Source organism: Eriocheir sinensis, unplaced genomic scaffold (assembly GCF_024679095.1).
Source record: "Eriocheir sinensis breed Jianghai 21 unplaced genomic scaffold, ASM2467909v1 Scaffold989, whole genome shotgun sequence".
Lineage (NCBI taxonomy): Eukaryota > Metazoa > Arthropoda > Malacostraca > Decapoda > Varunidae > Eriocheir > Eriocheir sinensis.
This window is the reverse complement of record NW_026112373.1, coordinates 11,718-141,685: the sequence shown is the minus strand read 5'-3', so window position 1 is coordinate 141,685 and position 129,968 is coordinate 11,718. Positions and strand designations below refer to the sequence as shown.

The window sequence follows — 129,968 nt, the reverse complement described above, 5'->3', positions numbered from 1 at the left end:
AAGAATTGTAAAGGGCAAGTTGGGCTTCCTTAAGAAAATTGAAAAGAGTAGTGAGGAGAGATGGGCAAAGAAAATACTGCAAGAAAGTGGAAACAAGTCCACCTGGGGGAAAGAGTTAGAGAGGTGGAAAAGGAGAGAACACCTGAGGGAAGAGTGGAATGAAATGGAGATCAGGGATGTGAAGAAGGCAGTAGAAAAGAACGGACAAGTCAAATGACAGGAAGGAGTGAGTGCCAAGTCAACGCTAAAATGGTACAGTAGGAAACAGAAACCAGAGGGAGTACACTGGCATGTAGGAGACTGGGGGAGCAAACTATTGTTTAAAGCAAGAACAGGAACCCTGGAGGTAAACGGCAGGAACAGGGACGGGGGAAACCAGAACTGTAGCTGTGGGACAGGGCAGATAGAAACAGTAGAACACCTAATAGTGGAATGCAGCAACTATGAGAGGCAGAGAGGGGAGTTGGTGGCAGGAGTAGTGATGGTAATAGGCAGAGAGGAGTGGGCTAGGAGACTAGAGGAGGAAAACGGGGCAATCTGCACGGTGTTGGGGCTGTATCAGGGGCGGACTGGCCATCTGGAGACTCTGGACTTTTCCAGATGGGCTGCCCAGTCTGTGGGCTGGTCTTCATAGGGAAAAATTACTGAGAGTTAACATATGAACAGAAAAAAGTTGTAATAATTAAATACTGGAATAAAGAAGGGATATATATATATATATATATATATATATATATATATATATATATATATATATATATATATATATATATATATATATATATATATATATATATATATATATCAATTAAGTAAAACAATACTAGATTGTAATATATAATAGTCCTTATTCCTTAAAAGACGAAGTACTGTCTCTAATTGAAAATAAAATGAGAGAGAGAGAGAGAGAGAGAGAGAGAGAGAGAGAGAGAGAGAGAGAGAGAGAGAGAGAGAGAGAGACCGACCGTAGACACGTTCAGTTCTTGTACGGCAGTGGGCCAGTGGCCACTGGCCAGCCTGTAGGGCCGGTGAACAGTGTTACCAGATCTAGCATAACATTCTGCTTTCAGCATAATCTGAGCAAATTTTGAATGTCTAGCAAAATTTCTAGCATACCCCTCAATTTAGCATAATTCTAGCACAATTCTGAGGCGTTTGGCATAATTGTAGCACAATTGACTAAAGAGGTGAAAATTAACTGAAAATTGAGTAAAAGTCCAACACAAATATGAGAAATAATCTCAAAGTAAACAATAAGCAATAGGAAATGATTTGATGTGCTTTTTTCAGGAAGAGTGTGTCCGTTTTTTAGGTCACATGTGTAGGAACCCTGCTACTGACTCCCCTCAGGAGGCTCAAGTGTGTGTTCGTACATACGTATCGACATCTACCACCCCGCCAATGCAATGTCCATTGTCTGAGACTGATTCATTGGGTCCCATAATTTTTTCTCCTTTAGCACAATTTTACCTAATCTAGCATAATTTTACACCGAGTCTAGCATATTTCAGCGCATGTGATCTGGTAACACTGCCGGTGAAGGAAACTTGGGAAGCTAGTACAGTTGTTGTTGACTCGTCGTGACTCGTAGGTGTTAGATGGCAGTGTGTTTAATTAATAATTATATACACAGGCCCAGGGTGTCCCACGACTCCACGAGTTAAGGTCCATACTTGCACAAGGGCTGAATATGCTCACTTAGCTCACCAAGTGGGCTGCTTCAAAGACAAAAGTCCAGGGCCGATTTTTAGTCCCAGTCCGCCCCTGGGCTGTATAGAGACAAAAAGGAAACAGAAAGAAGAATGGTAAAGTTGGCAAAAGTGTTCCTCGTGCAGTGCTGGGAAAAAAGGGCACAAATGTCTGAATAAGTGAATATAAGTGGCTTTATTTCAGGTTAGAAAATAACATAACGCTGAAAAGAAAGTTGTGTGAATAAGAAGAAGGGAGGAACGAGAGGAGGAGGACCTAAGAAGCGATACAAAGCATTACAGGTCAAAAGAAGAAGAAGAAGAAGGCTGGAGGTACTTCAGCTGAGTTCTCTGGTTTTGCGAGAAATGAGACGACATTATACAAGAGAGTGCTACTGATGGAAAGAAAACTGGATAAATGGATTAGCATGGTAAAGAGAAGGGATGAGGAAGAAGAGCAGAATAGAGTATTCCACAGCGACCTGAGAAAAGGATAAAACGACTAGAGGAAAATGAGAAGAAATTGATTAAGGAAAATGAGGAGCAAAGTACGAAAGATCAATGAAGGAAGGTTTGGGAGTGGTAAGAAAGGAAAATGAAAACCTGAAGGAACTGGTAAACAAAGAAGAACAAAGAGTTAGAGAAGAGGTGAAGACGTGGAGAGTGGAGAATGAAAAAGCAAATGTAAGCCTAAGAGAAGTAATAGAACAGCAAATGAAAGAGGATAAAGAAGACGTGGAGAAAGAGGTAGTCAAGGCCTTAAAGAAAAATGAAGAATTAGTGAGAGAAGTAGCAGACAAAAAAAGAAGTGTTATTATTTTTGGGATGAAAGAAAAGAATATAACATATAAACCATAAAGGGATAAAGAGGAACTGAAATCAGTCAAAGACCTGCTCAAGAACCTAAATGATGCAGAAAGGCAGAGTATCGAGGAGGAAGTTGACGAGATTTATAGAATGGGTCCATTTATTGAAGGGAAAACTAGACCAGTTAAGTAAAAACTAAAATCACAAAAGGCAGCCGAAGACATACTATATAGAACAACTAAACTAAAAGAAACGGAAGGATGTAAGGATATATATATAAGGAAAAATAGAAATGAAGAAGAAAGGAGGAAATGGAATGAATTACTGGCAGAGACAAAAGTAAAAAATAACGCAAGAACTGAGGAAGAAAAAGAAACATTTTTTTGGAGAATTTCGGGGGATGGAATCAAGAAATGGTTCATAAGGGAGAAGAGAAAGGGGAGCGAAGACTAGATAAGAAAGATACAGAGAGGGGAATAAGAATAATGTACACAAATGTAGATGGGTTGATCTCTAGTAAAATAGAGCTGCAAGATTATCTAAAAGAGAGGGATCCCATGATAGTTTGCCTAACTGAAACTAAACTAAAAGAAAACATCCAAATTGAGTTAGATGGAAGATACAATGTGTGGAGGAAGGATAGAATGGGCAAAGGCAGAGGAGGAGTGGTGATAATGATAAAGAAAGAGTTATTAGTAAAATCAATGGAATATGGAGAAGGAAAAGCAGAAATAGTGAGTGTAAGCTTGGAAAACAAGAATAGAGAAAGGATGACGATTGTAGTAACATATGTACCACCAAAAACTACATCATGGAGTAAAGAAGATTATGAAAACATGATTGATGACACCATACAGAGTTTGAGGAGATTACTTAAGGCAAACAAAGGAGTAATACTAGTTGGCGATTTCAATTGCAAAGAGGTTGACTGGGAGAGGTTTGAGAGCAATGGTGGTTATGTGTCATGGGGGAATAGATTCTTGAATTTAATGATGGAAAATTTGATGATACAAAGGGTGAAGGAAAGCACTAGATATAGAAGAGACGATGAACCGGCAAGACTGGATTTGGTGTTGACAAGAGAAATTCACATGAAGGATGAATTGAGGTATGATTGCCCCCTGGGAAAAAGTGATCATGTGCTCAATGAGATGGAAATGGAGGAGGGAGGAAGGGAACAAGACGAGACTTATAGAAGCAATAGATTAAACTATAGGAAAGCAAGGGGTGGAAAACCTCAAGAAGTTTTTCGGTGAAATGGATTGGAAAGAGTTAATGAGTACAAGCGAAGTTCAAGGAAAGTATGATATTTTCATGAGGGCGTACAACACAGGTGTTATGAAGTTCGTACCAAAATACAGACCGAGAGTGAGAAAGGAAGAAGAGAAACGATACGAAAAGGATATTGTGGAAAAGTGTAAAGAACAACCTAAACTATTTTATAGATTTATAAATGGAAAAATTAAATCAAGAGAAACAATTGAAAGACTGACTGAAGAGAATGTAGAGATTGAGGATCCCAAAGGCATGGCGGAATTATTTAACAAAAAATTCCAGCAAGTGTTTACCAAAGAATCATTATTTAATGAACCACAAGAAAACAACTTAGATGTATATATGGAAGAGGTCAAAATAGATAAAGAGGAGATAAAAAACTATTGGGGGAATTGGAAGAAGGGAAAGCCGAGTGACCGGATGGAGTTTCAGGTTTTATACTTAAAGAATGCAGAAATGAGCTAGTTGGCCCGATATATGACATCATTAGGTGCTCAATTAAAATGGGCCTAGGGAGTGGAAGAGGGCAGAAGTGGTACCTATATACAAAAGTGGAAAAAAGGAAGAACCCCTAAATTACAGACCAGTGTCTCTGACCAGTGTAGTATGCAAAATATGTGAGAAATTAATAAAAGAACAATGGATGAGATTTCTATAAGAACATAATCTAATCACAAACAATCAATATGGGTTTAGGAAAGGCCGCTCATGTGTGACAAACTTGCTGAGCTTTTACTCAAGAGTGACGGACAAATTACAGGAAAGAGACGGATGGGTGGATTGCATTTACCTAGACTTAATGAAGGCATTTGACAAAGTTCCACATTCAAGACTGCTGTGGAAACTAGAAAATATAGGAGGATTGAGAGGGAAAATGAAGTGCTGGATGGAAAGCTACTTAAGAGGAAGAGAGATGAGAACCGTGGTTAAGGACACTAGATCGGAATGGAGAACGGTGGAAAGTGGAGTGTCCCAGGGGTCGGTTTTAGTATCAGTACTCTTCCTAGTCTATGTTTATGATATGCCAGAGGGAATAAACAGCTACATGAGCCTGTTCACGGATGATGCTAAACTGCAAAAACATATAAGAAACAGTGAAGACTGCAAGGAGCTGCAAGAAGACCTAAACAAGATTTGGAAATGGAGTCAGAAATGGGAGATGAAATTCAACATAAAGAAATGTCATGTTATGGAAATGGGAAAAAGTGTAGAAACACCAAAATGGACATATAAAATGGGAGATGGTGAAATATTAAAGAAAGTAAATGAAGAGAGAGACCTGGGAGTAATAATGCAAGATTATATGCAACCAGGAAGTCATATAAATCGGATCTTCGATGATACATATAACATGGTGAGAAATATAGGTATAGCATTCCACTACATGGACAAAGAAATGATGAAAAAATTAATAACTACTATGATCAGACCTAAACTAGAATACGCGGAAACAGTGTGGTCTCCAGATATGAAGAAACACATAATAAAACTAGAAAGAATACAGAGGATGGCAACAAAAATGGTCCCAGAACTGGAGGGACTGACATATGAAGAGAAACTAAAGGAAATGGACTTGCCAACACTAGAACAAAGAAGAGAAAGAGGAGACCTAATACAAATATATAGGCTACTGAGTAAAATGGAAGAAGTAGATAACAAGAAATTGCTACTAAGAGAAGAACCTTCCAGCAGGAATACTAGAGGACATAGTAAAAAGTTGAGGAAGGGAAGATGCTCAAGAGACATAAAGAAATATAGCTTCCCACAAAGAAATATAGAGGTTTGGAACAGACTAAGTGAAGAAATAGTATCGGTGAAGAGTGTGCAAAGATTCAAGGAAAAGTTGGATAATTATAGATACGGAGACGGGACCACACGAGCGTAAGCCCAGGCCCTGTAAAATTACAACTAGGTAAATACACACAAGACCCACCTCCAGGAGGCCAGCCTTTCAGCCTTATACTCCGTGAAATCTGTGTGTATTGCTGGTGAATCAGTGGGATATTTTCCATGATCTTATGTCTGTGTCCTTCCTTTCCCTCTCCTCCACAAATCTATTTCTTTATCACAACTAATATAAGGAAATACAATTCAGCAGACACACGTCATCTATGCATATCGCAAATTTCTCTGTATATTTATGCATACATGTCAAAATTATCAATTAATTTATGTTTCTTTATGTTCACCATTTAATTTTGCATATTTTCATATATAATACATGATGATTATGTTGAGTATATGGCTTAAAACTTGTTATATTCAGTAGCGATGTTTGAAATTTGGCACGTGTGGCCAGCCCAGATACGGGGCGGGGCCCTGTTTTTGCCCGGGTGTAGTGAAGGGGTTAAGAGGTAGGAGACTAAAAGTAAGAGGAATAGAGTTGATGAGACGAAGAGCCTTAAACTCCACTCTGTCCAAGAGAGCTGTGTGAGTGGAGCCCCCCTACACATGAGATGCATACTCCACATGAGGGCAGACAAGGCCCCTGTATATGGAAAGCATCTGTGTGGGGAAAAACTGGAGGAGACGATACAGAACACCCAACCTTGAGGAAGCTAATCTAGTAAGAGAGATGAGAAGTTTCCAGTTCAGATTTTGAGCTAAGGATAGACCAAGGATGAAGCTATAGTGTTGAAGAAGGTGACAGCATAGTTTTGTCGAAGAATAGGGGATAGTTATTTGGAAGATTGTGTCAAGTTGATAGGTGGAAAAATTGGGGTTTTGAGGCATTGAAGGACACAAGGTTCCTTCTGCCCCAGTCAGAAATGATAGCAAGATTTGAAGTTAAGCTTTCTGCAGCCTCCAGTCTTGAGTCTTGTAATTCTGTTGGGAGAGTCTTCTGTTGAAAGAAGTTGAATAATGCAGAGCGGAGTCATCAGCATATGAGTGGGTAGAACAGTTTGTTATAGAAAGATCATTGATGAATAACAGGAAGAGAGTGGGAGATAGGACAGAGCCCTGCAGGACACCATTGTTGATAGGTTTAATGGAAGAACAGTGATCATCTACCACAGCAGAGATAGAACGGCAAGAGTTAACCAGCATCTTCATTCTAGCTCATCGCTGTGCTGTCCAAATCCCTTATGCAAGAGTTAACCAGCATCTTCATTCTAGCTCATCCCTGTGCTGTCCAAATCCCTTATGCAAGAGTTAACCAGCATCTTCATTCTAGCTCATCCCTGTGCTGTCCAAATCCTTAATGCAAGAGTTAACCAGCATCTTCATTCTTTCATCCATGTGCTGTCCAAATCCCTTATGCAAGAGTTAACCAGCATCTTCATTCTTTCATCCATGTGCTGTCCAAATCCCTTACGCAAGAGTTAACCAGCATCTTCATTCTTTCATCCATGTGCTGTCTAAATCCCTTATGCAAGAGTTAGCCAGCATCTTCATTCTAGCTCATCCCTGTGCTCTCCAAAACCCTTATGCAAGAGTTAACCAGCATCTTCATTCCTTCATCCCTGTGCTGTCCAAATCCCTTATGCAAGAGTTAAGCAGCACCTTCATTCCTTCATCCCTGTGCTGTCCAAATCCCATATGCAAGAGTTTGACAAGCATCTTCATTCCTTCATCCCTGTGCTGTTCAAATTCCTTATGTAAGAGTTAATCAGCACCTTCATTCCTTCATCTCTCATTTCCACACATTTGGTGTTCTATCATTGTGTCTATAATGGCTTGGGGTCAGTCATTTATTTACTACTATTATTTTTTCTGTAGTTTTTTTCCTTCATCTTAACTTTCCAGGACACATTACCTGACCTGTTTTCATCTCTTCCAAGTGTGCAGGAAACTTCACTTGATTTTCTTCCATTTGTTTTTATACATTTCTTCCATTCAGTTCAGTTCCCTTCCACTTCTTGTTCTCCTTCCATAGAGTTGTCCTCCGCAGCAAGGAGCACACCAGACACACACATTTCTTGTCCTCCTTCCATAGAGTTGTCCTCTGCAGCAAGGAGCACACCAGACACACACATTTCTTGTCCTCCTTCCATAGAGTTGTCCTCTGCAGCAAGGAGCACACCAGACACACACATTTCTTGTCCTCCTTCCATAGAGTTGTCCTCCGCACCAAGGAGCACACCAGACACACACATTTCTTGTCCTCCTTCCATAGAGTTGTCCTCTGCAGCAAGGAGCACACCAGACACACACATTTCTTGTTCTCCTTCCATAGAGTTGTCCTCTGCAGCAAGGAGCACACCAGACACACACATTTCTTGTCCTCCTTCCATAGAGTTGTCCTCTGCAGCAAGGAGCACACCAGACACACACATTTCTTGTCCTCCTTCCATAGAGTTGTCCTCCGCACCAAGGAGCACACCAGACACACACATTTCTTGTCCTCCTTCCATAGAGTTGTCCTCCGCACCAAGGAGCACACCAGACACACACATTTCTTGTCCTCCTTCCATAGAGTTGTCCTCTGCAGCAAGGAGCACACCAGACACACACATTTCTTGTCCTCCTTCCATAGAGTTGTCCTCCGCACCAAGGAGCACACCAGACACACACATTTCTTGTCCTCCTTCCATAGAGTTGTCCTCCGCACCAAGGAGCACACCAGACACACACATTTCTTGTCCTCCTTCCATAGAGTTGTCCTCTGCAGCAAGGAGCACACCAGACACACACATTTCTTGTCCTCCTTCCATAGAGTTGTCCTCCACACCAAGGAGCACACCAGACAGACACGTTTCTTCAGGTCTTTGCCAAAAACTCACTGAGAAACAGAGAAGAGAAACTTACTTGTGTTTTGTTTTCATCTTTCTTCCATTGGTTTATATTTTCCCTCCATTCCACTGTAAAGTGTAGACCAAACAACACTTACAGATCTCCCCCTTCCCAGGTTTGCCCGTGGCCCGTGACCCGTGCCCCCATTTCCTGAACCAGCGGGGCGAACACCACTTCCAGGGGCCCCCTCCCCCGCGGGGCGACGCACGGGACTCGAGGTGGGTGTGGGTCTGGGTCCCTGTACTTTCCAAATCCCTTGTGCAAGAGTTAACCAGCATCTTCATTCCTTCATCTCTGTGCTGTTCGAATCCCTTATGCAAGAGTTAACCAGCATCTTCATTCCTTCATCCCTGTGCTGTCCAAATTCCTTATGCAAGAGTTAACCAGCATCTTCATTCCTTCATCCCTGTGCTGTTCGAATCCCTTATGCAAGAGTTAACCAGCATCTTCATTCCTTCATCCCTGTGCTGTCCAAATCCCTTATGCAAGAGTTAACCAGCATTTTCATTCCTTCATCCCTGTGCTGTCTAAATCCCTTGTGCAAGAGTTAACCAGCATCTTCATTCCTTCATCCCTGTGCTGTCTGAATCCCTTATGCAAGAGTAAACCAGTACCTTCATTCCTTCATCCCTGTGCTGACCAAATCCCATATGCAAGAGTTAAGCAGCATCTTCATTCCTTCATCCCTGTGCTGTCTGAATCCCTTATGCAAGAGTTAACCAGCATCTTCATTCCTTCATCCCTGTGCTGTCTGAATCCCTTATGCAAGAGTTAACCAGCATTTTCATTCCTTCATCCCTGTGCTTTCTAAATCCCTTGTGCAAGAGTTAACCAGCATCTTCATTCCTTCATCCCTGTGCTTTCTAAATCCCTTATGCAAGAGTTAACCAGCATTTTCATTCCTTCATCCCTGTGCTTTCTAAATCCCTTGTGCAAGAGTTAACCAGCATCTTCATTCCTTCATCCCTGTGCTTTCTAAATCCCTTATGCAAAAGTTAACCAGCATTTTCATTCCTTCATCCCTGTGCTTTCTAAATCCCTTGTGCAAGAGTTGAGCAGCATCTTCATTCCATCATCCCTGTGCTGTCCAAATCCCTTATGCAAGAGTTAAGCAGCATTTTCATTCCTTCATCCCTGTGCTGTCCAAATCCCTTATGCAAAAGTTAACCAGCATTTTCATTCCTTCATCCCTGTGCTTTCTAAATCCCTTGTGCAAGAGTTGAGCAGCATCTTCATTCCATCATCCCTGTGCTGTCCAAATCCCTTATGCAAGAGTTAAGCAGCATTTTCATTCCTTCATCCCTGTGCTGTCCAAATCCCTTATGCAAGAGTTAAGCAGCATCTTCATTCCTTCATCCCTTTGCTGTCCAAATCCCTTATGCAAGAGTTAAACAGCATCTTCATTCCTTCATCCCTGTGCTGTCCAAATCCCTTATGCAAGAGTTAAGCAGCATCTTCATTCCTTCATCCCTGTGCTGTCCAAATCCCTTGTGCAAGAGTTAACCAGCATCTTCATTCCTTCATCCCTGTGCTGTCTAAATCCCTTATGCAAGAGTTAAGCAGCATCTTCATTCCTTCATCCCTGTACTGTCCAAATCCCTTATGCAAGAGTTAACCAGCATCTTCATTCCTTCATCCCAATGCTGTCCCTTATGCAAAAATTAACTATTATCTTCTTCATACTGTCCATTGAATCCCTATGCTGGCTGTCATGTGTTCGAAGATACCCTAAACTTAACCTAACAAACCCCAAACAGTTACTATAGGTCTTGACTCAGAAAACTCATGTATGCATCCTTACTAATGAGACTTTCCATGCAACAAAGTGAGGTCATTCTTTGTTAATTTATACCATAAGGTGCTGGCTATCATTTCTTTGAAGGTGCCCTAAACTTAACCTAACCCAATCTTAACCTAACAAAACCCCAAACAGTTACTATAGGTCCTGACTCAGAAAATTCATCTATGCTTCCTTACTAATGAGACTTTCTATGCAACAAAGTGAGGTCATTCTTTGTTGATTTGTACCATAATTTTCTAGCTATCATGTGCTAGAAGATACCCTAAGATTAACCTAACCTAACAAAACCACAAACAGTTGCCACACGTCTTTACTCTGAAAAATCATATATGTTTCCTTACAGGGGCGGATCCAGAAAATCAATTTGGGGGGGCCCGAAGGTAAAATTTCATAAGTTAGCGACAGCTTCAAAACAGTGAAGACCAATGGATAGTGACTGTGGTTCTTTGCTTAAAATCCGCAGCTCCCGAGCAATCAACGTATATGTGACAAATGAAAGAAACAATTCAAATTGTACATCCGACCAGCGAAAAGGCAGATCTGAATGGGTAGAAATCATTACTATACGAGCATTCGAAGAAAAGTAAACGTTTATTTTGATATGTAAGCAGCAAGGGTGATCATAATACAGGTCATATATAAATTACAAACCTAACCTTTATAAAAAAGTTAATATGTAAAATTGGACACAGCTGAAGATAAAAAGGAATTCTTTTAGGGCTTCTTTTACATGGGATTGAGGTAACACGTATGGAGTATGGAGTATGCATCTCACATGTGGGGGGGCTCCACTCACACAGCTCTTCTGGACAAAGTGGAATCTAAGGCTCTTCGTCTCATCAGCTCTCCTCCTCTTACTAATAGTTTTCTACAACTTAATTTTCGCCGCCATGTTGCCTCTCTTTCTATCTTCTATCGATATTTTCATGCTGACTGCTCCTCCGAACTTGCTAACTGCATGCCTCCCCCCCTCCCGCGGCCTCGCCACACACGACTTTCTACTCATGCTCATCCCTTTACAGTCCAAATCCCTTACGCAAGAGTTAACCAGCATTTTCACTCCTTCATCCCTCACGCTGGTAAACTCTGGAACAATCTTCCTTCATCTGTATTTCCTCCTGCCTACGACTTGAACTCTTTCAAGAGGAGGGTATCAGGACACCTCTCCTCCCAAAATTGACCTATCTTTTGGCCACTCCTCTAACTCTTTTTAGGAGCAGTGGGTATCGGGCTTATTTTTTTTACATTTGTTACCTTTTTTATGCCCTTGAACTGACTCCTCTGCTGTAAAAAAAAAAAAAAAATCATTTGTAAAGATTGGCTGATCTAAAAAAATATATTTACAAATTCCCAAGTATTCAACAAGTGCCTCACTAAGCAATGAGTAGTCGCCGTTTTTTTTCGCCGAATTTGCCGAACTTTTGACTGAAATGAGGATATCATAGTGGACACAGAGGAGGGCAAGTCCGTTCAGGCACTCTTGGCCGACGGTACTCCTCAGATAGGTTTTAAGCCTTTCAATGCTGAGAAAGACCTCTCGGCTTCCGCGTTGGAGACTGGAAGCGTCAACAGAGTTTTCAAGAGAATGGTGAGATTGGGGAACATGCTGTGTGTGCCTGGGCTTCTTTGATCGTTTGGAAGACCGGAACAGATAATGCCCAGCGCTCCGCTTCCGCCTTCACGAGTGTCAGGGATTCGATGTCGAGCTCGTAGAGCTTCGCCGCTTGAAGCACAGCCGCAACATCTGTTTTGGGGCCTTTGAGGAGTTGCTTGAGCTGAAGTGTGACAGGCACTGTGTCGTCGCCGAACCGACTCTTCAACTCAGCCAAGGCGTGGTCCATGAACGGAAGGTACACCGCCCGGCGGTAGTAGGTACTCCTCAGCATTCTCGCACGGAACATTTGATCGCTGGGTCTGTCGTCCGGAGTCATGGCACAGGGATGGTGTCATGCGATGACCCTACCTCGACCAAAAGCTCTTCCGCTTTCACGAACACGTCGTGGAAATAATTCTCCGTATCTGCTCTGAACTTGGCAAAAATGGTCTCGATGCCACAAATCGTGGCATAGGCTGACACCAGGTCGCCATCTTTTCTCTGAAGAGTTCGGCTCGGCTCGAGAGTATGCGCCAATATACACTCCATTACAACCAGTCCAACGAGAAAGCGGGGAACACGTATGGCGATGAGAAGGAGCCCAGCGGTGGCGTCAAGCTGCATGTGAGGAATGAGGTCACAAAGATTTTTTCCTAGGCCTTTAAATCTTGCTCTATAATATTCAATACACGATTCCATAACTTAAATACTGAAAATAAAGAGAGAAAATCCTGAGTTCTCCAGAAATGCAACAGAAAGGTACCAGTTTTCATTTTGACTCTCAGAAAGTGGACATTTTAGCAGATGGGGGGGGGGGGGGGGGTCCGACACCTCCGGCCCCTCCTGCCCACCCTGGGTACGGCGTACTACGGCCCTGTACGAGTATATGGATTGTTAGACGAGTACGGGGCTCATAAGAGCGTGGAGCCCTGGGCACGTGCCCGTTCTGCCCTGGCCCTGCAGGAGAGTGAAAAATTACATCAGACACCGAAAAAAAAAAATCTTGCCGGAGCATCCCATCCACCTCTGCATTGTAAAGCCCAAGGAACCTATAGAGGAGGATTTTTTTAAAGTTTGGAGGACAGCGTCCAGAGCTATTTAGTGGTGGCCGGCTTCGCACCTCAGCTCTCTAGCTTTTTAGTGGTATCTTAAATACATTTTATGTTTTCTAAATTCATGGGTATCTCAAATATTTAGTTATCCTATATTTTTTTGGGGGGGGCCGAGACATCTGGCTCCTCCCCCCCCGTATCCGCGCTTGCATATGCCTACAGCCGACGACACATATTATAGTTGCAGCATATTATAAGCGAGTCAGTTCTGTACCCACTATCTGCATACACTCAAGATTTTCTGGGGGAGGAGGGGGGAGATTTTTGGGGGGGGGCTCGGGCCCCCTGGGGCCCCCCCCCCTGTATCCGCCCTTGTTTCCTTACGAATGAGACATGATTATGTGAGTGAGTCAGGTCATTTTGTGTTAGTTTATGCCATAAGCCCATCATGTGCTTGAAGATGCCCTAAACTTAACCTAACTTAACCAAACTTTGAACAGGTATTATATATCTGTCCTCAAAAAAATCATATATGCTTCCTTACTCATGAGACTTTCATTATAACAAAGTGAGGTCTTTCTTTGTTGAGTTATGCTACAATTGTTGTTGGCTGTCATGTGTTTGAAGTTGCCATAAACTTAATCTAACCAACCAAATTGTCGAGTCCATTTGGGCGGAGGCTCCAGCAGGTCCATTTCTCGCCTCTGCTCTGCCACACAGTCCCAACACCTATTTTTTCCTATCATATGTTACCTTTACCTTACATATGAGAGGAAGAGATAGGTGTTGGGACTGTGTGGCAGAGCAGAGGGGAGAAATAGACTCGCGGAAGTCTCCGCCCAAACGGACTCGACAATTTGGTTTCACTATAACAAAACCACAAAAAGTTATACTGTACATCTTGACTCAGAAAAATTCATCTATGCTTCCTTACTAAGGAGGCTTTCTCTACAACAAAGTGAAGGCTTTCTTTGTTGATTTATGCTATAGCTTTGTGGATATCATGTGCTTAAAAGTTTTCTAAACTTAACCTAACCTAACAAAACCCCGAACAGTTATCACACGTCTTGACTCAGAAAAGTCATCAATTCCTCCTTACTAAATGAGGCTTTCTATATAGCATAATGAGTTCCTCCTTTGTTAATTTATGCCATAATTTGCTGCCTATCATGTGTTTGAAAATTCTCTATACTTAACCTAACCCAACAAAACCCTGAACAGTTACCACACCTCTTTACTCAGAAAAGTCATATATGCTTCCACAGTAATGAGACATGATCTAAGAAAGGCAGGTCTTGTTTAATTATGCGCTTATAAGTTTCTGGCCATCTTGTGTTTGAAGATGCCCTAAACTTACCCTCCCCTGTGTAATACTGTGCAACACTGGTTCATGTTACTGTTGCATAACCTTAGAAGAGTGCTGTGCACAGTTATGCCAAGAAGGTATTTTTCAATGAAAAGTGTTCATGAATGCTTTCAAGAAGTATTCGTATTTGTATTGGAATTAAAACCATTTGAGTGTGTTCGAATTTGTATTTGTATTCTTCAGGGGCCTGGATGGTGGTCAGGCCAAGTCTGTCCTTGTGTTTCCACCCATTTTGGCTGGATTACACAATGGATGGAAACCATGCAGGAGGCAAAACAGTTCCATCAATCTCTGATCTTTACATTGCTAGGCAAAATGAAGCCTCCTCTTCCTTTGGAGGTCATTTAGCAGTGGCTTCTTCCATGCGCCATAACACCTGCAGCCAAGGTCACGTTGCAGAGTTTCTTGCACTGTATGCAGCGACACATCACCAAGACAAGTGTGGGTTTGTTCTTTCAATTTCCTGGTTCTAAGGCGAGGAGTGACATCAAGCTATCGTCTTAACACATTCCTGTTTCTATAAAAAAATGTTTTGGTTTCCCTGGTTGTTTCTTAGGGGGCGTGACCGTCCCCTCTCCGGCAGCCTTAAATCAGTGGATCAAGTTTTGCACTGTTTTAAGCTTCAGTCTTTTAGGCTTGCAAATTTTCTTAGTACTGTTCCCAGCAATGTAAAGATCAGAGATTCCTGGCATTGTTTTGCCACCTCTGTGGTTTCCATCCATTGTGTAATCCAGCCACAATGGACATAAACACAAGGATGTGGGGGAAACTTTAGGCTAAATTGTTGGAGGCCATACAAACTGTCAACCCCCCTGGATGGAGGGGAGGGAGGGAGACCCTCCTTCCCTCACACCGGTGAGTGGAGAAAATGATGTCCGTCACTGCCGGACACACCATTAATGCCTCATGCACTTTAAAGATGGTATGGGAGGCAAATACGAAGTTGTGCTGCAAATCTCAGTGCACGGACTCTGGCGCAGAAATGATCCGCGCAAGCTGTACACGGCAGAGCCCCCAATTCTGTGGATCCGTGGGGTTCTTGCAAGGATTATTGATTAAGTTTCTTCCACTTCAACAGTAAATCATGTTTGTAAAGGTAATTTCTACTGTAAAACTTTTTAAAAACAGGACAGATATTTCTTTATTGGCAGCTGTCAGCAGGCAATAGAATGCAACATGTTGTAAATATCTTGATAAGTTATCCAGCAATGATGACAAAGTGCAGGTTACAGGTCAACCCTTAACCAAGTCAACTCACTACCCTGGTCAGTTAACCAGGTTAACTCACTCCCCTGGTCAACTAACCAAGTCAACTCATTCCCCTGGTCAACTAACCAGGTTAACTCATTCCCCTGGTCAACTAACCAGGTTAACTCACTCCCCTGGTCAACTAACCAGGTTAACTCATTCCCCTGGTCAACTAACCAGGTTAACTCACTCCCCTGGTCAACTAACCAGGTTAACTCACTCCCCTGGTCAACTAGCCAGGTTAACTCACTCCCCTGGTCAACTAACCAGGTTAACTCACTCCCCTGGTCAACTAACCAAGTCAACTCATTCCCCTGGTCAACTAACCAGGTTAACTCACTCCCCTGGTCAACTAGCCAGGTTAACTCATTCCCCTGGTCAACTAACCAGGTTAACTCACTCCCCTGGTCAACTAACCAGGTTAACTCACTCCCCTGGTCAACTAACCAGGTTAACTCACTCCCCTGGTCAACTAACCAGGTTAACTCACTCCCCTGGTCAACTAACCAGGTTAACTCATTCCCCTGGTCAACTAACCAAGTCAACTCATTCCCCTGGTCAACTAACCAAGTCAACTCATTCCCCTGGTCAACTAACCAGGTTAACTTGTTCCCCTGGTCAACTAACCAGGTTAACTCATTCCCCTGGTCAACTAACCAGGTTAACTCACTCCCCTGGTCAACTAACCAGGTTAACTCATTCCCCTGGTCAACTAACCAGGTTAACTCATTCCCCTGGTCAACTAACCAAGTCAACTCATTCCCCTGGTCAACTAACCAGGTTAACTCATTCCCCTGGTCAACTAGCCAGGTTAACTCATTCCCCTGGTCAACTAACCAGGTTAACTCATTCCCCTGGTCAACTAACCAGGTTAACTCATTCCCCTGGTCAACTAGCCAGGTTAACTCACTCCCCTGGTCAACTAACCAGGTTAACTCACTCCCCTGGTCAACTAGCCAGGTTAACTCATTCCCCTGGTCAACTAGCCAGGTTAACTCATTCCCCTGGTCAACTAACCAGGTTAACTCACTCCCCTGGTCAACTAACCAGGTTAACTCACTCCCCTGGTCAACTAACCAGGTTAACTCATTCCCCTGGTCAACTAGCCAGGTTAACTCATTCCCCTGGTCAACTAACCAGGTTAACTCACTCCCCTGGTCAACTAACCAGGTTAACTCACTCCCCTGGTCAACTAACCAGGTTAACTCATTCCCCTGGTCAACTATAACCAGGTTAACTCACTCCCCTGGTCAACTAACCAGGTTAACTCATTTCCCTGGTCAACTAACCAGGTTAACTCATTCCCCTGGTCAACTAACCAGGTTAACTCACTCCCCTGGTCAACTAACCAGGTTAACTCATTCCCCTGGTCAACTATAACCAGGTTAACTCACTCCCCTGGTCAACTAACCAAGTTAACTCACTCCCCTGGTCAGTTAACCAGGTCAACTTGTGTTGCCTTCAGCTCTGTTTTTTAATATATTACTTTCAAGTGTAGCTTCATAGTTGTTATGGTTGTTAGGGTGATGCAACACAAGGTTAAATTATGAGTTTTATCAGCATCATGTTGGTATATAATGGTAGCGAGCTTACTAAAGTTGAGCAACAATATTATTTACAATTCATTATTCTGTTGGTAATGGTAGCAAGCTGACTGAAGTTAATTAACTATTACTTACAATTCATCATTTAGTTGGTAATGGTAGCGAGTTTACTGAAGTTAAGTAACAATCCTAATTAATAATAATTATCACTCATCACTCCTATTCACCTTAAAGGGCTCACTCATCTCTTCAGACTATTACAATTACATGATAATATGGTACACTGGCCATAGCCTAAACACTTAACCGTTGCTAAATAACAGCTACCCTAATCAGGGTTCAGTGATACATGATTATTACTGAAAATATTTCCTACCACCGATATGTGTTCACAGGGTTGATCATGGAAGCAAGGTAGTCATGGGGGTTCAGGACACCAAAGAGGTGGTCATGAGTCCCCACAAGCATTGGATTAACCAAATGACACTAACAAGAAAAATTACCCTTTTCTATTACTGAATTAATCATGGGATGAGACATTTGTGCTCCTAGGATACCAGAGGGTGGGCATGGAAGCCCAACAAGGAGGAACTTTACATACTAACACGACAAGGGGGTAACCGCCCAGTCAGTAGGGAACCTGTCGGGAGGAGAGGCGAGTCTTGACTCAAGTAACCGTTATAGGTATAATAATAACATTGTAACACACTAAATAATCACTGTCCGTTGGAATTAACTTCACGTACCTGTCGGGAGGAGAGGCGAGGCTTGACTGAATATGCAACTCTCAACACCTTTTCGAACTCGACTCCTCCTCCCCCCCTTTGGCGTGGCTGTCAGCAAACTAGCACCGAACAGTGGTTGTTGTTACAGATACTTGACCTGTTCCGCTAACTCAGGAGTTCAGAGACAGCTGTTCCTCTCTCCCACGTGACTTAGGTGAAAAATTCCTCCTCGTTGTTCCCCGTAAAAGAAAACCTAACTTAACCATCCTCGGCACCTTCACTAGAGTCAGACCCACGCGATGCTGACCCGTCACTGATTCGTCTGTCTGTCTGAATGTCTGCCCTGCCCCACCATCACCTAATTCACAAGCAACACATCGGTTATTACAGGTTATCGAATTTCTCGTTTTTCCCCTCATTACAAACTCACTCCCCTGGTCAACTAACCAGGTTAACTCACTCCCCTGGTCAGTTAACCAGGTTAACTCATTCCCCTGGTCAGTTAACCAGGTTAACTCATTCCCCTGGTCAGTAAACCAGGTTAACTCATTCCCCTGGTCAACTAACCAGGTTAACTCACTCCCCTGGTCAACTAACCAGGTTAACTCACTCCCCTGGTCAACTATATATAACCAGGTTAACTCACTCCCCTGTTCAACTAACCAGGTTAACTCATTCCCCTGGTCAACTAACCAGGTTAACTCATTACTCTGGTCAACTAACCAGGTTAACTCACTCCCCTGGTCAACTAACCAGGTTAACTCACTCCCCTGGTCAACTAACCAGGTTAACTCACTCCCCTGGTCAACTAACCAGGTTAACTCATTCCCCTGGTCAACTAGCCAGGTTAACTCATTCCCCTGGTCAACTAACCAGGTTAACTCACTCCCCTGGTCAACTAACCAGGTTAACTCACTCCCCTGGTCAACTAACCAGGTTAACTCATTCCCCTGGTCAACTAACCAGGTTAACTCACTCCCCTGGTCAACTAACCAGGTTAACTCACTCCCCTGGTCAACTAGCCAGGTTAACTCACTCCCCTGGTCAACTAACCAGGTTAACTCACTCCCCTGGTCAACTAACCAGGTTAACTCATTACTCTGGTCAACTAACCAGGTTAACTCATTACTCTGGTCAACTAACCAGGTTAACTCATTACTCTGGTCAACTAACCAGGTTAACTCATTCCCCTGGTCAACTAACCAGGTTAACTCATTCCCCTGGTCAACTAACCAGGTTAACTCATTCCCCTGGTCAACTAACCATGTTAACTCATTCCCCTGGTCAACTAACCATGTTAACTCATTCCCCTGGTCAACTAGCCAGGTTAACTCACTCCCCTGGTCAACTAACCATGTTAACTCATTCCCCTGGTCAACTAACCATGTTAACTCACTCCCCTGGTCAACTAACCATGTTAACTCACTCCCCTGGTCAACTAACCAGGTTAACTCATTCCCCTGGTCAACTAACCAGGTTAACTCATTCCCCTGGTCAACTAACCAGGTTAACTCATTCCCCTGGTCAACTAACCAGGTTAACTCATTCCCCTGGTCAACTAACCAGGTTAACTCACTCCCCTGGTCAACTAACCATGTTAACTCACTCCCCTGGTCAACTAACCAGGTTAACTCACTCCCCTGGTCAACTAACCAGGTTAACTCATTCCCCTGGTCAACTAACCAGGTTAACTCATTCCCCTGGTCAACTAACCAGGTTAACTCATTCCCCTGGTCAACTAACCAGGTTAACTCATTCCCCTGGTCAACTAACCATGTTAACTCACTCCCCTGGTCAACTAGCCAGGTTAACTCATTCCCCTGGTCAACTAACCAGGTTAACTCACTCCCCTGGTCAACTAACCATGTTAACTCACTCCCCTGGTCAACTAGCCAGGTTAACTCATTCCCCTGGTCAACTAACCATGTTAACTCACTCCCCTGGTCAACTAACCAGGTTAACTCATTCCCCTGGTCAACTAACCATGTTAACTCACTCCCCTGGTCAACTAACCAGGTTAACTCATTCCCCTGGTCAACTAACCAGGTTAACTCATTCCCCTGGTCAACTAACCAGGTCAACTCATTCCCCTCATCAACTAACCAGGTTAACTCATTCCCCTCATCAACTAACCAGGTTAACTCATTCCCCTGGTCAACTAACCAGGTTAACTCATTCCCCTGGTCAACTAACCATGTTAACTCACTCCCCTGGTCAACTAACCAGGTTAACTCATTCCCCTGGTCAACTAACCATGTTAACTCACTCCCCTGGTCAACTAACCAGGTTAACTCATTCCCCTGGTCAACTAACCAGGTCAACTCATTCCCCTGGTCAAGTAACCAGGTTAACTTGTTAACCCCTGGTCAAGTAACCAGGTTAACTTATTCCCCTGGTCAAGTAACCAGGTTAACTTATTCCCCTGGTCAAGTAACCAGGTTAACTTGTTCCCCTGGTCAAGTAACCAGGTTAACTTGTTCCCCTGGTCAACTAACCAGGTTAAGTTGTTCCCTTGGTCCACTCCTAACCAAGTTAACTCATAAATGGCAGGAGTGTTCTCTGCAGGAGTGACATCACCAGGTTGTACGGGGGGTAATTGCCATGGCCAGGACTCAAAACACACTGGCTTGGATATCCCTACAAAGTTTGAGATAAGGTTACTATTCTGCCCAAACAGAACCTTCCTGTAATGTGTGTTGCAGATAACATGAACCGGCTTAGTCACTTAACCACACACACAATATCTAATCATACATATTATCTAATCCTTACGTGTGCCTCAGCTCCTAGTGATGGCAGGCTACTATTCTGCCGAAACAGAACCTTCCTGTAATGTGTTGCAGATAACATGAACCAGCTTAGTCACTTAACCACACACGATATCCAATCATACATATATCTAATCCTTCTGTGTGCCTCAGCTCCTAGAGTTGGTTTCATTTCATCTGTCCATCAACACAGCAGAAATTTTGATAGATGTGGCTCCTGCACATTTCTAGTTCATGAATACATGAAAATCAACTTGTGATAGATATTCAAGCTAATTTCTCAATAATATATTTGAGTGTTTATGCAAACACAAAAACCCTCACTCCTTATAAATCTCAAAGATGCCTTTGCATTGCTAATACACCACAGCAGCACACGAAAGACAGGCTTGTGTCACACTGCACAGTGAGGCCATACTCCAACCCTCCAGGGCCCTTCAGAGGCCTGGAAGTAATCTTATTTCAGGTGCACTAAAAGACATCTGGTTCTGCAAGTGCAAATAATATGTATTTCAATAATTTATTGCATGTAAATCACCGTTAATCTTTGAAATAACGTGAAATATTGTTGAATGTGAGACCAGGCTATTTTGAATAGTACCCAGTGTGTTATTTACATGCAGTAAATTATCAAAATTCCTTATGTACAGGCACCTGCAGAGCCAGACGTCTTCTTTAAGTGCTTGCAATGAGATGAATTATAGGTGTTTGAAAGGCCATGAATTGTTGGAGTGTGATCTGACTAAACTGTTTGGCACAGGCTTGTCTTTCGTGTGCTTGTTTGGTGTGTCATCGATGCAAATTGGCATGTTTGCATTTTATATAAGATGGCTTGAGGGTTCCTGAGTACAGAAACATTCAAATAATTATATGCCAGAACACCAGCTTAGGGAGTGGGGGGGGGCACTGAGTGGAGGCGTGCATGCTTCAGGGTGGCAAAGGCAAATCCCACAATGCATTACCAATGCAAGGGTTACCAGTTGACCCGGGGTGTGGGTTGACCTGGTTACCATTTGACCTGACACCCAAGGTGCCTCCGGAGGAACACTGGAAGCGTCTTAAAAGGTCTTCAGAGAAACAAGTTTGAGCTTCCCTTCAGTGTATTTTGTAAAGTCTTGAAGACAGATGGTGAGCAGAGGTCACGGCTCACTGAATACAGTGTACACTTCTTACAGTGTTGATGTGTGAGGCAACAAAGCCACTGTGGGTTTTAAAGAGAGAGAGACTGTAAGGGTTTCAGGGGCCATGTTATATCTTTCTCGGGAATAACTTTAACCCCTTCAACACAAGGACGTGTATACTGCGTCCTTGCGTGCCCCATACCATATCCGAGGATGCGCATACTGCGTCCTGGCTCACTTTAGCCAATATACGAGTTATTTTATCTATATTTATGCTTACATCTCAAAATTATCAAATAATTAATGTTTCCTTATGTGCACCATTTAATTCTGCATGTTTTTATATATAATACATGATGATTATTTTGTGTTTATGGCTGAAAACTTCTTATATTCAAGAGTGACATTTGAAATATGGCGCGTGCGGCGATCCCAGATATGGTGCGGGGCGCTGTTTTGGCCCAGCCATAGTGAAAGGGTTAACAAAGCGTCGCATAGCGATGATACTTTGGCAAGGTGCTTCAGACTTTGCCATAATTTCATCACTATGGTTCATTAACAGTGTGGATGATGAGAGCACTCATAAGAGACACGTAATGCAACAATCTGGCACAGGTGGTTTGCGGTGCGCTAGCCACGGACCACATCATGGCACCACCACGCCGGCCCTGTGTCGGGAACCACTCCACCTGCCAGACTCTGTCATTGCATGTCCCTCATGAGTACTTTGGTCATCCACATTTTGTTGGTGAACCACATGGATGAAAACAGGGTGAGGTCTGAAACGTGCTCTGCCAAATTATCTTCCTTGTCCAACGCTCTGTTGAAATGTTGTTAATGAGAAACAGCACAACACAGCCCTGAAACTCTCTCTCTCTCTCTCTCTCTCTCTCTCTCTCTCTCTCTCTCTCTCTCTCCACAGCACACAGGACACACAGGATGTCTCCCTACAGTATATTTACAAACCCCACAGACACATAAAGGACCCACCCCCTCTTTCTTTTTGCCATTAAATTTTTTATTGTTTTAATAATTCTCTGCACCACCCATGAGGTAAAAGTGTTTAGCGACCTGACATTTTAAGGCTGGGTGACTGGAGCAGTGACCTTTGTCCTCATAAAACTAATCTTTTGTAAAATTATTTTTCTCATCATGTGTACACAGAATATTTAAAACTGGTAAGTAGTTATGAGAGAGAGAGGCAGCAATGACGTGGCCTCTCCGCTAATCCTGCCAGTCACACCCAAGGTGACTGATGAACAGGAAAGACTTCAGTAGACTATTTCTCTCACTCTTGAGAAACTGAAATGTCCTTTTCTGTGTTGAGTAACATCCTCTGTTCTCCCTAACAGACCGCTGCTGAAGGCTGGCTGACAGCTGGACTGTCCCGCCACTGTGTGCAGGCTAGTCGGACAGGTGGCCTACCGGGGAGCACACTGTATCCCCTCCTGCCCTGCAGACACACACAGCTGCTGAACCTCAGCACCCAGGAGGACACAGCCGCTGCCTCCCCTGCCAAGCGCCGCATGGCCATGCTCAGCGCGCCACGCCTGGAAGAAGAAGCAACAGTGACACCAAGATGAAGGCCGTTCCCACTCCCTCGACAAGCCTGAGTGTCTATAAGCAGGGAAACTAAAAGCGTCTTGATAATTCTCTGGAACAAGTTATTTGATTTCTGTAGAGCATTCTGTCCCTCAGGTGTACACCAGACTCCAATAAACATCCTGTTGGGGAAACATTCCTTTTACTTGACAGAAAATGCTTCCAGCTTTGCTGCAGGACCTGTCTGAGGTGTCTTTGGGCGTCTGACCTCTCTGCCACCAACACACTCGCCCAGGCCCAGAAAATATTCACATTTCTTTACCCGGTTCATCTGTTACACAAGATGGACAAATGTTGTTGACATAATTGCCGTGAGCAGTAACTGTACAGCTTTGACACCACTGCCAAAACTCAAAGGGGTGAAAAAAATAGGGTAATTATGGTGAGTAGAAGTCAGAAAACATTTAGTGTTTACACCACTCTTTACAAACTGTACACAACTCAACAATGTGAAAAAATAGTGGTTACAGTGAGCACAAGTCAGGAACATTTACACCACCCCTTACAAAGCATTTCTTGGCCCCTCTCATATCACACTTGATCAGAAATCTGAAAGCATTCAAGAGGATTCTATACAGGAGAACAAAATAATGTTTTATTCTAAAATGGATTCCATAATGGCTGCAAACATTGATAACAAATAAAAAGTGGTATAAACATTAAATGTTATTTTTTGACTTCCACTCACCGAGTCATTTTATTTTCTTCCTGTTGAGTTTTGCCAATGGTGCTACAGTTGTACACTCACTGCTCAGGCTGGTGAGGTCAACAAAGGTCACCTTCTTGTGTAACAGATGAGCCAGGTAGAGAAATGTGAAGATTTTCTGAGCCTGGGCGAGTGTGTGGGCAGCGAGGGCGTCATACACCTTGCTGTCCACAGCCACCCAGCGGCAGCCTGACCCACCCGGCCCGGGGCAGGGAGGGAACAACACCTTCTCTTAAGCTTTCTTCTCTACCCTACCTTCTATTTCTCCGCCTCTTTCCTCCTCTTTATTCAAGCCTCTCTTCTTTCTTCCCTCCTGCTCTTTCCTCTTATACCCTCATCACCTTCTGTTTCCTGACCCATCTTCTTCCCTTTCTTCTCCTGAATGGACTATCAGTAAAAAGCCTGTACTGTACATCTGCTGCCATCCACTTACAGAACAGCAGGAGAGCCTTGAAGCGCTGCATGGACGGCCACAGGACTGGGCGGACAGGGGCAAGGTGTGTGTGTGTGGTTGTGTGTGGTTTTGTGTGTGGTTTTGTGTGTGGTTGTGTGTGTGGTTGTGTGTGTGTGTGTGTGGTTGTATGTGGTTGTGTGTGTGTGTTAGTGTGGCTTCCAGGATATGTTACACAGGCCCTGAAAGGATCGGTGGAGGTGCTGTGAGTCTGCCCAGCCACTGTCCAAGAAGGTGTCGTCGCTGTCCTCTTCAAGACGCTGAAACAAACGCACTCATGAACAGACAGACAAAGAGAGAGAGATAATTTTTTTACATAGATTTACATAGACATTCAGACCCCATGGTCCAGACTAGGTGGTCTGTCCTTAACCCCTTCAGCACAAGGTCGTACAAAGTACGAGGTATGGGCCCCTTACGCGTGTACAACCTCGTATGAGGTACGAGATCGTCTCGTAAATCGTATTAGGGAAAGTAAATGCTTGTATTATTTCGTTTCTTTGTTCTTTTGGCTTGTATGTATGCTACTCTTTGATGTACGTGAGTCATGCCCCTGGCTCCGCCTACAATACCATTCCAGCCAATGGTCATTGAGATAGGTGTCACGCGCTATGACGTCTGACATTCGTCATCGCTTATTAGTCACTCATTGGTCCTGCTTGTCCATCTTCATCAGTCTTCTTTTTGCTTGCTTAGCGACCACACGTACGGATTATTACTCTAGAGTTTTCGCCATGTCTGACCAAGCGTCGTCAGACTCTGACACGGAATACGTACCTGGCATGGTATGTAGTGATGATAGTGATGACAGTTGTGATGATGACTGTGAGTACGACAGTGATGATCATGACACATCTGATGTTGTAGAGCCTGAGCCTGTGGTGGACCATGGGTGGAGGTTTATGGCTGACCCGTTCAGTGACTCCCGCCCTGACGCGCTGCCATTGTTTGCGGGAACTGTAGATGACGCCAACCCCGCTATACTGTCCACCACCACTGTACCCTCTTTCACGTCGCCTAAGGATGCATTTATGCATATTTTTGACAATGATGTGGTTGATGCTATGTGTACGTGGATGAATGAGAGGGCAGACCAGTACATTGCTGAAACAGGGAAGCGTAAAATAAACGGTGTTGTGTGGGCCCCAGTGACGCGTGCTGAGATGTATGTGTTTGTCTCCCTCTTGATGTCAATGGGCATACATAAACTACCACGTATATACATGTATTGGGCCCAGAGGTTCGCATATTCTGGCCCCAAGTGTTTCACGTCTGAAGTGATGGGCCGATCACGTTTCTTGTGTCTCCTGAAGTTTCTACGCTTCTCGCATGCTGCCAACGTGAAGAAAAACTCCCCCAAGACCCGCATTGAGCCCTTTCTAGACCTCATTCGCCTGAGCTGTCAGTCGTTGTTGATGCCTGGCAGGGACATTGCTGTGGATGAGTCTCTGATGCTGTGGAAGGGCAGGCTGGGGTTCAAGCAGTTTATTCGCACCAAGAGGTCCAGGTTTGGCATAAAAGTGTTTGTCCTTTGCCCATCTGATGCCAAGTGGAGCGGGTATTCCTGGAACTTCGAGGTGTACTACGGCAAGGACACTGCCTACATCACCCCTGAAATTACCTCCTCGCAGCTCAGCATGTCTGAGAGTGTGGTGGTCTACCTGATGCGGGGCTTGTTGGAGGCAGGTAGACATGTGGTGACCGATAACTGGTACACCAGTCTCCGCCTCGGTGAGTACTTGCTCACCAAGAACACCACCATGACAGGCGTTGTGAGGGCTGACAGGGGGCCACCCAAGACCTTAGCAGCAGAGAAACTCCAGTGCCACCAATCCACCTTCGCCAGGAAAGGGAACACCTTGGTGGTCAAGTACCAGGACAAAAAAGAGGTCAATGTCCTTACCACCCACTACACAGCCAACCTGGTAGAGAAGACCAAGACCTACTACAGCGGAAAACGGACCTTCTACTATAAGCCCCTGCACATCGAGAGGTACAATGCTCTCATGGGGAGCGTGGACAAGACCGACCAGCTCCTCGAACCATATTCATATGAGAAAAAGTCCCTCGCTTGGTTCAAGAAACTGGGAATTCATTTCATTTTTAGAGTCCTTCTAAATTCCTACCTGGCCTTCCGTAACGCCACACCATCATATAAGAGGGACTTTATGCACTATATCCTCGATGTGTGTGGTGAACTGGCGGCGCAACACAGCAAAGGGGCCAACCAGATCTGGAAGAGGGATCAAGAGCTGCTAAAGAGTCCCCTTCGCAAACCACCAACAAAGAAATTCAAGAAGGAGGACCTAATGCACTGCCTCATCCCCTTCGCCCAGAAAAGAAAGCAAAAGCCCTGCCGTGTGTGCTCTCGGGAGTTCGGGCTGAGGAAGGACACCACCTACCACTGCCCTGGGTGTCCTGGAGAGCCTGCCCTGTGTTGCCACAGCCACTACATGTCCTACCATGGGCGAGGGGAGGCGGAAGCTCCCAAGATTACACCACGCAAGAAGGGAGGTGCCAAGGGAGTACCCAAGCCACGGGAGCCACAGCCGGGTCCCAGTGGCACTGGCACCCACTAATCCTACCCCACCTCCCCTCCCCACCAAGCCACTCAAGCCCATCATCGCCCATCTGAATGTGAGTACAATAATAATAATAATAATAATAATAATAATAATAATAATAATAATAATAATGTAATTATGCATTATAATATATATCATGATTACTTTGTAAATTAGTACATGGCCTATTGGTATTACAGTACAGTATTATTATTATTATTATTATTATTATTACATATCGTTACATATTATTATTATATTGCATGTTATTTCATGTTATTATACAAACCATGCTTTATTTCAGATATACGTATTTACATATGCCAAATAACCTAACATAACCTTCACTAGTGTATCTAGTATGTGTTGAGCTAAGAATATAATCTAATTACGTAATTGGGGTAAAGGTGTGAGGCGACAGTGGTGGTGTACTTGGTGGTGTAATGGGAGGTACAGTGGGTAGCGTGCAGGGCGGGTGAGCAGCAACCCACGCTTCCGCCCATTCAAGTGGGTTTGCACCTTGTATTTATATGTATATTGACCATTTTTTTTACTCAGCATATAGTAGAGATATCAATGAAGGATATGTCATAAATATTTAGGCCATAAAATATTTTTTACATACGTAAACCTAACCTAAATTTACGCTATCGTTGTGAGGCAACCGAACCTAACACAAACAAATGAAGCTTACCATAACCTTCACTGAGGTGTCTGCTATCTGTTGAACATAAATATAAAGACATATGACCATAGAAAATGGGTGAAAACATGAGTTAATTGAGTGCGTAGTGGGAGCGCGCGCGACAGGTTTCAGCTTGTACAGAGGTGCGGTGCGGGTGTGGGGGGGCTTGTGCTGAAGGGGTTAATACTAAGTAATTCTACATTAACCCCTAAAGGATCGGAGGTGGCTATAGCTGCTTTAGCGGGGAAGGGCCGGAGGCAGTTATAACCGATTTCCTATTTTTACGCTAAATTTAGCTACTTTTCGCTTTTGTTTTCATGGTACACTCGACGGCAACAATGCCCACGAGCCACTCGCAACACTTATTGCTGCTCTTTCAGTCTCTCCCACGCTCTCATCATGTAAGGAAGCACTGACAGTGATTTGGACGCGTCCAATCCACTGACCACTCCGAACCGCCCGGTCACCTTAACGCCATGAGTGACATGACACCGACACATTTTTGTTCTTGTTATTTGCCTTATTTTTGGTCTTGTTCTTGATTATAAATAGAGAAAAATAAAATAAAATACTAGATTGTAATAAGTGTGATTAGTATTTTTACCATATCTACTGCACAAACTAGGCTATAATGGCTTTCACACTTCACTATAGGGCATAAACAAGAAGGAAAGGTCTGCTAGTCACACACAAGAGGGGCTGTATAGCGTGGAAAGTGCGTACATTATAGTATATCTTGAGCACCCGTTTTCTTTACTTCCTAGACATAGACAGGGTGGCAAATCGGACACATGGTGCGCTCACCCCAAAAGTCTCTCCTATTCAACTTGCTGTTTCTCCATAACCACGGCACGTAGAGACTTCTGGATGGCGTCATTAGAAAGAGGAAGATTTGATGGTTAGTACAAATTCTATCTTGTTCACTCATGCAATGTAGGTTAAGCATAGAGAGTGTTTGAATGCAGGCAATTTTGGGGGTTTGGCGCGGGAAGGCCGGTCCCAGTGGTACTGAAAATACAGCCACCCCTGGTCCTTTAGGGGTTAATCAGATGGCTCCAAAACTTTGCATTTCTTCTTAAGTTAATATTATGCTGAAGGAAGTGTCGGCCGAGCTTGTTGTTAAAGGATTCAATCGTGTTACACTGTACCACTGAAGGTGGAAGCTTATTCCACTCTTGCACTACAACGTTGGTAAAGAAAAATTTGATGCAGTCTGAATCTACTTGCCTACATTTAAGTTTCATGCCATTGTTCCTCATTCACAAAGTGTCATCGATCATAGACAATTCTGATTTTTGTCCACATTCGTAAAGCCATTAAGTATTTTAAATCATTCGATCAGTTTTCCATGGAGGCCGTATTTTTCAGCGTATAGCGCGCACCTTTTTCTCAAAAAAATGCCTGAAAGTTTAGCCCTGCGCCTTGTACGCCGAATGTACAAATTTTTAATGATTTTTTTCTTCTTTGGGGTGTTTTTAAGGGTCTGTTTTTTGTCTTATCCAATAACAACGGCAAACTTTCCTTTATCATTGTATATAATCCTTCATAGTCCGTAGCTGTCTTTATAATGTGTTACCATAGAATACAGGGCGATCTAATAACTACTATACAAAACTGAAATCGATGGAGGATTGCCCATGCCTTGCTGTTATTCCTTTTTTCCGTCGGGCGCCATTTGTATGATCTTGATCTTGATGTCACAGGTGGCTTGATTGTATGACTAAGGAGCAGTACAAGCTACATAAAAAATCATAATGGAAAAAAATATCCATGTGTTCATTATTAATTATTAATATTAGTGAGAATAATGGGGTAAATATGATATCAGAAACTGTACATCATGAGTCTTGTACGAGGAGATATTTCGCGCAATACCAGCCAGGCCGCCATTTGCATTGTTTACAAACCACACAACCACACCCATACAACAAACAGCTGCGTGCCGCGTGTCACCAGAAACGTGTGAATTGTGTCTTGCCTAGTTCTCTGTCATAACCTACGAGTGATGGAGGGAATAATATGCTTATTCACTTCATTCAGTGGAGAGAGAGAGAGAGAGAGAGAGAGAGAGAGAGAGAGAGAGAGAGAGAGAGAGAGAGAGAGAATATCCATATCACCAAGATATCCACTCAGGCACTCAGTCTCAGCCTCACTCGTGTGAGGAAGAAATGAGGGACACCATGAGTGGCTAGCTAGTATTGGTACCGGTACCGAGCAGTCTGGTACCGGTACTGTACCATATAGCTAGTACCGTTAGTACCGGTAACTGCCCACCCCTATTGTGGAGTAGCGTGGCAGCGTGGGTACTGTATTGTTGTTCAAGTGGTGCGCGGGAAGAACTGAGCTCTGCTGTGTGGCCGCGGCGCTATGCGAGTCCAGTTGCGTGAGACATCTGGTGGCCACTCCATAAAATATCGCGTATAAGTGGAAAAAACGTGTAAATAAATTTTTTTTTTCTTTTTTGGATTTTGGACCCCGCGTTATTTAAAAAAACGCGTAAACCAAACTCGCGTAAATCGAGAGTTACCTGTAATTGAAAAAGCATCGAAGTAAGCTGCCTCTGGGTCTGGCTTCCATGAACAGAAATAAGGCCACTTATTTGTTAAGTCTAGATGCAAACAGATCAATGGAAGGGGTGCCAAAAATGTGACATAGGTCTTGGAAAATGAGTTCATTCAGCTTCCATTCGTGCCTGTCGTTGACTCTACGAGATGCAATGTCCGCCATAACATTTTCTTTTTCCAGGTATGTGCGAGCATGTGACCCATGCATTATTAGCTACACACCATTCCCAAATTGAAGTAGAGATATCATTACAAATTAGTGACTTTGTACCTCCCATTTCATTTATATATGTCATGGCCGTAGAATTGTCGCAGAAAACTTTGATGTGCTTCCCACAGAGCTCAAGTCTGAAAGTCTGAAGTGTTAGGAGGATTGCTTTGAGCTCAAGAGCATTGATGTGTAATTGTTTCTCCTCTATTGACTAAAAAACACTAGTGGTCTGCTGATTTAGGTGACCACCCCAGTCTGTACCAGATGCATCCGTGTACAGGTGCCTGCTCTGAATATTTGCCTGTCCTGTGTTGAAATATTATTTAACCACCAAGTTAGATCAGCTTTCATCTCATTAGTGATAGTCATCCTCCTGCTAAAGTTTCCTTTCTCCTTCTGCAAAGCTGCAATCTTCGCAGTTTCCAACTTCCGGTAGTGCAGTTTTCCCAACTCCACTGCTGGGGTGGTAAACAGTACCTTGCCATTTAAAACAAAAGAATCTCTGTTGTTCCTCTGCAATCTTTACTGAGTAATATGCATGTCTCAGATCTACTGAAGCCAAATAGTCTCCTGCATTGATAAGGTTAATGGCTTGCTCAAAATTTTCCATTTTAAAGTGTATGTATGGGATATGGATGTTTAATTCTTTTAAATTGAGCACCAACCTAAATTCACCATACTTCTCCCTTAAAAAAAAATGGGAGAAATTATTTGATCCGCCTTCCTCTGCGTAACCTTAATCACCTTGAGCCTTTAGAGTTTGGTAATCTCCTCACAAATAATTTGTTGTTCTACCTTATTAAATTGATATTCTAATTCACTAAAGAATAAATGGTCAATGTCCTCAACTTTGATATCAAGGTGGCAATGTTGTACAATATCCAAAATAATTGGGTCAGTAGTAATGCTACGCCACTCATGTGCAAAGTAATGCAGTCTGCCTGCTTTGAAGCTGTTACTTGCCTCTGCTATTGCCTGGGCCTGTAGTGTGTGCGGCCCCTGGCGTTTTTTGAGTCAGTGTCATGACGTGCAGAGGTTGGTTGTTGACTACCTCTGGAGGCCGACTTGTGCAGTCCATAAGGCTGGAATCTGGAGGAGAACCCCCTGTGCGAGGTCCTTCCCCAAAAACCTCTATTCCTTCCTCTGGCGTATCTCCACTTAGCGGGTGGTTTCTTGGCTGTGATTTTGTGTTTCAGTTTCTCTGACTCTTCAATGTGCTTAGCGGACTGTGAGACGTCATCCCCAAACAAGAATCGGGTCATTGACACCTTGTCTGAACAGAGGTGCGAGTACTTTTTGTTGATCTCCCGCTTCATCACAAAACGTCGCGCCAGGTTGTTCTTGTGGTTTGCATTGCCTAGCAAGGCCAAGGCACCATTAATCATGCCCACTCCGTGTGCCACCACAGAGTGCTCTTCATCTTGCGACACTTTATCCAGAGCCAAAAGAGATTTGGTGATGATAGTCGCCGCTTGAAGAATGTCCTTGTTGACGTCCTTTAAACGCCAGTCTGCCGTCTTTGCGTCGGTTCTGAGCGCTTCTAGAATCTGCGGGTTGCACTCCACCGGAGCGAGTGCATGACAGTTGCTAGGCCTCTTGGTGATGTCATCCTCGCGGATGTCCTTATAATTCTCGTCCAGCATACCGTTGTCAAACACGAAGTTCACCAACTCGGCCACTTGTGGATCGCTCTCCTCAGAAACTAACTCATGAGGGCCAAAGGTCTTAACCCCTGCATTAAGGCACTACTGCCTGGGGCATGCTCCCCTGCAACCTCATCAATGGTAAACGGTAAACAGTAATTTCACCCTCCTCACTGCCGGAGTCATGGAAACCCGCGAAGGAGGCGGGTGAATCAGTGCGGGGCGCACCTGATGAAGTACTTGCCCTAAAGTTCACCATAGCAGGCCCGGGGGTGGAAACCTGCCTTTTCGCCTTCAGCTCGTCCACTTCACCTCTCAACTCTGACAAAGCCTCCAACACTGTGGTCCATGGGGCAGCAGGGGCCGAGGCCGGCGAGTGGGGCCGAGATGGTCTGTTTACCCCCGACCGCATGGCCCACGAGGAAGACGCGCTGGAGTCCTGGTGTCCCAGCTCACAGCACGTGGGTTGGACCTGGCAGCACCCGCCCGTGAAGACCTACTGGTCCTTAGGGTACTAGGTGACCCATGGGGTTCGGTTGAGTCTTCCCCTGAGGCCGACATGACTGCACACCTGCCGTAACACAAAAACACAACTGCCGTGGGCAAGTGTGTAAGCCTCAAACACTGCGTAATAAAGCCATTTGCGAGGCTCTACCCACTCCTATGATAGGATCATGGGTAGAAGGCACTGTACCTGCCTGACAGGAGACGTGGCCTTAACCAGACGAGTAGAAAAGTGATGAAAATACGTGGAGCGTCTTATTGCACAACTGCCCGGTGTGGCAACGTAGAAGCAACTGGTGGTGGCGCGGAGAAGTGTATCTCATGTGGAGGCTCCTCTCAGCAGAGGGCGGCTTGATGATGTAAAACTGTCTTCTGGGCTCCAATGATAAAACTAACTTATAGTTATCGTTAAAAGAGTTAGATTCTGATGTTTTTGGCAATAGTTAGGCGTCAGAAACGGGTAAATACTATGCTCTGAGTACGACAATCTGGCAATGGTGGCTATACGTATTTTCATATTGTTCTGTTGTTTATTCAATGTTGTGTTCAAGAAAAATAAACACTCATAATTCTCGTCAGTTTTTGGTTATAAGGATTCTTTACGAAATACAATTACAATGCTTCCTTCTCTACCTTAAGAAACGTTGTATCATCCAGTGCTGCGACACAACTTTTTGTGCCCGATAGCTCTTTGGCCAGTGCGTTCAAACTTGTTCTTCTCACATGCTTGTTTTTGCAGTCCTTGTTCCTAACCTGCCACAGCCACAGACATTGCTCGAGGAGGTCAATTGAGTGGTGTGCTGACCCGTGTTCCTAGGCGTTCATGGCGGTAGACTAGACCTCTTCTAGTGGTGGGAGGCAAACAGCTCCCCCTGTCAGTCATAGTCTCAGAGGAAGTACCTAATCATCATCCAGGAATGAAAAGCTTCAGCTCTTGCCTGATTTGAGAAGTGGATTTGGCCTCTTCCAGCAGCTGTAAGCAAACACCTACAGCCCTTGTAGTGGCCTGCCCCCTGGGACACTCTTGCCCAACACTCTACAGTGTATCCTACCTAGGTCACCAGAAATGCCTGCTGATGCCCCTCACTCGCCCTAAAGTCCACGCCTGGCAGCACCACATGAGGATTATATGAAGTACTAAGTTTTCCATTTTCTTGCATTTCCATGTGGTACTTTTACTGAGGCGATGTATTCATGACGAGTGCTTGAGAATGGGTGCTGTGGAGTTTTCTAAGGAGGAAAAAGCACAAGCTGTTACATGGAGGCCAAAAACATCTCCATTCAGAAACTGCAAAACGAGTGAAACATTCCAAGTCAACCCTCAAGGTGACGGCCTCCCTCAGTTGCTGCACCAGTCCGTGAGCCAGGACCTGGAGAGGCTTGCAAGGCTACAAGAGTGGCTGACAACCCCATGAGACAAGAGGCCCTTAAAGATCCCTGCACGTCTTCGGCACCACTGAAGAAAAGACAGCCAGCCATGTTGACAGACCGCACCGCCACACTGTGTACACGGCAGTCTGGACTGTTTTGGATTGCACTGTACTACTAAAACACCACCACCACCACTACTACTACTACTACTACTACTACTACTACTACTACTACTACCACCACCACCACCATTACCTTAAGCTCCTCGCGTCTTCTGAACTCAGCCGCCATAAGAGCCTTCTGCTGCTCGACGGAGAGGTGCGGCTCACGACCTGGTGCCCCGTGACCTCTCCGCTGGACCTTGATGATGACCTGGAGGTGGAGGACGGGTTAGCGGGCAGGAGGAGGAGGAGGAGGAGGAGGTGTGGGTGTAATGCAAGGCTGTGTGCTGTCACTGGCTGTTTAATGCTGATACGAATGGCTGAATGAGTAGCAGTAGTAGTAGTAGAGGTGGTAGTAACAGTAGTAGTAGTAGTAGTAGAGGTGGTAGTAACAGTAGTAGTAGTAGTAGTAGAGGTGGTAGTAACAGTAGTAGTAGTAGTAGTAGTAGTAGTAGTAGTAGAGATGGTACTAACAGTAGTAGTAGAGGTGGTAGTAACAGTAGTAGTAGAGGTGGTAGTAACAGTAGTAGTAGAGGTGGTAGTAACAGTAGTAGTAGAGGTGGTAGTAACAGTAGTAGTAGAGGTGGTAGTAACAGTAGTAGTAGAGGTGGTAGTAACAGTAGTAGTAGTAGTAGTAGTAGTAGAGGTGGTAGTAACAGTAGTAGTAGAGGTGGTAGTAACAGTAGTAGTAGAGGTGGTAGTAACAGTAGTAGTAGTAGTAGTAGTAGAGGTGGTAGTAACAGTAGTAGTAGTAGTAGTAGTAGAGGTGGTAGTAACAGTAGTAGTAGAGGTGGTAGTAACAGTAGTAGTAGTAGTAGTAGTAGTAGTAGTAGTAGTAACAGTAGTAGTAGAGGTGGTAGTAACAGTAGTAGTAGAGGTAGTAGTAACAGTAGTAGTAGAGGTGGTAGTAACAGTAGTAGTAGAGGTGGTAGTAACAGTAGTAGTAGAGGTAGTAGTAACAGTAGTAGTAGAGGTGGTAGTAACAGTAGTAGTAGAGGTGGTAGTAACAGTAGTAGTAGAGGTGGTAGTAACAGTAGTAGTAGAGGTGGTAGTAACAGTAGTAGTAGAGGTGGTAGTAACAGTAGTAGTAGAGGTGGTAGTAACAGTAGTAGTAGAGGTAGTAGTAACAGTAGTAGTAGAGGTGGTAGTAGTAGAGGTATAGTCCGGCAAATCTTAAGTGGCGGCTCTGACGTAGACAGCCCGCTAGACACTGGTGCTATGTCTCCAACTGACCTTGCGCACCGTGCCTTTCACACCCTTCTCTCTCTCTCTCCTCGTGTCTCTCTCTTTCTCTCTCACTCTAGTATAAAAACAGATATGGTTTTTATGATTGATTCTCTATCTGTGAGTGAATACAAAGAAATTTGTACAACACTTGGCAGCGTTGCCACCGCGGCGTTGTCAGTTCAAGTCAACCCAACACACCGCAGGTGCCAGTTGCTCTGCCTGCTTTAATTATCGCATTTCTGCCACTTTTTGGTGTGTGTCTGCCATCTGCCATACAATATCAGCCATATGGCATAATTATGATAAAATATTGAGACTGTACCTGTATATGGAATGCCAGGACCGTCAAGCAAATTTTGATGCGAGTCATCCAGGTGAATGGTGAGGTTCCGCCGGGGATGACCAGGGAGTGGGGAAGGAGTGGTCGCTAAGAACATTAAAATATTACACTTTGACCTTATTTCCACACCACCCAAGAGGTAAAGAGTCTTGGTGCATTTTTTAAAGAGGTTTATTATTAATATTATTATTATTATGCATTGTCGTGCACCATACTCCCCGAATCGAGTACACCCCCACTTTTCTCGCACACACACACACACACACACACACACAGAGAGAGAGAGAGAGAGAGAGAGAGAGAGAGAGAGAGAGAGAGAGAGAGAGAGAGAGAGAGGTCAGTTGGAAACGTGTCAAGCAGGTTGTCTACGTCAGAGCCAGAGAGAGAGATTTAGAGGACTATAGAGGTAGACAGTAGTAGAGTAGTAGGTAGTAGAGGTAGTAGTAGTAGTGGTGGTGGGTTCAGGTGGTAACAGTAGTAGTAGAGGTGGTAGTAACAGTAGTAGTAGTGGTGGTGAGTAATTAGTGGTAACAGTAGTAGTAGAGGTAGTAGTGGTAGTAGTAGTGGTAGTAACAGTAGTAGTAGAGGTGGTAGTAGTGGAGGTGGTAGTAACAGTGGTAGTAGAGTAGTGGTAACAGTGGTAGTGGTGGTGGTAACAGTGGTGGTGGTAGTTGGTAGTAACAGTGGTAGTGGAGTTGGTGGTGGTAACGGTGGTGGTAGTAGTAGTGGTGGTGGAGTAGTGGTAGTAACAGTGGTAGTGGTGGTAGTAGTGGTAACAGTGGTAGTAGAGGTGGTGAAATTGGTGGTAGTGAGGTGGTAGTGGAGTTGGTGGTAGTAACAGTGGTAGTAGAGGTAGTAGTAGGTGGTAGTGGTAGTAGTGGTGGTGGTGAGTTGGTAGTAACGGTAGTGGGGTGGTGGTAACAGTGGTAGTAGTGGTGGTAACAGTAGTAGTGGAGGTAGTAGTAGTAGGTGGTAACGGTGGTAGTGGAGGTGGTAGTAACGGTGGTAGTAGAGGTGGTGGTAACAGTAGTAGTGGAGGTGGTAGTAACAGTAGTGGTGGAATTGGTAGTAACAGTGGTAGTAGTAGAGGTAGTAACAGTGGTAGAGGTAGTAAGGTAGTAACAGTAGTGGTAGTGGAGATTGGTAGTAACAGTAGTAGTAGTAGTAGTAGTAGTAGTAGTAGTAGAGGTGGTAGTAACAGTAGTAGTAGTAGTAGTAGAGGTGGTAGTAACAGTAGTAGTAGAGGTGGTAGTAACAGTAGTAGTAGAGGTGGTAGTAACAGTAGTAGTAGAGGTAGTAGTAACAGTAGTAGTAGAGGTGGTAGTAACAGTAGTAGTAGAGGTGGTAGTAACAGTAGTAGTAGAGGTGGTAGTAACAGTAGTAGTAGAGGTAGTAGTAGAGGTGGTAGTAACAGTAGTAGTAGAGGTGGTAGTAACAGTAGTAGTAGAGGTGGTAGTAGTAGAGGTAGTAGTAACAGTAGTAGTAGAGGTGGTAGTAGTAGAGGTAGTAGTAACAGTAGTAGCAGAGGTGGTAGTAACAGTAGTAGTGTTGGGACCCAGAATATGGACAAACAGAAGACGACCATAGCAGCACAGTTAATTAACAGTGACCCCAATCAGAGGCAAATACCGAGTGGAGATATGGAGACAAGAATTGTAAATATGACAGGAGAGGGAAGGAAAGAAATTAGTCAGATATACAAAGTTGTAAACATCTGATAAGCACTAACACTACTGAGAGGTTATGGAAAATACCCAGACCCACATACAGAAAGCAGATATCCAGTAGGCGTGGTCAGGAAGTGTGGATAACCATTCAAGAGGACTCTAACATGTCACGTGCGGTGTGACGAAATGCTATAAGCGAATAACTGAAAAGAGAAGTCACTGTGGGAGTGTCTTAAGAGTGAAATAACAAATAGTAGGAGAAGTAAACAATATAACATAATGAGCGAGCCAATGGTTGTTGACAGGAAGTATTGGCTACTGGTTATGTAGAAAATGAAGGCGTGTCAAAGATGTAGTTCCGCCTCAAGCAAGGAAAAATGTGACCTAGACAACAGTGATATGGGCAGACCGAGCCTTGCACTCGCTTCAAGCAGACTTGCTACTCACTCAGCTGAGAATGGCTGTTGTGATCTTAATCGTGAGTAGAAATTCGAGAATCTAAGGGAAACCGACTGTATTGTCCTGGAGATTATAATGTAGGAGATGTGAAGTAGGATTGTGAGTGGGACAGGATTGTGATTATTTGTTTGCGATGTAAAGCAAAGGTAGAAAGCACTGGGTGTGGTATAATTTGGTGCTTCCGTGAAATTGTAGTAGATTATACTATAGGAATGTGTTATCAGGATGTGAGGAGAGTATTTAAATATTGTGATGTAAGCAGAGAGAAACAAACCACTGCTTGTGGAATGACGAGTGTTATTATTATTGGCAACAACTGAGCACAAATTGTAGTATTATGTTTAAAGACATGTCGTTTGTCATATGTTGTATCCATTGCTGAATATGCCAGCGTTATGATCGTCTGAGCATAGAATATTGCGTAAGGCAATTACTTTCATTTAATTTTAAATAAATGTATATTTTCTTTTCCCTTGTTTATCCCCGAACACCAGTCTCCAATAACAACTTAAGCCGGATCACGCTACCAGGGATACGAGACGGTGAGATCATTTATGGAGTAATTAATGAGTGATAAAAGAGTTGATTTAATACAAGAAAAGAAGGGTCCAAAACTGGCGGCAGCGGTATAGGGATAAATAGGGACATGTGCTTACAGTGCTTTTGTTTAATGTACTCTGACGAGAAAACGCTTATTTTCATTAAGCTTTGCTCGTTTTAAGTGGCGGAAATAATAGTGACGATTTAATTATATAATTAATTGTTCTTCCGGAGGACATGGACTTTGACGATATGGAAATGGAAACTCTGGCCAACCACTGTTGTTCTGTAGTGCAATGGGTAGCACACGCGACTCAACCGAGAATTCATGAGTTCCTTCCGGGCGGAGTGGAAAGGGATGGGCAGTCTCTCCACCAGCGCGATCCATTCATCAGTGAGAGGGTGTCAGGTGACAGGCAGCGGCAGCGTCCGCCTCTCAGGTTTGTTTGTTTTAGGATTGTTACCCGGGATGGAGGGAACACGGGGCTCTACGCCTCACAGGGTGGAGGTGTGCTGGCGGGCATGCAGCCATAGAGTGACTTTATAAAGGCCTAACCCATTCCCCAGGTAGGAAGTGTAGAGTATGATCTAGAAAAATGTGAAATACTAAGAAAAGTGTGAGGTATGGATAAAAGTCAAGAATGAAAAAAAAAAAATGAAGCATATGGACAATAGTGAAGTATTAAGATAAATGTGTGAAGTAAGAGAATCAGAGGAAGAGGAGGCCAGGTGGTGCCCCTCAGTTATCTACTACAAATAACATTAAATAAACAAATGAAAATAAATAAATAAATAAAATATGCACACTTGCAGGAAAAAACGGAAAATGAGCGAAGAACAAAACAGGGAGTAACCTTTAATATAATAAGATGAAGGCTATAACGAACAAGGAGTAACCTTTAATATAATAAGATGAAGGCTATAACGAAGAGGAGTAACCTTTAATATAATAAGATGAAGGCTATAACGAAGAAGGGAGTAACCTTTAATATAATAAGATGAAGGCTATAACGAAGAAGGGAGTAACCTTTAATATAATAAGATGAAGACTATAACGAACAAGGGAGTAACCTTTAATATAATAAGATGAAGGCTATAACGAAGAAGGGAGTAACCTTTAATATAATAAGATGAAGGCTATAACGAAGAAGGGAGTAACCTTTAATATAATAAGATGAAGGCTATAACGAAGAAGGGCGTAACCTTTAATATAATAAGATGAAGGCTATAACGAAGAAGGAGTAACCTTTAATATAATAAGATGAAGACTATAACGAACAAGGAGTAACCTTTAATATAATAAGATGAAGGCTATAACGAAGAAGTGAGTAACCTTTAATATAATAAGATGAAGGCTATAACGAATAAGGGAGTAACCTTTAATATAATAAGATGAAGGCTATAACGAAGAAGGGAGTAACCTTTAATATAATAAGATGAAGGCTATAACGAATAAGGGAGTAACCTTTAATATAGTAAGATGAAGGCTATAACGAAGAAGGGAGTAACCTTTAATATAGTAAGATGAAGGCTATAACGAAGAAGGGAGTAACCTTTAATATAATAAGATGAAGGCTATAACGAAGAAGGGAGTAACCTTTAATATAATAAGACGAAGGCTATAACGAAGAAGGGAGTAACCTTTAATATAGTAAGATGAAGGCTATAACGAAGAAGGGAGTAACCTTTAATATAGTAAGATGAAGGCTATAACGAAGAAGGGAGTAACCTTTAATATAATAAGACGAAGGCTATAACGAACAAGGGAGTAACCGCATCACATAAATATAAGGAAAAGAAGGCTATAACAAACAAGGGAGTGGCCTTAAAAAAATAATGAAAAGAAGGCTATAATTAACATAACTCAAGAGTAACTTTGTTAGGCAGATCGCACTACTCATGATAATACATATGCAAAAGTGGCAGCGCTCCTAGAAACAGGAGCGTGTGTGAGTTTTTAACGGATGAAATTATTAAAGAATTAGGGCTCGCAGTAAATAACTGTGAAGCGAAACCCGTGAATATTGTCTCAGTGCAAAGATACCATATTGAAAATGACGGTAAAAGACAAGTTAATATGGAAGGAAAAAGTAGTTTCCAAGACTTATTGATAACACGCGATGTAGATTTGCCGACTCATATTATGTTGAGTACTGATTTGTCGTGTAGCACGAGATTATTTTAAAAACATTGAAACTAAATGAGGAACAAAAGAACGAAGCTTAAAACTGATAATAGAAGGGGAAACCATACAATTATGCCAGGAAAAATATGTCTTATATCTAGAGGTGAAGGATCTTAGCTAAATGTAGATGGAAATGAAGAAGGTCTCACTGAAAATAAGGCCGTACGTTTCCAAGCAGCTGAACCTTTGCAACTGCATGCATCTGTTGCAGGTTACATAACGCTAGTGACGCAACTACAGGCAAGTGAAGCTTTATTTGAGCCTTGTGTTAGTACTCCTCAGGCTAGAGTCTTGTGCTCAGGGATAGTTAAGTTAGCCCCTTCATCTGACAATCAAAGATCTTATGTCACTGTGCCGTATTTGAATATTGAAAGTGAGTGTAAAGATAGATGATAATACAACGTTAGGATTTGTGAAGCCTGTCACTCATGAGCTATACGCAGATCTGCCACAAGTATCTAGTGTACAGACCGCTGACACAGCTAAAACAGACTTGAAGCCCGCAGAGCTTGAAGTAAGGAAGAAAAGCCTCTATCAAATTGTTGACGCTAAATTCCAAAATGAAGAGAGAGAGAGAGAATCAGGTATTAAAGTCCTTAATAAATAAATATATAACAGTGTTTTCCACAGAACAAGAACCATTAACAGTAACGCCCTATTTTCTAAGCACCATCAAGTAAAACACTGATGAAGTAGTGTACAGGCGTCCATATAACATTCCTATCAGTTATCATGACAGAGTAAATGAACAACTTATATCGCTCCAGCAACAGGGTGTGATTCGCCCTTCGCGATCACCCTATAATGCCCCACTTATCACAGTGCCCCAAAAAGATGGAGTACTACGACTTTGTCTGGACTTCCGGGCACTTAATAAAACACTACGGGACGACCGGTACCCACTCCCTAATATAATTACCATACTCAATCAATTGGGAGATAGTAAGTTTTTTTTTTCATGCCTAGACATGAAACAGGGTTACCATCAAATCCCCCTAGATGAAATCAGCAGAGAAAAGACGGCATTTTCTTCTCCAGCAGGACATTGGGAATTTACTTCCCTCCCCTTTGGCCTTAAAACAGACCCGTCCTGCTGCAAGAAAATAATAAACACTGTCCTTACAGGACTATTAAGCAACAAGGTTCAGGTGTACCTTGATGACATAATTATCCTGGGCGATATATTTTCTAATCACGCAGATAACTTAGAACAAATTCTGGATCGCTTAAAGGAAGCCAAACTGACTCTTAAGATGGAGAAGTGTAACTTTTTTAAGGACAAAGTAGATTACCTGGGCCATGCCATCCGCTCAGAGGGAATAAGACCTCAGTCTAGCAAGCTGGAGGCCATACAAAACGTCCCGGCCCCTCAAACTGTTCATGATTTACAGTCATTTCTTGGATTGACTAATTATTATCGCAAATTTATTGCAAATTATTCACAAATTGTTGCTCCTTTTCTAAAGATTTACAAAAAGAAGAAAGGTACACAAAAGAATAAATAAAATAAAATAAAACTCCACTCATATGGACGGATGAAACAAAATTGCGTTCTCAACCCTTAAGGATAGAATGCTTGGTACAGTCACTCTGCGTCCTACTACAATACTGGTGGAGTATTGCAATAACAGGATAATGATGATAAACTAAGACCTGTATCTTTTTTTGTGAGAAATTGAATACGGCGGAACAGCGGTACAGTATAGTTGAACGAGAGGCTTTAACTGTAATTTATGGGTTACACGTAAACCGCCCATTAATACTGGGTTACCCTGTTGAGATCCACACGGATCACAGACCTTTAGTATGGTTGTTACAGGTAGCTAGTCCCAACGGCAGGATAGCTAGATGGCAGACTCTCATGAGTGAGGATGGTTTCACAATCAATCATTTGCCTGGCAAGGAAAATATAGTAGCAGATTTTTTTTATCAAGGATGAAGGCTCAACAGGACACTGAGATTGAATTAGAAGGACACGCGCGATAATGTTTGTGGATGGGGAACAACAAAAACCGTGGAACACGTGGATAATGAGGGGCAAGGTATTGCACTAGTGCAGAAAAAGAAACAGGCGCCTAAAAATGAGAAAATAAAATATGATATGTATGGACCTGAATAGTGAGTGTATTGGCCACACACTTGACTGGAGTATTCAGGAGATTAGTGAGCTGCATGCTGAGCAGCCAGCATATAAGTATGCTAAAAGAAGGAAGCCCCATGAATGAAAATTGAGCAAAGACTCAGAGAAAAAAGGCATAATGTGAGATGCCGCCCCTGTTAGAGGTACAGGTGGAAATTATGTTATATTGTGTTGAAGATGGGCATAATGTGAGATGCCGCCCCTGTCAGAGTTACAGGTGGAAATAAATGATGTGTTTTAGTGAGTCCGTACGGAGAAGCCACTAAGGTGGTGATTCTACCCCCCAAGTATTTCCAAGGCGATAACTCTGGCTCATTCGTCGCCACTGCAGGGCACGGAGGAACCAAAGTTACGTTATGTCGGTGTAGAAAGTTCGCTTTCTGGCCTGGAATGAAACGGGATGTAGAAAATTATGTAAGGAAGTGCGTCATGGTAGTCGTTTTAAAAGTGAGTTGGGAACTTGCACCCTGCTCCTTGGCGGCAATATCCAGACGTCACCGCTCCTTTTGGAAGAATACACATGGACCTTGTGGGTCCCATGGGTGTATCGGACAATGGGGTTCGATACGTAATGCCCATAGTTGATGTTTTTAAAAGGTATTTGATTATAGTACCCTTACGGAGTAAGGAAGCCCGCGAAATGGCAAGGGCGTTGTACGTGGATGTTGTTTGTGTACACGGTGTTCCTCAGACAGTTGTTACAGGTCAAGGTTCAGAGTTCGTTAATTCCGTGATGCAGGAGATAAATTAGAAGCTACCTGTGCGACACGCGAATAACGGCTTACCATACAAATGGAAATGGAATAATAAAGCGCGCAAATTATACTGTTGTTAACATTTTTGAGGAGAATGTTCTAGGAAATGTGTCCGTTTGGGATATAATGCTACTTATAGACATCTTGGCCTATAATCCTGCGTATTATCGCACCATAAAGGAGTCCCCATTTTATCGAGAGAGACAAAGAGAGAATTTTTAGAGATCCTCCTGTACCCTACACTATGTTAGAAAAAAATTCAGCAGCCCTGGTATGATATTTACTCCTATAAAGAGGAAATGACTGCAATTGCAAGGAAAGTTTATGATATTGACTCCTATAAAGAGGAAATGGTTGCAATTGCAAGGAAAGTTTATGATATATACTCCTATAAAGAGGAAATGGTTGTAATTGCAAGGAAAGTTTATGATATATACTCCTATAAAGAGGAAATGGTTGTAATTGCAAGGAAAGTTTATGATATATACTCCTATAAAGAGGAAATGGTTGCAGTTGCAAGGAAAGTTTATGATATTGATTTCTATGAAAAGGAAATGGCTGCAATTGCAAATAAAGTTTATGATAGATGCCAGGTTTACATTGAAAAAGGTAGAGAAGAAATAGAAAAGAAATACAAAGCTTCAAAATCAAAACTATCAACGTTGGAGACAGTGTTCCTCAAACGAGACCACAGAAAAAAGTAAATAAAAAGTTGTAACTTATTTTGATGGACCCTACAGGGTAACAGAGAAGATCAGTGATATAATGGTAAAAATTATAAACCTCAGGACTAGTAAGGTTTCAACGGTCCCCACAGATAGAGTAAAAGTCCTTCATGAAAATTGCATCGACGTGCAGCAATGTCCAACGATTAGGCGAGCATACCCTTTAAATCCAGAGACAGACACTGATCTATTCTTTGCATTGCTCAACCCTGAAATCGCTGAGAAAACTTCTACCGAAAATAATGACTCGTAGCGGAGAGGTGACTGCTACTCATGACACATTAAATAATGTTCGTTCTACAACAGCAATAAACAGCTGATGCACAGGCCTTACCTTCTCAGGTTACTCCCAAACTTTCAGAGCCACCTCGGCATAGATAAAGCCTTCGCTTCTCGACGGTACAAGAGTTGCCTAATGTAATGTCAAAACTAATACGATATAGAACAGGAATAATGCATAAGGATGAAAATGCAATAATTGAGCAGAAATATGACGAAATAAACCACAGATTGATTTGACTCTTTCGATTATGCGACTCAATGACACACCAGGAGTCCCCAACACGTGCTGGCCAAAGTTTCACACCAACATACTATCTATATTATAGTCCTCACAGACAGAGACTATAGTACCGTTTAGCCTCACAGAAGATATTTTAGCTGCATTACATAAAGCACGGATTTTAACTGCTTCGTTACTTGAAATATTATTCAAATGTCACCTGAGTATCCAGCTGTAAAAGCAATAAAATACACACTCTTTAATTTTGAAAACGAATTCAGTTTATTGTTGCATTATCTAAAAAAAAAAAAAAAAAGTTTTAGGCTATGTGATGACTACTATTCAAAACAAGCTGCATGCTTCTATGAATTATAGAGAAAAGAAAAAAACGGGAAATAATTTTTTTGAGGATCATTTTGGAATAACCTATTTGGTACCATGACCCAGGCTCAAGTTGATGCTATTCATGAAAAAATAGAGGACTAGAGTCATTAACTGAGAAAGATTTTATATAGTTAAATGTTTATTATGGAAAACTCAACATCATTAAGTAATATGAATGCCATGCAATCTGCCTTTAACAGGCTATATTCAGCTGTAGATGTATTGAACCAAGTTGTGCGCCAATTTTCTATTGACTTTGGCATTAGGAAGAGAAAAAATCTCATACAAGCATTGTTAAATTTTGACTAAGCATTGAGACACATAAGTCCAGGTAGACAAGATTTAAAGGTGAGTCTGCAGTCTTCCCTGCAAACATGCATAACTCCAACCACTATGTGAGACCAACAGTTGTTAAGTACATTAGAGGAAGCCTAGGTTCGGCCTCCAGGTCTTTTATTCCCTGCAGTTCCTGATTTTTTAGCTCTATATAGGGATGTAATAACTGTCCTCCAGGACAACGGCTTTGCACGATTCTCGTAATTTCTATTTCACCAAACCTTTGCGAGGAGATCCGATTGACACCTTTGATGTCTTTCGAATCGACTCCCTTCCATTTTCTGTGCAGAATAGCACTTACTTTCTTATGTATAGTGTTGATTCAAGATGTATTGCCTTCAGTGAGAATAGGAAAATATATTTTATGTTTTCTAGTATAAAACACTGTAACAAGAATAACCATATGTTAGTTTGTCCTCCCACAGGCCCCGTCCATGAGGCTAGTAACGCAGCCTCTTGTGAATCGGCTGCTTTCTTGAAACATGAGTCAGTGATCAACCTCTGCCACACAATAGTCTTGAAAACATTTCCCCCTATGTTTATAAAAGGTCCTGGCTACTGGACCTGTTCACTTGCCTCCCCCATCACTCTGGCACTCACATGCCCTAACCATCTTGTAAACAAGCATACTGTCAGCCTCACGGATAATGGGATATTGACGCTGGCAAGGTTGCAGCGCCCACAGCCCATCCCTGACACTTCCTGGACAAGAGGCAGTTGTGGAGGGGCCCCCCATCATGGTCTCTCTCGCCCCTCTCCCTCTCCACCTCCCTCCTCTCCAAGAATTCTTACAGGCCATCTTATCTGGTCCGTTTTGCCTGACCTTCCATCTCTTCGCAGTGCTGAGTCCATCCCCCTACAGGAGCTAACAGCTGGCTTGCAGCCCCTAAATTCTGTGGTCGAGCCGGATCAGCCCTTTCAACCCGAAATCCATTGGTGGATTGTCTTCGCCATTGTCGTGATCCTGGTTCTTCTACTGGTGACGTCTGCCGTGGGGTATTCCTATGTCCTGCGCTACGCACGACGACGCCTGCTTCCAGACTCGAGCCCACTGCAGACATTGAAAGGCGTATCTTTTCCACCAACACCTGTGAGATCTCAGGGGCGAGATCTTCCGGAAGGGGAAGTATGTTGGGACCCAGAATATGGACAAACAGAAGACGACCATAGCAGCACAGTTAATTAACAGTGACCCCAATCAGAGGCAAATACCGAGTGGAGATATGGAGACAAGAATTGTAAATATGATAGGAGAGGGAAGGAAAGAAATTAGTCAGATATACAAAGTTGTAAACATCTGATTAGCACTAACACTACTGAGAGGTTATGGAAAATACCCAGACCCACATACAGAAAGCAGATACCCAGTAGGCGTGGTCAGGAAGTGTGGATAACCATTCAAGAGGACTCTAACATGTCACGTGCGGTGTGACGAAAATGCTATAAGCGAATAACTGAAAAGAGAAGTCACTGTGGGAGTGTCTTAAGAGTGAAATAACAAATAGTAGGAGAAGTAAACAATATAACATAATGAGCGAGCCAATGGTTGTTGACAGGAAGTATTGGCTACTGGTTATGTAGAAAATGAAGGCGTGTCAAAGATGTAGTTCCGCCTCAAGCAAGGAAAAATGTGACCTAGACAACAGTGATATGGGCAGACCGAGCCTTGCACTCGCTTCAAGCAGACTTGCTACTCACTCAGCTGAGAATGGCTGTTGTGATCTTAATCGTGAGTAGAAATTCGAGAATCTAAGGAAACCGACTGTATTGTCCTGGAGATTATAATGTAAGAGTTTTGAATTAGGATTGTGATTGGGAAAGGTTTTTGATTTTTTGTTTGCGATCTAAACCAAAGGTAGAAAGCACTGGGTGTGGTATAATTTGGTGCTTCAGTGAAATTGTAGTATATTATACTATAGGAATGTGTTATCAGGATGTGAGGAGAGTATTTAAATATTGTGATGTAAGCAGAGAGAAACAAACCACTGCTTGTGGAATGACGAGTGTTATTATTATTGGCAACAACTGAGCACAAATTGTAGTATTATGTTTAAAGACATGTCGTTTGTCATATGTTGTATCCATTGCTGAATATGCCAGCGTTATGATCGTCTGAGCATAGAATATTGCGTAAGGCAATTACTTTCATTTAATTTTAAATAAATGTATATTTTCTTTTTCCCTTGTTTATCCCCGAACACCAGTCTCCAATAACAACTTAAGCCGGATCACGCTACCAGGGATACGAGACGGTGAGATCATTTATGGAGTAATTAATGAGTGATAAAAGAGTTGATTTAATACAAGAAAAGAAGGGTCCAAAAGTAGTAGAGGTAGTAGTAACAGTAGTAGTAGAGGTGGTAGTAACAGTAGTAGTAGAGGTGGTAATAACAGTAGTAGAGGTGGTAGTAGTAGAGGTGGTAGCAGTAGAGGTGGTAGTAACAGTAGTAGTAGTAATAGTAGTAGTAACAGTAGTAGTAGAGGTGGTAGTAACAGTAGTAGTAGAGGTGGTAGTAACAGTAGTAGTAGAGGTGGTAGTAACAGTAGTAGTAGTAGAGGTGGTAGTAACAGTAGTAGTAGTAGAGGTGGTAGTAACAGTAGTAGTAGAGGTAGTAGTAACAGTAGTAGTAGAGGTGGTAGTAACAGTAGTAGTAGAGGTGGTAGTAACAGTAGTAGTAGAGGTGGTAGTAGTAGAGGTAGTAGTAACAGTAGTAGTAGAGGTAGTAGTAACAGTAGTAGTAGAGGTAGTAGTAACAGTAGTAGTAGAGGTAGTAGTAACAGTAGTAGTAGAGGTGGTAGTAACAGTGGTAGTAGTAACAGTAGTAGTAACAGTAGTAGAGAAAGGAAAGCCAGAGTAGGGGCCTAAGGTCCCAAAAAGAACCACTACACTCACTGGTGCCCTGAGCCCCCAGGAAATATAAACACTTGGATGACTTAGAGGAAGTGCTCGAGGCAAGGGCTGAGTGGCAATTTAAGGAAACACTGGATATTTAACAAGGGTGTTTGATTTAAATCAAGTTCATTTAAATCAAGATTTAAAAAAAAAATTTCATCATTGATTTAAATTTATTTAAACTCATGAATTTTTAAAATTGTAACTGATGTAACTCTAATCTTATTGCCAGGCAACAACAGAGAATGGAAAAATAAACAAAGAAAACACTCCTTGACTTCGATGTCAATATTTCCCTGTTAACTTCACATATCCTCCTGAGCTGGTTAGCTCATTATATATATCTTCAGTCAGCCACACCTGGTCCGTCCAGTGTCCTGGGGCAGAACAAGACACTGGCCGCCTTTCTCACGGTATCTTGCTGAGGCAGTGATAGTTTTCCTGAGCTGTTTGGTTCATTATATATACAGTACTGTTTCCAAGATTGCGAGTTTCAAGTTTGCGATTCACCGAGTTTGCGATAGGGACCCCAAAAATTCGATTTTTATTGAAAACTGAAATTGCGATATGACCCGAACTTTGAGGGTGGCATGCGTGAGAAAGTGGTGGTTTCCGCTCTAGTTAACACTTAAGGGGCTCTCACACATTCCCGGTCCCGGTCGCGACCGTCCCCGATGACTCCCGATAAGCCGATCGCCGGTCGACCGGCTGTAAGATCGGGGATTGTCGGGTCTGCCGCCTACCGCCGGTCGACCCTGAGGACCATAGACGCAGCCGACCACCGCCGGTCAACTTTAAAATTTTCAAAGATATCGGGGATGCGCCCGGTCGACCGGCGGTGTCGAAAAATGTCGCCGGTCGACCGGCGGTCACCCGCCGACACCCACGGCAGACCGGCGGTAGACCGCGAGTAAACACCTGTGTCTGACCTGGGGATTAGCAAGGGAGGAAGGAGGAAAACGAGGAGGAACAGGTAGGAGCGAGGGATGAAGAGAGAGAGGGAGATGAGATAAAGGAGGAAGAGGAATGAGTGAAAGAGAGAAAAAAAAAATATATATATATATATATTGTATGTGTGTGGAAGTGAGAATGGTTTGCTGGGTGATTAAAACGAGAGTGAGAGAGAGAGAGAGAGAGAGAGAGAGAGAGAGAGAGAGAGAGGGAGAGGGAGAGAGAGAGAATTGCTCGTTTATGTAATTAATAGCCTCTTTTCATTTAAGTGATGTGAGTCATGCGCGCTGTGTTAGCAACGGAAAGGCCTGAGGAATGAAGCGAGGTGAAGAAGCTGTTCCCGATTATGAGAGGGGCAGTTGGCCGCCAGCAAGCACACCAGAAGGAGGCCCCGCAAAGAAGGCCTTCATACCGCCCGGGGCGAGGTTCTGTGCGAGGCACCGTCGGCTGTGTGCCGGAGTCCGGAGTGCCCGCTGTTGGGAAGGCCTACGACGGCGGCGGCGAATCAGGGGAAGCGGACCACTGGCTACTGACGACTGGCGCAGCCCTTGTTACTTATTGCTGTTACTCAATTTAATTGCACTGCAAATAAACTGCACTGCAGAGAAAAGTGTTTGTTGTGCTCCTACTGGCCGCTACAAGCTATCTAGGCATTATGTCTGAGCACTCCCTCGACCTGAAATTGATACCACAGTATGACGGCAGTGGCACTGCGTCTGTGGTGGAATGGATAGAAAAACTAGAACTCGTCTGCAAGTTACGGAAAATTGATGATGTGGCCAGTGTGATCCCTCTTCGCCTTTCTGGGGGTGCATTTGCTGTTTATCTTCAATTAGGAGAAGAGGAAAAGAAGAAGAAAGAGAAGATAAAGGAAGCACTTCTGGCCGCATTTGCCGCGGACCCCTATGCAGCCTATGAACAGTTCGTCAGCCGAAAATTGACACCAGGTGAAAGTCCTGACGTCTTTCTAGCTGAGCTGCGGCGCCTGTCTTCTCGGTGTGGCGGGATGTCTGAGAAGGGCCTGGCTGGTGCATTTGTTTCTGGCCTTCCAGAGAGTGTTCGGCAGTTACTTAGAGCTGGATCACGAATGGAGGCACTGGACATTGGACAGCTCCTAACTCGAGCGAGGGCTGTCATACGAGATGATGGGACTTCTGGTATTCAGGAAGCATGTCTTGCCGCCCAAGGAGACGGTAAACAGATCAGCACCTCCAATCAACGATGTTACATCTGCGACGGCGTGAACCACTTTGCCAGGAACTGCTTGGCTCGTCGTGGGGAAGCAGGCACCAACAGAGGACTTTCTCAGAGACGCCGTGTGCGGTGCTATCGTTGTGGTGTTTGGGGCCATGTTTCATCAGCGTGCTCGGGAAACGCGAGTGGAGGGGAGGCGTCAGCGCCAGTCTCTCCTCAGAAAGATTAGTGAAAGAGGCGCTACCAACTACAGTAGCGACATTGAACGGGGACAAGCACAGCGTATTGGTTGATACTGGCTGCTCGATCGTGGCTCATGTCTCCTGCTGTAAGAATTGGAAGAAAGAGGCAGTGTCCATCCTGAATATTAGTGGGAAGGAGCAGCAGTGTGAGGGCACAGGTGTTGTAAGAATCCAATTGGGTAACGGTGCTGTTGCCGAGGTTGAAGTGATTGTTGTTAGTGTCAAACCACTAGGATTCACGTTTATACTAGGAATGAACGGCATTACTGCGCTCGGTGGTGTTTTCATCAATGGACGTGAAGTGCAGTTTGGGACAGCAAATACAAATGTGTGTGCCGCAGCGGTTGGTAAAGTGATAGAGGAACGAGACTTCACTGCATCTACGACACAGCAAGTCGCTCCTGGACAGCGGCATGGAAGTGGTCAAACGGTAAAGAGCCAGGCCTTCTGAAAACCAGATGGAGGCATACGGAGTCCCCGCGGAGTGAGAGCACAGTATGAAGAAGAAATCGATAAGTGGATAGAAGACAAATGGATGGTGCCATTCGACGAAAGAAAACACGGTCCAGCAGGACTCATCCCTTTGATGGTTGTTATACAACACAACAAAGGGAAGGTGAGGCCCGTACTCGATTTCAGGGAGCTGAATTCCTACATAGACACCTTTACAGCGGATGCGGATGTCTGTGCAGACAAAATATGGAATGGCGAAGGAAAGGAACAAACGTGGCTATTGTAGATCTAAATCAGGCCTACCGACAATTACACATTCAAGAATCTCTCTGGCAATATCAGCCTGTTATGTATAAAGGCCGCCGGGATTCCCTTCCTCGTCTGGGATTCGGACTGAATGTTGCTCCATTAGTGATTCAAGCATTGCGAAACAGCGTGTGATCACAAGAGCATGATTTGAGGATGTGAACGTCGGCCGACATGGACGAAATCAGAGTCAACGAAGACATCGTTGCTGCCAACCGTGTTTTAGAACATCTTGAACAATATGGACTGGCTGCCAAAACCCCGAGCGTGTGGCTGAAGGAGCAAGAGTGTTGGGCTTGAAGGTTTGGGGGAGCATCACTCACTGGCTTGGGGTCGTGATGGCAGGATAAGCGAATTACCTGAACAGCTCACTGAAGAAGTGTGTTTTCCTACTGTGGAAAATTGGTTGGTCACTTTCCAGTGTGCGGATGGTTGAGAGTGGCATCTGCCTATGTGAAGAGAAGGGTTAATCTTTCAACGCGAGGATGGGATGATGCCGTTGTTGGTGAGGAACCACGGATGCTGCTAACAGAGATCTTGACTAGGGTAAAGAAGGACGACCCAGCTCAAGGCAGGTGGGATGTTAAAGGAGACACTGCAAGAGTGTGGGTGGATGCAAGTTCCCTGGCTCTAGGCGCAGCGGTTGAGGTGGACGGGTGCATCATCGAAGACGCTAGCTGGCTTCGCCCTGAAGGCACGGATCATATAAATATGGCAGAACTCAATTCAGTCATCAAGGGACTCAACCTTGCACTAGCTTGGCAGATGAAAACTGTGGAATTAATGAGTGACTCTACCACTGTGTGTCGGTGGGTAGAGGATGCCCTCACTGGTCGTGCAAGGCTGAAAACGAAAGCGGCTAGCGAAATGTTGATACGTAGATGCCTTGGCATCATTGTGTCCCTGGTCAAGGAGTGTGGTCTATCACTTTCCATCACGCGAATATCGTCCGCGGAGAACAAAGCAGACTCCCTCACACGTGTGCCCCAGCGATGGCTGAAAGCATCATCAACAGTCGATCTGTCACCGTCAGTTTGTGCCATTGCTGCAGACCCTGCTATTGATCAGTTAGTGGCAGACGTTCACCATTCTCGAGGTCATCCTGGTGTGAGACGGACTCTTTACTTCGCGAGGAGGGTCAACCCGGCAGTAACCAGGGGACAGGTGCGCTCAATTACTACCACCTGTCAGGAATGCCTATCTATCGACCCGGCGCCTGCGAAGTGGCATACTGGTGACTTGTCCGTGACTGGCATTTGGCAAAGAGTCGGGATGGACATCACGCACTGCAGAGGACAGTCTTATCTCTCACTGATAGACTGTGGACCATCACGCTTCACCATTTGGCGCCTGCTTCAGCTTCAGACAAGTGATTGCGTCATTAAGCACCTGGAAGCGGTGTTCTTTGAACGTGGGGCGCCGCAGGAGCTACTGACGGATAACGACACAGCTTTTCGCAGTAAGTTGTTTTCTCAGTTCGCCTTGCGGTGGAATGTGCGTGTCCACTATAGGGGAGCCTATGCCCCAGCTGGTAATGGTATAGTGGAACGCTGCCACCGTACTGTGAAGGTGATTGCGGCAAGGAAAGGCTGTTCGATAGCAGAGGCAGTGTATCTATTAAACATCACGCCTTCTGATGATTGTACGCAGTCTTCCGCTCCAGGAAATGTAATCTACAATTACGCCATGAGAGTGCGAGGAGAGGCTGAAATAGAAAGAAATGTCAGGGTACAACACAATCCTTACCAAATGGGAGATAATGTATGGGTGAAGCCGCCAAGAGGACGCTGCGACGACCGATATAAGGAGGGCACGGTGACCAGTATTGTTTCTGATCAAGTTGCGGAGGTGGATCAAATTCCGCGGCATGTCAAGGATCTCCGGAAGCGTAGTTCGAGCCGTCAACGACAAGAGCAAGATATTATCGCCTCTGAAAGTAGTGACGATGAATTGATAATGGCGTTCCCTGTTCAAGATGATGCCGACGTGGGTCAACGGAGGGTTATCAAGGAAGGGGAGGCAGAACAACCATTAAGACGTTCGACCAGGATAGCAAGACGGCAACAGTGTTTAGTATGTGATTGATATATCAGGGGGGAGTGTATGTGTGTGGAAGTGAGAATGGTTTGTTGGGTGATTAAAACGAGAGAGAGAGAGAGAGAGAGAGAGAGAGAGAGAGAGAGAGAGAGAGGGAGAGGGAGAGAGAGAGAGAGAGGGAGAGAGAATTGCTCGTTTATGTAATTAATAGCCTCTTTTCATTTAAGTGATGTGAGTCATGCGCGCTGTGTTAGCAACGGAAAGGCCTGAGGAATGAAGCGAGGTGAAGAAGCTGTTCCCGATTATGAGAGGGGCAGTTGGCCGCCAGCAAGCACACCAGAAGGAGGCCCCGCAGAGAAGGCCTTCATACCGCCCGGGGCGAGGTTCTGTGCGAGGCACCGTCGGCTGTGTGCCGGAGTCCGGAGTGCCCGCTGTTGGGAAGGCCTACGACGGCGGCGGCGAATCAGGGGAAGCGGACCACTGGCTACTGACGACTGGCGCAGCCCTTGTTACTTATTGCTGTTACTCAATTTAATTGCACTGCAAATAAACTGCACTGCAGAGAAAAGTGTTTGTTGTGCTCCTACTGGCCGCTACATATATATATATATATAGAGAGAGAGAGAGAGAGAGAGAGAGAGAGAGAGAGAGAGAGAGAGAGAGAGAGAGAGAGAGAGAGAAAGCAATGGAAGGAGGAACAGGTGGGAGGGAGTGAGGAAGAGAGAGGGAGTGAGGAAGAGAGAGGGGGGGATGGAGGAGAGTGAGGAAGGGAGAGGATGGAGAGATGAAAAAAAGAAGGACGAGGAATGGGTGAAGAGAGAGAGAGAGAGAGAGAGAGAGAGAGAGAGAGAGAGTTTTATGCACACGAATGAATTTAGGTATGAAGCTGTTTGAGGTAATTATAAATATATGAAAATGCAAAGAAAGTGTTTGCTCGTCAATGTGCCGCAGGTCTGCCGCCCGGTAAACCGGCGGTCTGCCACCGGTAGGCCGGCGGTCTACCACCGACTGACCTGCTGCAGTCGCCGGTCGGAGAAATCGAAAATCGTATATGGTCGCCAGTCTACCGTCGGTAAACCGCCGGCTTACCGGCGGTAAGCCGCCGGTCCCGGGATTATTGCCTATTTTGTCGGCGGTCAGGCCCCGATCGGCTTATCGGGAGTCATCGGGGACGATCGGGACCGGGACCGGGAATGTGTGAGAGCCCCTTTAACGGAGCGGAGGGGTCGTGACGTCAGGGCGCACTGCAGCGTCACTACCACAACACTGTATTCTGCTGCCCACTGCCATTGTTCACCTCACCCCCGCAGTCCCACCCAACTAAGGATAGTTCAGTGAAACGTCATCAACTCAGCCATGACGTCATGTGTTCTATGACGTCATGGCGGTGACGCGCACTGGAAACCCCCGCCAGCAAGAGTCTCATTTGAATTTTAGTTTTATTCAAGGATTTTCACATCATATTATGAAGTGTGGTGTTCTCTGAAACTTCAATCCAGTGGCGCCGCGGCCAGACGTGTGGGTCTCCAGTGACGTCTGGGGCGGATACAGGGGGGCCCGCCCCCCTGTATCCTTCTACCTCTTAGATTCCACCGCCATGTTGCCTCTCTTTCTCTCTTCTATCAATATTTCCACACTGACTGCTCTTCTGAACTTGCTAACTGCATGCCTCCCCCCCTCCCGCAGCCCCGCTGCACACGACTTTTTACTCATGCTCATCCCTATACTGTCCAAGCCCCTTATGCAAGAATTAACCAGCATCTCCATTCTTTCATCCCCTTCACTGGTAAACTCTGGAACAGTCTTCCTTCGTCTGTATTTCCTCCTGCCTATGACTTGACCATAGCTGGGCGTTATCGCAATAAGTTATCGCGATACTTTATCGCTGATAACAAAATCGGGTTATCGGCCATCTTTTTTTTTTTTTTTTTTTTTTTTACAGCAAAGGAGACAGCTCAAGGGCACAAAAAAGTAAACATTAATAAAAAAAAGCCCGCTACTCGCTGCTCCTAAAAAGAATCCAAAGAGGTGGCCGAAAGATAGGTCAGTTTCGGGAGGAGAGGTGTCCTGATACCCTCCTCTTGAAAGAGTTCAAGTCGTAGGCAGGAGGAAATACAGATGAAGGAAGATTGTTCCAGAGTTTACCAGCGTGAGGGATGAAAGAGTGAAGATGCTGGTTAACTCTTGCATAAGGGGTTTGGACAGTATAGGGATGAGCATGAGTAGAAAGTCGAGTGCAGCGGGGCCGCAGGAGGGGGGGAGGCATGCAGTTAGCAAGTTCAGAAGAGCAGTCAGCGTGGAAATATCGATAGAAGATAGAAAGAGAGGCAACATTGCGGCGGAATTTAAGAGGTAGAAGACTATCAGTATGAGGAGGAGAGCTGATGAAACGAAGAGCCTTTGCCTCCACTCTGTCCAGAAGAGCTGTGTGAGTGGAGCCCCCCCACACATGAGATGCATACTCCATACGATCTGCTACTTATTTATATAAATATCGGTATCTTCGTTACTTTTGTAACCAAACTAGCGATAATCACTACTTTTTCCGCCTCTCAGAAAAAGAAAAAAAACGTTGTCTCCTCCCTACTGCGCATGCGTGGTCCAGGCGCCCGGTGTTGTATGAAAAAAACTTTGGGATATGAAATATGTTCGGTGAAGAGATTTCATACTTAGATCACAACATTAAAACACTAGGTCATTTTTTTTGCTAGACTCAAAAACCACTATATCAGAGAGAAAAATCATTTAACTTTGCCCAAAAAATGATTATTCTCTTCCTGAAATTTGGGATCCCTTTGTAAAGAGCGCAAACAGAGACCAGCGGCTTGTGTTAGCACGTGGCGGCGTGGCGCGTGGCCTCTCAGCTGGGTCTCGAGTGACGGAGTGAGTGCCAGTGTTCCGGTTCCCAGTGCTTCAGTTCTTCTTTACTGAAGTGACTGTTAAAGTGTTAATGGTGATAAGTAAGAACAACTGAATAAGTAGTGATGGGCCAGTTCACAAGAGACCAGTGTTTGTAAACAAAAACACCAGCTTTTGACGGTGGGAACGCCAAACAACACAACACCAGTTCAGGCGTTTCTAGTAATACTGTCCATATGTATGTTCAACGTGTACTTTTCAGGTTTTGTAAGTTTTTAAAAATATAGGTTATGAAAATTTGAATTCATCAATGTTTTTTATTTGAAATGTCAATAAAGTATCGTTTTCGCCTATTGGACTTATCGCTAGCTAGTATCGGAATTGTGGATTTATATCGGGTATCAGGTATCGGTTATCGCCAATATTTGTGTCTCCAGTTAACGAATATTGCTTATCACCGATAAGGTTTATCATTATCAGTTATCGGGTATTAGGAATAAGGTTTTCTGTCATCGTGCCCACCTATGGACTTGACCTCTTTCAAGAAGAGTGTATCAAGACACCTCTCCACCCGGAATTGACCTCTCTTTTGGCTACTCTTTACTTTTTACTTTTGTGGGAGCGGCGAGTAGCAGGCTTTTTTTTGTACTCTTTTTGTTGCCCTTGAGCTGCATCCTTTGATGTAAAAAAAAATAATAATAAATAAAAAAAATACAAGCACACAAAAGACAATCTTGTATCAGACAGTATGGTCAGATCATACTCCAACAATGTATGGCCTTTCAAATACCTCATAATTCATCTCATTGCAAGTACATAAAAAGCCATTTGGCTTTGTATGTGCCTATACATAAAGAATTTCAATAATATATTGCAAGTAGACAGCACACTGGGTAATATTCAGAATAGCCCAGCATTACATTCAACAGTTATTTACTATCACATGCTATTTTGAATATTAATCGTTACTTACATGCAATAAATTATTAAAATACCCTTTATTTGGACTTGTAGGCCTTGATGTCTTTAAATGTACCTGAAATGAGATGAATTATAGGCATTTGAGAGGCCATCGCTGGATGTGACTACACTGCCTGACACAAGCCTGTCCTTCGTGTGCTGGTGTGGTGTATTACTGATGCAAACTGCCATGTTTGGGATTTATAGGGACTGAGTTTTCTTGTATACATAAACATTCAAATATATTATTGAAAATTTGCTTGAATGTCTATCACAACAGTTAGATTTTCACGTATTCACTAATTAGAAATGCGCAGGTGACACATCCATCAAAATCCCCGCTGTGTTGACGGACAGACGGAATGAAACAGACTACAGTAAGAGTGAGAACACTGCTGCTGGACCTTGGTTGTGGCCACCAGGGGTTCTGAGTGTCCCTTCACCGTGGGCTGCCCTGCCGCCCATGGCTGGGAGGGGCAGCACTCACATTTCATGGATATTTTTACTCTTGTTTTGATCTGTACAATCTCTCCTGCGGTTTTCAGGGAGGGATGATGGATAGGAGACACACAACAACAGAAGATGGTGAAGTAAGAAACAAAATATCGGTGAATTAATAATACCAATTGTTGATAACAGCAATTGTCCTGGTCACATCATGGTCGTCATTCATTTGCACCACAAGTGAGGCCTCCAAACACTCAAGTGAGCTAAATAAAAACTGTTAAAAGGAACAAAAGACAACAAAAATAAGGAGTGGCAGTAAAGGAAATATTTGTAATAATATTATATACCTCTATTTTTCAGAGAATCACCACACACACACACACACACACACACACACACACACACATACACACGGGTCATCCACATCTTCCTCTGACACTTCCATCTGAAGCTGCTGTCATTTTTCTTTGTGCAATATCAGTGAGGACGTGTCCAAAACATGACATGGTCTGGTTATACTGTTAAGAGACTGGGCAGAGCTGTGGTGCAGTGCTGGCCGTGGCTGGGCAGCCGGCCAGGTTAGTTATGGTGATGGACTATGAGGCAGGAATACTCAAACATGTGTTGTAAACTGGTGTAGAGAATGTACAGGATTACATTCATTTCATTTTATTCAGTAAAAAAAAAATCCAATTTAAATACAAAAATCTGATTTCAATTAAAAAATTTGATTTTTTAAAATAAAAAAATCAACAACCCTGATATATAAAGTATAAGGACTACAGGCCCTATTTACTACAACTAGGTAAACACACACACACACACACACACACACACACACACACACACACACTGGAGAGCAGAAGAGAGAGAGGGGACCTAATAGCATTGTACAGGATACAAGAGGGATTGGGGAAATTGGACAGGGAAGACCTAGTGGTACGTGACAGGAGTGTGACAAGAGGCAATGGTAATTGAAAAAAAAACGACTGTAGGAGAGACATCAAGAAACAGTTTTCCATACAGAAGCATAACAACATGGAACGGACTTGACAAGGAGACTGTGTGTGCAAAAACAATTCATGAATTTAAAGCCAAATTGGATTAATAAGCGTTATGGAGACGGAACAGCACAAGCCTAGTACGGCTCTTTTTCTGTATTTCACAACTAGGTAAATACATACACCGATACACACACACACACACACACACACACACACACAAATGAAAGTATCAGAAAAGACTGTGGATGATCCATGTATGTATGTGAAGTGATTCTTTGAAAAAGGAGTATAAGTTTCAAATATTTCCTTTCCTGACACTTCCTATAGTTAGTGATTTTTGTCCCTTTTATTAAATTTTCTTTAGTTCATTTGAGTGTTTGGAGGGGCCCAAGACTACCCACATGCTGTCCTGATGATTGCCTATCAACCCAGATTCCAGCAAAACTCTCTAAAGAGGATCAAGGGAAGCTCAGGATTAGTCAAGCAAGATGGCGGCAAAATAAAACAGTTGCCTGCGCCACCAATTGGCTGGGACCAATCAAAAGAGTAAAGATGGAGAAAGAGCGAAGGGGGACCAAAATGGAAGTATAAAATGGGAGGAGAAATATTAAAGGAAGTTCAAGAAGAGAGATCTGGGAGTGACAATACAAGATAATCAACAGCCTGAGAGTCACGTTAACCGGATATTTGGTGATACGTATAATATGGTGAGATATATAGGATTACCATTCCACTACATGGATAAGGACATGATGAAAAAGTTAATAACCACTATGATTAGGCCAAAATTGGAATATGCAGAGGCGGTGTGGTCTCCCCATAAGAAGAAACACAAAAAAAACTAGAAAGAATACAAAGGATGGCAACAAAAATGGTTCCAGAGCTGGAGGGATTGTCATATGATGAAAGATTAGAAGAAATGGACCTGCCAACACTAGAACAAAGAAGAGAAAGGGGAGACCTAATACAAATTTATAAATCATTGGGCAAAATGGAAGAAGTAGATAATGAGGAGTTACTACTAAAAGAAGGAATAAACACCAGGAACACAAGAGGACACAGTAAAAAATTGAGAAAAGTAAGATGCCTGAGAGACATAAAGAAATATAGCTTCCCGCAAAGAAATATAGAGGGTTGAAACAGACTAAGTGAGGATGTAGTATCGGCGAGGAGTGTGCAAAGCTATAAGGAAAAGTTGGACAATTACAGATACGGAGACGGGACCACACGAGCGTAAGCCCAGGCCCTGTAAAACTACAACTAGGCAAATACAAGTAGGTAAATACACACACTCACCTTGGTCTTCTCGTTGGTCCCCAGGTAATCGCTCAGTTTTTTGTCACACTGAAGTTCCTTGCTGGCGAACCACAGCTGAGTTGTGGCAGGATCCAGAACCTGTAGCAGCAGTAGTAGAAGTAGTAGTAGTAATAGTAGTAGTAGTAGTAACAGTAGTAGTAGTAGTAGTAGTAGTAGTAGTAGTAGTAGTAGTAGTAGTAGTAGTAGTAGTAGTAGTAGTACCAGCAGTAGTTGTAGTAGTAGTAACAGTAGTAGTAGGAGTAGTAGTGTAGTAACAGTAGTAGTAGTAGTAGTAACAGTAGTAGTAACAGTAGTAGTAGTAGTAGTAGTAGTAGTAACAGTAACAGTAGTAGTAGTAGTAGTAGTAGTAGTAATCAAGTCATTCAAATTGCAGGGAGGGGAGTTGTGGCACACTGGCCACCAGGAACACACAGGAGCAGGGTGCACACTATGGAGGTGGTGTGCATTAATGTTGATATTTGTTTTTCCAGCAATGGAAGGAGCTTGAGGGCAACAACAGCATACAATGAAAAACCCTGCCGAGCACTGCTCCACCAAACAGACTATGGCATGAGTGACCCCCGGGCTTGGCGGCGTAGGGTGGGCGGGGCAACGCGCCCCCCAGCGTACGCCCCCATTGACTGATTACTAAGTGGCCAAAAGAGAGTCAACAGCAGCTGGGGAGAGGTGTTTTGATATTCCTCTCTTGAAAGAGGTCAAGTCATAGGAAGGAGGAAATACAGAAAAAGGAAGGCTGTTCCACAGTTTACCAGTGAAAGGGATCAAAGAATGTAGATGATGTATAACGCTTGCATAAGGGACTTGCAAAGCATAAGGATGAACAAGAGTAGACAGTCGTTTGTGGCAGGGCCGCGGAAGGGGGCGGAGGCATGCAGTTAGGAAATTCAGAGGAGCAGTCAGCGTGAAAATGTCAATAGAAGATGGAAAGAGATGCAACATGGCGGTGGAATTTAAGAGTCAGGAGACGGTCAATAAGAGGAGAGGAGTTGATGAGATGAAGAGCTTTATACTCCACTCTGTCCAGGAGAGCTGTGTGTGTGGAGCCCCTCCACACGAAACGCATAGCCATTCCATACGAGGGTGAACAAGGACCCTGTATATGGGCAGCATCTGTGAGGGGGAAAGACTGGCTGAGACGGTACAGAACACCCAACCTTGAGGAAGCTGATTTAATAAGAGATCAGATATGAAGCTTCTAGGTGAGACTTTGAATCAAGGATAGATTGAGAGTATTTATTGTAGGAGAAGGTGACAGCTGAGTGTTGTCAGAGAACAGGGGAGAGGTGTTTGGAAGGTTATGTCGAGTTGACAGGTGGAGAAATTGAGTTTTTGAGGCACTGAAGGACACCAAGTTGCTCCTGACCAATTCAGAAATGACAGCAAGGTCAGAGGTTGAGCGTTCTGCAGCGTTAGCCTTGAGTCCTGTAATTCCTGTGAGGAGGGTCTGCTGTTAAAATATGCTGAGTAATGCAGAGTAGAGTCATGGTAATAAATGTGGATAGGACATATTGTGTTGGAAAGATCACTGATGAGAAAGAGAGTGGGAGATAGAGCAGAGCCTTGCAGGACACCACTGTTGATAGCTTTAGGGGAAGAGCAGCAGGGATTGGTCAGCCTGAAAGGAAAAGTTCAGATAGAGGGAGAGAATCCATGGGAGGGTAGTTAAGAAAGCAAAAACTTGCGTCAGACTGTCTAAAGCTTCTGAGATGTCTGAAGTAACGACACACACCAGGGTCAGTGTCTGCGTGTATGCTGGGTGTGTTTGTTTGTTGCCACCTTGCGCTGTCAAGTGGCTGCACCGTGACCTCCCATTTGCATGTAGCTACACTATGTACTGACATCAAGTACATGAATCATTCACACTGGTGCAACACATCTGGCCAACTGGAGAGCTGGGAAAAAAAGAGGCACACAAGACCTCCTGGTGATCAGCAACAGAACAACAGGAGGCTACGAGTACACATTAAGAAGCCTTCAGTGCAAGTGGAATGTGGATAAGTAACTTCTGAATATACACACACACACACACACACACACACACACACACACACACACACACACACACACACACACACACTTCCCACAAAGAAATATAGAGGTTTGGAACAGACTAAGTGAGAATGTAGTATCGGCGAGAAGTATGCAAAGCTTTAAAGAAAAGTTGGATAAATGCAGATACAGAAACGGGACCACACGAGTGTAAAGCCCAGGCCTTGTAAAACTACGACTAGGTAAATACACACGCACACTCACCATCTTGCCGTCCTGGGTCTCCGTCAAGTCCTCCCTGTTCTCCAGCTCCTCCCGGACTGGGTCGTGGGGGGGCAGGCCCATGGGATACACCACCCCCACCGCCCCCCCCAGCATGGCCAGCGCGTCCCCGGCATGCTGGGGGGTCAGCGAGGTGCCAGCCTTCACCAACTCCTGGGGCGGCAGAGGAAGGGAGGGCTGTTACTGGAGGGGGATGAAAGGGAGAAAGAGAGCCTGTCCCTTCACTTCTTTTGTCTTCTCTATTCTCGCGTCCTTTTTCTCCTTCTCTCTCAACACTTCCACCTTCAGGTTCTCTTTCTGGGCGCCTCACGTACAGTCTGAAGCTTCATTTAGTCCGTTCAGTCAGTCCGCCAGTCAGGGAGTTATTCAGTCAGTCAATCGGTCAGTCAGTCACACAAGGTAATCAGTCAGCCACTCACTCAGTCAGGGAGATATTTAGTCACACTCACATCATTAGTCAGTCAAATATTAATCAGACAGTCACTCGGTTAATAATTCACACCATTGGTCAGTCACTCCAAGATGAAGGTCCACAATTCCTGCCTTGCCTGTGTTACTATGCCTGTGTCTCTTATCAATTCTACAGCATGTCATAATACTCTACTCCTATGTCTTTTTCACCTTCTTTCCTCCTCTTCCTCCTCCTCCAGCCATTACTACATGTCTGCCCTGACTTATACAATTCCTGGCTTGTCTCTGTGTTACTATGCCTGCGTCTGTTATCAATTTCACAGCATGCCACACTCTGTTCCTGCATCTTCTATATCTTCCCCACTCCTCCTCCTGTCTTTCCCAATGTCCTCTACCTGGTCCTCTGTCTGCCCTGACCTCCACAATTCCTGGGTTGCCTCTGTGTTACTATGCCTGTGTCTTTTATCAATTTCACGGCATGCCACACTCTGTTCCTGCACCTTCTATATCTTCCCCACTCCTCCTCCTCTTCCTCCTCCTCCTCCTGCCTTTCCCAATGTCCTCCACCTGGTCCTCTGTCTGCCCTGACCTCCACAATTCCTGGGTTGCCTCTGTGTTACTATGCCTGCGTCTATTATCAATTTCACGGCATGCCACACTCTGTTCCTGCACCTTCTAAATCTTCCCCACTCCTCCTCCTCCTCCTCCTGTCTTTCCCAATGTCCTCCACCTGGTCCTCTGTCTGCCCTGACCTCCACAATTCCTGGGTTGCCTCTGTGTTACCTGTTATCAGTTCTATGGCATATCAGAAACTGCTACACCTCCTCTATCTTCCCCACTCCTCCTCCTCCTCCTCCACCTGCAGCCTTTCCCAATGTCCTCCACCTGGTCCTTGTCTGCCCTGACCTCCACAATTCCTGGGTTTCCTCTGTGTTGCTTTGCTTGTCCGCCTGTCATCAGTTCTATGGCCTGACAAAATCTATGCCTACACCTTTTGCCTGATTTTTAAGGGTGGTCTTGGTCTTCATCAACACCACTGTGGCTGCCTTGTCTTTTCTGACCTGTTTCTCAAGGTGCAGTTGGTTAGTTTTGTTGATTTTCTTGTATTCCTTTTTGTGACAGTTTGTAGCAAGTTGTCCTGACTCTGTGAAACCCAACACTTCTGGCCGACTCCATCCCAGAGGTGGAAGCAAGGAACCAAACGGAACTGTTGATTAATACTGAATACTGTTAACCTGGTAGCAGCGACGGGCCAAATTTGTGGCCGTGTAGCAGCGAGGGGCCAAATTTGTGCCATGATATAAACCCCCCAAAATAGATGATACATAATCTGATGAAATGGTTTGTGTGAGGGGTGATTTTTACTCATTTTTCTCGCTTAGAGGGACCATTAAGAAACATGATCCCTGCTGCTACCAGGTTAAACTATATAGACTCTCACTAATTGCTGAATACCCCACACATGTGCACACTATCAAAATATATGTACACCTACCATGTTGACTAAAATGCCAATGTATGTTCCCTATCAAAATAAAGAAGTAGCTAAGGTGGACAGCCTGCCATTTTCACCTCCCCTGCTAATATTTCCCTCCCACTTTCCTTCCACCCCCCCCTTCTTCCCTTCACCCTCTTTACTGTTGATGAATCCTGAAAACCCAACACTTCTGGCTAACCCCGTCCCAAAGGTAGAAGCAAGGAACCAAACAGCCACGGAACTGTTGATTAATACTGAATACTGTTGAACTAAATACTCTCAATAATTGCTGAATACTGTTGATGAGTCCTGAAAACCCAACACTTCTGGCTAACCCCGTCTCAGAGGTGGAAGCAAGCAGCCACCAAACAGCCGCAGCACCGTTGACAGATACTAATACACCACTCTCCTCCTCTTCCTCCTTCTCTCTCGTCACTTCCACCTTCATGTTCTCTTTCTGGGCGTCTCAGGTACAGTCTGAGGCTTCATTTAGTCCGTCAGTCAGGGAGTTATGCAGTCAGTCAGTCGGTCAGTCAGTCAGGGAGAAAGATATTTAGTCAGCCACTCAGTCAGTCACACCATTAGTCAGACAGTCAAATAATAATCGTACAGTCATTCAGTCAGTCACTCACACCATCTTGCCCCACACCCTCAGACCCTCTCAGCCCCCTCAACAACCCCTTCCCGAGGCCACACAGCAGACTGGTGGGCTCTCAGGAGTGTTGTGTTGGTGAGGCGGCCTTGGCAGACGATCACTGGGCTCATTGAACTAGCGGTGGAAATGCTAAAACAACCTCCAGTAAACAACACAAACAATGAAGTGAAAAGACAAACTAGACACAGGACTTAATGGATAGTGGTGAGATGTTTATGCAATGTGGTGTTTATCTTTCCTCCTCCTGCTAACCTTGGAGATGAGTCCCTTTGCCTCCCTCACGGTGTCCGTTAAAACCTTCCTCATCTTCTCATTGGGTCGCCTTCCTCTTCTTCTGCCTGTCGGGTCCCTGCAAGTTTTGTCATCATCATCATTATTATTATTTAATGATTGCTTCAACTATTATACTATTGTCCTGATACAACTGTTACTATTACTATTATTGGTGCTCCTACTACTACAGGAAGTCCTGAAGGTGCAATGGGGTTAGGTCCCAACGTGATGGGGTTGGGTCCCTACAGAAAGGTCAAAATTCACCCTAAAAAGTAAGATAAATAAAATATTGTTCAAATGTCACCCCCCATCCTGCCTGTCATGAACTCACCTCAACTGAGTTCAGTTGCCGTGCCAGCCACGCAACACTGTGCACTGTTACACAATGGAGCTGGCAAGTTTTATCAATTAAGATGGCGGCATCAGCCATATGCCCCACCAAGTCATTGCACAGTTGTGTTGGGGGAAGGGCAGTGTTTGTACACACAGGACCCATCATGAGTGGCCAGTGTCACCTTCTGTGAATGTTTCCTTCAACTATGATTGATGTTTCCGGTAAGGAGTCACCAAAAATGGCTGCTGCAGTAATATTATCAGGGGGCTGTTGTTGTGGGTTGTTTTTGGTTGTGTCCAGCTGATAAACTGTCCGGTTTGCCTCACCCCCCACTTGTAAGATGTGGCAGCTATTGGGTAAACCAAACCAGCTGAGACTTGTAAACAGTGGAGATAACTGAGTAGACTCACTCCACCCTTGCTTGGCTCCTGTGCTGGCCAACTGGCATCAGCTAGATCTAGTGGCAGGCTTGTATAGCAAACTGTTGGCCTGTACACTGGTGGAGCAGTGACTGGTGGCTGTGGCAAGAGTAGCAAATGTGGCTTGAGTTCCAAGCCCAGCTGAGGGGAGTGTGGGTGGGCTGGCCAGGCCTACTACACTCCCCCTCTCTTGCCCTGCCCCTGGCCGGCTGGTCCAGCAGGTGAGGACAGCGGCCGGGTAGGGGGCGGAGGAGGCATAGGAACTATATATGTGTAAACAAACCACTGCTCTACCCACGGCATATAATTTAAATATCAACTCATTACTTAACCAAGTATTACTAATATTATTGGCCTGACCATATAAGGGGAAGCAAATTGCATACGTCGTAACTCAAGTATTAGTTTTATCATAATTATTATTATTATTATTATTATTATTATTATTATTATTATTATTATTATTATTATTATTATTATTATTATTATTATTATTATTATTATTATTATTATTATTATTATTATTATTATTATTATTATTATTATTATTATTATTATTATTATTATTATTATTATTATTATTATTATTATTATTATTATTATTATTATTATTATTATTATTATTATTATTATTATTATCAAGAAACCTGCAACCAAGCTTTACCTCTCTCCTGGCCTCTCATTCTTTACACTTTTTGCTGGAGTGTCACTTGGTGAGCCTTCGTTTTTCTATCCTTTTGTGCCCTTGAGATGTTTCCATTGATGTAAAGACACACACACACACACACACACACACACACACACACTCACTGGTTCTCCTCCTCCCCTCCGCTGGCCACACACTTTTCAGCCCACTCATCCAGCAGGCCAAGCTCCGTCACCTGCTCCTCCGTCAGCCCCTGCATGGCTGGGGGCTGGGCGGGGCCGTGCTCTGCCAGCTGCTCCAGGGCTGAGGGAGGGAAGGGTGCGGTGGAGGGGTGAGGGTCCAGAGGGTGATGAGAGGAGTGGTGGGAGGGGTGGGGAGGGAAGAAAATGAGGTACTGTTAGGAGTAGTAGTAGTAGTAGTAGTAGTAGCAGTAGTAGTAGTAGTAGTAGTAGTAGTAGTAGTAGTAGTAGTAGTAGTAATAGCAGTAGTAGTAGCAGTGGTCATCGTGTCATCAACTTATTCCTGTGAGGGTGTATTCTCCCAGCTACTCCACATCAGCGTTGCCAATTTATCGTACTTATCGCATTGTATTTCTGTAGTTTTGGACCGATAACTATGGCAAAAAGGAAAAAAAAGAGCATCAATAAATAACAGCTTTAACGCTAACTTCAATTTTCTATCGTTATTTGTGCAGGTACGAGAGTTTGAGGCTTAAAAATGATAAATACAATGTGGTGAATACGACAATCTGGCAACGCTATTCCACATTAACCCGGTAGCAGCGATGGGCCAAATTTGTGGCTCCACCGTGTAGCAGTGATGGGCCAAATTTGTGCCATGATATTTACCCCCCAGAATAGATGATACATAATCTGATCATAGATGCTTTGATATATATCATAAAATGGTTTGTGAGGTGTGATTTTTTATCATTTTTCTCGCTTGGAGGGACCATTAAGAAACATGATCCCCGCTGCTACCGGGTTAAAAACAAATATCACACAACACCAAGAATCAGGAAGCTTGTTGGTATCTTCATCATCACCTCCATACTGAGAGGAGTAGAGAGTCAGGTGAAGGAAACATGGGCCCGGCATAAACGTTCAGAAACCAATGGTCTGGCAAGAGGCGGGTGTGTGGCCACTGAAGGCCGTGCTTGTGCCAGGTAGGTGCATAGTGTTGCTAGGCTGTACTATTCTGTGGGTTGTATTGCCATGACAACCCTCGCCTCGATTTTCGTGCGGCCACAGAAACTCGCCTTGCCGCTCACGCTCGCTCGCTTTCGCGCTCCCTGTGTGGCTGCTGCCTTAGCCTGGTAACCTATAGTCCCAGGTCTTTCTCTGCCTCTGTGGTGGATATTGGAGTGTTTCCCATGTGGTATTGGTGTGCTGGATATCCCCTCCCAAGGTGCAGGACTTTACATTTTTCTTCATTGAATTGTAGCACCTCCCTATGACACCACTTCATTTCAGCATTATAAAGTTATCAGATTTGTCAGATTGAAAGATCAGATCACATCGCGTGGGATTAATACACTTTTTTAATCCAGTGGAGTTTCTTTTTTCTTTTATGTTTATTGCTGGAACAGCTTTACACAATAATGCAATTTTCAATTACTCTAAGTATAGATATTTTAACCCTCTTGTGCACCGGGACGCCAATGACGTGCAAAATTTTTAGGGCCAAAGTGCACCGGGATGCCATTGGTGTCCATTTGAACAAAAATATTACTTTTAAATAGTTATATTCACTCCAATGGTGTCATTTTTTGTTTGAGGGTAAATTTCCTCACCCTCTCCGAAATGAGCCAATTGGCAACACTCTCCGCGTCCACAGATTTGAGCGCGGTTGAGAAAACAGACAGTTTCCGGTCATTTTCTCAGCAGTCAATCTGCACGTCTCGCTGCTGTGGGCTTGCGCACACCCGTGCCTCCCACCGCATAACAGTGAAAATAGTGTTATATAGTGCAATACAGTGATTTGATTGGGTGTAATTTGTATTCTTTTCTCTTCACAGGCAGTAGCGTATTATATTTTGTGAATTATGTAAGCAAATGAAAGACGGACTTTTTCAATATTTTTACGTTTCCACAAATATTTCATGGTGCTAATTGTCTGATTAGAGATTTAAAGGAATCATAAGAATCCTGATAAAATTCTGCTATTATAAATACATCTACCTTGAAAAGTTGACCCACAAAGTTTTTAGTTATGGAGGTGGGAACATGACCTGAGTAGAAAAATTGTTTATGCGCACTTTATTCCATGTCCATAAACGGTCCTATGAATTACTATTGCTACTTCATTATTGATTCACGAAAAACTAAACAAATAAGGAAGCCATTGATATACTATGTATAATGATAAATGCGGCTTTGGGGGAAGAAAGTAGCTGAGAAACAAAATATTTTGGCGCGCTCAAAAATCTGCCTCGACCGGCGAGACACGATGTTTGAAATGAGCGCGGAAAAGAAAACTTATTGAAACTTATGGTGCGCAAGAGGGTTAATAATCATATGAGATTCAGCAAAGGCAAAATACAAATCTCTTTAAAATACTTGACAAAAGTAAAAACATTTGGAATCAATAAAATTACAGGCTTTGCTAGAGTGGTCTTCATACGGACCTAGTGACTGAGGGGTGTAGACAGTCACTGTAGTCACAGGTCATGGCTGGGGAGGGGGAGGGATGGGGGGGGGGGGGGCATGGACAAGGATCATGTAGGAAAAGTGGCTAACGACCATGAAAAGTTTGGGAACAACTGCGTTAACCCCTTGACTGTGGATTTCCTATCAGAAGACCTCACCAAGCTACAGCAATGGAACAAAAAGTGGCTGCTACAATTCAATGAAGAAAAATGTAAAGTCCTGCACCTTGGGAGGGAATATCCAGCACACCAATACCACATGGGAAACACTCCAATATCCACCACAGAGGCAGAGAAAGACCTGGGACTATAGGTTACCAGGCTAAGGCAGCAGCCACACAGAGAGCGAGAAACCGAGCGAGCGTGAGCGGCAAGGCGAGTTTCTGTGGCGGCACGAAAACCGAGGCGAGGCGAGGGTTGTCATGGCAATGCAACCCACAGAATAGTACAGCCTAGCAACACTATGCACACCCCTTGCACTCAGCCCTGTCAGCGCACACGAGGGATGAGGTGAAACATTTCTATAAACAGTTCCGTGCTTCACTTATTTGGCGCTTTATTCTGTATACACCATCGTGTTCAGGTTGGAACTGTTTATTTTAGTACTCATTTCATAGCCACTGCAAATGGTAGCTATATGTAAAATGTGTTATAAACATTACGCAGTGATTCTTTAACTTCAACTCGTCACTATTTATTCAGTGTCTGTTTTGTTGAGTTTTCACAAACATATTTGAGCTCTGCAATCACTGCTAACTAGTGTGTGATTGACTAATGGAAAATAATACAGAAGCATGTCTGTGATGTCACTTCTTCTGACCGAGCGATCTTACGTGAGAAAAGTTAACCGTCAACTCTTCTCACTTTCTTGCCTACCAACTTACCTCCTCGCCATTACCTGCTTGCTGCCAGTGTGACCACCTGCATTGGTTAAAGTGTATTAAAGTTTCTTGCTCGCTTTCTCGCTCCCTGTGTGGCTGCAGCCTATCAGTGAAAGCTAAATACGTACCAACCGCAGCGGACAGGTTAAGAGAACTTACTACGTAAACACACCCACCCACCTGTACACACCCGCAGCACCTTTAGCCGGGCGTTATGCAGCAGAACCACCCGCTGCAGCACCTCAGCCACGCCGTCCCCCACCCTCGCCTCCAGCAGGAAGAGGGAGTCGTCGCCGCGCTTCACGTGCAGCACCACCATGGCTGACGCAGGGCTGGGGATGCAGCAGACAGACAAACCTTATGCTCAGACCATGCCTCAGTCTGCCTCTTTGTCTAACCAATCATACGCCTCAACCCTTCCCTCATACACATTGGGAACATAGATGGATTAAGGGGGAGGGTATGTTACACACCCTGAGCCTCGACAAACACCACAGTCTGTTCCTCTTCACAATGACCATCACCTCAAACCTTCCCTCAGAAACATCAATATGGATAAATTAAGGGTGGGGCGTCATGTTAGGTTACCTCAAAATCAATGTCTACTGTGATTTTTTTGTGCCACTGAGCTGTTTCCATTGATGTAAAAAAGAACACACACACACACACACACACACACACACACACACACACACACACACACACAAACAACCCAACCTTTCCCAACCTGGGGAAATGTAAAAAAATGGAGTTTGGTAGGAGTGGTAGATGTGAATATGATTATAAGATGGGAAGTGAGATAATATGCAGAGGAGTGGAGGAAAAAGATTTGGGAGTGACTGTCTCAGAGAACATGTCACTGGACAAACACATCAACAGGATAACGGGACAAACTCTGAATTTGCTGAGGAACATAAGGACGGCATTTGTGTATTTGGACGAGGAGATGATGAAGAAAATAATAGTTACAATGATAAGGCCAAGGTTGGAGAATACAGCAGTGGTCTGGTCTCCTCATGAAAAGAAGAACATAAGGAAGCTGGAAAGAGTGCAGAGAGTGGCAACTAAGATGGTACCGGAACTTAGAGATCGGACTTATGAGGAGAGACTCAGTAGCAGGGGCTCATGTACCTGGAGAGAAAAAAAGAAAGAGGAGACCTGCTAGCGGTGTACAGGGTGGCGAGCGGGGCGGAGCATTTGGACAGAGAGGACCTGTGTTTGTGGAACGAGAGAGAAACAAGAGGACATGGAAAGGAGTTGAGGGCGACCACGTGTAGGTTAGATGTGAAAAAGTTTAGCTTCCCAAACAGAAGCATTGAGCTATGGAATAGACTGGAGGAGGAGGTGGTTTGTGCAAGAAACATTCATGATTTTAAGGAAAAGTTAGATAAGAGCAGATATAGAGACAGGACAGCGCAAGCGTAACTCTTTTCCCGTATGTCACAATTAGGTAAATACACACACACACACACACACACACACACACCTCCGTACACACTCATTCTCCTCCTCCCCTTCCATCAAACCTCACAAACATCCAGAACACAGAAAAATTGAAGGGGATGTTTTATGTCAGTTTACCTCAAAATAGATGTTTACTGTGATGCTTAGTCCACAAGGGGTGTATTTTTGTAAAGGAAACAAGGGTAGCAATTAATTAAACTCAATTTAGAAATTTATCCCCATGCACTGGTTTACAAGGCCAGTTAAAGGGCCAGATGGAGAACCAATTTTGTATTTTTAGATTTTTGTTGTTTTAGTGTTCCCCCAAAAGTAAAAAGATGCATTTCATTATGATACATGGGTTTTCTGTTTGTATTCCTGCCACTAATACAACTGTTCCTGCCTCCTAAGTCTGTTCCCGCCTCCCATGTCTGTCCTCTACATGGTCTGTTGCTGCTGTAAGTCTTGTGCCCCTGCTTCAGTCTGTTCAAGGCAGCAGCACAAATCAGAATGTTGCTCTTCAACACTCGGATTACCAACTGAGAAAGTTCTTAAACGTATGGCAATGCAAACATGGCACCGGGTGTGGTGGCATTGCATGGCACCTCTGCCAGAGTGGATAATATTGTTTTCACAGCAGGGCCCAGTGCCAGCAGTGCTCAGATGGTTGTGAATAATTCAGACATGAAAACAACACAGGTAAATGGCCATAATACTGCACTATGATATACAGTGCCGGTACATGCCTTCTTAGGTTTAAACCAGAGGTGTGGAGTCGGAGTCGGAAACTTTTAACTCCGACTCTACGCCCCTGATTCAAACACTGCTGCCTCAAAATGATGACTTTCCAACTCTAATATTACAGTTTGTAAAAAATTGTTACCGGAACTTAAATCTGTTTGCACTTTAGTAAAGAGCAATTACTGGGGGAACAATGGACATGAGATATTAACTCACAGTGCAATATTTCATTCATAATGAAGCAAGATGAAAAAAAAGTACAGCAAAATTAAGAACATTTAAAAAGATGTTTTTATGCAATTAAAAGACTAATATGTGTGGATACCGAGGAATGAAGCCACATGAAGCTGTGACACAGGGTCAAGGAGGCCTGGCAGCTGACACCTTTTGCTTAGAGTTTAAAATAATGAAACCAACAAAATAAATTCATAAAAAGAATATATGCTTCTACAGTACCCTTTCAAGTTTCGCACTTGCTTCATTCCGAAGGTATGGCGCTAAACTCGAGGATCGCGAAACTCAAGGTATTGAAATCCATGTAAAAGCGCTTATTGGTTCCAACCCGTGGAAAATAATAACTTTTTCCGACTTTACTCCCTTGTTATCACATTTTTTTCGACTTTACTCCCTTGTTATCTCAAAATACGTACCTTGTTAATAGGCAGCAAATGAGAAGTAAGAACAGATCGTTTTTAAGCCACAGTTGAAGGCGACTGCCTTACAATTGGCTGGCAGTTCTGAATACACGCCTGTGATCCACGTGGTGTCGTCTGCTAAAGTAAGGGCGGTCGCTTGCGGTCACCCGTGGGACAGTTGGACAAACCTATATTTTTCTGGTAGTTTTCTGTGTGTTATGAAATAATCTTCTAACTCTTTCTGTTAAAAATCATGAAATCACTAATATCATGATTTGACTTTTCAATGCCTATTGAACGTAAACCGCTGCTGCCGCCGCAAAATAGCTCGCAGAGAGGTTCAAATTGCTTACTGTTTCCATATTTCCCTCACCACTCACAAAGATCACAAGCGGGCAGACTAGAACAAAACCAGGCAAATTAATATTTTTAATGCTGTGTATTCCCACAGCGCGCCAGTGTAGTGGACCTTCTTCTTCTTCTTCTTTTGACCTGTAACACTTTATATCACTTCTTAGGTCCTCTTTCTCCACACTTTTATACTTCACAACTTGCACTTAGGGCCGCTTTCACAGTCATTTTGTTTGTTTTGATTGTTACCAATGGCGGCGATCGCCACTATAGTATTTCTACATGAAACTGGCCGATGGGGTAGTGGCGGCTGCGGGGTTAGCTGCCACTACCCCATTGGCCAGCTTCACGTGAAATACTAAGTGGTGATCGCTGCCATTGGTAACGACCAAAACAAACAAAGTGACTGTGAAAGCGGCCCTTATAGTTACTTAACAGTGCGCACTTATACACTTCACCATGAACTTAGGTGTTTTTTTGTCCTTTTCTTTCCCTGATTTTGGTTTTCTATGCCCTTTTGCTATTTTTTCACTATTACTTTTCACCGTCACTGCCATGCATTACAGGTCACAAGAAGAAGAGGAAAACAACACTGGGAGATCTACAATTTTCATAGACTTGATAAAAAGATTTTTGGACTGTGGTTCCCCAGCACGGGGTGTTCTCTTATCTTGTTAATCAAGTATTAAGCAAAGCAGTTCTGCCAGTCCATTTTACGAGTCTACTGGTGGGCCATCTTCCACTGCTCCTCACTCCTCAGCCACTGCCGTCGTTTGTTTTTTTACATGCAGCCATTCGGTACCCACGTACCCACACTCGTACTCACAACCGTTTTCCATTCATAAGGACAACCAACAACTCGCTCCTGGTTGGGCATACAGGCAACTGCGATTGCCCATAGCCCCACTGGTTGGACACCGCCTTTTAAGGCAGCACACATGACGCCGACGGTAGATAGACGTGACCCGTACATGTCAAAGCAGCGCGAAACTCATGGCAGTAATGCGCGAAAGTCGTGATGGTAAAAATTTAGGACTAAGCGCTAAACTCGAGGATTGCGAAACTCGAGAGGGTACTGTATACTCATGACACTTGATCAAGGGTGTGTGGGGCATATTTTAGTTATGAGTGTGGATCAGGCAAGTCAGATGGTAATCTAGGGTGCCAAAAACAACCCCCTTAAGGTAAAACAAGACAACACCTACCTCCACCTTCTGCAGTGTTTCAGGGGGCTGGGTAGACCACTCCACCTTCTTCTTCAGTGTCTTAGGGGGCTGGTTAGGGCATGGAAAAACAGCCCCTAGTCCCAAAGGTGCAGGTCGCTGGGGGCTGTTGGGGAGGGGCTGGGTCCTGCGAGGCTGCCAAACTTATGTAGGAAGGTTGTTGTGTGCTGGAGGGCTCTGAAGGGGCTGCCGGGCTGAAGGAACCACTGGCAGGCAGGTCTTGTAGTGTTGGTCTGTGGACGTAAGGCTTGGTTAGGGCACAGACATAAAATAGAAAGTGTGGTCACCTTCATCGCCAGCACTATCATCTCACCGTCAATCATGGCCGCTTATAAGTAAACGCTACCGCTCCTCTCAACCTTTTTATAGGAGCAATGATTACTGGGCTTTTTTACATTATTGCTTCATTTTTTTGCCCTTGAACTGTTACCTTTGCTGTAAAAAAAAAAAAATATATATATATATATATATATATATATATATATATATATATATATATATATATATATATATATATATATATATATACATATATACATATATATATATATATATATATATATATATATATATATATATATATATATATCTATATATATATATATATATATATATCTATATATATATATATATATATATATATATATATATATATATATATATATATATATATATATATATATATATATATATATATATATATATATATATATATATACAGTCAGGTCTCACCCATCGCGGTTTCATGTATTCGCGGTCAAAATTGTGACCCCTGCTTATACGCATGGCCCCAGTTTCATATACGCGGATGCACTGACGCTAAATAGGAAGGCAGAGAGGAGGAGGGAGGCAGAGGAGAGGGGAAGGGAGAGGAGGAGGAAGGCAGAGAGGAGGGAGGAGGGAGGGAGGCAGAGAGGAGGGAGGGAGGGAGGCAGAGAGGAGGGAGGAAGGCAGAGAGGAGGGAGGGAGGGAGGCAGAGAGGAGGGAGGGAGGCAGAGAGGAGGGGGGAAGGGAGAGAGGAGGGAGGAAGGCAGAAAGGAGGGAGGGAGGGAGGCAGAGAGGAGGGGGGAAGGGAGAGAGGAGGGAGGAAGGCAGAGAGGAGGGAGGGAGGGAGGCAGAGAGGAGGGGGGAAGGGAGAGAGGAGGGAGGAAGGCAGAGAGGAGGGAGGGAGGGATGGAGGCAGAGAGGAGGGAGGGAGGCAGAGAGGAGGGAGGAAGGCAGAGAGGAGGGAGGGAGGGAGGCAGAGAGGAGGGGGGAAGGGAGAGAGGAGGGAGGCGGGGCAATGGACGTTAGGTTGCTCCTGTGTGACGTCACGGTTAGACTGTGACGTCATGCTTTCCTATTGGCCAGCAGCTCACTCAGGGACGACTGCTATTGGTCGAGATTTTCTCATAGCAACATTATCCTAAAAAAAAAAATTCACGCGCCGCCACACTGCAGTGTTGCCAGATTGGGCTACTTGTCGCAAATTGGGCTACTTTTGGGTCTTCTGTGCTACTAAATTTTGACCCCAGGGTGAGTGTTGATTACATATTGTTGTCTAACAAGGTCTTGTCTCATTTCAGTCATTAAAAAGAACGAAAAAAACATGTTTTATATGACGTGTCAGAGGTGACTTCCCCAAATGCATATTTTCCCATAGGTTTATAGTCCAGCCGTTCTCGGTTTCGCGCATCTCGCCGAAGTCCGTGAACTAAATACCCGCGAACGGCGGGGGATGACTGTATATATATATATATATATATATATATATATATATAAATATATATATATATATATATATATATATATATATATATATATATATATATATATAGGTAACTCTCGATTTACGCGAGTTTGGTTTACGCGTTTTTGAAATAACGCGGGGTCCAAAATCCAAATAAATGTTTAATTTAGGCGTTTTTTTCACTTATACGCGATATTTTATGGAGTGTCCACCAGATGTCTCACGCAACTGGACTCACACGGCCACACAGCTGAGCTCAGTTCTTCCCGCGCGCCACTTGAACAACAATACAGTACCTTCGCTGCCACGCTAGTACCGGTACTAACGGTACCTGCAATACGGTACGGTACCGGTACCAGACTGCTCGGTACCGGTACCAATACTAGCCAGCCCCTCATGGTGTGTCTCATTTCTTCCTCACACGAGAGAGGCTGAGAATGAGTGCCCGAGTGGATATCTCGGTTCTGGTGACACGCGGCATGCAGCTGTTTGTTGTGTGGGTGTGGTTGTGTGGTTTGTAAACAATGCAAATGGCGGCCGGGCTGGGATTGCGTGAAATAACTCCTCGTACAAGACTCATGATGTACAGTTTCTGATATCATATTCACCCCATTTTTCTCACTAATATTAATAATTAATAATGAACACATGGACATTTTTTTCCAATATGATTTTTTATGTAGCTTGTACTGCTCCTTAGTCATACAATCTTAAGCCACCATCAAGATCAAGATCATACAAATGGCGCCCGACGGAAAAACGGGATAACAGCAAGGCATGGACGATCTTCCACCGATTTAGTCTTTGTATAGTAGTTATTAGATCGCCCTGTATTCTATGGTAACATATTATAGGACAGCTACGGACTATGAAGGATTATAAACAATAATAAAGGTAAGTTTGCCGTTGTTATTGGATAAGACGAAAAACAGACCCTTAAAGACATCCCAAAGAAGAAATAAAAATTTGTACATTCAGCGTATAACGCGCAGGGCTAAACTTTCAGGCATTTTTTGTGAAAAAATGCGCGCTATACGCCGAAAATTACGTGATTTATTTTTCGACAGAAACCTACCTCTTGTTTGATTTACATTGTTTTTGAATTACGCGACCTCTCCAAGAACGCAACACTCGCGTAAATCGAGAGTTACCTGTATATATACACATATATATATATATATATATATATATATATATATATATATATATATATATATATATATATATATATATATATATATATATATATATATATATATATATATATATATATATATATATATATATATATATATATATATATATATATATATATATATATATATATATATATATATATATATATATATATATATATATATATATATATATATATATATATATATATATATATATATATATATATATATATATATATATATTTTTTTTTTTACAGCTAAGGAGACAGCTCAAGGGCGCAAAGAAAAAAAAAGTAAAAAAGGCCCGCTACTCACTGCTCACTAACAAAGGTTAAAGGAGTGTCCAAAATCAGAGGTTAATTTCGGGAGGAGAGGTGTCCTGATACCCTCCTCTTGAAAGAGTTCAAGTCGTAGGCAGGAGGAAATACAGATGAAGGAAGATTGTTTCAGAGCTTACCAGCGTGAGGGATGAAAGAGTGAAGATGCTGGTTAACTCTTGCATAAGGGGTTTGGACAGTATAGGGATGAGCATGAATAGAAAGTCGAGTGCAGCGGGGCCGCGGGAGGGGGGGAGGCATGCAGTTAGCAAGTTCAGAAGAACAGTCAGCGTGGAAATATCGATAGAAGATAGAAAGAGAGGCAACATTGCGGCGGAATTTAAGAGGTAGAAGACTATCAGTATGAGGAGGAGAGCTGATGAGACGAAGAGCCTTAGCCTCCACTCTGTCCAGAAGAGCTGTGTGAGTGGAGCCCCCCCACACATGAGATGCATATACTCCATACGAGGGCGGACAAGGCCCCTGTATATGGACAGCAACTGTGCAGGGGAGAAGAACTGGCGGAGACGGTACAGAACGCCCAGCCTCGAGGAAGCTGATTTAATAAGAGATGAGATATGAAGTTTCCAGTTAAGATTTTGAGTTAAGGATAGACCGAGGATGTTTAGTGTTGAGGAAGGTGATAGCTGGGTGTTGTCAAAGAATAGGGGATAGTTGTTTGGAAGATTGTGTCGAGTGGATAGGTGGAGAAACTGTGTTTTTGAGGCGTTGAAGGACACCAGGTTCTTCTTGCCCCAATCGGAAATAATAGTAAGGTCTGAGGCTAAGCGTTCTGCAGCCTCCAGCCTTGAGTCGTTAAGTTCCTGAAGGGTGGGTCTTCTATTAAAAGAAGTTGAATAATGCAGAGTGGAATCATCGGCGTAGGAATGGATAGGACAGTTCGTTTTGGAAAGAAGATCATCAATGAACAACAGAAAAAGAGTGGGAGATAGGACAGAACCCTGTGGGACACCACTGTTAATAGATTTAGGGAAGAACAGTGACCGTCTACCACGGCAGAAATAGAACGGTCAGAAAGGAAACTGGAGATAAAGGTACAGAGAGAAGGATAGAAACCGTAGGAGGGTAGTTTAGAAAGCAAAGATTTGTGCCAGACCCTATCAAAAGCTTTTGATATGTCCAGCGCAATAGCAAAAGTTTCACCAAACGGGTAAGAGAGGATGACCAAGAGTCAGTTAAGAAGGCTAGAGATCACCAGTAGAACGCCTATGGAACCCATACTGGCGATCAGATAGAAGGTCAGAAGTGGAAAGGTGCTTTTGAATCTTCCGGTTAAGGATTGATTCAAAAGCTTTAGATAGACAAGAAAGTAAAGCAATAGGACGGTATTTTGAGGGATTGGAGCGGTCACCTTCTTAGGTATATATATATATATCTATATATATATATATATATATATATATATATATATATATATATATATATATATATATATATATATATATATATAAATATATATACAGTAAAACCCCGATTATCCAAAAGCGGATTATCCGAAAAACCGGATTATCCGAAACTGATCTGGATAATGCAATTAAATTTTTTTTTTCTATACTAAAATGTTATAAAACATCAAAAATAAATAAAAGTAACTACATATGTACTATATTAAAACATTTAAAATTGATAAGAACAGTTAAAATGAATATGCTTTCTAATACGTATTGCCGAAATAGCTTGTAACGAATAGATCAATGTATTAGACAAAAAACATTAAACAAACTCTCAACAACACCACGTCCGCACCTTCGCCCCAGCAAGGATGTAGGTGCGGCGAACGAACAAACTACTGCACGACTACTCTCACACCGTGCTCTCAAGACAACGACACAAACACGACTCCCCTCTCCACTCCATGCCACATTCCCCTTCCAACATACGAGTTGCGCAATAATATGAGTCATCATACTGTGTCTCCACCTGCACGATGCATCAAGGTCACACTTGCAAGCTTGCACAACCATTCACAATCGCACTCTGCAACATTCACAATTCAGATCTGCAACGCTCACAAGTATCAACATACACTGATCCAGACAAGGAGACACACAGATAAACATACAATAAAACATTTACATCACATGTTTTAAGCGTACTACTTTGTTTAGCGTAGCGTGTGTTTGTTTGGTTTCATTGTTTACATCGTCAGTCGGCGGCAGTCGCAACGCCACAATGCCGACGATCAAACTGGCGGCGATCAAAATGGCGGCCATAAATCCGGATTATCCGAAAAATCGGCTTATCCGAAAGAGGCTTCCCCCCTTCCATTTCAGATAATCGGGGTTTTACTGTATATATATATATATATATATATATATATATATATATATATATATATATATATATATATATATATATATATATATATATATATATATATATATATATATATATATATATATATATATATATATATATATATATATATATATATATATATATATATACGTACGTATATAAAAAATGACAGGTTATCACATGTTACAAAAACTTCTTTATTTTCAATAGTATTTCTCCAGTCTTTCACTCAGGTGGTCAACACTATTTTTCAGATGGATTTCAGTGTGCTCTTCAACATTTCTAAGTACTGCATGTCGCAAATAACTCATTTCTTCAATAATACGTTTCTGTTCAATAAAATGTAAGGGAGGTTGATGGGGGTGAAGTCCTCAATAGCAGGAGGGAGGGGGGTAGGCCAATTAATGTGCCCCCCAGTAAGGATAGTTTAGATTTGTCAGTTTTCATTTATTTAGACACTTGCTTGTAACCCGCCTTGTTGTGCATGGTGCCAGCGATGACCGGCAACTCAGAGCAAAACATGGCATGGTGAAGTGTCAGACAGTGGCAAGATTAAGCGTAGAAAACAAGTACCTCATAAACGAGTAATTTTCAGTGTAAACTGTTACAAGGAAAGATGAACAGATCATTACGGTGCCAACCACCAGAGTGAGGTTGGTACAAGACTCGAGGGGAATATGGAGATGAGTGTAGCCTTCTCTGCCGCCACTGACAACAGCAGAGCACAAGGCGTGCCACATGTATTTATCGTAAACAATGAAGCTTGACAAACCAAAAAAAATATAATCTAACCCAATATGACATAACTCAACCTAACCTAACTATATCTAACCTAATATAACCTAACTCAAACCAACCTAATATAACTTAACCTAACTATATTTAACCTAGTATAATCTAATCAGTAAATCTTAGGAATAGCGGCTCCACCCCCTCCACCATCCCAGCCCCCCCTACCCCCCAACACAAGCCTGGAAACCTGTGGGGAACTGGGTTTTTTTGGGGGGGGAGGCAAAATCACTGAAAAATAGGGTTCCAAAATTTCCCTGGAAAAATCCCTAAATTAAGGAAAATTCCGTAGTTTCGAAAGTAAAGTCCCTAACTTTATAACCTAACAACTAACCTCGACCCCCCTGCTAACCAAAGGGGGCTGTGCCCCCCCTGGACCCCCCCCCACATGTATGTGCCATAAAATCTTTTTTTTTTTTTTTTTTTGGTGGGGGAGCATATTTAATTTACTATAACCAAACTTTGCATAACCTAACCTCTAACAGGGGGGCTTCGCCCTCTTCGACCCCCACTGCTAACCAGAGGGGGCAACACCCCCTCATGTATGATGTGCCGGTAAAACTAGAGAAGTGCAACAGTATGTGAGGCCTTGGAAAGGTTATTATTCTCGTGGGAGCAATATTGGAGGCACGTGCTTGTCACAGCTTGATGCGCCCATGAAGCACCAAATAAGCGCACCCCATGTGACATGCCCATGTCACTGTTCGAATATGGTGGATTGAAAGACAATACGTTAAGGAAACTTTACCCAAAGTTTCTGGACGAGGGATTTTTACCGATTTTAGGGAAATTTTTGAGGCCTATACTTCAGTCAATTTGCCTTCCCACACCCAAAACCCACATTCCCCATAGGTTCCCAGGCTCTCAATATAACGCTCTCTAGGCTGTTGAGTGTTAAGTGTACAGCACATCCCATGTGACACACCCGTGTCTCGCATATGGTGGTACTGAAGGACCTGTTTTAGGTTATTTGACGGCACAATGTGCCTCCTGAGGGATACCAATAAAGAGGCTAAATAGTCCTCTAACACTTACCGGGAGGTGTAGTAGAATAATACTTTGAGGAGAGTAAAGAAGAGTTGAGTATCGATGTACCATCCACCATGGCAGCGTACGGAAGGAAGACTGAGAGTGAGACTGCTACGTGGCAGCCTGGCAGCGATACACCCCGCGTAGTAATATTTCAAGAATGTAGTCGCTTAAAATCATAAAATACAAATACTTGTGCATTACTTGCCATAATATAGAGAAGAAAATAACGTAGAACTCGTAAAAACCGTTTTATGTCCAAAATCGTGATGATCCATGTGCGTTCTGGATATTACTGACTTAGGAACTAGTTTGTATGGTGCACTGCAAGGCAGGTATGAGGCTCAGTCTGTCTAAAGAGGCACTCATGAAACAATAACAATGGACAGAAAAAATCGTGAGGCCAGCGTGGAAAAATACACCCCTTGTGACATAGGTAAACACGCCTGTCCGCTTGTCAAAACCCCGTCGTACATGCTAGGAATGTTTTAATTACCACCACACCGTGCCCTAAATGCGCACCCGCTATGAGCCGCTATTCCTAAGATTATCCATCTAATCTCATCTAGCTATATTTGATCTAATACAACTTTACTCAACCTAACCTAACTATATACATATAACCGAATATATCCAAACTATTTCTAACCTAACCTAACCTAACCAGACGTAACCTTATCATATATAACCTAATATAACCTGACCTTACCTAACTACATCTAACCTAAACTAACCTTACCTGACCCCTAGATATCATAGTGCAATGTGCTTGACTTCACTCATAAACTTTATACATCAATATTTGTAGGTTTCTTTAGTTAACAGGAAGCTAATAGTCACTGCACTGCATTCAGAAAAATAAAATCCACCACATAATGTCAGAATTAACTTCACGTGGGACGGCTGACATTATTTCCATATCAGGCAACTGGAGTGTCACCCTTCAGGAGTATTGGCACCTCAGTTCAGCGGTTGGTTCAGCGGAAAACAAGGCATTGACGTGTGAATAACACCAATCCTGACCCACACTGTGCTTGTGGTTCACTTACACAACAAGTGATGAGTCAAGGCACTCAAAGGAGCCCAAACTCTATCACAGGGAGGAGAAAAACACCAAAAATAGGACACGGCAGTAAGGGAAAGATGTACCAGCCAGTCCTGCACCTTCAGCCTGAGGTTCCCCCCCTGCCCACCCCCCTGTGTGGTCCTCTGAGGGCTGCCCAGACGTTTTGAGGAAGGTGCAGCCAGCCGTGTGCCTACCGTGGGGTGGACGCCTGCTCTCTGCATCGCCTCGCAGGCCCTTCTTTTCTGCTCACACTCTGCCTGTCAGCGGCGTCACGTTACTCACCTTCCCTCCCTTCAGCCTCCACCGCCGCCTCTTAAGCAACGACCACTGCAACACACTAAGAACTCACTTATTAATGATGTGGCCGGAAGAAAACTGTCGAGATCCTTCCCCAGCCTGTGCAGGGAGTCACGGAGGCGAGGCGGTGCAGGAGTCAGGGAGGAGGACGCTGCAGGGTTGTCATGGCAACGGGCAGGCCGAGGACGACGTTTCATTTTCATTCATTTCTAGGGGACCCGCAGCGGCCCACTCCAGGGTGGCATGATGTGCGGGGGATTCAAGGGGCCTGGACAAGATTAGGATAAGGGTTAGGATGAGGAAAGGATTGGTATATGGTAAAGGGCCAGGATTAGGGGGATAATGATTGATGGTCCTATTCCTAAATGTGTCAGGAGTGGGACTATTAACTACATGAGATGGGAGATGATTCCACTCTTGGATGCTGCGGGGAAAGAATGAATATTTGAATATACGTACTAGTGTTAGTCTGGTACCTAAGTGTGGTATTTAACCCTATAGATAGGAAGACGTACTTTTTCAACACATTAACCCTAGAATGAAAACCGTATGCCGTGTGGCACATAAATTAAGGTATTTTTGAAACTCGCGCTCACTGTGGTTATAACCTTGGCCGACTTTTTTCAACTCATTCACAGGCATGTATAGTGCGTCGGGTGCCCTGTTGAGGAGAGGGTATATCACAGTCCGCTGCTCGAGATCCTTCTCACTTCTCTGGTATGATCGAGTGCCAGAGTACTTTCATCACGTTGCAAGCAGGAGAATCGCCATTTTCCCTTTGTATCATTCGGTACATGGTTTCCTGTATCAGTGCTATTGTGAAAAAAAAAACTGTAAATGTCCTCTTTTTCCATATTATAAGTAAGCTCAGTGATTCGGTCCTGCTTCGACATTACATGAGAGCTTAGGAACAGGGATCGAAGCAGTGTCACATAGCAGAAAGAGGTGTTTCTTCTGTCCAGCAGGAGCCAGCCAGACCAAGCAGGACTTATACTGCATTCACTGCAGTAAGCCTGTGTGTCCAAAGCATGCACTCCAGTGTGTTGTTTGATGATTGCCATGGATTTGAATGATAGGTAACTAACTCAAATTTAGAGAATGTTGCTGCATATTCACCATATGATATATCAGTACCGCCAAATCTGCGCACGTAAAATGAGTGTTTTACATTTGTTCCCGGTGACATGTTTCCTGCAACATTGAGGACTCACTGGCTGCCAGGGGCACTGGACACCTTTCAAGAGTTATACAGAATACATGTACCCTCTCGATCGAGTTTCGCGCTCGCTTCGTTCCGAAGGTATAGCGCTAAACTCGAGAATCGCGCAACTCGAGGTATTGTAAACACTGAAAAAGCGCTTATTTGTTCCGACCCGTGGAGGATTTTTTTTTTTACATGTGGCCTATGGCGCCGGTAGACTATCCATCTGGGCCTGATGGTCGGCCCCGAGCCCGTCATGGCGCAGGCAACTGTTTATAGTGGCGCCATTATAATTGGCTCATGCTGCCCCCCGGAGCTCACTTTTTTTCCTCCTTTACTCCCTTGTTATCTCAAAATACATTCCTAGGAAAAAGGAAGAAAACCGGAAGAGATCGAGAACGGGTCGTTTTAAAGCCACAGATGAAGCCTTACGATTAGCTGAGCTCTGAAAACACGCTTGTGATTCGCTGGGAGTCCGATGACGTCATCGCCGGCGCTAACCCAATCAGCGGCCTCACTGCCTTAATTAAGGCGGTGTCACACTGGCCGTTTTTCTCTAACCGTTGTGGCTACTGGCAACGCCCGTACGCCCATCCGGGAGCGAGTTGTCGGTTGTCCGTAAGCTGGTGTCACACTGACCGGGCCTTTTTCTTCCCACCGCGTTGGCGGCAGCTTGGGCAATCGGCAACTTTTCCGGGTGTGCGTCACACACATAAGGGGAAATTAGAAGGGGGGGGGGGAGGGGCAGAAGGGAGAGTCAGGTCAGGTCATGACACACACACACACACACACACACACACAGAAAGGGAAATGAGAAGGGCGGGGAGAGGCGGGGTAGAAGGGAGAGTCAGGTCATGTCTTGACCTGAGTCACGTCATATCCTGACCAAAGCCCTGATCTGACTCTCCTTTTTGCCCCTCCCTCCCCACACCATTCTCATTCCCCTTCTGTGTATGCGTAATTCACGGCATGATCACAAGTTGGACTCGCTTTCGCCAGCAGGTACCCTCCCGACGAGAGCAAGTGCTCATTTCGTCGATCTCTGGGTACTGCCAGGGCCTGACACACCACACACCCCATCCCCTTTGCTCAAGGGGGTAGAAGACTATCAGTAGGAGGAGGAGAGCTGATGAGACGAAGAGCCTTATTTTTTTTATTTTTTTTTACAACAAAGGAGGCACTTCAAGGGCACACAAAAAAAGAAAACAATAATAAAAAAAAAAAGCCCGCTACTCGCTGCTCCTAAAAAAGAAACAAAAGAGGTGGCCGAAAGGAAGATCAAATACGGGAGGAGAGGTGTCCCGATACCCTCCTCTTGAAAGAGTTCAAGTCGTAGGCAGGAGGAAATACAGATGAAGGAAGATTGTTCCAGAGTTTACCAGCGTGAGGGATGAAAGAGTGAAGATGCTGGTTAACTCTTGCATAAGGGGTTTGGACAGTATAGGGATGAGCATGAGTAGAAAGTCGAGTGCAGCGGGGCCGCGTGAGGGGGGAGGCATGCAGTTAGCAAGTTCAGAAGAGCAGTCAGCGTGGAAATATCGATAGAAGATAGAAAGAGAGGCAACATTGCGGCGGAATTTAAGAGGTAGAAGACTATCAGTATGAGGAGGAGAGCTGATGAGACGAAGAGCCTTAGCCTCCACTCTGTCCAGAAGAGCTGTGTGAGTGGAGCCCCCCCACACATGAGATGCATACTCCATACGAGGGCGGACAAGGCCCCTGTATATGGACAGCAACTGTGCAGGGGAGAAAAACTGGCGGAGACGGTACAGAACGCCCAGCCTCGAGGAAGCTGATTTAGTAAGAGATGAGATATGAAGTTTCCAGTTTAGATTTTGAGTTAAGGATAGACCGAGGATGTTTAGTGGTGAGGAAGGTGATAGCTGGGTGTTGTCAAAGAACGAATCGCACCAGCCAAACGAGAGGAACTGCAGCACACCGTCAATGAGCTGGCGGTGAAGGGGGTAATTGAGCGGTCAGACAGTCCGTGGCCCTCAGCGGTAGTCCGGGATATGAAGAAGGATGGGACGCAGCGCTTCTGTGTGGACTGCCGGGCGGTAAGGGACGAGACGGTCGAGGACTCTCACCCCCTGCCGAGGACCGAGGACACGCTCGACGCGCTGGTGAGGGCTTTGAAGTTCGGGGCCTTCTTGACGACGACCAGCGGTATAAGGGCGGCCGCCCCGCCCTGCCATGACCTCCGGGGCCGGATGGCGAAGGTGAAGATGAAGGCAGCGTCAAGGAAGGCGAGTCCGGAGGGTCTCCGTGGCTCGTGGGGGGGCTGTGGCGAGAGGGGGCATAGGCGTAGTCGGTGCCCAGGGGAGCGAAGGACGCGTTCTCTCGACCGGGTGAGCCCCGACGCCCTCCAGCCACGCTGTAAGGACTGTGGCCAGTCAGGCCACAGCTCAATCGAGTGCCTGTCCCAGGCCTAGGGATGCGGCGCGGGCGGGAAACGTGGACGGGCTGGAAAAGGGGACCGACTTCCAGCCTTCTCCCGCCCTCGGGCTCCACCTTGTGTAAGCTGCCACCGCCAGACCAGCGTGTTGCCAGTGGGAGGATCAGCGGATGTAGCCACGTCAAGTGACAGTGGACACCGGAGCTGAGGAATCCTCGGCGCAGCCTGACACGGGGCAGTGTGTGCTGCTCGAGGGGCCAGTGGAGGCTCGTATCGGCGTGGGCAGCGCTGTGGAGCGCCGGCCGGTGGACCAGGGTTGCCAGATGTCCGACAGCAGTTGACGCCGGGTGGACGTCGCCGATCGAGACGAGCCGTGCTTGCTGGGCCTCGACTAACTGACGCAGGGCAAGGCTTGTAGTTGTAGTGGCCTCGGACGGGAGCTGGAGAGGGTGACCGGAGAGGTGCCCTTTGGTTTCAGGAGGTTTTCGAGCTTCGCTGCGTGGGGAGGTAGTCACGGCCGGGCGAGGGCACCTTGCCCCGAGGGTGTAGGCCAGGAGCCGGTGTTGACTGTCCCGAGCGTTGCGTGGAGCGGATGGCGTGGAAGAGCCACTGAGGACTGGCGGCTGGTTGACGGCGTGGCTGACGGGCGGAGCCCTTGGGGGCGCAAGAGACTTCTGTTGAGGACGTGGTGGAGGATGAGAGACTTCTGCTATGTTCCAGAGGACTGATTTACTTTTTGTATTTCATGTATTTTTGGTTGTTGTATGTTGGGGCAGCCGGGTTGACTGCCTTTGAAGGGGGGGATAGTGTTACGAATGTGCTGTATGTGTGTGATTGCATGTGTAATGTGGTGAAATCGTAGCATGATGCAATGTTACTTTAGCATGGTGCAACTCAACGTGTTGGGACGAGAGAGACAGAGGGGAGTCCGCGGTCACTGGCCGCCGGGCAGGGGAGTTGCGAGCGAGAAGCGCTGAGGGGCAATTGAGGGTGGCAAGCGGAAGTGAGTGTGATCAAGACGCGTGTCTGGGCTGGCGGGGGTTCGGCTGAATGCCCCGTTCGTGAGCTGTGTGCGAGTCTGTCGTGCCTCTGTGTGCCTGATTAACTGTTCTGTGCCCTTGAGAGTTGCTGTACTGTGTGAAGAACCTGTCAGTAAACTAGAAATTAGTGTTGAACGTGTATCCTTTGTGCCCTGTCTCGTGCCTCCTTCCCTCGGTGTTCTGAGTGGGCCGTTGTCAGTGACCGGTGCCCGTGTGATTGTTCTGGGGATCCCGCCGCCTGCCTGCCCGTGGATGGTGTGTGGTGGGGGGTGGCGTAACAATAACGTTATAGGTTGATTTTTTTTTATTGTGAAGATTTGTTAATAGGTTAATTTTCATGACGATCAAGAATCGATCGATTTAACAATTCGTTTATGAGAGGTTAGAATGGAAAACTGATTTGATGATAGCCTTATATGGTTTCCTTGCTCTTCACATGGGTTTCATAATTCAGTAAACATGAGGATAAGGTAGGACATCTGCTACTACAACAATTATAATTATAAAACTCTTTGGGCCCACCCATTTATTACAACCATAGGCAGCAGGGGAGGATGGCTTTTAGGGCTTGAGCCCCAGATCTTTTTTAAGGTTTTAAGGTGTTGATATTTTTTTTTACTTAATTCATTAAACAGTAACTTGATTCTGGTGTAGGACGTATCATAAATGAATTTTGTCATTATACCAAAGTCCCTTAACTCCACAGTAGTCACTATCTATGTTTTTTTTATTTTTTTTTCCCTCCTCCTGGTCGGCCCCAGCCCGTTAGTGGTGCAGGTGAATTTTGTTTATAGTGGCTGCCGTGATGTGTACGTGCCTCTTGCCTGGTCTATGCTGCCCCCCGGTGCTCCACTTGAACAATGTCATTAAAGTTAGGGTTGACTAAAGATCCAGGCAACATGTGGGTAATGTTCTGCTCTCTCTCTCTCTCTCTCTCTCTCTCTCTCTCTCTCTCTCACAGCAATAACAAGATCAACACTTTATTACATTAATAATAAAAACATTTTGATTGTAACACCTTTAATTTGCAAACCTTGGTTAGTAGTGGACGTTGGGGTCGAGGGGTGAGGAACACACACAGCAGGTTGGTGGGTGATTCAAGGGGCCTCCTGAGTACCATTATTAGGAAGTGACGTACGGCTTTGAGATGCTGCTGTGTTTGGTAAGCGCTGGCTATAATAATATGCAAATATCCAGGTATATGGTTCATAATACTTCTGATAAATTATCTTTTTACAAAAAACTGTAAAATTGTGACTATATTCACTGTAATTTTCAGTGAACAGATTTTAAAACCTTCCTTCTAAAGCTTATCTATATACCTATCTCTCCATCTCCCTGTCTATCTACAGACAAACGTTACTGAGGAAATTGTTTCATAGTGTTTCGCTTCCTCCCAAAACTAATATATTTACTCAATGATTTTCTCCCTTTTGTTTTGATTATTTAAAAAATAATTCCCTCAGGAAAAAGCAGCCCTTTTAGTATTCTTCCAAATGACGCTAAACAATTGTCACGCTTATGGTGTGGGCAGAGATAGTTTTAAATCAAGAAAACGCTTTTTTGAGACGTCCGCTCTCCAAGATTTTCTTCCATGTCCTCTTGCATTTCTTTGATTGCCGTGAAATTTTTTAACATCACTGTCTATGATTTCTACTTACTAGAGAAGAAGGCGAGGCATCGCATTCCCCTTTCAAACACCTATTATTCACTCAAGGGCGAGGGCGTCTGAGGGTGCCCTCTTCCTCACTGCTGCCAGATTTCACCTAGAATGCTCCAGTTGGACACCCATCGTCCCTCTCCTCAGTGCTCCTCTTAGTCTAGGGTGTTGTGTGCCGGTCTGGTTCTACTCAGTCTCGTAGCTTGGAGTTATGGCCAAGGCAATGCATGATTATGTTAACTCTTGAGTAGCCACTGCTGTGTGCCTGACCAGGGATGGCAAGTGACAAAATCTCCAAAATGAAATTTACGAATCCATGAATACCAGTCGCAGCACCATCTTCCGTGGAGCGCCGCGTCGGTCTGTGACGCCACACAGCGGGGCTTTAAGTCTTGCTGTAACCTTCTTGTTCCTTTCAGATATCACTAAAATAAACTTTTCTACTACATAGGTCATGCTATGCTCTACAGGTTAAGCTTGCTATTTTTTCGATAATTTTAAAAAATCCTCAAAATTTACACCCAGACATGGTTCTTTAATAGTGTGGTGATAGTGGTAGTAGTAGTAGTAGCAGTAGTACGTAGCAGTAGTAGTAGTAGTAATAGTAGCAGTGGGGTGGTGTTGTCGCAGAGGCAGCATCAGTGTTGTGGCAGCGGTGGTGGTGAGAGTGTGACGGAGGTTGAATCAAAACACGGACATAAGAAACAAATTCATTTACATTGTACAAAACTCTCTCTCTCTCTCTCTCTCTCTCTCTCTCTCTCTCTCTCTCTCTCATCAAGAATAACAATAATAATAAATTTTTCACACACACACACACACACACACACACACACACACATTTGAGAATCAATTAAATAGACAATTGTATAGAAGGAGGAGGAGGGGAGGAAGACATCCCCTACATAACCCCCCCCCCTCTCTCTCTCTCTCTCTCCAGTAGTAGTAGTAGTAGTAGTAGTAGAAGTAACATTGAGAAGAGGAGAAGAGGAGGAGGAGGAGGAGAAGAGGAACATAAGTAAGCGAGAGAGAGAGAGAGAGAGAGAGAGAGAGAGAGAGAGAGAGAGAGAGAGAGAGAGAGAGAGAGAGATTTATTATGATTTCTTCTTCCATCTCCTCTTGCTCTCCTTCTCTTCCTCCTCTCTCTTCCTTCTTCCTTCCTCCCTTCTTCTCCTCCTCTATTTTCTTCCTGTCCTTTCCCAGTGTTCTTCCCTTCCTCCTCCTCCTCCTCCTCCTCCTCCTCCTCCTCTAACTCGTACTGACCTGTTCTTCATGCAGCGGAACGGACAAGTTTGGAACAAGATATATTTCTGAACTTATCACATTACTTATGACCTCTTCCTCCCGCTCCTCCTCCTCCTCCTCTTGGCTTGGAGGGTTGCAGAGGAAGGGAGGTGGGGGAGGAGGAGGAGGAGGAGGTATTTGTTGCTGCCCTTCCTCCTCTTCTTGCTGTTTCTGTAATGGGAAATATTGTATTAGTTTTACAGGAAGGAGGAGGAGGATTTTTATGAGCGAAAGAAAAACTGTCTCCTTTACCTGATGACAGTAAACACATGAAATTGGGAATTGTACTTATGCCACATTGTCTAAATTTCTCCACCTATCAAGTCGACACAATCTTCCAAACACCTATCCCCTATTCTTCACCACTAAACATCCTTGGTCTATCCTTAACCCAGTAGCAGCGACAGGCCAAATGTGTGGCTTTACCGTGTAGCAGCGACGGGCCAAATTTGTGGCTTTACCGTGTAGCAGTGATGGGCCAAATTTGTGGCTTTACCGTGTAGCAGTGATGGGCCAAATTTGTGGCTTTACCGTGTAGCAGCGACGGGCCAAATTTGTGGCTTTACCATGTAGCAGTGACGGGCCAAATTTGTGGCTTTACCGTGTAGCAGCGACGGGCCAAATTTGTGGCTTTACCGCGTAGCAGTGATGGACCAAATTTGTGGCTTTACCGTGTAGCAGCGACAAGCCAAATTTGTGCCATGATTTAAACCCCCCAAAATAGATGATGCATAAACTGATCACAAATGCTTTGATATATATTATAAAATGGTTTGTGTGAGTGATGATTTTTTTTCATTTTTCTCGCTTAGAGGGACCATTAAGAAACATGATCCCCACTGCTACCGGGTTAACTCAAAATCTTTACTGGAAACTTCACATGTCCTCTCTCACTAAATCAGCTTCCTCGAGGTTGGGCGTTCTGTATCGTCTAAATGTGGTATTGGTACTCATGAACAGTTCTGTGGCTAATCTCTTTCTTAACCCATTAGCAGCAGGGATCATGTTTCTTAATGGTCCCTCTAAGCGAGAAAAATGAGAAAAAATCATCACTCACACGAACCATTTTATAATATATATCAAAGCATTTGTGATCAGTTTATGTATCATCTGTTTTTTTGGGTTCATATCATGGCACAAACTTGGCCCGTCGTTGCTACACGGTAAAGCCACAAATTTGGCCCGTCGCTGCTACACGGTAAAGCCACAAATTTGGCCCATCACTGCTACACGGTAAAGCCACAAATTTGGCCCGTCGCTGCTACACGGTAAAGCCACAAATTTGGCCCATCACTGCTACACGGTAAAGCCACAAATTTGGCCTGTCGCTGCTACACGGTGAAGCCACAAATTTGGCCCATCACTGCTACATGGTAAAGCCACAAATTTGGCCATCACTGCTACACGGTAAAGCCACAAATTTGGCCCGTCGCTGCTACACGGTAAAGCCACAAATTTGGCCGTCACTGCTACACGGTAAAGCCACAAATTTGGCCCATCGCTGCTGCTACGGTAAAGCCACAAATTTATCGCTGCTACGGTAAAGCCACAAATTTGGCCCGTCGCTGCTACACGGTAAAGCCACAAATTTGGCCCGTCGCTGCTACACGGTAAAGCCACAAATTTGGCCCATCGCTGATACACGGTATGGCGGGGAGGCGGTGGCTGAATGGATAGCATGACGGTGCCGTGTTCAGGACGACACGAGTTCAATCCCGCCCGGTGCCACCGAGCTGGGATTTTTCAGCCGCTGCCGAGTGGCTTAAAACTACCCACATGCTGTCCAGAAGACCGCCCATCAACCTGGACTCTAGATTCAAGGATTAAAGATGAGCTCCGGGAGGGCAGCATGAGCCAATGCAAGATGGCGCCACTATAAACACTCGCCTGCGCCAGAACGGGCTGGGCCGACCATCAGGCCCCACCGAAAAGATGCCTTGGGCTGACCATCAGGATCCACTGGGAAGAAGCCTACCGGCGCAATAGGCCACAATGTAAAAAAAAAAAAAAAAAATAAATAAATAAAAAATAAATAAATAAAAATAAATAAAATTTGGCCCGTCACTGCTACACGGTAAAGCCACAAATTTGGCCCGTCGCTGCTACACGGTTAATGCCATTCAAGTGCAGGGAGAGTAGGGTGCTGGTAAAGAGGCTGGTTAGTAAGAGAGTGGGTGAGGATTTGGGTCAGGAAATACCAGCGAAATACTGACACAAAAATCTTTTCTGAAAAGGTGAAAAGAGAAATGGGGGAGGAAAGAGTGACCTTTGTAGCATGAAGAGGAGAAATGGTTGCTTGTGAGAGGGAATGAAGAGATAAGGGAGGTGTTGAAGCAGCACTTTGAAACTGTAATGAATGAGAGTGTGGGAGGGAGAGCAGAAGTGACCAGTGTAGGAACCAAGATCAGTGTAGGGCGGCCAGATCCACAGGGGAGGGTGGAGAGAGGTGAGATAGAGGAGGCAATGAAGAAGTTAACAGTAGGAAAGGCCCCTGGAGCTGATGGCATAACATGGGAACAGGGTGAAGTGCCAGAGGATTGGAGAAAGGCTATTGTTGTGCCGCTGTACAAAGGGACAGGAAGCAGAGGTGATTGCAATAGTTACCGGGGAATAAGTCTACTCAGTGTGGCAGGAAAAGTGTATGGAAGGTTTTTAAAGGAGAGAATGAAGAAAATAACTGAGAAAAGTGTAGATGAGCAAGGGTTTTTTAGGAAAGGGAGGGGTTGTGCAGACCAAATGTTTGCACTCAAAATGTTAGTTGAAAAATACCTAGAGAAGGATAGGAAGCTGTTTGCTGCTTTCATGGATCTGGAAAAGACATATGACAGGGTTGACAGGAAGGGGTTGTGGGATGTTCTATGGATATATGGTGTGGGAGGGCATTTGGTGGAGGGAATCAGATCCTTCTATATGGATGTGAGTGCCTCTATACGCGTGAAGGGTGAGTTGAGTGAGAGTTTCGGTGTTGGTGTGAGTGTGAAACAGGGGTGTGTGATGTCACCATGGCTGTTTAATGTGTACATGGACGGTTGTATGAGAGAAATGAAAGCCAGAGTGGGGGAGCTTGGTCCAAGGCTGAAAGTGAGAGGTACGGAGGAGTCATTGGTGGCAGATGATGGTGTTGTTGGCAGAGAATGAGGGGATGCTGCAGAGGATAGTGGATGAGTTTGACAGGGTGTGTAGGAGGAGAAAGCTGAGAGTGAATGCTGGAAAGAGTAAGGTTATGGTATTTGAGAGGGCGAGAGAACAGGTCATTGATTTTGCAAAGCTGTACAGAGTTGGACCAGAGAGCAAAATGAAATACAGTGAAAGACTCAATACTCGAACGTCTTGGAAGTTGAACTTTTTGATACTTGAACGCAAAAGTTCGACTTGGTACTCGAAAAAATATCTGGTACTCGAATGTCCGCACATGTGGTTGTAAACAAAGGCTCCTGGTCTCTCCCTCCCCGCCGCCGCCAGTTGTCCCGCCACGGTCGTGAGAACAACAACATTCTCCTGCGTTCTGTCTGTGGTTTGTCATTTATAAACTTACAATGGCACCAAAGAGGCTTATTAGTGGTGAAAATAAGCTTAAAAGGAAGAATGTAGTGACGACCATTGAACGGAAAAAGGAGATTATTGATAAACACGAGTCAGGAGCAAGAATCACCGATCCTGCAGCTGAGTATTGTATGGCGAAATCTACAGTAGCCACCATACTGAAGAACAAGGAGGCCATTAAGGGAGCTGATGTGGCGATGGGTGTGAAAAAGCAACTTAAGCGACCTGCGGCAGTGGAAGAAATGGAAAAATTGTTGATGGTGTGGATAAACGAAAGGCAGATGGCTGGTGATTCTATGTCAGAGTGCATAACTTGTGCGAAGGCTAGGCGGCTCCATGGTGATCTTATTTGTGATACTACCTCTGACTCCAGTGAAGATTTTGAAGCTAGTAAGGGGTGGTTTGGGTATTTCAAGAAGAGAACTGGAATTCATTTTGCTGTGAGGCACGGCGAGGCCGCAAGTGCTGACAAAGTTGCCGCCGAGAAGTTTGTGCCTGAATTTAAGAAATTTGTGGATAAGGAGCGCTTAAGCCCACAACAGGTCTTTAATTGTGATGAGATAGGCCTGTTTTGGAAAAAACTACCAAACAGGACCTATATAACAAAGGAAGAGAAGTGTTTGCCAGGACACAAGACCGTGAAAGACAGGCTAACCCTGCTTCTGTGCGCCAATGCTAGCGGCGACTGCAAAATTAAACCGCTGCTGGTGTACCATTCGGAAAACCCCAGGCCACTCAAGAAGAACGGTGTGCAAAAGAGCAAACTCAGTGTGATGTGGAGGGCAAACAAGAAAGCCTGGACAACCAGGCAGTTCTTCACAGAGTGGTTTGTGGAGGTGTTTGCACCTGCAGTGAAGACATACCTAATAGAGAAGAATCTACCACTCAAGGGCCTCCTGTTGATGGACAATGCCCCTGCACACCCTCCAGGCGTGGAAGAAGAATTGGGTAAGGGGTATAAATTCATCGAAGTGATGTTCCTCCCCCCAACACCACGCCACTGATCCAACCCATGGACCAGAATGTCATCGCCAGCTTTAAGAAGCTGTACACAAAAGCACTTTTTGAGAGGTGCTTTGAGGTGACTTCTGAAACAGAGCTCACTCTGAGGGAGTTTTGGAAGAATCACTTCAATATCCTCCACTGCCTAAGGCTTATAGATAAAGCCTGGGGTCAAGTTTCTGTGAGGTCCTTGTAGTCTGCCTGGAAAAATCTGTGGCTGACCTGTGTGACAGCCAAGGATTTTGAGGGATTCAAGCCTTCAGTCCAGGAGTCTGCTGTGGTGGAGGACATTGTGTCTCTGGGGAGGGCCATAGGCATTGAGGTGGACAGTGATGATGTGGAGGAGATGGTGCAAGCACACTCTGAAGACCTCACCACTGACGAGCTGCGTCAACTTCACCAGGAACAGCTGCAGGAGGTAACTGAGGAGCTGTCTTCAGGGGAGGAGGAGGGGAACAGCAAGGAAAGAGTCTCCACTGCAGAGATCAAGAAATATTTGCATCAGTGGACAGAGTTGGGAAACTTTTTGGAGAGGTGCCACCCTGATATTGCTGCTGCACACAGAAACATAAACCAGTTTGATGAAAATTTGATGCAGCATTTGAGACATTTTGAAAAAAAGGCAAAGGCAGATCATATTAGACAGATTCTTGTTGAAAAAGGGATCTAGTGAGAGTGCAAGTGTTAGTGAGCCACAGCCCTCCACTAGTGGGTTCACAGGAATCACACCAGGAGACGAGTTACCAGACGGTGACTCGTCCTCTGACGAATAACCTCCCTCCTCCTCCCCACCCTTCTCCCCTCCTCTTCTACGTTATCCATCACCAGCCTTCACTTACGGTAAGTACAAATCAAAATTATAAAAAAATTTACATTGAAATTTTTGTAAACTTAAAGGTTTTACTAAGGTTAGAACGAATTACCTGATTTATGGGTATCGGTAGTCAAACTTTTTGATACTCGAACAGCCACTTGGAACGAATTAAGTTTGAGTATTGAGTCTCCACTGTATAAGATGAAGTTAGGGGAGAGAATGGAGGAAGAGACCGAGTTTAAATATTTAGGGAGAGTTTTATGTAAGCATGGAAGGTGAGGTGCAGGAAAGAGTAGTGAAGGGCAGACAGGTGGTGGGTGCTTTGTTATGAAAGGAAGAAGTGTGAGCATGGAGGTAAAGAGGGGAATAAGGAACAGTGTTATCCTGCCAACTCTGTCATATGTATCAGAGACGTGGACATGACTGCAGCACAGCAATCGAGAATACATGCAGTGGAAGTGAGTTTTATGAGGTGCATGTGGTGTGTCAGGATGGGATGGAGAAAGCCTGTATGAGAGGTTTGGTATGGGTGTGACAGTGAAAGGAGTGGAGTGTGGAGTGGTGGAGTGGGTGAACCGTGGTGCACTGAGATGGCTTGGACACGTGATGAGAATCAGGGGTGTATTTAGGACCTTGAAACACTGGAGGCTTAGCCCGGCTCAAAATGCTGGGTGGTTGGAGGCGAGAGAAGCGCAGAGTTTTTAGGGTAATTCTGAGGCCTCTGTGACATACATTTGGGCTAATTTATGTGTTACTGTATTTGGTAGTAACACTGAAAATATGGCAAGTGTGTCATAAAACTTTCAAGGTCATTATCAAATTATGGTAAAGCATAAGCACATTTAAGTGTTTAATTAAGACTGATGTATCATACATATAAATGTATTGTACCGACAACTTCATATTAAAAGTCATTCTCAGGTACGTTTACTGCAGGGAACAAGGGAATAAAAACTGATGAAAAGCAATTGGCCATTTTTACAATGTACTACAGTAAAATAAGGAACATCTGAGTAAGTGGGCATCAAATAATTAGCAATCGGAAACTACCAGTTTTCACAAATTCATGTTTTTTTTTATTAAATGTTTTCTGTTACCAAGGAGATTGAAAACTACAACTCAGCACTATTACACTTAGCTCTTATAATCATAATGGCAGGACATCACTCATGCAGGAGACTGCATAATGCATATGGAAAATAAATATAACTAAATCCTTTAACACAAACATAATTTCCTAATGTATATGCCTTACTTTAGGGGAGTTGATGGTGAAACACCTCACCTAGGAAAAGAAGATAAAAAAAGTTTCTGCCTCTAGTCATATAATAGATGTAGGGTGAGGTGGACACAACCTGTACTACTAGTGGGAAAATATTAATTAAAAATCTGTATTTGCCCTGACAGGCAAAGACAAAGAGTGCATAATACTCCTCAGGAAATGGGCTTCCTCTTTGAGTATCTGTTGAGCTTCCCCAGAGAATATTTTTTCTCCATAGGAAGGTTTTATTTATTTTTTTCAATTGCTGTACGGCCTGTGACCAGGGGGTCACGGCTCATACACGAGGTGTTCACGGTCCGTACAATTTTATAAATAAATTTCTTAAAAATCTGGCTTTGCACCAAGACTCAAACCCAAATGCCTAAAGTGATCCTTAGGCTGTGGGCTTCCTTTGAGGTATCAGTTTAGATTGTTTGGACTTCCAATTCTGCAAGTCATGACAGTGTTTTAACTTGTAATTTTTAGGTGGTTTTCTATGCTTGTCAATTGTAACCAGGCTTTACAAAAACATTTTGCGTCCACAGCTCAACTACCCACATGTTTTTTTACGGGATCCCCACGAACACAAAAACTCAGCACAACAATATCTTTCCATGCAAATATCTTTTCAATATGATTATATTCACCATGGAAACCTTAACCAGCAAAGTTAAGGCATATTCACAATCACCATACACTATACCAGTGTTTCTTAAACTTTTTTGTGCAGCGGACCCCTTTTATTAAAATTACTCATGTAGCGGACCCTTTATTATTATAATTTTCCTCTTGAGTTTGAAAGTGTTTGCAGGTCATAATATACTGAAATTACAACTGAATTATTTATTACTGGCTTATCTTCAAAATAAATGTTTATATTTTGCTTAACATAATTTCCACAACATTGATAATTTTGCATACAATTTTTCATGAACTTAACAGCAACGCTTCCTCGTCATAATATACTGAAATTACAACTGAAATTACAACTGTCATAAACATCCAGATGATTTTCTTACCTACAAAGAGGAGCACAAGCAACTGCCGTGTGTTCCTCACAGCAGCCTAACGTCAACTGATATGTGGCGGGCGGCCGCACCACCGGGCATCAGTCAGTACAATGTTGCCAAATCATAAACACCACTGCCTTCTATAAAGTTGTTTTTTTGTGTGTGTCTTTTTCGGAATTTCGTTGAGGATTTCACCCCAAGGGAGGAAGGCGGCATTACTTAAATTACTTCCATCCCAATGTGACTTAGCCACTGTAAATAGCCATCAGGATTTGGTGCTACAAAAATAGGAGTTTATGACGTTTTGGCCGAAAATTTGACTGAAATCGATATTAAAAATTATCCTGCGGACCCCTTGGAACATTCCACGGACCCCTGGGGGTCCGCGGACCACACTTTAAGAAACACTGCACTATACTATGAGGCGAGAAAATTGCATCAGACAACTCGAAAAATAAAAAACTCGCCTAGCATTTTCAGGCGTGAGGCTTGCGGCACAAGATGGCTGCATCAGCTGTTGGTGTCCCATTTTCTTTCTTCTGTAAGAAGTGAGACTTTCCTCGATGTTTTGCTTCGACAAAATGGCCTTTGTACGTCTCATGACTGCGTACGAGTTATGTCCACCTCACCCTATTGTTTATCCCATTGTCGGAGCCTATGTAGTTATATCACGATAATATAAATTATGTAGAATGTCGGGTTTCATCTCCTGCGGCCTACTTCTCTAATACTTCCTGCAGGCTGTAAGTTTATTTAATACAGGGTTAAAGACGTATTAAAAGCTTCTTTTACTGTTATACAGTACTGTCTCCAAGTTTGCGATAAATAGGTCAACACTGCAGGTCGCAAACGTTGAAATCGCAAACTTTGAACCATTATTCTTATGGGGAAAACTGAAAACCGTCAACATCTTTCGCTTGGCCAACCATCCGGGCCCCCAAAATTTGATTTCTATTGAAAACTGATATTGCGATATGTCCCGAAAGGAAAAGAAAAGGCTGCTAAAACTGGGTTTTTTCACACCTTGTTGTGGTCCTTGACTCCCATTCTTGCTTTTACCCACCCCCTGGGCCTTTCCATTGGCTGCGGGAAGCATTGTGAGTGGGATCCCTGACCACACGCTGGGCTTGAGCAGCTGACGGGCGGCTGATGATGGTGATGGTGATGTTGAGTGTCAGCGGCGTGGCGTTTAAAAAGAAGAGATGGAAGAAAAGAAAAGTGTCCTGTGCAACATGTGGTAAATAAAAATTGGCAAACTGAGAACCCAAACCCAAAATAACTACTGCCACACACACACACACACACACACACACACACACACGGGCCCCGATAAAAATACCGTTCAGGTCGTGCTGATGTAAATGCCACGCCGCCAACACTCAACATCACCATCACCAGCCGCCTGTCAGCTGCTCAAACCCAGCGCGCGGTTGGGGCTGCTCGCACACATGCGCCTGGCTGCCCGAATCCCACTCACCTTGCTTCCTGCGGCCAATGGAAAGGCCCAGGGGTGGGTAAGAGCGAGAATGGGAGTCAAGGACCACAACAATGTGTGAAAAAAATGGTTTTAGCAGCCTTTTCCTTTTCCTTTTGGGTCATATTGCAATTTCAGTTTTCGATAAAAATCTAATTTTTTTGGTCCCTATCGCAAACTCGGTGAATCGCAAACTTGAAACTCACAATCCTGGAGACAGTGCTGTACTTTTAACTTTTTTTTAAATCAACGAAGTTTGATCTCGCGTAATTGCCACGTAATGACCACAGTTTTTTGTCTACAACAAAATATCAATAAAAAGAGACAAGACACTAGATAATAACTGGATCCTTTGGAAATCGGAAAAATTACGGTCTCTCGTTCCACTTCGAACTGCTGAATGCTGGAGCAATTCAGTGCAGTGTGCGCATTTCCCGTCATTATATAGTATACATAACTATAGTCGATCGACTCTAATTTGAGCCCTGTGGCTTGGCCCGGGGAACCCCTCATTGTTTACACATCTAGCGATGACCTGCGCGTGGAGATCTGTCTCACTGTTAGTCTGTACGTAATCTGTTTACGGAAAAAAAAAAAAAAAAAATATATATATATATATATATATATATATATATATATATATATATATATATATATATATATATATATATATATATATATATATATATATATATATACACAGTACCCTCTCGAGTTTCGTGCTTGCTTCATTCCGAAAGTATGGCACTAAACTCGAGGATCGCTAAACTCTTAGTATTGAAATACATGAAAAAGCGCTTATTGGTTCTGGCCCGTGGAAAAAAATACTTTTTTTTTCGACTTGACTCCCTTGTTATCACAATTTTTTTTTACTTTACTCTCTTAATTGTTATCTCAAAATATGTACCTTGGTAATAGGCAGAAAATGTGAAGTGAGACCAAGTTGTTCTGAAGCCGCAGTTGAAGGCGGCTGCCTTACAATTGGCAGGCAGTTCTGAATACACGCTTGTGATCCACGTGGTGTCGTCTGCTAATGTAAGGGTGGTTACTCGCGGTCACCCGTGGGACAGTTGGACAAACCTATAGCTTCTGGTAGTTTTCTGTGTGTTATGGTATAATCTGCTAACTCTTTCTGTTATATAACATCAAATCACTAACATCATGATTGACTTTTCAATGCCTAGTGAACGTAAACTGTCGCCGCAATCGCAAACTAGCTCGCAGAGAGGTTCAACTTGCTTGCTGCTTCCATATTTCCCTCACCGCTCACAAAGACCACAAGCGGACAAAAAAGAACAAATCCAGGCAAATTAACACTTTTAATGCTGTGTATTCCCACAGCACGCATGTGTGGTGGACAGCAGAATGACAAATTTCAGCGGGAAGATATTTCTTGCAACACCGGCCAGTGTATAGTGGACCTTCTTCTTCTTTTGACCTGTAATGCTTTGTATCGCTTCTTAGGTCCTCCTTCTCCACACTTTTATACTTCACAACATGCACTTAGGGCCGCTTTCAGAGTCATTTTGTTTGTATTGATCGTTAGCAATGGCGGCGATCGCTGCTAAAGTATTTCCACGTGAAACTGGCCGATGGGTAGTGATGTGATGTGATGGTGTCGGAGGTATTGCCTTTACAACGGCACCTCGTGGCGGCTGCGGGGTTAGCCTCGTCCCGCACCTTACCACACACTCTCAACACCTGTCGCTTTCTATGCAGCCGCCACTACACCATAGCGTCAATCGCCGCCATTGGTAACGATCAAAACAAACAGTGACTGTGAAAGCGGCCCTTATTTACTTCACAGTGTGCACTAATACACTTCACCCTGAACTTTGGTGTTTTCTGTTCTTTTCTTTCCCTGATTTTGGTTTTCTATGCCCTTTTCCTATTTTCCACTGTTACTTTTCACCGTCGCTGCCATGCATTACAGGTCAGAAGAAGAAGAAGAAGAGGAAAACATCACTGGGAGATCTACAATTTCCATAGACTCGAGAAAAAAGATTTTTGGACTGTGGTTCCCCAGCACGGGGTGTTCTCTTATCTTGTTAATCAAGTAGTAAGCAAAGCAGCTCTGCCAGTCCATTTTACGAGTCTACTGGTGGGCCATCTTCCACTGCTCCTCACTCCTCAGCCACTGCCGTCGTCTGTTTGTTTACATGCAGCCATGAGGTACCCACGTACCCACACTCGTACTCACAACCATTTTCCATTCATACGGACAACCAACAACTCGCTCCGGGTTGGGCATACGGGCAACTCCGGTTGCCCATAGCCCCAATGGTTGGACACCGCCTTTTCAGGCAGCACACATGACGCTGACGGTAGGTAGACGTGACCTGTACATGTCAAAGGAGCACGAAACTCGTGGCGGTAATGCGCGAAAGTCATGATGGTAAGAATTTAGGACTAAGCGCTAAACTCGAGGATCACGAAACTCGAGAGGGTACTGTATATATATACATATATATTGGTCAGCATGCCTGCCTACCACTCTAGGCTGGTCAATAAGTGGGTACCTGGGGGCACCTGGGGAAGGTAAACTATGGTAATCCTGGATATCACACTGGCCAGTGTCCCGGGGTGACTGGTTCTTACCCACCACAGGCTCAAAGGGCCATCGGATCGGAGATGAGCAGCGCCGCCACGGGCAGATATAGCAGATGCACCACCTGTACCCTTGCTTACCTTCACCTCACCTGACCATAACCCCTCACCCCTCACAGGGAGGGCCTCGCCCCCACCTAAACTCCCCCCACTTGCTATAGACTAAGCTGCACCTCAAAACCTGCCCACCTGTATGGAAGCTGGACACTCAGTAACCTTAGGTGGAGCACTGTGGTTATGCAGAAACTGATTCTTGATCACTATAGTCTATCGATTTTAACTTGAGCCCTTGTGCGCAACTCAGTCGTTGTCTTTCCCTCTAATCCCAAGCCTTTCATAACACCATGCAGTCGTATTATGACTATATATATAATCCATAAATAGATAACGTACAGACTAACAGTGAGACAGATCACCATGCACAGGTCATCGCTAGATCTGTAAAGAATGGCGGCTTCCCCGGCCCAAGCCACAGGGCTCAAGTTAGAGTCAATGGACTATAATGTAATATCTTCCAGCGCAGGCAAAGTGTCGACATAGCACCCGGCGCACCCACCCGCCATCCTGAGGCTGATTCATATTCTTCCGCCTCTCCCCTCCACTACAGAACACAGCGCTGTGATTGGTTGAATTATCAAGGATTATTATTAATTGGCACATACAGAAACAAAGCTTCTTCTCTCCCTCTTTTCCTCTCTGATATATCCCGTTAGGTCAAGATGGCGGTTGGCACTTAATTCAAATACAGGTAACTCTCAATTTACGTGAGTTTGGATTACGCGTTTTTTAAATAACGTGGGGTCCAAAATCCAAATAAATGTTTAATTTACACGTTTTTTCACTTATACGCAATATTTTATGGAGTGGCCACCAGATGTCTCATGCAACTGGACTCACATGGCGCCGCGGCCACACAGCTGAGCTCAGTTCTTCCTGCGTGCCAATTGAACAATACAGTACCCACGTTGCCACGCTACTCAACAACAACAACACCCTCGCTGCTGTGCTACCATGAGGGGAAGGGCAGCCAGAGGAGGAACCATGAGAGAGAGAGGAGTCAGAATGATACAGTAGGCAATAAAGGTACAAACCTACCTCCTGTTTGATTTACATTGTTTTTGATTTACGCGACCTCTTCAAAGACACAATACTCACGTAAATCGAAAGTTACCTGTATTAAAAAAAAAGCAACATGATAGTGTGTTGTATGTGCACAAGGTACTTCATATATAGTGTTGTATTATAAGACATTTCATCCCCCAAGAACACACATTTGATAAGGCTTTCGTAGGAGTTGTAGGCATTTCCAGTTGTTGTTTTATGACCCTGGTGGTAGTGTGACCCTTCCTCTGTACCGTGAACCTATGAAACACACATTTGACAAGGCTTTCGTAGGAGTTGTAGGCATTTCCAGTTGTTGTTTTATGACCCTGGCGGTAGTGTGACCCTTCCTCTGTACCGTGAACCTATGAAACACACATTTGACAAGGCTTTCGTAAGAGTTGTAGGCATTTCCAGTTGTTGTTTTATGACCCTGGCGGTAGTGTGACCCTTCCTCTGTACCGTGAACCTATGAAACGCACATTTGACAAGGCTTTCGTAGGAGTTGTAGGCATTTCCAGTTGTTGTTTTATGACCCTGGCGGTAGTGTGACCCTTCCTCTGTACCGTGAACCTGAAGAAACACTCATTAGAACCCGACTGACCCCTCTTTGACCTTTAGAAATAGCTGATGTGAGAAGGGAGTGTCTTTCAATACCGACCAACCATAGTACCACGATGTCCTTACAAAATCTGGCTGGTTTAAGATTGCCTTAACCCCTTGACTGCAGATTTCCTACCAGAAGACATCACCAAGCTACAGGAGTGGAGCAACAAGTGGCTGCTACAATTACAATGAAGAAAAATGTAAAGTCCTGCACCTAGGGAGGGGAAATCCAGCATACCAATACCACATGGGAAACACCCCACTATTCACCACAGAGGCAGAGAAAGACCAGGGAGTGTATGTTACCAGGCTACCAGTGAAGGGATATCCAGCATACTAATACCACATGGGAAACACTCCACTATCCACCACAGAGGCAGAGAAAGACCTGGGAGTGTATGTTACCAGGCTACCAGTGAAGGGATATCCAGCACACCAATACCACATGGGAAACACTCCACTATCCACCACAGAGGCAGAGAAAGACCTGGGAGTGTATGTTACCAGGCTATCAGTGAAGGGATATCCAGCACACCAATACCACATGGGAAACACTCCACTATCCACCACAGAGGCAGAGAAAGACCTGGGAGTGTATGTTACCAGGCTATCAGTGAAGGGATATCCAGCACACCAATACCACATGGGAAACACTCCACTATCCACCACAGAGGCAGAGAAAGACCTGGGAGTGTATGTTACCAGGCTACCAGTGAAGGGATATCCAGCATACTAATACCACATGGGAAACACTCCACTTTTCACCACAGAGGCAGAGAAAGACCTGGGAGTGTGTGTTACCAGGCTACCAGTGAAGGGATAGCCAGCACACCAATACCACATGGGAAACACTCCACTATCCACCACAGAGGTAGAGAAAGACTTGGGAGTGTATGTTACCAGGCTACCAGTGAAGGGATATCCAGCATACTAATACCACATGGGAAACACTCCACTATCCACCACAGAGGTAGAGAAAGACTTGGGAGTGTATGTTACCAGGCTACCAGTGAAGGGATATCCAGCATACTAATACCACATGGGAAACACTCCATTATCCACCACAGAGGTAGAGAAAGACTTGGGAGTGTATGTTACCAGGCTACCAGTGAAGGGATATCCAGCACACCAATACCACATGGGAAACACTCCACTATTCACCACAGAGGCAGAGAAAGACCTGGGAGTGTGTGTTACCAGGCTACCAGTGAAGGGATATCCAGCACACCAATACCACATGGGAAACACTCCACTATTCACCACAGAGGCAGAGAAAGACCTGGGAGTGTGTGTTACCAGGCTACCAGTGAAGGGATATCCAGCACACCAATACCACATGGGAAACACTCCACTATTCACCACAGAGGCAGAGAAAGACATGGGACTATAATGTTACCAGGCTACCAGCAAAAGTCAAATCCATGCCAATCGTAGCGGACGGGTTAAGAAACGGGATCCCCGCAGCTACTGGGTTAAGGATGATGGTACTGCTAAAACTATGGTGACCCCTTTCTTTTCAAGCACCAACCAGCATGATCTTGGTCTTGGTTCAAGCCGCGACTGGACTACTGACAACATTGCACAACCCTGCGTGGCTAATGGCTCCACTGGACACAGGGCGGCCCGACTCTGGAGGTGGGGAAGCCCGCTGTAGGTGTTTCAGATTTTAGAGCAGTGAGACATTTGTAATTCAATGTTTTTCAATCTCAGACCGGCAAGATTTTCGCCGGGTAGTTGGGCTTCCAAATACCCCGAGCCTGATAGTCAAGGTGTTACCGTACCACTTTCTACAACATCTGGCAAGTCTGTGATGAAACTGGGAGTAACAGAAGATTGGATAGAGGCAGGAGGATGTGAATAGTGTGGATAGAAAGAGGAAAGACAGAGCTTGAAGTGGATGAAAGGAAGAGAAGCTACAATAAGTGCAAAGTGGAGAAAAGTGGATCTGTATTTACGGAATTAAAAAGCAAAAACAGCCACAGAACTGCCAGGAAATGATACTACTATGTTTGCTAAATCCGGCAAATGTTCTTATAGAGGTTATTGAGGACATTGGCCAACAGAGGGAAGCTTATAGGAGGAGGAGGAGGAGAAGGAGAAAAGAAGAAGTGGAGGAGGAGAAGAAGAGAAGGAGGAAGAGGAAGAAAAAAGAAGAAAAAGAAGAAGAAAAAGAAAAAAATCAAGAAAAATCGACAAAAAAACAAAAAACAAAACAAAACAAAAAAATCACAACCACAAAAACGTGTTCCAACCTGTTCGTGCTTGGTCTCCATGTGCAGCTCCTCTAACTTCTGATGTGCGTCCCTGTGTGCGCGTAGGATGTGTGTGCGCAGTTCTCCCTTCCACGAGTACGTCTTGGGGCAATACACACACGTGTGAGTCTCGGTGGAGTGAGTCTTGTTGCGATGGTACCTGGAAAGGCATTATTATTATTATTATTATTATTATTATTATTATTATTATTAGTAGTAGTAGTAGTAGTAGTAGTAGTAGTAGCAGTAGTAGTAGTAGTAGTAGTAGTAGTAGTCATAGCTGGGCGATATCGCGATAAGTTATCGCGATACTTTATCACTGATAACAAAATCAGGTTATCGGCCATCCGCTACCTATTTAAATATATATCGGTATCTTCGTTACTTTTGTAACCAAACTAGCGATAATCGCTACTTTTTTCCGCCTCTCAGAAAAAAAAACTTTGTCTCCCTACTGCGCATGTGTGGTCTGATGAAAAACACTGGGGTATGAAATATCTTCGGTGAAGAGATTTCATACTTAGATCATCAACATTAAAACACTAGGTTATTTTTTTGTTCCTCAAAAATCAATATATCAAAGAGAAAAATCATTTAACTTTGCCCCCAAAATTATTATTCACTGCCTCAAATTTAATATTCCATATTTGTTTGTGAGCATGTCATTGTATTGACGGCACCCGGTGTTGTGTTATTTGGTGTCCCATCGTCAACACGTAATGGTCTCTCGTGAGCTGTGAATGCTCAGACCTGTACAGTCTCACAAAGCTTTTTAACACATTAAGAGTTGCTGGAAAGCTGAATCAGACATACAGTACCACCATCCTCGCTGTTTCTAGAACGACACTCTGTACATACAAATACAACTCGTACAGATCGAGCGTCGGTCTAGAAACAGCGAGGATGGTGGTAGTGTATGTCTGATTCAGCCTTCCAGCAACTCTTAATTACGGTTAAAATGCTTTGTGAGACTGTACAGGTCTACGCTTGCTGGTTTGAGCATGCGCAGTTCACGAGAGACCAGTGTTTGTAAACAAAAGCACCAGCTTTTGACGGCAGGGACGCCAAATAACACAACACCGGTTCAGGCGTTTCTAGTATTACCGTCCATAGGTACGTGTCAACGTGTGGTTTTCATGTTTTGTAGGTTTTCTAAAATACAGTAAAACCCCGATTATCCGAAATGGAAGGGGGGAAGCCTCTTTCGGATAAGCCGATTTTTCGGATAATCCGGATTTATGGCCGCCATTTTGATCGCCGCCAGTTTGATCGTCGGCATTGTGGCGTTGCGACTGCCGCCGACTGACGATGTAAACAATGAAACCAAACAAACACACGCTACGCTAAACAAAGTAGTACGCTTAAAACATGTGATGTAAATGTTTTATTGTATGTTTGTCTGTGTGTCTCCTTGTCTGGACCAGTGTATGTTGATACTTGTGAGCGTTGCAGATCTGAATTGTGAATGTTGCAGAGTGCGATTGTGAATGGTTGTGCAAGCTTGCAAGTGTGACCTTGATGCATCGTGCAGGTGGAGACACAGTATGATGACTCATATTATCGCGCAACTCGTATGTTGGAAGGGGAATGTGGCATGGAGTGGAGAGGGGAGTCGTGTTTGTGTCGTTGTCTTGAGAGTGCGGTGTGAGAGTAGTGCAGTAGTTTGTTCGTTCGCGCACCTCGTCCTTGCTGGAAGCGAAGGTGCGGACGTGGTGTTGTTGAGAGTTTGTTTAATGTTTTTTGTCTAATACATTGATCTATTCGTTACAAGCTATTTCGGCAATACGTATTAGAAAGCATATTCATTTTAACTGTTCTTATCAATTTTAAATGTGTTAATATAGTACATATGTAGTTACTTTTATTTATTTTTGATGTTTTATAACGTTTTAGTATAGAAAAAAAAAATTAATTGCATTATCCAGATCAATTTCGGATAATCCGGTTTTTCGGATAATCCGCTTTCGGATAATCGGGGTTTTACTGTACAGATAATGAAAATTTGAATTCATCAATGTTTTTCTATCTGAAATATCAATATAGTATTGTTTTTGCCTATCGGACTTATCGCTAGCTAGTATCGGAATTGTGGATTTATATCAGTATCGGTTATCGGTTATCACCAATATTTGTCTCCAGTTAACGAATAGCGGTTATCACCGATAAGGTTTTTCATTATCAGTTATCGGTTATCGGGAATAAGGTTTTCTGTTATCGTGCCCAGCCATGGTAGTAGTAGTAGTAGTAGTAGTAGTGGTGGTGGTAGTAATGAATATGAAAGAATAATAATGTGAAGAGTAAATATCTTGAGAGAGAGAGAGAGAGAGAGAGAGAGAGAGAGAGAGAGAGAGAGAGAGAGAATTCAGAATCAATGAATCTCTCTCTCTCTCTCTCCCTTGTATGCAGGTACAGTGGCTTTGCATCCTAAGCAAGGCTGTGCTGGGCCTCTCATGTCCAACATTATATTTTTGGGACAAGTATTTTTTTTTAATGATCATAACAGGTTTAAAACGTCCGCTCAACAAACCCTGACCAAAAAGTGGCCCAGAAATCCGCAGAGATTTTTGTACCAGGTCAAAAAATCCTCCTTGGCACTTGTTGCTCTCAGCCAATCAGCTGGAAGTACAGCGCTTGGCCACTCACAGTGTCCACTATTTTCTTCTCTGATTCCAGATGCTTAACTCTTTAAGTATTTGATGCCCCGTGCGGGGAATAGTACACAAGCGCCAACCCCTTAGAAATTGAGGTAATGCAATCCCACGGTCTCTCAGGCAAGAATCTTTCTCATGCTTGTGGTGGAAGATGAGAAACTCCAGTAACAATAAGGCTGGAGAGACACACACACACACACACACACACACACATGGCCCGGTAGCTCAGTGGATAGAGCGTCTGCCTCACAATCAGAAGGCTCAGGGTTCGATTCCCTGGCCGGGTGAAGATAAGTTGGGTTTATCTTCTTTCACGTGTAGCCCCTGTTCACCTAGCAGTGAGTAGGTACGTGACGTCAGGCAAGGAGTTGTGACCTCGTTGTGGCGGTGTGTTGTGTGTGAGTGGTCTCAGTCCTCCCCAGAGATTGGTACTATGAGCTCTGTGCTCTTCCGTAGGGGAACGGCTGGCTGTCTCGAAAGAGACGCGCAGCAGACCAAGAGGTGAATTACACACACACACACACACACACACACATAATTTTTTTCCTCAACTTGGTTATCCTGTATTTCCACAAGCCTAGCAGCCTACACAAGCATCACTAGGCCTCACATGTGACTGTACGTAATTTATAACATGCGCCAAGTGCCTTCCGCTTCTCTTGGCGTCGTCCCCAGCCACTGTGAGTGTGTGGAGTGTGGTGAGGCAGGTAACCATCCATTCTCGTCCCGTCTGTTTATTTCCTGCACAAGACACATGTATGGTGGCACTCTGCATTATTGGTCTGTTATGGGAGTATTGAAGAAGTTTTCTGAACCCAAACCATCTTTCTTTCTCTCTTTTTTCTTTCCATAATTCTCTCGCCCACTACCTTATGCCCCTCTCTCTCTCTCTCTCTCTCTCTCTCTCTCTCTCTCTCTCTCTCTCTCTAGTGATGGCCAATGTGTTGATGATGCAGAGCCGCAGCCTCCCACTAGTAAAGGTGCTGTTCCAAGGGTGTTTTATTCAAAAAGACAAAAAAATTTACCAACTGCTTCCAAAGTCAGCAATCATACCTATAAATTTTGATGCATTTTCTGTCACTGTAAAAAAATGGCGCATATATATATATCATCCTCCGCAAGAAATCACCATCATCTTGCCTATAACTCTGAACGTGACTTCCGGGACTTTATTCAACGGTGCTTCGGGAACATTCTCCGCGCAGGTTTCTATAAAAACAGCGCTCGAGTATCACTGCCCGCGCGGACCCTCATATCATACCACGCAAACTGACTACAAATGAATGATTCTTTCTATAAAAAATCACGTGACAAAAAATGACATGGACAATTAAAACGAGCGTAACTAAAAGTCGCTGCTCCGCTGATAACTGTAAACAGACAAGAATGTTTGCCACACACACAGAAGCAGCTTAATTATGAACCCGTCGTGGACATTTCATTGAAGACAGATAAATTTAAAGAGCGATTCATGAATAAGCAAACTGAATAAAATCAAAGGAATCAAACAACTCCGAACAAGAAAATATCGTCACCCTCGTAAAACAATCGCCAAAGTCCTTTTTCAGAGATTTCCAAGTTTTTGTCAACATCAGCTTTTCAACATGACGCCCAACGTTGCCAGATTGTCGTACTCAGCCGGTTATATTTCCCGACTTCCTACCCAAAAACTGTCTTCTGGGCTCCAGTAACGAAACTCATTTATAGTTATCGTTAAAAAGAGTTAGATCCTGATGTTTCTTGGCAATAGTTAGACGTCAGAAACCGGTAAATACTACGCTCTGAGTACGATGATCTGGCAACAGTGATGACGCCCATTTTAGTATCGTTGCCATGGTCAGTCAGGGTTTGAGAGTTCTAGAATTGGCCTTTTCATTTCTGCCTAAATCCGAACAAGAATTACAAGACTTAGCGAATTAGTGAACCCATTGAGGCAGCAGCTCGACCATCACCTTCACCACCACTAACACATGCAGCCACCTAGCGAGTGTTGCAGATGGGGACTTGGATAGACACATGTTCGGCCACCGCCAGGCTTAACTGCACCCTGGATGACTGCCTGATAGTTGCCGGATTCTAGATTTTGTCTCGATAATCTGATATCTGAGAAACTGAGTACTGTGTGTGGCTCAGAAGTTCTCCGTTTTATTTTTCCTGTAGGCCTGTTTGCTTGCTTAATGCTGATCTCTCTCTCTCTCTCTCTCTCTCTCTCTCTCTCTCTCTCTCTTTTCTTTCCATAATTCTTTCACCCACTGCCTTATGCCTCTCTCTCTCTCTCTCTCTCTCTCTCTCTCTCTCTCTCTCTCTCTCTCTCTCTCTCACCTCAGTGCATCAGATGTGGTGAAGGCGTGTGCGCATAAACTGCATGTGTAACTTTTGCGCACACAGTGGTAAAGGTTTACATGCCTCATCAGGTCACTGCGCACATGGAACTTCTGGTCACAATACGCACACAGGATGGTCTTCTGTGTGTGTATTCTGCGCACATGTACACTTAAGGACGACGCCAGCATGCTCTTTCCACAATACACACACGTGACTGTTTTCCGCTGGGTCATGTGCGCTTTTGTCTGGCTTGGTGTTCCTATGTGCGCACTTTCTTGTGGTGTGTGTGCGGTGTTGTGTGGGTCCATGTGCGTTTTTTCCGGGTTCATGTATGCACTTTCTGGATCTGTGTGCGTATTTTCCGGGTTCATGTATGCATTTTGTGGGTCTGTGTGCGTATTTTCTGAGTTCATGTATGCATTTTGTGGCCCTGTGTGCATTTTTTCGGGGCTCATGTAGACGTTTTGTGGGCCCGTGTGCGTATTTTCAGGGCTCATGTACGTATTTTGTTGGTCCGTGTGCGTTTTTTCGGGACTCATGTACGTATTTTGTTGGTCTGTGTGTGTTTCCATTGGGTTCATGCACGTGTTTGGGTCCTCCATGTACGCATAGGTTTCTGTGTGCGCTTCCTGGCCCATGTATGCATTTTGGGAGTCCATACGTGCACATGTGACTGTTTTTTCCAAGTCTGTGTGTGAATTCCTTCTCTCCTCCTGTGTGTGTGTGCGTGTGTGCGCCAAGAACTCTTTCCTCGTGTGCGTCAGTTCCCCGCAAAACGCACACAGGAACTGAGGTTGTGTGCGTTCATGTGCGTTTTTCTCTTGCTCGTTTTTTCCATGTACGTTTTTTCCGTGTGGGTGAAATCTGTGTGCGTGTATTTTGAGGGCTGGGAGCGAGGCCACATGTAGACCACAGAGCGCGCACACGAGCTCATGTGCACTTTTTCGTGTGTACATGAAGTGTGTATCCATGTGCGCGTGGAGCTCATACTTGTATACAAATTTCTCCCCGCAGTGCGTACACATGTGCGTTTTTTTTGCCTTGTGTGTACTTTTCCGGTGGCAGGCGTGCTTGTGTGCGTTCAGCTCCCGGCGCGTCTTGAAGGCCGTGTGCGCATTGCAAAACGTACATGGGAACGCACACGAGTCGCTGCGTCCTTTCCGTCTCATGTGCGCGGCAATCATGTGCATCCGTGTGCGCTTTGAATCCGTGAACGTCTTGTTACATACATGACACACATTTGAAGGGGGAGCGGAGGCGGAAGGTGTCGTTGAGTTAGGACCACTTCCACTACTACTGCCGCTGAGAGGATAGTTAGGGATGGTCAGAAATGCCGCATCTTCATTCTTCACAACCACAATCACTTGACTATCCCTGGAACCACTACTACCACTACTGTTGCTCTGAGGCTTTGGTTGAATTGGTCTGAGCAGCGACAGCAGTTGAGTGGCAGTTCTCGCAGTAGTAGCAGTAGTAGTAGTGGTGGCAGGGGTAGTAGTAGTAGTAGCGGGTAGCAGTGGTTTACGGTGTAGCCTCGGCAGTGGTAGTTGAGGCAGTGGTATGGGGAGTGGTAGGAGTTCAGATTTCATAACAGTAGCAGTGGTAGTAGTAGTTGTAGTGGAAGTAGCATCCATATTCTCGACCTTAACACCGGCAGTAGTAGTGGTAGTAGTAGTAGTTGAAGTAGTAGTAGTAGCAGTAGTAGTAGTGGGTATGTTATGGTCTCTCCTCAAATGACTCTTAAGAATACTGTCGGTTAGGAACTTTCTCCGGCAATAAGAACAGCAATATGGCTTCCTGGGTCTTCCTCCTTTCTTCCTAACAGCAGCGGTCGTGGAAGTGGTGGTCATAGGAGTGCTCGCAGGAGGCTTCCGTTTCCCTCTCCGCGACCCGCCCACGGCTAGCATACCCACGTCAAGGGGAGTCACAACGCAAGTAGAGGAAGGTGTGAGATTTACCAGCTTCAGAGGATTTGATTTTAAGCGAGACTTCAGTTTGCCTCTTAGCTCACAGAACGCGTGGAGTCTGGCATCTATATCATGTACCAGGTTAAGACAGCCCTCGCACAGTGTTAGGACCTCACTCGCAACGCCTATGCTGCCCCCTAACACCATCCCTAGCAACTGTGGGTATGTGTGGGCAGTGGTGGGCGTGGTAGCAGCTGTTAGGTTGGTGGGTTTGGAGTCGGTTCCACAAATGAGACAGTTTGCGGAGGTTTTGGTGGTGTGGTGGGGATGCTGCGCCGCTGTTGTTGGTGGTGTTGAGAAGATGGCAGCTGTGGTGGTGGTGGTTGTGTTGTGCTTCTGTGGTGTAGTAGTAGTAGTAGTAGTAGTAGTAGTGGTAGTTGTGGTAGTAGTATTAGTAGTAGTGTTTTCCATTTTGATCCCCTCACTCTCTCTTTCTCTCTCTTTCAATGACGCTGTCTCCGCCTGTTTTCTGTTTTTCCTTCTCCCTTTTTTTTACTTTCTCTTTCTCTCTTTCTCTGTACGACTCATTTCTCTCTTTCACGATATTTTTACTGTCCTTGTCTTTCTTTTTCTTCCTTGATATTTCTTCTTCCTTCCTTCCTCTGCTTCTTCCTTCCTTCCTCTCCTTCTTCCTTTCTTCCTTCCTTCCTCTCCTTCTTCCTTTCTTCCTTCCTTCCTCTGTTTCTTCCTTCCTTCCTCTCCTTCTTCCTTTCTTCCTTCCTTCCTCTCCTTCTTCCTTTCTTCCTTCCTTCCTCTGTTTCTTCCTTCCTTCCTCTCCTTCTTCCTTTCTTCCTTCCTTCCTCTCCTTCTTCCTTTCTTCCTTCCTTCCTCTGTTTCTTCCTTCCTTCCTCTCCTTCTTCCTTTCTTCCTTCCTTCCTCTCCTTCTTCCTTTCTTCCTCTCCTTCTTCCTTTCTTTCTTCCTTCCTTCCTCTGCTTCTTCCTTCCTTCCTCTCCTTCTTCCTTTCTTCCTTCCTTCCTCTGCTTCTTCCTTCCTTCCTCTCCTTCTTCCTTTCTTCCTTCCTTCCTCTCCTTCTTCCTTTCTTCCTCTGTTTCTTCCTTCCTTCCTTCCTTCCTTCCTTCCTCTTCTTCTTCAGCTCTGAAAAACAACAAAAATGACAATAAAAATGACGAGAGAGAAAGAGAAGGAAAATAAAGTGAAAGAATAAAAAACAAAACAATAACAACAATAATAATAATAAGAGAGAGAGAGAGAGAAAGAGAGAGAGAGAGAGAGAGAGAGAGAGAGAGAGAGAGAGAGAGAGAGAGAACAACTAGTGGGTGTAATTCTAAACTTTCCCCAAGCTGGTACCCACAAACCCCAAACAACATTCAAAATACCCGCGCTGTGTGGCTGCCTATGTTTGCCTTCCGCACCCCATCCACAGCGTCCTCACCCCCCAATAAACTGATTCACCAGCACCCCGCCTCGCCTCTCTCTCTCTCTCTCTCTCTCTCTCTCTCTCTCTTGAGGGGATCTTCGGGTACCACCAAGGCATGCAAGAAAATATAAGATTTCTTGTAGCGTCGTAACCTACTGCAGCAGGGGCTTCGTGGTGCAGTGGTTAGCACACTCGGCTCACAACCGAGAGAGCCCAGGTTCGATTCCCAGGCGGAGTGGAAAAATTTGGGCGGCTTTTCCGATACCCTACGCCCTTGTCCACCCAGCAGTGAATGGGTACCAGGTATTAATCGCGGGTTGTGTCCCGTCTCCTGGGATCTGTTCCCTTCTCCTATAATTCCTTCCCCTTGTGTCTCTCTCTGGCATATGACCACAGATGTTACGCCGACTAAACCAAACTTTCCAACTTTCTACCAACTGCAGCAGCCCATAACATCATCACTCTGCCCCATGACTCCACAACCCGGCCAGAATATGGGTTTCCAGAGCCTTGACACAATGACTTTGGTTGTGTCGAGGGTTGGCAGAGGCAGAGTAGTGATGTTTTAGGTTACTGGGTTTAATTATAAGGCTACAAGACCACCATTGCCAGATTATTGTACTCAGAAAATAATCGGTAACTATTGCCAATAAACACCAATAATTAACCATTTTAACAACAAGTATATATGAAGCGAATTAATGTGGTGGGGGAGAAAGTTATGGGGTCGGAAATAGGCGATCATAAGAGGCTGAGTACGACCATGGCTGGGCACAATAACAGAAAACCTTATTCCCGATAACCGATAACTGATAATGAAAAACCTTAACGGTGATAACCAATATTCGTTAACTAGAGACACAAATATAGGCGATAACCGATACCCGATACAAATCCACAATTCCGATACTAGCTAGCGATAAGTCCGATAGGCGAAAACGATACTATATTGATATTTCAGATAGAACATCATTGATGAATTCAAATTTTCATTATCTGTATTTTAGGAAACTTACAGAACCTTAAAACCACACGTTGACACGTACATATGGACGGTAACACTAGAAATGCCTGAATCGGTGTTGTGTTATTTGGCGTCCCCACCGTCAAAAATTGTTTACAAACACTGGTCTCTCGTGAACGGTGCATGCTCAGACCAGCAAGCGTAGACCTGTACAGTCTCACAAAGCTTTTAAACCGTAATTAAGAGTTGCTGGAAGGCTGAATCAGACATATAGTACCACTACCACCATCCTCGCTGTTTCTAGGACGACACTCTGTACGAGTTGTATTTATATGTACAGAGTGTACGTCGTTCTAGAAACAGCGAGGATGGTGGTACTGTATGTTTGATTCAGATTTCCAGCAACTCTTAATGTGTTAAAAAAGCATTGTGAGACTGTACAGGTCTACACTTATTGGTCTGAGCATGCGCAGTTCACGAGAGACCAGTGTTTGTAAACAAAAGCGCCAGCTTTTGATGATGGGACACCAAATAACACAACACCGGATGCCTTCAATACCATGGCATGGTCACAAACGAATATGGAATATCAAATTTGAGGCAGTGAATAATCATTTTTGGGGCAAAGTTAAATGATTTTTCTCTATGATATATTGATTTTTGAGTAGCATAAAAAAATAACCTAGTGTTTTAATTTTCATGACCTAAGTATGAAATCTCATCACCGAAGATATTTCATACCCCGAAGATTTTTCATACAACACCGGGCCACGCATGTGCAGTAGGGAGGAGACAACATTTTTTTCTGAGAGGCGGAAAAAAAGTAGCGATTATCGCTAGTTTGGTTACAAAAGTAACGAAGATACCGATATATATTTAAATAAGTAGCGGATGGTCGATAATCCGATATAGTTATCAGCGATAAAGTATCGCGATAACTTATCGCGATAACGCCCAGCTATGAGTACGACAATAAGGCAACATTGAACAAGACCCCCTATCTTACTACACATGCCTTGGTGGTGTCCTCAAATGGGGCTTGGCAGGAACCGTTTATTTAGGAACCATCTCCAAGAATCAACTTCCTTGGGAACCTTTCCTCTCAAAACCCCAAAGTACCACCACCCAGGTTTGGTTCCTCTACTGGAAATGATCCCGCCTTGTCTCCACACTGCTGCCCCTCAAGTGAGAATCAGTTACAAGATCTCCCCGACGGTTCCCTGGTGAGATGGCTCCCTCCCAAATTATCTCGCCAATGCCACGAGCTGCCACTCTTAATAATTTATATGTTCTAGAGTGAAGACGGAGATATAGTTATGTCTTTAACCTGGCAGTAGCGATGGGCCAAATTTGCGACTTTACCATGTACCAGTGACTGGCCAAATTTTTGCCATGATATAAATCCACCAAAATAGATGATGCATAAACTTATCACTAATGCACTGATATAATTATATTATGAAATGGTTTGTGTGAGTGACGATTTTTTCTCATTTTTCTCACTTACAGCAGGGGCCTTTAACCCCTTCAACACGAGGATGCGTATACTGCGTCCTTACGTGCCCCGTACCATATCCGAGGACGTGCATGCTGCGTCCTGGCTCGCTTTAGCCAGTATACAAGTTATTTCATCTCTGTATATTTATGCTTACATCTCAAAATTATCAATTAACTTGTTTCTTTATGTGCACCAGTTAATTCTGCATGTTTTCATATATAATGCATGATGATTATGTTAAGTTTATGGCTGAAAACTTGTTCTATTCAAGAGCGACATTCGAAATTTGGTGCGCGCGGTGATCTTGGATACAGTGCAGGGCGCTGTTTTGGCCCGGCCGTAGTGAAAGGGTAAAGAAACATAATCCCTGCAGCTGCCGGGTTAAAATATCATTGCACTCTGGTTGCCTACGTACTGTCTTTGTTTTAATTAAAGACTACACACTGGAGCCTTTCTGATGTCTTTGGGTGTCATGGTGGGGAAGGCCATGCGATCAGTGTTGCTAATGGTGACACTAAGGGCTGCTTTCACAGTCATTTTGTTTGTTTTGATCGTTACCAATGGCGGTGATTGCCTCAATAGTATTTCCACGTAAAACTGGGGTAGTGGCGGCTGCGGGGTTAGCCTAGTCCCGCACCTTGGCACACACTCTCAACACCTCTCGTTTCCTCTGCAGCCGCCACAACCCCATAGGCCAATTTCATGTGGAAAACTACAGCGTTGATCGCCGCCATTGGTAATAATCAAAACAAACAAAGTGACTGTGAAAGTGGCCCTAAGATAAGGAAGGAGTCAAAAAAAAAAATAAATAAATAAATAAATAAATAAAAAATAATAATAATAATGTGGATAAACCAAATCGGCGGACCAGGCATCATCTGTGGGGGTTGATATTACTTTGCCTCCATTTCCTGACAAAAATAAAAAAATAAAAAAATAAAGTTTTAGAAAAGTAATTCTGCTACGAGACAAGAGAGGTCTACGTTATGCTACACACGTGAAGCATTGAAAGCCTGTACGTTTATTACATCCAACAGCACACACACTTGCTGAGACGTGCCACAAGTCCCCCTCCGGCCCACTTGACTAGACTGAGACTCCTGCTCCTGTACGCGATCACATGCCACGCTGAGACGCCACAAGACTCTGGCCAGTCATGCGCAGAGAATATTGTGAGCTGTATGCCAGCACACCACAGAAGCCAAACAGAACCCTTGGAACACCAGGCAGTGCAAAGGAGAGAGAGAGAGAGAGAGAGAGAGAGAGAGAGAGAGAGAGAGAGAGAGAGAGAGAGAGAGAGAGAGAGAGAGAGAGAGAGAGAGAGAGAGAGAGAGAGAGAGAGAGAGAGAATGTAAATAACTGAATCAGATGAGGGCGTGTATTGAGCAATAATCCTAGAGTGTGGGCAGTCATGTATAGGCTTGGATGCTGCTGGTGGCGCCATCACTGAGACTTACAAGAACCTAAGTGGTGGAAATGTAACTTTGTAGGGGTAACTTAACATTTCTATTTGACTATTTTTGTCTTTATTTCCATCAATTGAATATATGGGATACCTGTATATGCCATGTTATTACGTATTCTTATTAGATTATAATCTCTAGGAAACCACTGATGTGCTTGTGGCATGAAAAGAAACTCCAGGCCTGGAGCACACCAATACTTTATTTCCTGGATGCCTGAGGGTAGGAGGTGGAGACTGGGACATGAGGAGCCTCTTTACTTTACTCTTTTAAAGTTTGTAAAGTGCCGGGAGAACAGGCCAGAACAGAGGAGCGGCTAATGCTTGTTGCCATGGATTGCCAGTTTTGAATGCTTAGTTTCATCTACGTCCATACTAATTAACCCAGTAGCAGCGACGGGCCAAATTTGTGGCTTTACCATGTAGCAGTGACGGGCCAAATTTGTGGCTTTACCATGTAGCAGTGACTGGCCAAATTTGTGGCTTTACCATGTAGCAGTGATGGGCCAAATTTGTGGCTTTACCATGTAGCAGTGACGGGCCAAATTTGTGGCTTTACCATGTAGCAGTGACGGGCCAGATTTGTGGCTTTACCATGTAGCAGTGACGGGCCAAATTTGTGGCTTTACCATGTAGCAGTGACGGGCCAGATTTGTGGCTTTACCATGTAGCAGTGACGGGCCAAATTTGTGGCTTTACCATGTAGCAGTGACAGGCCAAATTTGTGGCTTTACCATGTAGCAGTGACGGGCCAAATTTGTGGCTTTACCATGTAGCAGTGATGGGCCAAATTTGTGGCTTTACCATGTAGCAGTGACGGGCCAGATTTGTGGCTTTACCATGTAGCAGTGACGGGCCATATTTGTGGCTTTACCATGTAGCAGTGACGGGCCAAATTTGTGGCTTTACCATGTAGCAGTGACGGGCCAAATTTGTGGCTTTACCGTGTAGCAGTGACGGGCCAAATTTGTGGCTTTACCATGTAGCAGTGACGGGCCAAATTTGTGGCTTTACCATGTAGCAGTGACGGGCCAGATTTGTGGCTTTACCATGTAGCAGTGACGGGCCAAATTTGTGGCTTTACCATGTAGCAGTGACGGGCCAAATTTGTGGCTTTACCATGTAGCAGTGACGGGCCAAATTTGTGGCTTTACCATGTAGCAGTGACGGGCCAAATTTGTGGCTTTACCATGTAGCAGTGACGGGCCAAATTTGTACCATGATAGAAACCCTCAAAAATAGATGAAGCATAAACTGATCACAAATGCTTTGATATGTATTATGAAATGGTTGTGTGAGTGATGATTTTTTCTCATTTTTCTCGCTTAGAGGGACCATTAAGAAACATGATCCCTGCTGCTACTGGGTTAATAATCACGGGAATAAAGCTAGAGAAAAATCTATAGACAAAGTATATATGTGCAAATATTTCTTCTATTTATTTACCAAAATTTTGGATTCTTAAAAGAAAAGAAGTCTTATCAAAAATTGAACCCAACGTCAAAAAAGTTGCACTTGTATGATGAAGACCTCAACATGACCTTTCTTACATTTGAAGCACATGACTGTACAATGAAAACTGCAGGAGGAGATAGGTTTAAATAATCTGGTCTGGCAGTGTGGGAGAGGCAAGGACTTTTGGACCCTAGCACTTATCTGTATCTTTCCATAGTATTTCCCTATCAATGAAATCATTAACCCCTTGGATGCAGACTTCCTACCAGAAGACATCACCAAGCTACAGGAGTGGAGCAACAAGTGGCTGCTACAATTCAATGAAGAAAAATGTGAAGTCATGCACCTTGGGAGGGGAAATCCAGCATACCAATACCACATGGGAAACACTCCACTATCCACCACAGAGGCATAGAAGGACTTGGGAGTGTATGTTACCAGGCTAACAGTAAAGGCGAAATCCGTGCCAATTGCAGCGGACGGGTTAATAACAATTTTCAAAGTCAACCTGCCGCTCCCCTCAACTCTGTCAATGCACAATGTGGGATGTGCGGCGATTCCCGTGTATTTACCTAGTTGTAGTTTTAGAGGGCCTGGGCTTTACGCTCGTGTGGTCCCGTCTCCGTATCTGCATTTATCCAACTTTTCCTTAAAGCTTTGCACACTCCTCGCCGATACTACATCCTCACTTAGTCTGTTCCAAACCTCTATATTTCTTTGCGGGAAGCTTTATTTCTTTATGTCTCTCAAGCATCTTCGGCAGGAAACAGTGGGGTCTCTTTTCACCTCCACATCCCTGTTAGTATGCCCTGTAGCGAACATCCGAGCACATCACTGGAAAGAAAGCAAATACTATACCACTGGTTTATTATAATTGCAATATTTCATGTGATGGCTAAGTAAACGAAATACGCAATTTTTCATGTGAGATTGTATTTTGCAATCATATCCCAAAACAGAAAAAGGAAAACAAACTATAACATTTTTAGTATAGTTTAGCATATTATTCTTCAGTACATTATTCTTAGAGGTTGTGACGGATGACTACAGTGCAACCATTTCAAATAGTCCGTTTGGGCGTTGAATTCCATGGGGCCTTCCCTCCCCTCTGCTCTGCCACACAGCCCCAACAGCTATCCCTTCCTCTCACATGGTACCTATAGCTAACATATGAGAGGGAAAAATAGGTGTTGGAACTATGGGCGGAGCAGAGGGGAGGAAAGGACCCGCGTAACTGAGCGCCCATATATCTTTGAAATGGTTGGCCTATAGGCAAAACAAATTACTGAGCAACAGATTTCAGCCAAGCACTCCATGGAGCAGTGGTCAGCGTGCATGCCTACAACTCTGTGGGCCACGGTTTGAATCCTGGCCCGGGCAGTCAACGTGCATCTCACCCAGCTGTTCATCCTCCCTTCTGGGCTGGGTGACAAATGGGTACCTGGGGAAACCTGGGGAAGGCAAACTCTGGTAACCTGGATTTCACATTTGATTTCTCCTCCACAAGTAATTATTTCTCATTGTTGTGTACAAGAATCAGGACACTGACTTGTGTTTTCCAGCTTAGATTATGAGTTTAAGGAGTTGACATGGGTATTTTGGGGTCGGGGAACAGATTATTTCACTTTTCATTATTTTTTATGGGATATATTGCGTTGGACCTTGACCAGCACTTTCGAGTTCTGAGGTGTGACTGTACAGTCAGACCTCGGTTTATAAGTGACTTAGTTTACGACTGTTTTCATTTACGAGCAAAAAAATCTTAAAAAATGCCTTGGTTCATGAGTGGTGACTTGGTATACGAGCATCCTATTTGTACATTTTTTTTCAATTTGTCGTCACCTCAAGAGTGGGGACACAGGATACATGGAGGCCGTCAGGGTGCGCGTATGTCCCTCTGAGGGGGGACCACAGGCCCTTGCTGGGTGATGGCTCATGAAGGGGAGGGGAGTATGCTGATAGACCGACTCTATCGGTTGACATTAGCCTAGCCGACCAAGTAAGTCTTTCGACGAGGACTGGCGTGTCTGTTGTGCAAGTCGAAGACATGAGCGTTGGTTCCCTTCGTTCATCGCAAGGCAAGGGTCCTTGAAGCGGAGAACAATGGGAACAGTCTCAGTTAGGGTTGCTACTTTGAGCTCAGAAAAATAAGAAATGCAACATTCCATTCTCCAATATAGAATGAATCCATATTTGTAGGAACAGGTGGCAACCCTAAAATTTTTCTGGCCTGCCATGACAGACAGCTGCTGCTTGCTGCTGGTGAAGGCAGGAGGAAGGGGGGAGGGATGTTACGACACGTATTTTACATGTACAGTAAATCCTCGATATAATGGACTAATTGGTTGGGGAACTCAGTCCGTTAATGCCGAAAGTCTGTTATAAGCAGTGGAAATTTAAAAATACATATCTATAATAATACCGACGAACCTAATAAACGTGCGTACGTACATAATTTTTTATTGTGTATGTTGTTTGCCGTTGTCTGTATTCCTGTACAGCACACTTGGCAACCCACTGCTAGGCAGTGAGGCTGCCAGGTTGGCAGTGGGGCTCTGTTGGGGGGTAGGGGGCATAGTACTGTGTATGGGGAAAATTTTACAAGTGCGCCAATCTCACACTGGTAGACAAAATAGTTTTTTATTGGTAGTTTTTGGTGTGTCATGAAATAAACAGCTAACTATTTCTGTCATAAATCATTAAATGATTGACTTTTCAACATCTGTTGTACACCCGCCGACGCAGCCGCTAAATAGCTCGCAGAAAGAGATTCAACTAGCTTACAGTTTCTATATTTCACTCACTGCTCCTCACAAAGATCACAAGTGGACAAACTAGAACAAAACCAGGCAAATTAATGTTTTCTTGCTGTGCATTCCCCCACTGTGCATGCATGGTGGACAGCAGAGCATCTTATTTCAACATGGCGGCATTTCTCGCAACACCGGCCTGCCGCCGCCCACGTTCTGCGTTGCGTATTTCCGCTGCCCCACACTGCGTGCCGAATAAATTTAAACTAACCAAACGTAACTTAACATAACTTACCCAACAGTGTTCTTTGCCCCCCTCGAGCCCCTTATGCTGTGTCAGTACCGACACTCAAACACTTGGCTATTTTCCATTACATTTACGTCCTGGATTGATGCATAAGACTTTCTTGTGGTGTAAATAGGTGGCATGCAGAACTCATCAAGTTCAAGCTTGGGCCAAGCTGAATAAGCTAATCACACTGACGTGATATTCTTGATGTAAATAAAAACCCACACTGGCACACGACAGTTATATTTTTAACCAAACAGTTTTGATGGACACAGCCACCATCTTCATGATGCAAAGGAAGAGTAGAAGTAGCTACAATGTTTACAATTCTCCTTATATTCAAAACGGAACAGGTAAATATGGGAGGGGCAGGACAGGGAAGGATGGATAAGTCCGTCAGGTCCAGGGGAGGGAAGTGAGGTCACCACCCCGCCCCAGCGCTGCGACTGACAGATGGGAGGATTAAGGGGGCGGGAAGAGTAGAATGAGGTATAGTGATTAGCAAAGTCATCTTATTTACAAACAGGAACGGGAAATACGGGAGGGGCAGGACAAGGATGGGTGGGCAAACCTGAGCCATCAGGTCAAATATAGGCAAGTAAGGTCGACATCCCGCCCCAAAGCTATGACTGACACATGGGGGGATTAAGAGAGGCGGGAAGAGACTTCTCCACCAGTGACCTCATTACCGGATCAAGCTTGCAATTACCGTCACATAAATTAAAGTTGCTATGTTTCTGTATACACTTTGCCTCAATAACCTTACGCTGTTTATAATCATTACATTTATATAACAGAAGGATGTTTTTCCAAGAAATCCTATGATTTGTATTTTCCATGATTAAAAATAGCATTATTGTCGTTACCTGCTCTAACAGCATACTTGTGTTCTTTAATGCGTGTATTAAGATCTCTGCCTGTTTTGCCTATATAAACTAGCTGACAATCTTCACAAGGGATTTTATACACACCAGCTGCCGATGAAACAATACTTTTGTTCTTAACTAACATGGTTTTAATTGTGGAAGTATATTTAAAGGTCAATGAAGCGGTGGGGGTAAGCCATTTTTCGCTGTCGGGCCTCACTGTGGAAGGTTCCCGGTGCTGTATGTGGCCCGCGTGTGGTACAGGAACGGTGAGTACATGTACAGGTAACTCTCGATTTACGCGAGTTTGGTTTACATGTTTTTGAAATAACGTGGGGTCCAAAATCCAAATAAATGTTTAATTTACATGTTTTTTTCACTTCTACACGATATTTTATGGAGTGGCCACCAGATGTCTCATGCAACTGGACTCACACGGTGCCACGGCCACACAGTTGAGCTCAGTCCTTCCTGCGCGCCACTTGAACAACAATACAGTACCCACGCTGCCACGCTACTCAACAACAACAACACCCTCGCTGCTGTGCTACCACGAGGGGAAGGGCAGCCAGAGGAGGAACCATGAGAGAGAGAGGAGTCAGAGTGATACAGTAGGCAATAAAGGTACAAACCTACCTCCTGTTTGATTTACATTGTTTTTGATTTACGCGACCTCTTCAAAGACACAATACTCACGTAAATCGAGAGTTACCTGCATGATGCACCAGTAAAACTAGAGAAGTACAACAGTATGTGAGACCCTGGAAAGGATATTATTCTCGTGGAGGCAATATTGGAGGCGCGTGGTGAATATGCCTTAATTCTGCGTGGAGGTATTTATCGCAACACTGGCTGGGCCGCCGCCACATATGGGTGTGCTACGCTGTGCTGTAGTTCCATTAACATTTTTATATTATATCAATTTTCTTTTTCTTTTCCAGAGGTCACTTGTTACTGCACAGCATTCAGTGACCAAAAAGAAATCCTTTTTGTAAGCATTAACTTTGCCCCTTTCCCCTCCCCCACGCTCTCTCTCTCTCTCTCTCTTATTCACGCGCACATCCCTCTGCCCTACGAAAAAGAAAAAGAAAAATAAATAAATAGATAAACACTACCCACTTGCTCTCTCCTCCTTACCAAGATGGCGCTAAAGAAATGCTCGACTTGCACAGGAAACTTCTCAGGCCATTTCTTCTCAGGACAATCGATCATCTGCAAGATCTGCCTGTTGACACAGCAGATGGAAACGAGACTCCTTCAACAGGACGAAAGGCTGACGGCTGGCGAGAAGAAGATCACCGAACTAACACGTACTGTTGAAACCTTGCAGGAGTTTATCCAGGCCAACATCATCGCCCCTGCTGCAAGTGACGCCTCATCACCCTCCACACCTGCTCTCGATGCCCAGCCACCTTCCGAAGAAGACACGTCACAGGGGAACGGTAGAGCTGCACCTGACGCTGAAGGCCTCACCCCCATGAGAGGAGGAGCCAGACCTGCCCCTAGAGCCATTTATCCTACCCATTGCTACAACAGATTTGCCATACTGGAGGAGGAGGACGAGGAACAGAGCACCTTCTTGGTAGGCAACTCTATGATTCGCCATCAGGTGGTTGAATTCTGTGGCAGAGTCCCCCGTCGTAGGCGTAACTACTGTTATCCTGGACTGTTATACTGTACCCACGCTGCCAAGCTACTCAACAACAACAACACCCTCGCTGCTGTGCTACCATGACGGGAAGGGCAGCCAGAGGAGGAACCACGAGAGGGAGAGGAGTCAGTGGTACAGTAGGCAATAAAGGTACAAAGCTACCTCCTGTTTGATTTACATTGTTTTTGATTTACGCGACCTTTTCGAGGACACAATACTCGCATAAATCAAGAGTTACCTGTATTTTTTTAGTGTGTGTGTGGGGATAAAATTCCCTACATTTAGGGATTTTTCCTCCCACCGCCTTTAATTGAACGGTTGCGACGAATTTAGTGTTCCCCATATGGAAACCATGCATTCTCACTGGATCCCCAAGCTTGTTTTGGGAGAGAAGCATAATGAACCCACCAAACGATACTCACCTCACCGCCTGGCGTGGCGCTGGAGGCCATCTGCGCCCACATAAACCGCCTACACCACACTCGTGCCCTCTCTCTAGCACCAGTGCCAGTAGGTTGTCACCTCAACGCAAGGTTTCTGTCCTGCTAGTAGAGTCCGTATCACCAAACACGGTGTATCTTCACTGTTTATCACCGACTCGAGCAAAACCACCAGCTAGCCGTGATCCGTCCAACGCCGCGCCTTAAACAGTACTGCGGGTTCCAGTTCTAGAGCAATTGCAGGCTCTCGAACCTCCTGCCCAAGATATTCGAACACGTGAATCCTTACTGACCGCATTTTGAATCTGCTTCACGGGTTTGTGTTCCCAGTATACAAGGTGATTGTGGATACTGACTCCACACCTCCAGAATACGATAATACGCCTCCATATATCATAGTTAAAAAACAAAATACACGTCCCTCAACCATAATATGAAGGTGGCTCAGTAGCGGATCCAGATCCAGCCCCTTCCCCCAACGATCTTGAGGGACCCGCGGGAAGTCGGGGTATTTGGGTGGGGGAGCATATTTAAACTACTCCAGCTGAACTTTATGACCTGCTAACGGGGGGGCTATGTCCCCTTTGACCCCCCTGGACCCCCCCCCTTCTCTTAAAGTACCCCAACCGAACAGCTAACTGAGGAACATTTACAGAGGTGCTTACGTCCCCTTCTTCAACATTAGCTATTACTTACATTAATGACTACGCCAAGATGGTTCGGCGGCTTAACCAGACCCCGAACCTGGTTCACGCGTTCGTACGTGCTACCAGTAAATGAATACATAGTTGTATATGACAGTTGCAAGATTCTTATGACGTAAATTACTTAGTTTAGATGCTTCATTATGACCTTAATACTGTAATGGGGGGCTTCACCCCCCTCGAACCCCCCCTTGGTATGGAGAGTGAGTGAAATTGCGTGGTTTCTGTACGTTGTAAATAAAATCCCAGAATATATGAAATTTCCCTACATCCAAGTAGTTGTAAGGAATTTCCCTACACCTAGGGTATTTTTCAACCCCCCCCATAACTCAAAAATATGCATTTGTGACGCATTTCACATTTACCACCGCATTCCCTGCAGTCTCAATGGCCCCCTAGCCAATTTTGGTTGAGAGGGGCGAGTATGGGCAAACACTAGAATAACACCGCATTTCTCTTCTCCCTTAAATTCCCAATTCCCCACAGGTCCCCAGGCATGTCTTGGGGGGTGAGGGGGCTGGAGTGGCGGAGGGGGAGGCAGACCTATTGTAGAGAATTACCGTTATTGCAAAACAGAACAAATCCAACCCAACCTAAGCTATGTATCCTGAACAACCTACAGTATGTGTCATGTCATCACACACACACACACACACACACACACACACACCAATACTTACAGGCAAGAATTATCAGCTCAGTGTCAGGGTGTTCGTTACGCCACGGGACCACGACCTCTTCAGCCTCGGCAGTGTAGGATACTTGACTTGTTGTTAAGTGTCCCTGTGGCTGTTGTTAAGTGTCCCTGTGGCTGTTGTTAAGTGTCCCTGTGGCTGTTGTTAAGTGTCCCTGTGGCTGTTGTTAAGTGTTCCTGTGGCTGTTGTTAAGTGTCCCTGTGGCTGTTGTGAAGTGTCCCTGTGGCTGTTGTTAAGTGTTCCTGTGGCTGTTGTTAAGTGTCCCTGTGGCTGTTGTCTTGAAGTGTCCCTGTGGCTGTTGTTAAGTGTCCCTGTGGCTGTTGTCTTGAAGTGTCCCTGTGGCTGTTGTCTTGAAGTGTCCCTGTGGCTGTTGTCTTGAAGTGTCCCTGTTCCTGTTTTTAAGTGTCCCTGTGGCTGTTGTTAAGTGTCCCTGTGGCTGTTGTTGAGTGTCACTGTGGCTGTTGTTAAGTGTCCCTGTAGCCGTTATTAAGTGTCCCTGTGGGTATTGTTAAGTGTCCCTGTGCCTGTTGTTAAGTGTCCCTCTGGGTGTTGTTAAGTGTCCCTGTGGGTGTTGTTAAGTGTCCCTGTGGCTGTTGTTGTGGTGTCCCTGTGCCTGTTGTGAAGTGTCCCTGTGCCTGTTGTGAAGTGTCCCTGTGGTTGTTGTCGTGGTGTGTCCCTGTGGCTGTTGTCGTGGGCAGGAACAATCACAGCCTTCCTCTCTCTCTCTTTGTTTATCTTCGGGACAACATGGCGGCCTCTCAGCCAATCAGAGCCCGCCTCTTCCAAGTCTCCGCCAATCAGCGCCGAGCTCTGCCTCTCCGCCAATCACCTTTCAGCTTCCTGCCGCGGCGTCTCCCGTAACCTGAGGGAGTACGAGTGTAAGGATTCGTATAAGATTGCGTTTAGCTGTTTGTTGATTCTGATTGATTGATTGATAGTTTATTGTTTGCAGGTATTCTGATTCATGAAAAAAAACATAAAAAAATAGTTTCTATATACAGGGGGCTCCCGTGGTAGTCTCCGTCTTGCGCTCCAGCGGGGTGCTGGAGCGTATAAGTTCGAGACCTGTCCGGTGTCATGGGAGTGGAAAGGTGGGCTCTTTCCGACACCCTCAGCCCCGTTGTTGGGCCTCCTTGAAAGAATAGGACATCTCTCTACCAGCCGTCTGGATGGTTGCGCGGCATGCCCCGCCTTCCTCCCTTGGGGTATATCACCGACCACCGCGAAAAAAAAAAAAAAAAAAAATGCCTAATGTGAACAGCAACAAGAAAACAATAACAAAAAAAACTGGAAAATCATTGTAAGGGGATGTTACTAATGTTTTTATGTTACTATGAAAATCTAAGGAAATCTGGCATTGAATCTAAGGAAGTAATTTTTTTTCCTGTGGAAAAGTAGGCGGCAAGGGCAGCGAGCGGACGTAGTCTTGCTCGCGCTCCGCTTTTTTCCGTGTTTTCTTGCGCGAACTGTATATAGAGGTTTTGCGGTGACGTCACGAAATAGCGTCGTCTGCACCTTGTGCGTCGTCTGCAAACCCGCCGGTGGTCACCTCCCCAGCAGAGTGAGAAGACGCACCACGTGTGCCCCATCCCTAGGTCACTACCCGCGGGCAAATGGCAGGACCTTCAGCATCATTTGTGTTCAGTGATTACGCGAGATCGCTTGAGAATGCTGCGAAGCTAAATGCATCGAAAAAATCAGTGCTTTTGGAAGAGACTGGTAGACTGGCTGTCTAGCTGGCTGGCTAGCTGTCTGGTTGACTGGTTGCCTGGTGGGTTGATTGGCTGGCTGATTGGTAAAGTGACTGTCTGTCTAACTGACCGACTGGATGGCTGGCTGGTTGACTGACTGGGTGGTTGACTGACTGGCTGGTTGGTTGGCTGGTTGACTGGCTGATTGGTTGGCTGGTTGACTGGCTGATTGGTTGGTTGGCTGACTGTCTGGCTGGTCGGTTGACTGGCTGTCCCTCTGCCTGGCCGATCTGTTGCTGACCAGTGATGCCCAGGTAGGCAGCACAGGCAGGCAAACAGGTGAGGGCAAGTGACGACAGGTGAGGGCAGGTGACGGCAAGTCACCTTACACTACGCACTCTTGGTCACTTCCCTGCGTACACTTATATACTCCACCCAGCACTGAGCTCTGTCCCTCTGTGCACTTTGCCTCCACTGAATTTCCTTTCCTATTTTCTTCCCCTGCTTGAGCGCCGCCATGCGTGTTTACCTCCGCCAGCTCATGTAAATTCCGTTCCGGAGTAATCCCCCGCCACACAATAAGCTAGGGGACCCGGGGCAATATCTAAATGAATGTTACCTCATGTAATAATCTGATGAGTCTTGCCTGTAATATTTACCTCTGACAAAATGAGCACTGCAGAGTCGAGATG

The 129,968-nt window shown here is 44.4% G+C and overlaps 2 protein-coding genes and 2 long non-coding RNA genes across 10 annotated transcripts; 2 read left to right on the top strand and 2 right to left on the bottom strand.

Annotated features, from left to right (window-relative positions):
* Nucleotides 1-8,495: 8,495 nt before the first annotated feature.
* LOC126995116 (uncharacterized) lies at nucleotides 8,496-23,459 on the top strand. The gene is made up of 2 exons (XR_007749973.1): nucleotides 8,496-8,722; nucleotides 23,076-23,459. It is a non-coding gene; the product is annotated as an uncharacterized LOC126995116 (long non-coding RNA).
* Nucleotides 15,645-18,951, top strand: LOC126995117 (uncharacterized). 5 transcript variants are annotated; one of them, XR_007749975.1, is made up of 4 exons: nucleotides 15,645-15,865; nucleotides 15,956-16,075; nucleotides 18,561-18,650; nucleotides 18,711-18,951. It is a non-coding gene; the product is annotated as an uncharacterized LOC126995117 (long non-coding RNA). The 5 variants fall into 5 exon arrangements; XR_007749976.1 differs by lacking the exon at nucleotides 15,645-15,865 and adding an exon at nucleotides 16,706-16,765 and having other exon boundaries at nucleotides 15,882-16,075; XR_007749977.1 differs by lacking the exon at nucleotides 15,645-15,865 and adding an exon at nucleotides 16,586-16,645 and having other exon boundaries at nucleotides 15,882-16,075.
* On the bottom strand, nucleotides 21,714-83,455 carry LOC126995115 (cilia- and flagella-associated protein 298-like). Its single transcript, XM_050854394.1, has 10 exons — nucleotides 83,292-83,455; nucleotides 74,498-74,748; nucleotides 70,303-70,454; nucleotides 66,759-66,897; nucleotides 65,175-65,271; nucleotides 62,362-62,532; nucleotides 60,088-60,186; nucleotides 34,280-34,396; nucleotides 24,465-24,742; nucleotides 21,714-23,273 (listed from the first exon to the last, which is right to left on the bottom strand). Exons 3-9 carry the CDS (start codon nucleotides 70,439-70,441, stop codon nucleotides 24,632-24,634), a joined length of 873 nt encoding a protein of 290 aa, XP_050710351.1. The 5' UTR covers nucleotides 70,442-70,454; nucleotides 74,498-74,748; nucleotides 83,292-83,455; the 3' UTR covers nucleotides 21,714-23,273; nucleotides 24,465-24,631.
* A 6,882-nt stretch (nucleotides 83,456-90,337) lies between these two features.
* On the bottom strand, nucleotides 90,338-127,797 carry LOC126995113 (zinc finger protein 236-like). 3 transcript variants are annotated; one of them, XM_050854393.1, is made up of 6 exons: nucleotides 127,571-127,797; nucleotides 121,534-121,641; nucleotides 120,763-121,024; nucleotides 111,463-114,528; nucleotides 106,490-106,649; nucleotides 90,338-90,990 (listed from the first exon to the last, which is right to left on the bottom strand). In XM_050854393.1, the coding sequence occupies exons 4-6, from the start codon at nucleotides 113,841-113,843 to the stop codon at nucleotides 90,784-90,786; spliced, it is 2,748 nt and encodes a 915-aa protein (XP_050710350.1). In that variant the 5' UTR covers nucleotides 113,844-114,528; nucleotides 120,763-121,024; nucleotides 121,534-121,641; nucleotides 127,571-127,797; the 3' UTR covers nucleotides 90,338-90,783. The 3 variants fall into 3 exon arrangements, with proteins under 3 accessions (XP_050710350.1, XP_050710349.1, XP_050710348.1); XM_050854392.1 differs by lacking the exon at nucleotides 121,534-121,641; XM_050854391.1 differs by lacking the exons at nucleotides 120,763-121,024; nucleotides 121,534-121,641.
* Nucleotides 127,798-129,968: the final 2,171 nt, after the last annotated feature.

What these genes read in the sequence shown, in the direction of transcription:
- LOC126995115 (XM_050854394.1), bottom strand. Translation starts at nt 70,441, where the DNA reads ATGGTGGTGCTGCACGTGAAGCGCGGCGACGACTCCCTCTTCCTGCTG. An exon ending in GGTGCTGCGGGTGTGTACAG is followed by an intron (nt 66,898 to 70,302) that starts GTGGGTGGGTGT and finishes TCCCTCCCTCAG; the next exon opens with CCCTGGAGCAGCTGGCAGAG. An exon ending in AGACCCAGGACGGCAAGATG is followed by an intron (nt 60,187 to 62,361) that starts GTGAGTGTGCGT and finishes CTGCTGCTACAG; the next exon opens with GTTCTGGATCCTGCCACAAC.
- LOC126995113 (XM_050854393.1), bottom strand. Translation starts at nt 113,843, where the DNA reads ATGGAAAACACTACTACTAATACTACTACCACAACTACCACTACTACT. An exon ending in ACCACATCTGATGCACTGAG is followed by an intron (nt 106,650 to 111,462) that starts GTGAGAGAGAGA and finishes ATGCCTTTCCAG; the next exon opens with GTACCATCGCAACAAGACTC. An exon ending in TGGAGACCAAGCACGAACAG is followed by an intron (nt 90,991 to 106,489) that starts GTTGGAACACGT and finishes TTCCCATTACAG; the next exon opens with AAACAGCAAGAAGAGGAGGA.